This window comes from Xenopus laevis, chromosome 4L (assembly GCF_017654675.1).
Source record: "Xenopus laevis strain J_2021 chromosome 4L, Xenopus_laevis_v10.1, whole genome shotgun sequence".
NCBI lineage: Eukaryota > Metazoa > Chordata > Amphibia > Anura > Pipidae > Xenopus > Xenopus laevis.
This window is the reverse complement of record NC_054377.1, coordinates 94,107,414-94,223,506: the sequence shown is the minus strand read 5'-3', so window position 1 is coordinate 94,223,506 and position 116,093 is coordinate 94,107,414. Positions and strand designations below refer to the sequence as shown.

Here is a 116,093-nt window from a genome sequence, read left to right as displayed (position 1 = left end):
ACAACTAATGCTTACTTTTTAGGAGCTTTATCTAATATATTCTCATAGGTCTTTTCCAGGGTGGTTTTCCATATCTCCCTTTTTTTCCTTCTGGTATTTTTATGTTTCCCTGTACCTATTAGTGTTTTACAAGTGACCAATAGTAATATGAACTGGATAATAGAGGACAGATACTCAGGATGAAAGAGTATATTTCATTAATCAGTGAATGATTAAAATGTTGGAGAATGGAGAGTGGAGATTTCAAATGCGAGAGCTACAAGCAATTGATGAAGACGCTATGCAACTTTAAATTCTTATTAACCTTATAATACATCTTTATTTGATGTACAGCACTGATATTTACTATAGGTGTGCAATTAAAATTGCCAAAGGGATGATTTTGTTTTTTAAGTGAAGTTTCAAATTATTTTTTGACACTCAATAAAGGTAGCTTTCTCAAGAAGAAATTGTACACTCTGGAAGGCATTTATATTTGCAGACTTGCAATATCATATGGTCAATTTCTGAGATATGGAATAATTGGATATATATCAATCCGGTACCTGATTGCTCTATAATCCATTCTTGATTTTCCTATAGTTTCATAACCCCAGATGACCCTAGATTTTGCTCTTTACTTACTGGCTTGTATCTTTTGAAATTTTTGCTGGGGAGCGACTCTTTCAAACCTGATAAAGACCACAGTATAAGTGAAAACTTGTTGAGTATAATGCTATAGTAGAGTTTGTAAAATTTTATGAACTCCTGAGCATGGATCCTTGGAGTAACTGCATATTGAAGAATACATTTAGTATATATAGAGAAACGTGGCATTCCAATTAGTTAGCAAATAGCAGAAGAATATTTTAATAAAAAGGACAAATACACAGAACCCACCAGATTTATATTTATACTATAAGACAATGAGAAAAATAACAGTAACTCCTTGGTATTCAGTAATTATATTAGACTCTTAGAAATGCCTCATACTAAAGGGTTAAAGAAAGGGTGCTAATTCAACATAAATCTAATATACTCACAACAGACTGTGCTTATGCAGGTGACGGGACACAGTGACATACAGTAAAATATGATTGGCCTCTTCTTAATCATTAGATTATATATTTAAGATTGGCAGAGCATGGAGCCCCTACACAGAGTAAAACCATAAAGGGCTTTGGAATCTCCTTCTTTTGGTATCTTATACAATAAATGTCAGTGGCACATAATACTTTGTGCTATATATGTGTTTTCCCAAAAGGTGCTCACATGAATTCATTTCCATTCTTGTAAATGGGTTAAATCTGTATCTTTGGTGTCACAGTTTTTTTAGGGTCATCCATCATGATGACGAACCCCATTCTAGGAGGAACTCCTGAGGTTAGCAATTATTGGCTAGGGCATTGTCCCCTGTAGCAGCTTTATGTGGGCTACTTTATGCCACTGCAATAAGGTGTCAGTGCACCTCTGGGCGGTGAGTTCGGTTCTCTTCTGCATCAGGGTCACGGCATGTGCATTCGTCCTCTTCACAATCAGCAGCAAAAGGTATTACCTGTGCAGAAACAAAAAATACTGTTTTTTCGCAAAACAATAATCAACATTTTTTGCAGCCACCATTTTCCCTCTAACTGCTTTCTAAGGCCATAGTGTATAGAGTTTGCAGATTTAAGGGCCCCTGTGTGGTCTACATTTTTTTAAGCACCAACTTATAATACAGTTACAGAATTGTGATAAAACCTCATCTTGGGCCCAATCATAACTCTTGAGGGGACAAGTCCACAGTTTAGAGCTTCTGTTTTAAGAGAGAATTCAGACATGACTTATGTAACAGAATAATGTATAGTTCTGAAATTACAAAACAACTTCAAAATGTTACATGCAAAAAAGATGCAAGCTAAAAAAAGGAATGAAAGTACATTGCAGTAAAGAGTAAAACAAATCCCAAATTAGTTTTTGAATATCTATATAGTAAAAACATGAAGGAAGAGAGAGTGTGACCCATGGTATCACAGGGAAGTAAATTGGTTGATGAGAACAGGGAAACTGTTAAGTCAGGCTGGTTGAGTCAGGAGGAAGTTCAAAATGTCATGTACCTGATGGTATTCACCCCAGGGTACTAAAAGAGCCTAAATCTGTGATTGCAAAACCATTTTACTTAATCTGTCAGGAGTATTTGATGTTTGGCATGGTGTTGAGATTAGTTTGCTTTTTCATTTGCTTATAAATGAGTTTGAGATTTATATTGCAAGTCCTATCTCAAAAAAAAGTTTCAGTTTGTCTTAGAGGGGGGAAAAAATTCCTTCCTGATTCCAAGATGGCAATCAGACTAGTCTCTGGATCATTTTGTATTATGAGCTATTTTCAATAACCCTGTATTCCCTCACTTGCTAAAAAGCCATCCAACCCCTTCTTAAAGCTATCTAATGTATCAGCCTGTACGACTGATTCAAGAGAATTCCACATATATTTGTACAGTTAGGTCCATAAATATTTGGACAGAGACAACTTTTTTTTCTAATTTTGGTTCTGTACATAACCACAATGAATTTTAAAAGAAACAACTCAGATATAGTTTAACTGCAGACGTTTAGCTTTAATTCAGTAGGTTGAACAAAAAGATTGCATAAAAATGGGAGGAACTAAAGCCTTTTTTTAACACAATCACTTCATTTCAGGGGCTCAAAAGTAATTGGACAAATTAAAAAAGCTGAAAATAAAATGTTCATGTTTAATACTTTGTTGAAAAGACTTTGCTGTCAATGACAGCCTGAAGTCTTGAACTGAAAAAACACAGGAGCAGTTATAATCCAGTAGAATGAGCCCACATGCAGGGAATCTGCACACTGGTGTGTCCAAGGAAACCGCTCTGGCCACGGCAGACAAGCAATTCACAAGTTTCAAAGACGGACTCCACCGGAAAAAGTTGACACGCGGAAAACAGAGTTTTAAAAGCATGAATACTTTATTAAACATTGTTTAAAATCACAAGCGGGCAGGGGATGTGTGCTCAGTGTGCTGAAGTCTTGAACTCATGGACATCACCAGATGGGTTTCCTCCTTTTTAATGCTCTGCTAGGCCTTTACTGCGGCGGCTTTCAGTTGCTGTTTGTTTGTGGGCTTTTCTGTCCGAGGTTTAGTCTTAAACAAGTGAAATGCAGCTCAATTGTGTTCAGATCAGGTGACTGACTTGGCTATTCAAGAATATTCCACTTCTTTGCTTTAATAAACTCCTGGGTGGCTTTGGCTGTATGTTTTGGGTCATTGTCCATCTGTATTATGAAACACCTCCCAATCAATTTGACTGCATTTAGCTGGATTTGAGCAGACAGTACGTCTCTGAACACATCAGAATTAATTTGGCTGCTTCTGTTCTGTGTCACATCATGGATAAACACTAGTGTCCCAGAGCCACTGGCAGCCATGCACGCCCAAGCCTTCACACTGCCTCCACCATGTTTTACAGATGATGTGATATGCTTTGGATCATGAGCTGTTCTCCTTACTTTTTTCTTGCCATCATTCTGGCAGAGGTTGATCTTGGTTTCATCTGTCCATAGAATGTTTTTCCAGAACTGTGCTGGCTTTTTTAGATGTTTTTTTAGCAAAGTCCAATCTAACCTTTCTATTCTTGATGCTTATGTGTGGTTTGCACCTTGCAGTGCACCCTTTGTATTTACTTTCATGCAGTCTTCTCTTTATGGTAGACTTGGATATCGATACACTTACCTCCTGGAGAGTGTTGTTCACTTGTTTGGCTGTTGTGAATGGGGTTTCTTTTCACAATGGAAATGATTCTGCGATCATCCACCACTGTTGTCTTCAGTGGACATCCAGGTCTTTTTGCGTTGCTGAGTTCACCAGTGCTGTTCACAGCACAATCTTCCACATACAAGCCCCCCCCCCCTCAAATCAACTCCAGAGGTTTAATCTGCTATATTGATAATGACATAGCGAAGGAATTGCCCACACCTGCCCATGAAATAGCTTTTGAGACAATGGTCCAATTGCTTTTGAGCACCTGAAATGAAGTGATTGTGTTAAAAAAAGGCTTTAGTTCCTCACATGTTTATGCAATCTTTTTGTTCAACCCACTGAATTAAAGCTGATTCTGCAGTTCAATTGCATCTGAGTTGTTTCATTTATGATTCATTGTGGTAATGTACAGAACCAAAATGAGAAAAAAAGTTGTCTCTGTCCAAATATTTATGGACTTACCGTAACTGTATATATAGGCATTGGGATACAATTGGAACTTGTTAGAATATTGTACTTTAATAATTAGTTAAATATAATTAGCTAGATGCTTTCAGAACACTGTAGTCCCTTCTTCAGGCACCACAAGCAATGTCTTAAAGTACATTTTCCTGAACTGCAAGATTTATTCACTCAGTTTGCCAAAATACTGTATATAACCTGAAGACTATTTTGTCATTTTCTTTAATTGCAGAGATACTACACAGATTAATTATTGCTCTCAGCAAAATGAATGTTGGCACCAGCAAAATCTTATCTAATGCTGATAATTAATGTAATAATGTATATTCTTCACAGCTGGAAATGTTTAATTTCTAGTGAACACATTTTTAGTGGGCATGTTTGCTTTCAAAGTGGACATTACAGAAGAAAGCCACAACAAATACTTTTTGCACAGTGAAAGAAAATGTAACTCTTATCAACTTTGCAATAGAGATTAATGAAAAAGTATCAGTGGTAGTAGTTATTTTGTAAATGTAACTGTAATTGAAATCTGTATTTTATTGTCCATTTTTGTACTGCTGTTTCGGACTCTAGAAACAATGTAGTAGACGCAGGCTCTCCTCCAACAAAAACTCAAATTCCCTTCTTTGACACAGTGACAAGGGTCAGGGCCAGTAGTGCAGAAAACAGAAAGAAACTATTTTCAACAGTAATTACATTTACAAATAGCTAAAACATCTTAAAATGATATTTTCTTTCATTTTGCAAAATCATTTTGGGTGCAGTTTCCCTTTATAAAGCAAGGGTGGAAATATATTAATGGCATTGGGAGCAGATCTTCCTTTTTGACCTTTACTATGTTTCTGTTAGAGGATCATGTAAGAGAATATAATACTGGAAAATTATTGCCTACAAAGAGCCCCATACACAGACATGTTTTTGAACTTAGATAGTAATTAGTGATGGGCGAATTTGGGGCGTTTCGCAAAACGGCAAAAAATTCACGAAACGGTGCCGGCATCTCGTTTTTGACGCCGGTGTCTGTTTCTTGGAAGCTGGCGCACATATTGGGCGCTGGCGTCCATTTTTTTGACGCCGGCGAATTTTTGCAGCGTATTCACAAATTTATTCGATGCGAATTCGCGCCTGTGAATAAATTCGCCCCCCATCACTAATAGTAATATCATCAGCATCGTGTACATTTTATAGGAAGGAAGTGGTTGTCTATAGGGATTGTGTCCCATGTTGTAAAAGGATACTAGACATGGAGAATTTTGAAAATGTAGGGGGATTAGATCCCCCCCCAAAAGGCCTACTGATATATATTCATATATAAGTTCTCCAGTGGAAAGTCTTCTATTAGTAACCTTCTCTAGCAGAAATATTACCAACCACTGCTGGACATCACTGATGATTTCCAGGACTATATATACAAAGGTATAAAGACAAGAGGCTGTAAGCAAAGTGCAATTTATATAGGTCACTGAAATCCAGATTGACTTCTAACATAAGCACATTTTAAAGTATGATATTAAAGGGGAACTCAGGCTTCCAAACCAGAATTTGACAAAGAGGCCCACATAACACAGGAACCCCTAATATACCATCACAGTTACCTGTTTCTTCAAAAATTATGACTATGCTGGAATCCAGCTGTTTAACAATTCTTCTCTTTCTGCATCATTTGAAATCGTGGCAGGGAAGGAGGGACTAAAACACTGATGTTACAAATTGTAACAACTACTCCACACCTTATAGACAGCATGCAGGGACTACATTACCCACAATGCATTGCTCTGTGATGTTATTTTCCTTATTGAAATCATGTGTGCAGGGAATTGTGGGGTTTGTAGGATGCAGGCTAAGGACAGCTGGTTGCTGATACAAAGTAAAAGTAGTCAGCCAGCTCAGCAAAGTAGTCAGAGAGATCAGCAGGAGAGTGGGGGCTAGACTTAGGGAACTGTTCCAAACCATTAAAAATCATGAAAAGTCTGCATATTTTTTAATTGATGTATTTTGCAAAGTTGCTTGATATTATGTTTACTTTTCAAAAAGCTTAAGTTATGTTTTTGTGGAGTTCCCCTTTAAAGTATTTCTATAATACATATATTTTAGTAAGTTGTGATATCACTGTTTATGAGAACATTTTTTTCAGGTTATTCGTGTCACTTGGGTATTATATCGTAACCCTCCTCCGGGATAGTGGGGTTCTAGCAGGGCTGCCCATATTTTAGAATTCAGTTGAAACACATCTCTTACTTTTCTCAGTTGGGCAGACTGAAATTACTAGGCTGATCAGGTATTAATATACTTTCAAATGTAGATACCGTCAGTTTTTTTTGGTTTGTTGATAGCCCTCAGATTAGCCAAAATCACCCTGATTTGATTGCATCTAATAAATCATACCAGTTTGCTGCTAATTGCATAGTTTGTAATCATCTCACTCATTTCAGCTATTGAGTGCCTCCAGTTTCCTGTAACATATGTAATTTGTCTGCTTCTAGTCTAGGATACTTCACTGCTACACATATTAATGATATGCATTGGAGTGCAAAGGGCACTTGTATTTAATGGTGCCAAACCTACAGCTAAGGAAGGTAATGCTGCTAAATCACAAGTAGTGAATATGCTAACATGCTAATACCAAGTTAAACAAACATCTAATCCAATTCCGAAAGTAATAACAAATATTCAGGGCTTCAGTGAGTATGTCAAGAAACATCTTTATTAGGACTGTTAAATGGCCCACTTTTTCCATTACAAGTGGAGTATCTGTGTACAAGCAGCAAAATAGTGACTTATTTTGAGCAAGACTTATTTTACTACTGACACACACCCTTGTTCTATCCGTCAGCAAACTGCAGAATGATAGGATGACGTGAATTCTCTCAATACTATTTGCTTACTGAAAAAAAATAGTATATTGTGGTGTTCTTACTTGGGCAATGGAAGGAATGTGATTTTGAGAGAACTCTGGGTCTAAACAAAAGAAGTTTGACTGGGCAACTGAGCTCACAACGGCAGTTAATGTCAGACTGGGCCACTGTTCATAACAGTTTTTGCCCAAGCTTGATGTCAGTCCTGAGACAAAGCTGTGGGCAGAACTAACACAGGCAGAACTAACACAGGCAGCTAACCCATGAGGGAGCTGGTTTTGCAAGATGATACTGGCCCTTAATGTAGCCATTAAATACATGGGCCTTGTGTTTCTGTTCACTCTAAATGAATTCCCTTCGAATTTGAAGCAAGTAAGAAACTTCTAGGTGCCACCCACATGCCATTTCAGACACAACACTTTGCATACAGTACTGTCAGGTAGTATATAGTGCAAAGAAGAGCAAGTTAAATTCCTGTGATTTACTTACATTCTTGTTTTATTGGTTTTAAATATATAAGATATACAAAATGAGCTTATCTATACTAACAGATACTAAAAGATAATTGCCTAAGTAGATACAATATAATTAGCATAGGCTCATTAGACATGCCAAAAAATAGTATTTAGTATAATATTGAATTCATAAAGTAACATAACTATAATTAGAACTATCTTTCTGCTGTATACATTCTTAATAGAGTATAAGTGCTAATTTACAAAACAAGGGCAAGGTACAAAGCGTTTGTTACACAAAAAAACCAAATTCCATAATTCCATGCCAGGTTCTACTTGAGACCCCATGTGCCTGCCAACCCACATCAGTCTACACACATTAAAGTCCCAAGCACATTGGATTATGAATGGGTCCTACGTGGCACCCAAATAAAAGACCCACTAATCCCAGAGCCATAAGTTATTTGTGCATTTACATTGTTTAATGTGCCTTGCTAGTTTTGCGAGAACACTGGCTACTGAATTTTGAGCCCCATTTCTGCAACTAGAGCAAGAGATAAATATGAGAGGCCTGTGGTATAAAACAACTTAATAAAGATATGCCATGCCTTGCAAAAGTATGCAGATCCTAAAGAAATTCTCTCTTTGCATAATAATTGATTCACTGAAATGGACCTGAACGAAGTTGGGGAGGTTCAAGGACAAAAAGGAAAATGACCTTAAATGGCCTGGTTAAAGTCTTGATCCTCTGCCAACTAAAAATCTGAAACTGAGTTGCACAACCTGGTATATAGTCCCCAAAATACTTCAATCTGTTAATGCTGCAAAATGTGCCTCTACAAAATAATATAGTGGGGACATATAGATATGCCAACAGTGCATAAGTGCCAATTCTGCCCATACCTTATACTTTTAAATTTAATGGTATCCCTCAGTCGCTGCCCAGCCTGAAAGTGCATATTTGAGTGTTTTTGACCTGAAGTCCACCCCACTTGAGCAGTAACAGGAGATACCATTGAGTTACCACCATAGCACATTAACCTGTTTTTTTGTCAGTGCACTGAAATAAAAAAAATCATAAAAATATCATAGACCATAAGCCATATTTTAGTGGAAGACTTGTTAATTGATAAAATGAGAGAATTATTCAAGGACCTGAATACCTTTGCAAAGCAATGTCTATAGATTTAAATATATGCTGTATGGATAGATATATAAATGGATATTAGATAAAGAAAGAGTGCCTTTGTTTATAGCCCCACATTGCCTTGTTTTCGCTTACCTTGTGAGAGGACAGAGTAGAGGCGCAGCAATCTCCTCCATCATACTGACAATATGCACGGTTATTAATGGTGTCACACCAGCCATCTGCTAGAAAAGGCTGCATAGGAACACAGTCATTCTCCTCAATACACCAAGGAAATCAATACACAGTCTGCAACCTTTAAAGCTTTGACACAAAGGGGATAGTGAACGATACCTTTTTTTTTTTTTACCTTACTGAAAATTGCTGAGATGAAATGCTTACTGCATTGTCTAACAGATATATTCCGGAGACGTGTAGGTGGATAGATCTGATAAACAGCATTGGCAAATGAAAAGAAAGCTGCAGTGTCTGCTATTTGAATTAAGGCCCATATCTACTCTAGCTACCTACTTAAACAAAAGGGTTAGATATTCATCATCAATTCACTTTGCCTCGAATTGAGTACATTCTAAAATACTCATAGGTACATATTTATGAAAAGTTGATTGCTCTATTCCCTTGTGTGTGTTTTATCAGTGAAATGTAGTTTTAAAATTTGTATGTATGTATGTATGTATGTATATTTTTATTTATATAGTTCTACTTGTGTTTGCAGCACTGTACAGCAGAACAATAAATTAATAGAACAAATAGGTTTCATTACAATAAGTACAGTTACATCAAATATTAAGAACTACGTGTCAAAGAGACAAGAGGAAGAATATCCCTGCCCCATAGAGCTTACAATTTGACTTAACTTGCAGTCTATGTTAGCTGCTGGAGATACCCAATAAGTGATCTATTTTCATGAAAGTGTTTCCTAAATGAGGGTTTGCTCTGCTGGGTCTATATATCAACATGTGACTAGCTAGCGTCATAAACCCTTGTACCCTATTAGGCATAGACCCAGACCAAGTTTGAGGCAGGAGACCCTGGAAGTAAAGTATATTAGGAAACTGAGATGCTGTAACACTAGATAAATAAGGTTAGGTAGCTGAGAAAATATCTTTTCCACCAAGCAGAAATAGTGGGAGTAGTGTCCGGTGATAGATGTCCCAGAATAAGAACTTCAAGTGAGAGGAACAGTAGTAATGACTGTATATTTCCACAGAATGTCCATAGAGCATATCAACACACTGTTGTTCATTTGCACTAATTTATGCTCTGTTCTACTTCATTTTTAATACCATTGTAACATGTTTACAATGACCCAGTCAATACAGTGGGAGTGGACTCCGGGCTTGGTAGTAGGGAATGCTTAGTGGCAGTGCTTATCAAAAATACAGGACCCACTAGTCCTTATGTAGAAAAGAAATACTGATCGAGGAAATACTGAGAAGCGCGTTTATTTCCTCGCTCAGTATATCTACAATTACTTTTTTGTCCTTCATCATATTAAATATAAAGGGGTTCATCTGAGTGTAAGGTGTCTAAGAGTAAGTAGAGCTTTACTGCTTTATTTAGCCAACCTCAGGAAGTTGCAGAGGCCCGCTGGCAATTGTAGGGTTACACTTATGTATCACAGTATTTAATATTCATTAGTATCCTCTTTGCCAACTTATTACTTTAAAACAAAATACCCATAAATAACACATTTCTCTGAGCTGATTGCTATTCAGATTTAATTTATGCACTTGCCATCATTACTTAACAACGAATGTAGGGGAGTAGGGGTGCTGACATAGGGATATAGATGGAAATCCCCACCATGGGTAAATGGACAGGCAGTTCTGTTCTGCATAAGACTTGCTGTCAGCTCAAGTCAGCTAATTAAACTGTATCTTACTGTGGTTTACAACATTAAATACAGCTCCACAACAGCAGGTTGGGCAGATGGCAATACAACCTGCGCTACTAGTGCTTCCTTAAGAATGGATACAATAAACACTGTCCTAGCCCCCTATAAATTTTAGAAAAAAGATATTTTTATGGCATAAGGTCACTATTTCTTCAGTGCAAAGCACCAGCGGTCAGAACCGCTTTCACCCTAAAAATCACACCCCCCAACTTAATGTTTTTTCCCATAAGGAGAAAAATGCATTCTACTCAGTTTGCATACATCCTGTGGTTAAAAGTGATGGTTTTTGATATTGTGCTGGAGCTTTGTTTGCTCTTTGAATGAGGCCCAAAGCCTATAATTATTTGTTAAAATGCGTAATACATCAGAATAACAGTGAAGTTTCCTTTCCTTTACTAATTAATATTTATACTTGTCTAAAATCTGAACCAACATAGTTGTGGACCATCTGATGGTCTTAGGGCAAAAAAAGGGGAGCACAGTGTACACACAGCATAATGAAATTCTTACTTTAGGGTTATAGCTTAACACTCACCAACCATTTTAAAATAAGAACATTTCAGTGTTATAGTGTTCTTACCTCACAAGAAGGAATGCAGTGAAGGGCAAAGGGTTCTGGGTGCCACTTTAGGAGCCCGGTGCACACGATACCCTGTAATATGAAAACACAACATCTGTGAAATAATTTCCCTATTTTTTATTATGACTTATAGCTAGTACAAAACAGGTTCAAGATACACTAGTAGATACATATTTATATTTATAAGAAAGTATGCACTTAATAAATACACGTTATTGATAAAAATAGTAATAGTTATTGCTATTAATGCTCACTGTACCTCCACTTTGGCTGGAATCATCCAGTGTTCCATAGTATCTGCAGTAATATTCTCTGGCAATACCACTGCATCACTAAGGGTGTAAATACAGGAGGCGTTGCAGATAGACCCTAAAGAAAGACCAAAATTATACATAAATGTCTTGTATTATACATCAATATTGCATTATGCACATGAGTTTAATTTTACAATATATGTAGAACTCCCTAAACCCATTTTACTTTTCAGGGGTAGGATTAAGTGTTTTATATTAATTACTTCTGCTCTAGAATATTACCCACCGATACTATGTCCATGATCACAGGAGTATTGAATGTGGTTCATTTCTGGAGGTGGATTACATGTTCCTTGTAGGCCTTCACATAAACTTATTTTCTCTGTCCAGGTCCCATCTTTACCGCAGACTGTAGACACCTAGCATAAAGTCAGTTAGTTTATTTCCATTCAATTCCGTTCAGAAAAACAATGTACAACCCATGGAACACAAATGTTCCTTAGAAAGAATCAAAATGAAGGAGGGGAAAAATGAACTATGTTCAAGGACATCTCAGTGAAAATGATGAAGAAACTCCTTTTCTAAAATAAAAAAAAGTCTCTCTGTTTTCCATGATGGGCGGAGAACAGATTCTCTGAAAAGCAGAGGGACATCAAGTCCCAGAATCTATCACTTCATAATGGAACATGGTGAGGGAGAGGATGCATTACCCAAGGAGCCTAGGGAATGTTAGGTAACATTGTTTAATTTCAATCCATGGAATTAGGTATGCCTGTGTAAATAAATTATATTTATTTTTGAAAGTTCAGATAGTAATTATGGGTCTTTTCTACATAACCCCAATTAAATGAGGTCATGTCAAATAGGGGGTATATTATTACTCCTTTCAAGTCTGTTACAATACGCATGAACATAGGATCTTAGAAGGCAGTACCTGCATTCCAATCAATAAAAGCCAACAGCACTCCATGTTTTCATATATTCTCCATTTAAATAGGAGCATAGGCGGAGGGTGATTTTTTTGTTTGGGTAGGCTAAGTCTAATGTTACTTCAACAGTTTCTTCACCAGGAATTTTCCACTTGTGGAGAAACAGCTGATTCAGTCCCATATTATAAGTATTGGCAAAAGTTGTAATTCACCTGTCCGAGCACACAGGGAGGATCTTTGTATAAAAACTCCCTACAATCTGAAATATGTCCCATAATGGTCTGACTCAAGAGCTACTAACTGATGCTCCCAAAGACTGCATGGTTAAATACTAAGTAATTGTCCACTTGCCATGGATGAAGTGCAGACTATTTTGAATATAATATCGTTAGCACTCTCTTATCAAAATTATAGAAAAAGCTCAGTCCATCCACATTACTGGAAATCAGGGCTAATGATTGGGTTGTTTAGCATTAATCTACTTTCACACAAAACACAAGGGATATGCAAACAATGTTATTTATAAGACATCTTACATGCAGAAAGTAATGCAGGTATACTGTATTTTGTTCCTCTTGCCAAAAACAGTGGCTGTAGCCTAACTGATCTGAACTGAAGCCTATGATTAAGGGAGGTGCTCCCGAAATGTGTCAGGCAATTTTGGTCTGTGACCTATTGCAATAAACCATCGTACAGTTTCATCAAGGGGAAATTTGGAATATTGTGTTGGAATTGTGTGGAGTTGCTCCTGTAATAAGGACAGCAGTGAGTAAAGTATGTGAGATCTAAAAACTTGAAGCATATGGATCATATAAGAGATAATTACAAAGTTATAGTTGTAGAACAAATATCTATGATTTATTTAAGTAATTGAGCAAAAGAAAATAATCTATGGCATTGAGCAATTAATCCCTTAGTTCCAGCAGGGTTCAGTGATAAACTTGGTGTGTAATTCAGAATCCTTCCTTTTCTGATGGTTGACAATATTGATGTGCTCCCACATTCATTTGTAGTTGGTTAAAAATGTTGTGATAATTATATATTTTATATTAGTTTTACATAGTTTATTTGTAATCTGATTTTGTTGTCACGTTCCTCCTTATTATGCTTGTTTATATATGGAGGCCTTTAATTGAGAAGGGGAAGTATAGTATATGTGACCATAATCACATAGTGAAGCTCTATATATTTACATAGCCTCCAACTAAGGGGGACTGCTGAACAAATGTGCGTTATTTTACCCCTTGCCCAGATTATTCGGCATATTGATGTTCCTTTTATAACCATACTTTTATATACCTGTCAGTATAGCGCGGCACATTGAGAACATTGGCCAATATTGGTTTAAGCTATAGGGTTTATGTGTACAAAAGCAAAAAGTAAGGGTAAAAAGTGCCATATTATTTATTTCTATGGAGCCACCTAGATATCAGGGGTATCTGATATCTTTATAGAGCTAGAGGAAAATCCTGATTCATCACTCTGTGCAGGGTTTGCTGAGATAAGTTAAATATACTACGATTGAAGGAAAGTAAAATGTTAAAATCCTATAAATCATGCTCCATTGTATGTTGTAGATTAAATAATAATCTACAATGCAATTCTTGCTTTTTTTCATTAAGATATATTCTGCTAAGTATGTGCAACGAGACCTCATATTTAAAGCTGCCCTTTGGATGATGCCAACATGAACAGAATAATTTAACCAAGCTCTCCACGGGGATCATATACTAACAAAGATGCAAAGGTGCAGTAACCCATAGAAACCATTAACAATTAGTCTTCCTTAATGTAATTTCAATTTAAAAGATCAAAGTTAATAGCTGACTGGTTGCTATGGGTTACTTGCATAGACTCACTTCTGTATCCGTTATAGCATATGAGCCCCACAGTAATTAGTCTGAGATTTTTGTAATGAGCTGGAGAATTTAGGAACTGGAGAGTTTTTTTTTTTTAGCAGCATGTCTAAAAATGTTTATTGTTTCTCATTTCTTTTTTTAAAGCCCAGTGAATTATAAATGTTTAAAAGGGTAAAATGGAGTGCTGACATGTAGTCAGTAAAAACCATTTATATCACAGGAAGATTAAGGTACCATAGACACCAATATCATTTCACATAACTCACAGTTCTCCTTAGATGACAGGATGATAAAATCGTACTAAATAATCTAGCAGGGAAGATATGCCCAACACTATCAACACATCCGTGCTGAAAATGTTGTATTAAAATTGCATTTTTTGGAACACCTACCTCCTGCTGTTATAAAGTAATCCTTGTCAAAAAAATAACACCATCAAATCTGACATCTGGACAGCCAACAGATACAGATCACTGAACATAGAAGAATTTAGAGGAAAACCATGAAGCCTGTTACTTAGCAAAAGTTTGCCCTAAATGCTCTGAAGTCCTTCACTGCAAAAGATGCTGATGTGCATTTCATACTGATGTACTATTGAACTCTATAGCTAACATTTAGTATAACACCTGATTGATAAGGGCACGCAATCATAAGGAACAAATAGTTTAGTGCCTCTTGGATGTTTTCATTGCAAAAATTGAGGCCCGCCTAAACTAACAACAAGAGGCGGTAAAGGGATTTATTTATTTATTAAATGTGGTTTTTGAGACCCAGTTTCTGTGTTCAACATTTATTTCCATACCGCAATTATGAATAGAATGAGTTACCGGTATGGGACCTGTTATCTAGAATTCTCAGAACCTATGGTTTTCCGCATAATGGATCTTTCCATAATTTAGATCTTGATTCCTTACTAGGGCTGGTTTTAGCTTCCAATAAGGGTCAATTATATATTGGTCTGAATCAAGTACATTACATTAAAGAGAAAAAGGAAATCATTTTTAATAATTTGGATTATTTGGATTTAGATATAAGTCTATGGGATATGGCCTTTCCATGATTTGGACCTTTCTGGATATCGATTCCATATCTGTACTGGACTGGGGTTTACAACAAACAGAACAACGTTTCGGGGGGGACATTACCTGGCGGACAAGGGGCAGTCCCTTACAACTCTGTTGAGGCTATTGACCAATTTGGGGCTGAACCAACCAATACCCTCCATCCCAGCACTCCCAACAAAGCTAAAATATGTGATAAAGTTTAAATACCTAGGAATGGTGGTCAGTGCAAACCAGTGCTGATTCTGATGAAAGCGCCGCCTGTGGCGGCTCCTGCAATGCCGCCCCCACCCCCTCGCCAGCTTAACTGTCGGGAGGAGAGGCAGGAACACTAATGCGGAGAGCGCAATTGCGCTCTCTCACAATAGTAAAGCCGAATTTCCGGGTTTAAAAAACAGAAATTCGGCTTTTAAAGGTACCTGGAGCGGCTTTTTGCTTTTTTGTAAACCTCTCTGGCGCTGCTGCCTGAGGCGAGATGAGAAACTCGCTTCATGGGTGACGCACCCCTGGTGCAAACCCATATAGATACAGAGAGTTAAACATAGATCTGGTGGTACAACAGCTAGGTAGGTATCAACTTCATGCACTGGTCGAGCCTCTCACTCAAATTATTGGGGTGTGTAAACTTCATAAAAATGGTGGTGCTTCCTAATCTATTATACTTATTTCATAACCAATACCACTCCCAAACAGCCTATTCACTAGACTTGACTCCATGATACGCTACTTTGTGTGGAATAATAAACAACCCCGTGTAAGCCTCTAAACCCTAACAGCCCCCAAAAGGAATGGTGGTTTGGCGTTACCACATCTATTTCTATATTATCGAGCTGCCCAGCTAGTGTATTTCGCCTGGTGGTTTTCTCCCTCGGCTGAAAATGCTGCATTCCCCATCTCAGCAGAAGCAGCAGGGTCAATTGAGGCATTAACGAATACTCCCATAAGGGAAACCACTCAAAAGGGTGCCCTCTCTCTACACTGGGAATGTTAATCCCAATATGGGAAAACCCCCTTAAATATGACAAGACTCTACAGAACGTGATTTCCCCTTTTACGCCTGTGGTGCAATCCCAATTTACAACACTGACCTGACTCATCAATTTGGGCCAAGTTTAAAATTAAATATGTTGGTCAACTGTATGATGCTCAAGGGCTGAAATCTTTTGCAGCTCTAACTATGGAGTATAAGCTTCCAAGAACAATGTAGTTCAGATATTTACAGATCAGACATACAGCTAATAGCTATTTTCCTCATCCCCCAAAGGAACACTGTCTCGGCTAGAGTAGCTATTAAGGTCACCCAGCCATAAGCAACTGGTATCTCACATTTACTCAACCCTTAATACTCAAAGAGGTAATCCCTTTGCACAATGCTACACTAATTGGACCTTGGATCTGCCACAACTAGACTCTGATGACTGGGATGACCTATCTCACTCATACCTAACTTTGGTGATTAGTAGTAATGATATTATGATACCATACCATGCAATTCATAGGACCTTTCTCACACCTGCCAGACTGCACTCGATGGGCCTTTAGCCGGACAATCTATGTTTTAAATGCGGAACAAGTCCAGGTACATTCTTACATGTGTTCTGGACCTGCCCACTGGTTGATTAATTTTGGAGAAAAATGTGGCATTTGTTATGGAAGCATTAGACATGCCAAACGTGCGGTCCCCAGAAGCATGTATATTTGGTTTAGTGGAGAATATAGTCCAGGACAAATACTGGCGCATCCTCCTGAGACTCCTTTATTATTATGTCAGGAAACCTATTATCTTAACTTGGTAGTTACCTACCTCACCCACCCTAAAGAGATGGAAATCTATAATAAACCAACCAAGCTAATATATAAATATATATATATGTTACAAGCTAACATATTTCAGTAGAGGCTGCTCAGATAATTTTGAGAAAGTCTGGGGTGTATGGGCTGATATGACTGATACGAACACACCCCAGGAATCTATTTAGCAAAACAACCTACATATCTGGCAAAAGATGCTAATGCAAGCCCACACAGCCTAAATCACCCCCTCCTCTCCTACGCACCCCTGTTTGAGTGTTTGAGTTATAAAACAAAAAAAAAGGGTTTGCTCTTCAATTGTGGAAACCATAGATTCAGAGATGACTCTCATGTTGGTGAAGGGTCGCTTGACCCATGTGAACAATTAATGTACACTTTGAATATCATTGTAAAATTATTCTTTATTTCTGTATGTTGAAGATATAACCATTAAATAATTTAAAAAATAATTTGCAAAATGCATTGAAGTCAATGGGCATTTTTTTGCAATGGCTCCTTCTGTGCAAACTACAGTGGATTCAACTGATGTTTTGTTGCCTTTTTTTGTGAGATATTGCTGCAGCTTCGGAAAAACTTTCGCCTATAGTGAAATGCTGAATTTCCCTGGGAATCAATGCCATATTTAATTCTTAAAGTTCGTTGGTTTGATGAATAGACTTTGGTTCTAACAGCAGTTTCCCAATCCGTGGGAAAACAGGGTGAAAGCAAAATAAGTGCAATTTGTTTTTTTGTGAAAATAAGTGGAACATTTTTTAAGTGAAGTCATATGCTGACATTTAGTGATGGGCTGTTTCGCTTTGGCTAAAAAATTCGTGAATTTCCCACGAAATAGTGAAAAATTCGCAAAACGGTGTTCGTTTTGGCGAGAATGCGTGGACATCCATTTTTTTTGGACGCCGTTGAATTTTCGCTGACGAATCTTGGCGGTGGTTTCACGAATTTATTTGCCGGTTGCGAATCGCGGGAATTTGCCGCAAATTCACACCTGGCGAATAAATTCGCCCATCACTACTGACATTATATGAAATCATGAATGATAGAATTTACATGAAATCATCAATTTGTCACCAGAGAAATGCAGAACCCAGCAAGAGGCAAGGGGTATGCCAAGGGAATTGTGGGTGTGGCAAATCATATTTTGGCTCTGCAGTAAACAAGAGCACATTCATGTAATATTAAATATGACTGCCTTTAATCAATAAACTATAGGAATACTACTTTCAGATGAGCTGAACCCCTAATGAGATTCAAATCATAAAATTACGAGATGATAGTTTCCTTTTAAAGAACTGAGAATTTAGAAACTAGCAGGGGGTACAAAGTTCAATTAAAAATCTTAATCAGCACATTGTGAACTAAGCACTTCTACATAAGGTGTGAAAAACAAATTTATTCCAGCACTCTAATCACTGTCACAGATAATCAACTTAATTACGTGTTAATTATGTTTCACTGTTAAAATGAAATGTGACTATAACGGCATCCGATCAAAAATTACCCATTTACCAGAAGCACAGGAATAACACCCGACAGGTTTGAATGTGCTATATTTAAATTGTTCTGTACATTGTCTATAAGGGATGTGGTTATAATAAAAGTTATTCTTTTTTTTCAAATAAGGAAAACGTGTTGAAAATTTCAAGGAAAGAGCAAATTTTGCATATCTCGGTTTTTGGCTCTGTGAAGGTCAGAACGAAAGCCAAAACTAAGCATGATGCAGTGATGCCTATGGGATTAGTGCAATTCTGAATATAATTATATATTTCAATTTTAAGTGATAGCTTGAAGCAGGCACCATACCGTGTGCGATCCACAGTACAAAGTACATTTGCTGTCCACTTCCAGTCCTTTTGAACAGTTGTACAGCCCTTGGAGAATAGGTGGCAAAGGGTCACACATCACAGGAATACATCGACCCTCAGCCCACAGTCCAGTCTGCAGACAATGAATTTTCAGGAATTTCCTGCAAGACAAACAAATGCCATTTTCAAAATTCAGATCTATACTCATTTCATATTCATTTCAATTGAGCTTCAACACTTATCTTTGTGTAATTTTACAGCTCTATTGCATTTAAGCAGCAGATAATTCTTCTTTACTTTTGCTAATTTAAGATTTCATAATACTATCAGATTCACAAGGCATAGCTATGGAAATAAATGAATAGAACTGAGCAAACTATTATGCTGCCCGAAATAACAGAAAAAGTAAAGTAACAGGGAGACCATATTGTTCTGTACAGAATAGTGAACAAATTGAATTGGATCTGAGATATTAGGATAAGATGATGATAAACAATTGTGATGTCCCAAAACAGTCTGAATTATTTGTACTGTACTTTGTACCAGTACCACAGTATTTTCATCTCTTGAATTTTAAAGGAACAGTAGCATCAAAAGATGAAAGTCATAAAAATATAATGCAGTGTTGCCATGCACTGGTAAAACTGTTGTGTTCTTAACTAATTTATCAAGTAATAAACAAAAGCACCAACTAGAATATTTTAAATATTTACAATCAAAAGGAATGAAAACAATTTGTACTGGTTTCAAATAACATCAAAATGCTAGGCAAATTTGTGAAAACATGAAATAAAGGATCAGTACAGTTTGGATGTTGGATCATTAAACCAGTGCTATCCAACTTCTGTAGTGTCGAGGGACAGAATTTTTGTAGCCTATGTGGTGCAGGGCTGATAATGGAAGCCAGTGTTGACCACTCCCTGTTTTAAACCACACCTACTTTAAACCACACATCCTTTTTAAGACCATATCCACATGGTAATAGCACACCAAAAAACCAAATGGTTGGTGCTCACTGCAGGGATATCACTCATCACTCATATGTGAAACTAGTTTATTAAGTCATATTAATACATACTCTTAAATCCATATGCCTCATCTTCCCCTGTGAATAACACAGTAACCTCCAGCACATGATTAAATACCTTGGGGACCCCTAACAAGTATTTCAAAAATGCTAACCAACCCCCACCAGTATGGCACACACAAGGAGCATGGGGCAGGCAGAGTATGGCACACACAGGAAGCAGGGGGCTGGTAGATTATGGCACACAAGGAGCATAGGGTAGGCAGTGTATGACACACAGGGAGCATAGGGCAGACAGTGTATGGAAAACCCAGGGAGAATAAGGAAGGCAGAATATAGTCCCTATCAAAAACTGCATTCTGAACTTTTATTTATAGAGTAGTATGCAAAATGTTATTTGTTTAATGATTAAACAAATACAATTTTATATATTGCTCTATAAATAATAGAGCAAAATGCAGGCAATTTTGATAAAATTGCCAAATAAATGATAATTACCTTTTGGTTCTGCGCTCAGTGTGTTCTGCAACGTGATAGCCTGGTTTGCACCTGTATCGACACACAGATCCCACATCATGGTTTCCATACAGGCAACGTGAAGTGAGCAATCTGCCATGGGGAATAACTTCTGGGGCATCACATTCAAGCTTGCAGTAGCCATCAGGGAGAGACCAGAGTCCATCCCACATGCAGGTCACCCAGTAGCTCAAGCCTAGGATAAACCAAAAACTTTATTGAGAATGTGATCAGGTTTGAACACTCATAAAGACATTTCACAACATTCAGAACCCACAAAGTTTTCTGTGCCACAGAGCCCCCCAACAGTGTCTCTTGAGCCTGCTTGTCCTTTTGCAAAGTATATTATAAAAGAAAGATATTGCAAAGAAATTAGATAGGTCGGTTAAAGCCATTGTTATTGACAGTTTCATATCAGCTCCCCAATGAATTTAATAGCTAAAGACATCTTCAAAACCACTGCAATAGATATTGTTTTATGTTCTATCTACTTCTCCTAATCCCAACTACTAAAACGTTTGTTGGACTGAGAAAATATACCACTGCTTAGAAAAACCAGCTCTACGGATAAAAGAAGAAAAGTTGCATTTGTCAAAAAGATTAATCTAATTCAACATGTTTTGGCTGCTACTGCATACTAAACATGTTGGGTTAGGGGATTCTGCTGGACAAAATCCCCATTGCTACTCTAATCTGGGGTGCTGGCTTCTATACAAAGTGGTTTCTGCTAGTGATGTGTGTGGGTTGACAAAAAGTCACCCCGACCCTTACCTGCAAGCTCTCAACTGGCGACCAACCTGACCCAGAAACCCACCTCTATTTATAGATGCGCCCTGGCCCATGTCTGATATCATGAAGGGGGCAGGCTGGAGTAGACATGTACCTATAAAAAGCGGCTGCCAGAGGCATACAAAGGTTGCGGGGGTTGAGGGTGGAAGGAAGAGTCTGGACCCAAACCTGCCTTGTGTGGGTGGTGACACGATTCCCACTTGTTTTGGGCTGATCCGCACAACACTTGTTTCTGCCTCCCCTAGCTAAACATTGCATCCGGACACAGTGTGGGGTCATAAATATATTAAACATAAAAAAGTTATATGTATTTTCAAATATTATATTATATTCAGCTATAGGACCTATAATCTGGAATGCCTCTTTCCGTTATATGGATTGCGATAAAAATAATTTGACATTATATTAACCCAGTTGGAATACATGCAACTTATTTAGGATCAAGCACAAGGTACTGTTTTATTACAGAGAAAATGGAAATCATTTTTAAAAATTAGAATTATTTGCTTAAAATGGACTCTATTAGAGATGGCCTTCCTGTAATTTGGAGCTTTCTGGATAAAGGGATGCCTATATATAATAATAATATAATGCATTGGAAGCTCTATGAAACTTCCAGCAATCACTTTACATAGTTTAATACAGAACTCTGTTAATATTTATTTATTTGTACAAAAAAATTCTAAAAGGATACTCATTCTTTTCTACACTCTCATCTATGGATATTTTATCTTATGAAACAACTAAAAAGTTAGTCAGTAAGTATTTAGTCAGTTTTCCTAAATACAAAGCCCATAATTATTGTACTTTCACCTTGAAATTTTGCAGGAGGAAGGCAATGGAAGAAGCAGCGTTTTCCGAGGGTCGTTCCCTCTGGACAAGAGAAGGTGGCATTAAATACGAGTGAAGAGACAGGTTGGCCACAGTCCTGGGGAATGCATGTTACTGACATATTCCAGTGTCCAGCAAAGCAGCCTAACACAGCTTCCTGGTAAAAAAAAAAACACATTTTTACCTCCCAACCTGAACACTTACAGGAATCCGGCAGATCTTGGGCTAACAAATATGTGTCGGAGGTATACTGTGTTGGTGATCACATTTCATATTAGAGAAGCCATCTTTAGTTTGAAACTATGTTGACCACATTCATTACATTTATTTAGTCAGACAATTTATCGCTTTATAATTAACCAAATGTTACTACTTACTGTATGTGTGGCCTTTTAGCCATGCCATATCTGACTATAGCTGGACATTCTTAACTAAAAAAAACCAGTTAGTGAGCCTTAGAAATTTTGACCCAGTAGTAAAACTAACATTTTAGAAATATGCAGTGCAGCAACACTTTATAGCCTGGTTCAGGGTCAGACTGGGCCTGCGGGACATCAAGTGACCTTGTGCTGACCACCAATCCCCCCCCCCCGGCCCCAATTGTGCCCACAAGTAGAGAATTGGTTTGCAGCTGCCGGAGGGGCCTGGAGGGGGGGGTCTGTGGCAGAAGCCTTGACAGGCCTTGGAATCTTCAGTCTGATGCTGAAGGAATAATACTCGATAACTTGCACAGAAGTAAGTCAGCAGCTCAAGGTAAAAATATCAGTTAGAAAATGTGCTTGTTTTCACAAGTATTTTATTACAAATCCATACCTGCACGATGCTGTGTCCCCTTCTTCTGAGAACCTGGACTACATATCCCTCATCGCATGTTACTAAGCAGTGGGGTTGCTCATCTTCTTCTAAAGAGCAGTGTGTTGAGCCATGTGCAATATTTAAAGGTGTGCAGGAGCTGTGGAAGTGATTTATAACACCAAACTAGTGTCACAATTGTTTAAAACAAAATAAATATGAGTAATCTTACCACCTAGTAGTGGTTTATTCACTTCAAAGCTGCAAAGGATTACATAGCTGGATACTATATTCTCTTATAACTCTCTTCTGGAATGGTCACTTAGGTAACTCAGATCTAAGTCCTATTTGTTTATCAGAATATGTTTTACCATGTTTCTCTTTGAAACTATGTTGACTTGCCTTCCTATGAGTGTGAGTATGAGTTTTACTGTATTATTTTTAGTAATGTTATTATTACTGCAATACCTGCTGCCCTCTCCATCCGGTGCTTGATCCATCCACATCTCTGGATGATGCAGGTCAGCAGGTGATCTCATCATCACACCATATATCCCAGCCAATGGTGAGGAAAAGTTCAGTGTAAGTGATACAGCACTATATAGTGGGCTGTTGGGACCATTTGATCCACTCAAAATCAGAGGGTTTGTCTCACAAGAAAGCTCATGGGTTCCTGAGAAAGAACAGAAGCATTTAGACATTGACTATAAAATTGCACAGTGTGAGGAAGGTATTTTGAGTAAAGAGTAAGTGAAAACCAATCAAACCAGGATTATTCCACAGGGCCCATTTGTCATATATTGAATTTCCCACGGAGAACCAGTACTGAAAGCTTTTACTGGCTTTCAGCAATTGACACTCGTTTGTGCATCTGCTTTATTTAACATCTACTTTTTCTTTGGCATTTTTTATGGAAGTAAAGGAGATAAAAATGAGAAATGTCTAAGGCATATACTGAATATTCCATTTGGTATTATAGTAATCTTTCACATGAGGGTAATTTTCTGTCCTTATATGAAAGAGTGTTTAGGTAAAACTTTTCAAGCATCTTAATTTGAAATCTGACCTTTCTACAAAGCTGACATCTTCTCTGTATTGCTAAAAAATTTTCTCGGCTTCTGCAGTTGTTTAATTAGTTTTAATTTTTCACTTTTAATAGCATATGACAGATCTTAAGTTACACTCCTTAAATTGTCTGTGTGTGGTTTTTTTTTAGACATATACAGTTGTAGCTAGACGGCAGATCATGTTGACAATAGACAGGGTAGGGCAAGAAAGAAGGTTACAGAGGGCATTCAATCAGCTGCCAGGCTGAAATGTAACTCTTAGTGCTGAATCCTGATGATAGAGGAATTTCTCTACTACTAGTTTAGACTAAAGCCAAAATCAAACATCACTAAGGACCTGCATGCATTCTTTTGGCATAGGGTGCCATATTTATTGGCATTGTGAATATTCAACAAGCTAGAGTGATGTAGAATACATGTATCACTCTGCAGTGAGCGGGGCAAAGAGTTTGCAGGCACCATCTCTTACCTAGCATGACTATGTGCAGTGGTTCCCTGCTGCTTACTGTTGAGAGTCACTTGTCCCTCTGCCTGGCCACTTATTTCTGTGGCACAAAACCAACTTGCAACCACTGTTTCAAGCATTTAGTAGTTACAGCTCTCCCTGTGTGAGGAACTACTTGGTTTAGAAGCAGGTACCTGAGAGTTGAGCCACAAGAGGCAATGTGGTTTGGGCCTAGCAGATAATAATATTAATGACTTCCCCCGTAAGTATTCCCTGGTAACCAACTATGATCCAGCTGCAGGCAACAGCCCAACTAAGGGTTTTTTTAAAGCCTGCCTCCTATAATAACCTGTACTAGAGAGTTCCTCTAAGACCAAGCTATTTGAGTTCTTGTCCTGGTTTTGACTCTCTGGTTTTTGACCCCTGGCCTGTTATTGGATTTCTACTTGTCTGCCTTCCGCCCCAAGACTCTGTTTACTTGCTACCTGCCTTGATCCTGTGCCTAAACGTGGAACTATTTTCTGCTGAGGCCTGTGCGGCTATGTTTTTCATTACTAAATCTCTTGGTAAACACACAGTTCATGACTAGCCATTCAATTTTAAGAAAGACAGACCAAAAAAGCTTTGCTTTTTATAATTTATTTCATATTAAGTTAATTTAATTAAATAGAGTTTTCTAGTTTTTCTAGTACTCCTAGGTCATTCTCATTCAAGGATTCATTTTATGTAGGGTATAAGCCTGGTCACCAACTCAGAACAGAAAAAAATAAAAAAAAATAAAGAAAACCAGATAACTAGAGCCATTTTTAAAATGGGACACCTAATTACATTTTAAAGTAATTGTTAAATTGGCAAGCCTGGTGTAGGATTTACCTTTGCAAGAAACACAGGTTGTAAGAATTAAGAAAATAATTGAAAATACCAGTAAAAACTATTTTGTTTTCAGTATAATACTGTTATTCTCAGGCTGCTTTCAAATCTGGACACAGTTTTGAAAATGACAAGTCAACACTCTTGTAAAGCCATTTTAAATGGAGAATTTTTTTTTTTTTTGCTTTGTTCTACTTTTAACACTCACCTACACTCCATAGACCTATTCATTTGTAAGGATAGATGCAGCTAAAAAAATTTGCTCTCAAAGTGATTTGTGAGTAAACTCCAGCACCTCAATGATGGGATTTGTTGACTTTTAGAGGGCATTACTTTGTTATCTCGGAATGTTTACATTTCCTTTACTAGGCTCAAGTACTGATGTAATGTAATATCTACAGATATTATTCTGCTAAAGTATTTTACTTCCCTTGAAGTACCCCAGTCATTTAACTTTAGCTAGAGCTACACAAGGTAGTTTGTGAATGCCTCCAAAACAGTGGAGTTGGGCAGTGTCTTTGGTGTTGCCTTAGATAGCAGATAACTTCACTCTTGTCCAAGCCTTGAAATCAGCTGATTATGTACAGGAAAGTCTGATAGGGTCTATCTGAAGTACATAATAAATGAGGACCAACTAAAGGTGGGCACTGCACCATTATAACATATTTGTTACAAATCTGACTCTAAATCATGGTTCCCTTTTTATTTTATTCCTGGATTCTTATGAAAAAGTAAGGGCTGCCACATGCGGCCAACAGGCAAACATCCTGAAAAATGCAGGATTTGGTTTAATGTCTGTTTTTAATATTCATTCTGTAAATAAATTATATATGCTAAACAAAAGAATTCATTGTTTATTCATGTAGATCTTAAAAACGATACAAAATAAGAAAAGCAAATTTTCGCTGGCATCCAGTAATAATATGAGACACTATATATTAACATAATATGTAGGTAGCATGGCTTGACTCATTTATATGAGCAATTTGTATTAAAAAAAGGAAAACAAAATATGTCACTTTGATATGGAAATAAAACCTTTCCATAAATGGTGGATGAACAGAATGCAATTAAAATAACATTGTTGAAACTACTGGCAGATTTAGAGTCCATATGCTGATCACTCTGACTTTCTGTGAGTCATAATCTTTGCCTTGCCTTGGTACCTATTTTATTAAAAATATGGATTTTTCACTTTGTGTCAAAAATCCATGCATGTAATAAACATGTAATGAGGATAGCGTGACAAGGTCTGAAGGGCGACACGTTAAACTGCCATTACTGATTCTTCGCAATACTGCAATTTAGTTTGTTATAAACATAGAAATATTGGCTAAAGAATGAAGCACTTTCAGTATCACATAATAATACACAACAGATATCTAACAATCTTATACAAGACATAAAACCCCTATATTGCAACAATTAACACTTTCCATACTAATGTGACAACTAGTAACCTGAAATAGCTGCCACAGATGGCTTCATTTAATGAACGTGAAATCTCTTGGTACAGCTGATTTCCCATATCCATTAGCAGGGAATACTGGTAGAGCAGGCATGTCCAAACCTGCCAAACTAACAGGCCACCCCCCCATTACACACACACACATCCTTCATTTGTACCTGTACTAGACTGATACTTGTACTATTTGTCTTTGATGAAGAACGTTTGCAAGTATGGTTGACTTACCAAGTGAGTGTTTCTGTCCCATTATATCAGTAAGATGAGCTGTTACCGTGGGCTTTTGAGTGGCCTCTGGTAGGGAGCCATAAGCAGCCAGGTATACATGAAATGAATGTACAAGTCTTGGATTATCAAAGCTCACCTGGGAACAAGGAGAAAGCTCAGATCATTTTAACAAACTCATATAGATTTCATATACAATGGGGTGATGGGTAGTGTAGTTGTTATCCTTTTTCTATTGATTTCTGGGGTCCTGGGTAAAAATGTTTTTTTGGTTTGCCAAAAATGTCACAAAACCGATTTTGGTGAAAACCATTGGAGTCGATCGGAAGGTGCGGATGAATAGAGCCTGCACTCCAGTTGGGGGAAACAGCCATCTTTTTTTTAAATTACCCCCCCCCAAGCGCTAGGCTGCCTGCATGGGCAAGGTCACTTGCATATTTAGCGTGTGCCACAACCTGCTTATCATGCGCATTTTCATGACGTCAGCGTGTGAGACTCGCTTATTATGTGCATGTGTACTATGTAAGATGCCAACAGTGAAAGCTCTCTCCCAGTGTGGGCAGCCTCGTGCTCCTTTTTTGAAAAATGATTATTGTATCCCCCAACCAGAGGGTGCAGCTCTATTAGCCTGCACCTCTGGTGTGGTAATTTAAAAAAGGGTGACTGGTGACCTTTAAGTCACTTTTAGTTCTGCAATAGCATACACGGTACATTGTCTTACCTTGTAAGAGTAGATTCTTTCCACTATGCCTAGAACTGTTCTTTATAGAATTTCTACCAAACCTAAACAGATTCTTAGATAGACAGGGGGTGCTGGGAGATAGACAGGGGGTGTTGGGTAGGGCTCCCCCCATCGGTTGATGTGGAAGGCAAGGGGTGGATACAGGGGCGATCCTGGCCCCTCCGCCGCCTGAGGCAGCAGCAACGTTGCTGCTGCCCCCCCCCCTTCCCCAGTAAATTCTCTCTTAAAGTACCAGGAGCAGCATTTTTGCTGCCCCTGGTACATAGTGGGGCGCTGCCGCCTGAGGCGACAGCCTCAACTCGCCTCATTGGCGAAGCACCCCTGGGTGGATAACAATGTCTTCATTTTTATGGTACAACAGGCAGCATTAATTTTCCATTGAGACAGACTGACTGGTGAAATTTTAGACCAGATTAACAAAAAAATTGCCATAAAATTGTACTGGGCAAATACTTCACTCATCCCTAGCATTGGGTTCAGTCTCATAAATAATATTTTATGACGTTTTCATCAAGCTTCAAACTTTTATGTTGTCCCCTGAATAGATTATTCCAACACTGACCCAACAGGGTTTAGGATTGTCTTCTTGAGAACATGCAGGATATACAGTATGCTTGAAAGTATGCTTGAAAATATATATTAAATATATATCACAATATAGTGACTAAAAGGAAATATTCCTACTAAGCATTACTTATATATTTTACACAATTGCTCTGTTACCTTTAACCATACATGTTGTTCTAGTGACATATTGTTTGTCACAGTACATGGGAACCACGCTGAGTGAGTCCAAGGCAGAGGCTCAAAGTTCATAGAGTGGCAGGTCTAGGTGAAAGATAAAAAGCATCATAAGAAACAGGTTTTCTCGAAATCTTATGCCTTAACTACCTATTTTAATTTCTGTATCACCATTCAACATGATGAGAATGGAAAGGTCAAGAAATTGTTCTTTTATTTTGACATTTCCGTATGGGAAGAAACTCAAGTCATGACAAGTTTGTTCTTTAGGTGTGAGAAACGATTCAACTAATTTCATTATGTAATAAGGCATTTGTATTTTTACCTTCCTGTATCTGACAGTTTCAGAACCCCACTGTATACTGTATATATAAATAAGGTAGGAGTGATGGACTAATATTGGGAATCATAGGAATAGATTACGTTCAGGAATATGCTAAATCATTGTTTTTAAAGGTTTGGATAAGGCAAAACATTTTTGCCTTATTTTGCTCAGATAAAAAAAGACAAAGTCCATCAAGTTCAACACCTCCAAATGAAAACCCAGCATCCATACACACACCCCTCCCTACTTTTAATTAAATTCTATATACCCATACCTATATTAACTATAGAGCTTAGTATCACAATAGCCTTTGATATTATGTTTGTCTAAGAAACAATCCAAGCCATTCTTAAAGGCATTAACTGAATCAGCCATCACAACATCACCTGGCAGTGCATTCCACAACCTCACTGTCCTGACTGTGAAGAACCCCCTACGTTGCTTCAAATGAAAGTTCTTTTCTTCTAGTCTGAAGGGGTGGCCTCTGGTACGGTGATCCACTTTATGGGTAAAAAGGTCCCCTGCTATTTGTCTATAATGTCCTGTAATGTACTTGTAAAGTGTAATCGTGTCCCCTCGCAAGCGCCTTTTTTCCAGAGAAAACAACCCCAACCTTGACAATCTACCCTCATAATTAAAGTCTTCCACACCTCTAACCAATTTAGTTGCACGTCTCTGCACTCTCTCCAGCTCATTTATATCCCTCTTAAGGACTAGAGTCCAAAACTGCACTGCATACTCCAGATGAGGCCTTACCAGGGACCTATAAAGAGGCATAATTATGTTTTCATCCGTTGAGTTAATGCCCTTTTTTATGCAAGACAGAACTTTATTTGCTTTAGTAGCCACAGAATAACACTGATGAAGGGAGGGTGTTCCCCACTGAAACATTGAATGTTTGGTGGCTGAATAAAATGGGATACTACCCAACTGCATTAACTTGAGTGTGTGCGGATCCGTCTCTACACGTATACAGAATGACACTGCCCAGAATTAGACAACGTGTTATCTACAAAGACCCCTAGATCCTTCTCATTTAAGGAAACTCCCAACACACTGCCATTTAGTGTATAACTTGCATTTATATTATTTTTTGCCAAAGTGCATAACCTGCATTTATCAACATTGAACCTCATTTTCCAGTTTGCTGCCCAGTTTTCCAGTTTAGACAAATCACTTTGCAAAGTGGCAGCATCCTGCATGGAACCTATAGTTCTGCACAATTTAGTATCATCTGCAAAAATAGAAACAGTACTTTCAATGCCCACCTCCAGGTCATTAATAAACAAGTTGAAAAGCAAGGGACCTAGTACAGAGCTCTGCGGTACTCCACTAACAACACTGGTCCAATTAGAAAATGTTCCATTTACCACCACTCTTTGTAGTCTATCTTTTAGCCAATTCTCTATCCAGGTACAAATACTATGTTCCAGGCCAACATCCCTTAATTTAACCAGTAACCATTTGTGTGGCACTGTATCAAATGCTTTAGCAAAGTAAATCACATCCACTGCCATCCCAGAATCGAGGTCTCTACTTACCTTCTCATACTAAGCAATTTCATGCTTACATTCCATTCTGTGGTCATTGCAGCATACTACCCACGTAACTTTGAAGATCTTTTATGTAAAGTAGTCAAAAACAATGTACTACAGGCAGAATGTGGCCCTCCAATGGATTATTATTTGGTACATACTACGTTCAAGTGCTTCATATACTTTTTTTTACAACATTGTCATTTGTTTAATCCATCCTCAAACATCTGGTATGACAAATAATGGGCCCACATAACAGACTATATTGCATGGCACTTATTTATAAAATAGGGAACCCAACCCAAGAATATAAGGGCCCTCCCCCATATTTATAGCTCTTGATATATGTTTATGTCTACATACTCTATCATACTATATCGGAAAAAACATTCAAGGGGGGCAGATTACCAAACATTGCCCCCTTTTTCTAAGCAGTAGGGGTTGTGGGGTTGTGTTGACCATCACCTATGGTTTTATAATCCTGAGGTTAAGTAGCCAAACCACATGGTTAGAGTTGGGGGCTATGTGGGTAGCTATATAGCCTGTAAAACCCAAATACGTTTCACATTTTTTAAAGTTTAGTTTTACCAAGCCCATATTAGTTTAGGTAGCTTCACTCAAGCCTAAATTCCTTTGCACAGCATGGTTCTGAAAGCAACAAAACATCTTTCTACATATTTAAAGGCAAGATGAATATGTATTTGAGGATTTTAACAGATCATAGAGAATGAACATTTAAGATCGTCTGTATAAAATTATGGACACCCTGTCAGTAAGAATTTGCAACACTTCACTTGGCAGAATTAACAGCTTCCAAATGTTTCCTTTAGCCATCTAACAGTCTGTTTTCTCTTGTTTATGGAATTATTTGACATTGTTCCATGGGGAACTTTTCTAATTCTAATGTCAAGGTCATTTTTCATTCTTGTAGTTAATGGCTTAGTGTGAAGGGTTTGTACCTTTCTAAAATATCCAACCTCTTTTCAGATCACTGTCTTCAAAAAGTGAGCAACATTAACTACTAGGATTTGTTGATATTCAAGTAGAATCCATCCTTTCTTCAACTCTCACACTACTTAATGTGATGCTGACTGCTAGCTAGACATAAGTGGATCCTATTGTTGTCCCTCAATCATGAGCTTTGTGATAAGTAAAGTATCTGAAACCACTTGATGATTTTTTTTTGGGGGGGGGGGCTGCTACATGCCCTGTATTATATTTTTACTTCTTAACATATTTTACCTCTTACTGTAGTAAAATAACGATCGCTGGAGACAGAAAATTTTACTTCCATTATTCATTTCTGAATATTACTTGTGGAAATAGATGGTGGGACAAAATACAAACCTTAACAACAGGCTCTTGAGTGAGTACAGAAACTGGACACTTGTTGGGATCTTGGTGCGAAGTTGTAGCCTGGGAAGCCCATTGATCCACATATTCTTGAACTGCTGGCCACCCATAGCTAGGTGATATGAGAAGGTTGTCATAAATGACATGTGCACTTGATGACATGTCTTCAAACTGTATATAGCATAAGCTTGGCTCTCCTGCCAAAAGAAAAAGACTCTGCTTCATTCCATTTCAGGTAGACAAAAAACCCATTTAAGATATAGCTAAGGAAATGTTTATTTCATGACTCACCCCTGCAGGAATAGTTAGGCTCCTGCTGGCACTTGCGGGAGCAGCCATCTCCATCATTCAGCCCTCTGTCATCACACTCCTCCCCCTGCTCCCTGCAAGGTAGGATTTATTGCCAATGAATAAACTGACAAATTATGTAGTTTAGACAAGAAAAACATAATAAAATTCCAAAAATATAGTTGTTTATGAGATACTATTAAAAAGGGACATCATGTTTTTTGCTCTTTGCCCCTTGCCGCTGTGGGGTTCGCATGGGGCAGGGGCACAAGAGCTTCCCTTGGTATGCTCATAGCATCCACGTCATGCAGAATATGCAAGCCAGGACGACCAGGGCACTTGGAAACCCTGTAGAGGGCTGCATTGTGCTGTGTCTCCAATCACAGATGATAAGCAGAGATACAAGTAGTAGTGTATGTGTGTGTGGCTTCTATGAAGAGTGCTTTTTCACCCTTTACTGCTCTAGTGATTCTGCCCCTGCATCATAAATGAGTTCCAAATGGCATCTACTTTGTAGGAAAATGCCCTTTAACATGATCCATCCAGAGATGTAAACCTAGTCCAGATATAGAACCCCCTTCTACCTTAATTACTGACAAATTCCCTGAATCTGGACCATTGGTTATCTATTAATTCATCCACTGATAGAATACAACCCTCACAGGGAACTATTTGTCCAGAACACCTATACTTGCATCTGTTCTCAGTGTTGAAAGGCAACAGGGGTTTATTTCCCACTAGAATTATTTTGGATGGTTTCCATGCATATTTCTCAGAGTGTGTAACACTGCACTTAATTAATAATATATAGAACAGTACAGCATGTTTTGTGCTTCAGACAAAGAATAGCTGAGAATACTGAGCAGCAGTGAAACAAGCATGGACAGTTCAATTTTCGATTTGGATTATAAGATGGTGTCCAGGTATGCAGTTTCTCCAACTACTTTAGATGCACAAGTGGCACTCTCCCAATATATGATATATCTGCATATATAAATGAGAAATTACACAGGGCACAGAGTTCCTTAAAGAGGTCTATTTATCATGCAGTGTAAAAAGTGGAATCAAACATTAGCGTTGCTATTGTTGTAACCAATCAGATCTTCACTTTTATTTTCTAACAGTTGAAATCTAATTGCTGAGTGGTTGCTCTGGCCAACATCACCGGTAATGCTTCACTCTACTTTTTACACAGCATAATACATAGGCCCCTAATGCAAAAACAGTCATGGATACCTCTTATTTGCAACAGAATGCAGTACATCATGAGCCATCATTGAAATGTGTTGCCTGTTTAATGCGTCACAGTGTTTTAATTCTCATCGATTTTCCCAAGTACTTTTCGTTCTTCCCTTGCACCTGTCTTCAACACACTGTACACATTTTATATAATGGCCCGTGGTCAGGGATCTCAAACTTGAGACCTTTCAATTGCTAGGAATCCTGGGAAAGGCACAGATCTTTACTTTGTCTTAAATCAATGAGATAAGGGCTCCATGGATTGAGATTATTCTCTGTGCTGCGCACGCATAGGGGCAGATTTATTATGTTGTGTAAAAAATGGTGGAATATTTCGCCACACATCTGAAGGCATCGCCGTGTTAAAAAACAGTGTAAAAATGTCGTAATTTTTTACTTGCTTTTTCTTTGAGCAACTTCCGTCGGAAATTAATTATAAAGGTCTGAAGTGTAAAATAATGGTGGCAAATCTGGCATTCTCATGGCATAAAATAAAACACAGTGAATTCATTCTACATAGCTTTTTATACTGAATAATAAACAGGCCCCATAGTGAAACTGGGTCCCACCGAGCCCTCAAAATCCCTAGGTCTCTAAGAAGCCGTTGGGACAGTTGCATTGTTACACCCCTGTCTGGTGGAAAACTGATAAAAGATAATAAACTCATTTTATAAACAGGTATTGTGCTAGCAGGGAAAACAAGGTTTATCCCCCCCTCCCTTCGCTCTATTTCTGTGTGCACTGACAGAATTGTAATCAGTGACAGCCAGAAAACACTCAAGTGTGGAGAGGGGATTTTCAGAGTTTTTTTTATTTCATCTTAACTTTCTTTCATGTATCCAGTGCATTCAGGCATGCATACTGGGCATTAACGCTTTGTGTGCCACATGTATCTAATCTTGCTGTGCCAATCAAAGATGCAATTTAAAACAGAGAATCTACAGTGTTGGAATAATGGGACGTTTGTGTTGACACTGTATATTCGATGGCAAGGGGCACATACTGTAGTTTGTTCATTGCTCGAACTCTGGGCTGCATGCTCCATTACCACAGGAGACCTTTGGGATCCAGCCTTAAGCATATTGGTAAATATTCACTTGTTACTCTATGTTCACGATCACCTCCTCCTCTTTCGCTAAACCCAGCTGATTGCAATCTGGCAATTAAGGGGCTTTATAAGGGCTCTTACAGACGAGCGTTTTTACCTACACACGCCTGTGTTCTGGTTTCATGCATTCAGCCGCAGGGGAGCACAAGCTGTACTCACACAGACGCATGTAAGCAACGAACGCAGGTTGGGACACAGCATGTTGCATTTTTCCTGCATTCAGCGCTTAAATGCATCTGTGTGAGTACAGCCCCATTGAAAAGAATTCAGTGCGTCTACTCTTGTGTTTCCCTGCGGCTGAACCGGAACGCAGTGGACCGCAGGTAAAAATGTTCTGTCAGAGCCCTAAGCCTGTTACAAGCAACTCCCAGTTGTGCATTGAAGTTATACAGCCTGATCCTGCCTGCGTTCTTGAGATTCCCTTGCCTGGTTCCTGTGTTCCCGCCTGATTCTCTGCTCTGTGCTCTTGTTCCTCCGCTCCAGTTCCCCTTACCTGGTTGCTGTTGGATCTCCTGGTATTTGACCTTTTTCTGACTACTCTCTGTTTTCAGCCTGCCCCTGCCTGTTTACCGGACTCTCCTTGCCTGCTGCCTGCATAGACCTTTCTGCCAGTTCATTGGACTCCTTGTTAGCCACCTGCCTCTGACCACTGGCCTGGTAAAATGATTGGTGTCAACTTGCATTTAACCAGCTGTATAGCCTTTATCTTCATTAATAAATCATCCTTCTCCATAAAAACATGTTCCCGGCCTATCAACACATCAAATACCCACTTTACCGTGTTATACAGCACCTAGGCTCCTACCTGCCAACTACCTGACAGCAATTCAGAATGTAGACTGTACAAAGTAAAGGGCATGTAAATGTACAAGAGGTCCCATGAGGTTTTTTGTTATTGCAGAGCACAGACAACATTCCTACTGGCTTTAACCTACAGACAATTTATGAAATCTCTTTCCATAAAGTGTTTGTTACCAACACAAAATGTATTCTCAAGGTCTAAAACTATTCTTACAGAATACATGATATGAGTGCTTATACAGCAGTGAATGACACTTCAAAATTATCTATATATATATATATATGCAAGCCTCACTAGCTTTCTAAATTGTTTATAAGCTATTTTCTATGCACATTGAGCCTTGAAATGCAACCCACACAGCTCCAATGGAGCAGACCTATAAAATATACAGCATGAAAAACAAGAGTAATGGGACAGTGACCGTATTCAACTGATGTGTCACTGGGGACATACTTTAAGGCAACATTCTCATAGGTTTAGAAAACAAGCAGATAATGATCCTGTGCGACTTATCTTGATATTGGTCCCAGGGCATACTAACCAGTTAAAAATGGTAGGACCTTATAAGAAACATTATAGCAGGAAATATTTGTCATTCTTCAGTCAAGTCCATGAGTTAGTTCCCTGGATGACACTTATTGTGCCTAGTATCATAGAGGGGAATAGATTGCAATATACCAGCTTTATTTTTTCTATGGAAGAGTTGTTCCATTTGATATCCTTACAAAGTCCACATTGCGGCACAAAAAGCACTTGACTGATTTTACATTATCATTTATTAAAATGAGAACACTTACACATTAATTACTCCATCGCCACAAAAGGGAGCACCATGAATGTGAGTTAAAGGAGGTGATGGTTCCCCAACCAAGGTCCCTGCAGCCACCTGCACCTGATACTGATATCGTTGACCAGGGGTAACTTCCCTATGATGATAAGAATTGGGATAAATAAACACTTTTAAGATACATGCTGATATATATGTATATATGCTGTGTATATATACTGTGTGTATATATATATATATATATATATATATATATATATATATATATATATATATATATATATATATATATATATATATATATATATATATACATCCTTGAAACAGGGACCGAAATGTTGGGTATTGGTGCAACAATAAAAGATTATACGTTGCTGGTTTGGAAACTATTGGTATATATGTGTGTATATATATATATATATATATATATATATATATATATATATATATATATATATATATATATATATATATATATATATATATATATATATATATATATCTATATATATATAGATATATAGATATATAGATATATATATATATATATATATATATATATATATATATATATATATAGATATGTATCAAGATGCGGTGCATATTCTTTTGCCTCTGAAGCAAGAGGCTGATCTGCACAGTGTGCTAAATAAAAACATCCTCAGAGATGCTACAGAAACAAGTCTTACATTCATACAGGCTACCTCGTTAAGAGATTTCAAGACGTGGACTTTGTTAAACTTCATCATCTAGATGAAGTGCTGTGATTTAATTATGTAAAATTAATGGCAACTGAGTTCTAAGTGCACGCCACCCACTTTTTTGTCTATTAAATTAATTTAATGGATAACGATGCTTTGTCTTTGTGACAGATTCCCACCCATAATGTCCTTACCCATTTGTCCATTTGTCACATATTTCTACATTGCCTATACACATCATTCAAAAAGTAATCTTATGGTCTTGTCTGTCAAACGGGCAACATTTTAATAAATTATCTAAAAAACATTTTACTTTATATCAGGATTCAGCAATTTTTATAACTACCAAGGCCATTTTACTTCTTTACTTTTGCACTTACATGTCAGTGAATGAGTTTTGGTTCTGAGTCCATACTCCATGGTGGTCTCTCTGAAAAGGAGGTTGTCGGAGCACCTTGTACTTTATAGGTTTGCAGACTGAGCACAAAGGATTTTGAGGGGTAGATATAAGCAGAGCGGCATCTATTTCCATACGTTCATCAAAGGTGTAAACACGAACTCCAGTAACTTTCTGATATGGTGTCAACCGAACAGTTAAAGGCATATCACAGAATGCCTCCATCATTCCCAGGTGAATTGTCTCTCCATGTTCAAGCAACACTTCAAGGTCTGACACAGACCTCACTACACTGGGCGATATGTATGTTATCCATATTGTGATGGACTGTGGCAGAACTGGGTACTGGAAGAGAAGTTCCAGCATGCACCCATTGGGCTGAGGGCAAGGGACAGTCATGTTGGTATGGTATAGGTGGAGTTCAGGGCTCCAGGCTTGAAGGTTTGGCTCACAGGGCTGATCCACATCTGGAGGACCTTCTCAAGCAAAAGAAAAGATTGGTAAGAAAAGATTTATAAGTGAATAACTTCAAACATACAAATAAGTAAGGATCAGGCTGAAAGCTTGAGGACATGCCACTGTACTATATAGTGAAAACATACACAAATAATGTATATACAATGAATATTGAACCCTGTATAGTAAAATAATATAAGGATATATTGATGCTTTTATACAGGCCATGAAACTAGAGGTTACTTTTAATATACTCTACTATACTATATGTTACTACAGGGCTTGCATTATTTATGATAATATACAAGTTTTAGTGAGTCATGTGATAGAAATTACATGACTAAGCATCAGTTATAACTGATGACATTACTAAGCACCATTTCTCAGGATATGATTTACAGGATATTAATGGCTCTTGTGTAATATAGATAGATAGATAGATCCTGATTTTACAGCAGATCAACTGAGGCCGTTCTATCAGTCAAAGAAAAATCATGCAGTTCAACAGTTGTATCTTCAGTACTCTGCTAGATGGCAAATGCTTACTCTAAATAAAAATTGACTACTCTCACCCCCGTCTCTTCCATGATTTATCCAGTGCCAGTATATGTCAGAATTTGTGATATTTCTGCACGGTAAAGATTACCATTAGTGAGACAGCTTGGAGGTTCATCATCATCGTCATCATCATCATCATCCTCATTTATTAATATAGTTCCAGGAAGTTACGCAGGCTGGATACCAGGGAAGTCATGTCCCAATGGATATCAGCAATCACAACTGGTTATGTTTAATGATTTACCAATTTCTAGGACCATTGTGTCTATTTAATAGGATGTGGCATTACAATTAGAAGCATTTTGAGGCATGGGAAAGAGCAGATGGGCAAATAGGTATTCAACTGCCATTATCATGTACCGTATATTTTCTTTTCACATAAACGATAACATTTAGTAATCCAGGCATTTTTGTGCTCATTTCTGATCAAAAAGTAGAAAATATTTTTAAAAGAAATTTGCTTACAGCTATATGTATTATATTAGAGAGCAGTGACATCTAGGAAGTGCTGAATGGAAAGTGAAAGTAATTGCTTGCCCCGCCTCTATGCCTAGGCATAGAGGAGGGGCAGGCAATATTTGATTGACAGCTGATATTTTTAAATGAGTTTACAACAGCTATGAATGCGTTAATAAAAAAAAGAAATTGGATTTCATATTTAATTTGAAAAGGACTTGTATTATACAGATTTTTATGTCTGGGTGACGGGTCCACTTTAACCATTTAATTGTGTAACCGGGGCATGGGGATGGACATCAGGTCCCCCATTCTGGTGCACAAACAAGATTCTGAGATGATACAAGACTTGTCTTTATAACAGTGTCCACAAAATGGCTGCTTCCTGCTTGCTATAATTATGAGACCCAGATTGATGGAAACAAGATTCAAATAATTTAAACAGTGTAATTAAAGTTCATTTTGCTTAAATAGCATTATAAAATAGGATTTGAAATAATTTTTTTGGGTGACGGGTCCCCTTTAAAGCAAACGCTATATTTAAATATGTATTATAATTACGAAATTTGACCTGTTTTGACTCACATTTTTGCGAAGAATCAGGCTCTGAGGTCAAAAAATAATCACATGGTCCAACTTGGCCATGTGCTTAACATTTATTTCCATTTTTGTATTAAGCTTTTAAGCATTTTTGGGGGAATGTGTTAAAAAAATATCCGCAATGCGAAAAGTTATGCCTCTGTGTGAACAAATTTGCCTTTGTGCGAATTTAATATAGCTTTTGCGAACCCGGAAACTGTTTAGCCACCACTTTTGACAGTGGAAGAAGGTTTGTGAATTTTATAGTTAGCGCCAGTGTGCAGTGAATGTAATAAAATGTCTTATTGAAAAAGTTATGTTTGCTAAAAAAGATTACGACGCCGTCAAGCACTTCTTAAGTGTGGGCAATGCACAATTAAAATTCGCAATGTAATAATAGTTTAAGGAAGAGTATTACATTAGGAAATGAGACTTTTTATTCTTATTTGTGCTAATTGTTTTGCTCTTTGTGACTTTTATTACATTCCCCCCTTTGTATCTTGTATCTCATTTCTTTTGTATGTGTTTGAATTCCTGAAGCACGCATGGAGTAGATATTAAGCAATTAGTTTTAAGGAGATGTAGGTAACCGCACTCAGAAATGACACTTAGGAAATAATGAGAAAATGTACCAACGGCTTCTTCTGGGGTCCAATATCCAGAAGAATCACAGATCCGAGGAGAGGAGGCATAGTGTGCATACTGATAAAATGATCCATCAGAAGTACAAGACTCACAAGGTGATGCAGGATCCCTAGAGGGAAATTCAAAAACAGATAAATATATGCCATTTTTAAAACATGCAAGAATTGAATTTTAAAGAGATTGAAAGGCATGTCAAGGCATTTACAATGATATCTGTTTCCCTTAACAGGCACATAAATAAATTTGCAGAAACTAAGCCAACAGGCAAGGTTTCAGATGTTTTACATATGTTTTACTAACCTTTATAACTGTGAGTAGTGATGGGCGAATTTGCGCCGTTTTGCTTCGCCGAAAAATTTGTGAAATTCGCAAAACTATGAAAAATTCGCGAAACGGTGCCGGCATCTCGTTTTTGACGCTGGCGCCCGTTTTTTAGACACCCATTTTTGACACTGGCGTCCAGTTTTTTTCGACGCCGGCGAATTTTTTTTGTAGCGAATTTATTCGCTGGCGGTGAATCGCACAAATTCACCGCAAATTCGCGCCTGGCGAATAAATTCGCCCATCACTAACTGTGAGCAACATACAGATGTAAAAAGAGTTGGGAAGGTCTGTGATTGGCCCTTATAACCCCTATGTGCATTAGCAACCTACAGGAGGCTCTGTTTGGCAGTGCACCTCTTTTTTATGCAAACAGAACTTGCCTCCAAGCCTGAAATTTAAAAATAAACCAATGGTAGTAACATTCAAGAGGTCAGTGAGCAACATATTGCTCACAAGCCACTGGTTGGGGAATCACTGGGTCATTGTATTAATCAAGAAATTCCTAACTACTTACATTTATAGAATTATAAAGGTAAAGCCACATGATGCAGCATTTGTAAATTACTATGCTCAAATACAACATTTAAAATGACTAACCTTTCATAGAGTTCCCCGCTGAGGGGAGGTAGCCAGTGAATGGTGAGGGAATCTAAGCTTTGTTTAATCACAACCGGAGGCAAAGGGACAGGCGACGGCTTCTGACTCTTAGTCCATCCTTGATACTTCAGGTCAAGATAACAGTGCATCCTTGCTACTTGATTTGGTGTAAAGCTGTTGGCACAGTCATCATCTGAAGTTAAAAATGATTACAGAATGAATGATGGTAATAACAGGAGCTGTTATTTTACAAAAAGGTCAGGGAATGCATGAAGCAGCCTCCCAGCAGATGGCAGAGGTTAATAAGAAATGAAAATGAAGAACTCTTGTTATACATGAAGCTTCTAACTTTATGAGTGGATAAGGAATTGTAATGCTGCTATATTTCATGTTTCTACATTTGACATTCTAAACACAAAAATGGTAGTGAATTAAAAATAGAACGGCAAACAGTAAACAGCAATATGCCATACAATGGCAAAAACACAAATAAACTTTTCCTAGCCAGCATAGTTAGCTTGTAAACACTGGGGGCAGATTTGCGACATAATGCCCATGTTGCTGTTTTCTAGGACTTCTAGTGCATACATGAACTAGTATGGATAAGTAGTGATGGGCGAATTTATTCGGCAGGCGTGAATTCGCGGCGAATTTGCGCGTTTCGCCGCCAGCGAATAAATTTGCGAATCGCCCGCAAAAATTTGTGGCAAAAATTCGCCGGCGTCAAAAATTTTTTTTTTGAAAAAACGGGCGCCGGCGTCAAAAACGAGACGCCGGCGCCGTTTTGCAAAATTCGCTAATTTTTCGGCGAATCGAAACGGCGCAAATTCGCCCATCACTTGGGTTAAGTGATACTTTTGGGTCCATAAACATAAATACAGGCACATCCTCATTCAGGTTAAGTTGACCTTGTCAGGGTTGGACTGGGCCAACAGGACACTGGGAAAAAAACTTGGTGGGACCCAATCCCGCCTGCCCTTAGCCGTTGCTCCCCCACTGCCATCTCTCCCCCAATGGTGAAAAAAGTAAGTGTAAGGTGTGCACCCAGGGGGAGGAAGGTCTATTGTTGGTGAACGGGTGGGTGACGGGGGCCCCTGGAGTATGGCAATCTGTGGGTCCTGTCAAATGCCAGAGGGGCTGCTGTAAGTTGCCATAGACAGTGACTATTTATTGGGCTGGTGGAGGCTGTTTGGGCCAGTGTGTACCTGAAATGCCAGGGCCTATTTTGAATCTCAGTCCAGGATAGCTGCAGATGCCATAGTACATTATAACAGGTAGGCAGGCATGCATGTATACTGCTTTCATTTTACTGGGGCAAAAGGCTCCACTGTGCCCAGATCCTTAACAGTACACAAAATGCAAACATGAACCAATGCAACACAAATGGAAGTGCAAAGTCTACTGTTGCTCAGTATTTCATGGGGTTGAGCTGTGTCTCCTTAAGAGCTGTTACACTGGTTTCTATTTTTCACAATATTACAGTCTTCAGTGTGTTCCAACCTTAGTATACTATGGCAGAGATCTAAAATGCAGCATATGTACTGTAAGTAGGTGCCTCCATTCTGTATCTATAAATATACACATATATATACTGTATAGCCACAAATTGATTCTAAACCTTGAGGTAATATAAAAACAGAGAATCATACAGATGTGTCTGAACCACAACTCCTACTGATCCCACTGATAGTTCTTAAACTGTAATTCCACAGATGTACAAAGAATGTGGAATGGAAGCCTTAATATAGCACTAAACAGTTGTTAATCTAATTTAATTGCATGAAATTAGTTTATAATCAAGGAGCATGATAAAATGTAAGTGAAAGCCATACCTGTGTAGCTCATGTAGTTGTTGAATGGTGTTCCAGTGTAGAACGTTGGCCCACACGTGTCATTTTGTGGATCCGGATCTCTACAAAATGTGTTTTTTGGAGTTGGAGCAGTGTCTGCACATAGATCCCCTGTCTCCATTGAAGGTTCTGTCTCACTGCATGGATCATCGCACGACTCCCTTTCACTTACACCTTTGAAGACATGGTAGAGTCCTAAGGCATGGCCCACCTCATGAATCATGGTACTGACATGGCCGGACATACCATAATAAGATGGGTTTAGGACTAATCCACCTAAGAGCAAATGATTGGGTTAAGGTTGAAGCTGGGGTGTTTTAAACTTTGAAAAACATTTCCAAACTGTAAACAGAACCACCTTCATTGGTATAACCTATGATGCAAAACCACACCCCAACAGCACAGAGGAACACACAGACAATTTTTGGATCTGATACAAAGCTTGTCCTTCTGGTTATTTACTAAAACCTGAATTTTTTCTCATAATTTCAATAAAAAAACTTGACCAAACACCCATCCACGATTTTACCTTATTTATTAATAAAAAAAAAATAACGGTTTGGGAAAAATCTTTATAAAATTGTGAAAAAACTCGAATCGTACGCATTTTTCGGAATTAACTCCTGAATTGCTTGTTTTTTTTTTAGTTTTCGCCCTAAAACCCCGAATTTTTCATATTATCGTACGAAACCCAGCGCAGACCACAATATCTTAAAATTGGAAAACGGACATCTGCCATTGACTTCTACAATACCTTGACAGGTTTGGGAGGGAGTATTTTTATATTTGGACTTTTAGCAGCTTCGGGGATAATAAATAGCGAAAATGTGAGTCCCCTTTAAAAGCCTGATAAGAAAAATTTGAACTTTAATAAATAACCCCCCATATATCTACAGTATAGAATGTTCTTGTATACTTAGTAATATAATCAGTAATTAATTCCACTGACGTCAAATAATTGTGCGTTATGCCGTACATTGCACCCAGTTGAACCATAGCGTTTACTGCCCATGCATTTTCGATGTAAAATTGACAGCTCAATGCAAATGCATGAGTAAGATGGAATAAATTATTTCATCTATTCTGTTTCACTCTCTCACTAATCTTCACAAAACCCCACCAAGCTTACATTGTTTGGTTACAAGAACTAAATGTTCAGCAATGCATTCCATTATCCAGATAAATGTTTCAATATTTGTTATAAAAAATAAAAATCAAATCAAGATATTATAACTATTTAAGCCATTGCCTGTATCAAACCATTGATATGTTAGTTTGCAAGAGGTTTTAAAGTCATTCTGTATATAAAACCATTGACATCAACATTTTTTCTATATCCATTTCCCTGTGAATTGTCTAAGAGTAATATTAAGATGTACAGTAAATTTGTAACGATTACCATCCAGCTTAGTTTTCCTACGACTATTATGAAGGTTGCAATTTCTCCCCAACCTTTGACTCCATTAATCTCTAGGGGTCTGGCCACAGCCTTCTATCACTTTCATTAAAGTCATCCCCTATATGACCAGTGCCTATGTTTTATGTATAACAATTTTATTTGCCATTTAATGGCAATGCAAGACACAGTAAAAAAAAAAAAACACTTCTTGGAAGACCCATCACAAATATTTTAAGATTTAGGGGTGACTGTATTCTTGTGTCTTGGATACCTTTGGTACAACAGCTTACGATAATTAACCCTGTTATATGCGTATGAGAAAAGATGAAAACTTATTTATTGAAAAGAGTATTGAACCCCAAATGTCTGGAAGTGCTTGTGTATATATTATGCTGTTATGCTGTTATTGATTGTGTATGAGATATAACATGGCACAAAATACTGACATGTTTTACTAGTGTGGGATCAGGTATAATATTTATTATCGGCCATTTGTTTTGTTTTCAATAGCTTTTGATAGAAATGCAATTGAGAAAGTGCCATCTTGTTTAGGTCTCATTGGCAGTTACAGGCATAGTCAGCCATACTTATACCTAGCTGAGTGTCACTAAACAAATTCACCATCTTACCCTGATGGCCAAGTGCTTCCTTGTCCCAGGGCCAGGTGGCGGATCCTGCCAACTCCTCTCCTCCCGAGCTAGCAAAGAAGACATTCAAGAGCATGGTGTTGTTCAGCTGAAGGATATCTTTTAGCTCTTTCACACTCATGTATACTCTGTCAAGGGGAAATAAATAGCAGGAAAAAAAAACAAAAATAATCCCAGTATACATTCAGATAGAATACACCTATAAAAAAATGTTGTAGTACAGTTATTACTACCAAAACAATTTTCCCCAGGGGGGGATAGAGAGTGTGAATCTTTGCTATTATGAGCATCTGTTCTGTGAAATGTCGTGTGCAACACTGAATCACTGCAATCTACTGGAGGCTTGGATGAAAAGTGTGAGAAATAACTAGACTGTAACAGTGATACCGAAATCAGCTTTTTTTAGCTTTCAGTTACCATTGGCAGAGGTAGTTACAATGAGTCATATATTTATATTGACATCTCCACCGACATAGAAACATGTCCCAGAGAATTCCTCTATATTCTAGCACCTGCTACAAAGTGTGTGCCAACATCACTATTGCAACACTAGTTACTTGTTTGTGAATTAGTGCTTCCTGCAGGTCATTATGATGGGCACACTAAAATAGCCTTTCATTTCACTTACAGAAATATTAACTGGTAGTACTTCAACAGTACAACTTATGATATCTTCCACTGCTGGGCATCATACACGGGTACATAAAATAAGATCCATTTGGATATAAATTTAAAATAATGAACTTGTTTTCTAGTGACACTAGATAGAATTACAAAGGTCTATCCTTCTCATGATGCTGTCTGTTCTAAGGTGTACTTGAAAAAAAAAAACATTACTGTGTGATGTGATTTATTCATATGTAAGTATAGCCAAGTGCTACCAATTTCATATGATAATATTCTATTCTATTCTGTTTTAATGGAGTTTGTATTACACGGATTGGTGTTGAAGGGATATCAGATAGAAAGTCTGCTGTACAATAAACCCTAAAATCCTCACTTAAACAATGCGTATGTAGGATACTATAAGTTGTTGTACACAAATAGTGGGAAAGAATATGATTTCTTTTCGGTAATGCATTTTTCTGATTTGTGATAGTTTATGACTGGTATTACTGGCATCTTGCAGTGTACAGCTATTGTATAATGAGAAAAAGAACAAATACAATACAGATTTACTGTAAAGGTGGACATACTGTATTTGTCTGAAGGAATGTCACTGTATAAGGGTAAAGAGAAAAAAAAGTTTTTTAAGCATCAAACACTATTTTTTTAATGGTGGATCTAATAATTTTATCCTGAAGGATAATTAAGGATCATCTATTGTGTACAAGCATATTTAGGCAATACAGAGCATATGATATACAGTATACACGTCAAAAAGTAAGACTTTTTTTTATATTTTTGATGTAAATTTATTGGGGTGCTAAGGACTATAACAGCGGTGGTTTCTGGTAACCTTTGACATAGCCACAGTCTCTTAGATGTTCGCAGAAGTTACGTGTGCTCAGTCCTGAAGGATAAAATAATTACTACTGTATATTTTGTACTTTACAGTCATTCTTAAAGTGATTATAAAGAAAAGGGTACTGTTTGAAAAAATTAACGGTTGCTTCTTGTTGTAGTTGAGAGATCAATGCAACCAAAAAAAGGATGCGTGGGAACATTAAAAGAGGGAATTTAAGATTTATTGCTAGGGAGCTAACGTTTATACTAAGACACAATGAGGCTTGAGTGCAACGAAATGTGATTGACTTTTCAAGAAAAACTTAAAATGACATAAATTGCAGATTGCTAAATTGATGCTAGTTGTACAGATTTTTAGAAAGGGGGCTACAGCTGGTATGACAGTAATCTATTTTTGTATTGAGAAATGTTTCTTAAGTAAAAAAAGGGGCTCATTATTTAACTAGTGAAGCAGAAGGATTAAACTACAATATGTACAGAAGAATGCAGAGCATACCCATAAAATTGTCCATTTACATTGATGTTCATGTATAATGTTGAAAGGTAAGCAGGGGTAGAATTTGAGAAGAAGAGGAAATAAGTTAAAAGTTTTCACACTTGTGGTGCGAAGTTGTTGAGGTGGAGGCTAAATGTTTTTTTATGTTAGGTAGAAGAAAGTGGATAGTGATATGAATATACCTATAACCAGTACATACAAACTTCAACAAATCAAAGGCTTGCAAAGGAGGCAGCTGCTTTGTATTTAAAAAGAGGATCAAATACACTCCTACCATTCGTAAGAGTAGTATATGCTGAATTTGTTTTCTTACCTTCTTTGTGCATCGGGATCAAAGCAGTTCTTTGAACTCCTCCCAGATTCTTGAGTTGGACAACAATCCCCATCATCGTATTCATCCCTTGCTGTATTGCACTCAGGATGGCATACCCCATCACCCCTCTTTCTAGGGTTACAGGGCCTGTAGAGGCCACAGTCGCCCCCATCAAAACCAGTACGTGGATGTCTACATTCAGGGTCACAGTGTTCATTACCCACCCTCCCAGGCTCACACCCTGGCAGCACTGCTCGATTCCGCAAACTAGAGTTATGGATCTCCTGTACATTAAGTTGCCATTTGATACCCAGAGGGCTATATGCATCAGACAATGCCTGATGCTGCCTATAGATCTGTTCAGCACTGACCAGTGGTCTGGAGCCATCATCATCACATAAATTAACCACACGGTAACGCACCTCTTTTTCCCAGTTTACCCCTGGTCGGCTGTATCCAGCAATCACATCGGGCAAATCACAAAGGGTCCTCCCACATGGAGGAAGCAAAGGAGGTGAGATCATGTTTATTTCTGGTGTGAGATCCATTATAATTTCTGGAAATATCCCTTCTTTATAGGGTGCCCACATATTTTCTGGTGGGAAAGTAAGAAAGTGGTTATTTGGAAACGTTTGTGATTCTCCTTGGGCAGCATCCCTCAGCTGCTTCTGAGTCCTGGGCTCTGACCATAGACGAAGAGAGAAAATATGACCACGGAAACAGTTACCACTTTGTGAGTTGTCCCCTCCGAGCATGAGGCTTCTGCATAATGATATATAAGGACTGTGCAGAGGACCAACCTGACCATAAGAATGGGAAATAAGAATTCCATCTACATAAAGAGAGACCAGATGTCCATCATAAGTAGCAGCCAGGTGAGTCCAGGTGCTCGGCTTGTATCGAAATGAAGACAGCAGGGTTGTGACATTTTGAGAGCGATCAGTGTGGATTGTAAAGTAAAAATGGGCATCTCTTTTTGCACCCGGCACTACTGGGCGTATTCCAAGAGACCAGCCACGGTCACTCACCACGTGGGAACAATTATCAAACATGCCTGGTACAGGAAAGACAGAAGATAAGGACATTTGCTGAGCCATTTTCAATTTATTACCAAGTAAAAATGTTAATACAATAATAAAATGAATCACAAATGCAAATTACAGTTGTGTGGTAATCTTTCTTGGCAAGTGCAAGTAACAGGATTGAGGGGAAGATGTAAAGAATGAGAGTGAGGAGAAAGAACAAAGATAAAATGGAATATAAACTCTACAGGGCTAGTGCAATTGCAGCAAAGTTTTGTGTTAAAGATACTAATGAGGAGAGCTAGAAGAATGGAATATAGTCACACGCCATGTCTTACATGCTTCCCTTCCATATTCTACATTTTAAGTAATTTCTCTTTAATTTGTCTCAAAGTGATTTGTAAAGTCTTCAAAATTCCTATACAGTCAACTGCTCCAGTGTCTCAGCATTATATTGTGCAATTCCCCAGTGCACTAGCATATCTGCTGCAATACATAAACATTTGTAGCCCCCCTGAATCCCTGATATTTCTAGGTTGTCTATAGGGTTATAGTTTGCAGCAGTGTCTGTTGTATCTTCAACATTGTTGCCATGAGAAAATAGTTATTAACGCTGTCTTAATTCACAGATGTTCTACTTTCTAATCTCTATACATAATGACTGAAGTGGTACTGTAAGTCAGTGTGACATTGATTTTTATGCTTTACATCAGCAAAATCCTAACATGTTATGTAGCTTGGCTTACATGGAAATCAACAGTTATTTGTCTTTGTTATTGTATTGTTCCTATTGCTTTTCTAGATTTCTACATGTAGAGTAGACATGCTTTCCTCTTGTGGAAGAGCTCTTAATAGTTTCTACAATTCAGTCCAGGATCCTTTAAGGATAGGCTTGAGCCTGACAGCTGATCAGCTCCTTAATCTGTATACTAGAAGTAAAGTGGGAAACAGGACAAAGCAGAGTCAGTGTGGAACACGGTGGTCCAGGGCTCACCCCACCTGGCCCACCACCCCAGCTGTGAGCTCCTCCGGGCACCACAACCTCAACCCCCTCTCCCCCAGCGCATACCTTGTTACATACCTTTTTGTGGCTGTGATCAGGGCTGAGGGGTAAGTTAGGCAGCAGCACACAGGGCTTCAGTGGGAACAGGTCTGGGTCGGCAGGGCCAACCAGGTTTTTTCCTGGTGTCCCGCCAGCCCATTTTGCAGTATAACTGTGCATAGTCTTGTCTCCCACTCTCTACCATTCAGTATGCAGATTAAGATACATGCCTGACAGAGAATTATGGGAGCAGAATAAGGTCTACCTGGTGCATTAGGTATTGACATTCCTAATCTTTATGACATTGCAATATTAAATGCATTTCCCGTTCAGATTAATAGGAACAGTTGCATGCAAGGAAATGCATTTTAACCATTAGGACCGCAGCAGTCAAAATGCTTCGGAAGCCTTAAACAAAACAAAATAAACAAATCCAATACAGTTAATTTTCCAATACATTTGATTTTCCTAACATCCAGAGCCTAACAGATCTCATATGTAGCACTGAATTATCTAAATAACCGCTGATTTCATTGCTACTCCAGAACAAAACAGATATCTATTTTTCCAAAGCACTAGGATCAGATATTTTGTCTTCTTTCCTTTATGCAAACATTTTATACAATCTTCTTGCGCATAACAATAATATAGTGCCCATTACTGCAGTTTTTTTTCATTTAAATTTATGTTTTCCCTTCAGCAAAAAGCTAGAGATAACTTATGACAGATGAAGACATACGAATCAACAATTTCCATGTTCTTTATCCTCCGCACAATGCATCAAAATGAATTGATTTTTGTTTCAAAGCAACTTTATACTCCATCATCACCTTATAAGCTCAGGAAGTAAGATGCAGGCCATAGGGCTTGGTTTAAGAAGCACTGAAGGGCATATACTGGTTGTGTTTCTGGCATCTGATAGTCTATTCATTTCTTGACCTGTGGTTTACTCTTGTGCTAAAGCCTGATTCATTGGTTTTATCTCCCATCCAGCCAGTGAGCATCTTAGGAAAGGTTCAGGTAATTCCTCTGCTTTGGTGTGGTTGGTGAGAATCAAGTTGCAGAGGATGTTCTTAATGTGAAATAGAAACAAAGCCCATATATACTGTTTCAAGGACTCAATATTGACTAAATTCCATTTGAAGGATTTGCATTTACACCTTATTGCCCTCTAACTGCCATTCCCTGTGTCAGAGTGTATATCTATCTATTCTCTCCATTCCAGCTTCATTATCTGCATTGGAGAATGCAGGAAGCTCTAATGGGGAAATAAAAAAGGTGCAAGGGGAGTAATGTACTCTGGGAAATATCTGTCAGGGTTACACATGCCTAAGAGACAGCAAATATGCAGGGGATTGTATTATTACATTCCATGTTTCATTTCCCATTGATTAAACAGGGTAGAAGAGTGTTAGATCGCTTCTCAATGTCTTTGTATTACACAACACACTAGAAATAGTAGGAATGAAAGTGGCAACACAAGGTTTTGTTTTCCCCTCTACTGAAATGTCCATTCAATCTGCTCTAATAAACCATAACAAATGGTTTCCCTCTACTCTTTTATAATAAAACAGTACCTTGTATTTAATCCTAACTAAGATATAAATAATAATTACTGGAGGCAAAACTATTTTGGGTTTAATTAACGTTTATATGATGTTTTAGTAGACTTCAGGTGCGCAGATCCAAATGACAGAAATATCCCTTATCTGGGAAACCTCAGGTCCTGAGCATTCTGGATAACAGGACCAAATTCAATAAGAACACTCTGAGAATACACTGTTTGTGTATAATAATGAATCCCATACCCACTATAGCGTGTAAATAGACTCGAACAAGTCAGCAATCTGTACAATTGCAAAGTCACAAAACTTGGAGGTGTCACAAACACAGCTTGATACCAGAAAGCTTCCAAAAATGTGTAGATTGTGACAATAGGCTACAGTCTCTAAGAAGCATCAGAAATGTACAGAACACTACCTATAAAAACAATAAAAAAGCTTGTAAGTGGTACTTAAGACTAATTTCCTATATACTCTTTAATAAATATATAACAGGTAAAACCGTCAATACACAGCCAAATGTAAGCTTTCACTGGACACTAGTGTAACCTTTAGCGCATTATTAATTCAGGTTCTGTTGATTTAGATAAATATTAGTACTGGCAAATGCTGCATGGCTTTAAATTCTTAAAACCACATCTCCCCCTGGTGGCTAAAGAGAAATACTGCTAGAAGACAAGGGTTAATATGATGGAAACCATCATTACAATTTCACTAGACACGGTGATGAGTGATTTCAGTCCATTAAGCATTACTGTACAGTGGAATCTATGTGAAAGAAATGTTACTGAGGCATGGAATGACTCAAGGCAGGAGACTGAGCTGTGTATTGTCATACTGAGCTGTAATAGGCATTGCATAGCCTATTACAAAAACCCATTTTTGCTTTTCAGTGCTGATTTTCCACATATTCTATGTGAAAGCTGGTTGCTAAGGATGTCCTAGCCATTTTGTGCTCATAAGGTGTAACAAAGGGTTTTCTTTGTAGAAAACCTCCATGAAACTAGGGGAAATTATATAAAAAATATAATTTATTTTTTTGCAGATATTTTGCAAACATACGCAGTTTTTCTAGAACTGCAATCAACATTTTGGAGGAACTTGTAATTCAAACACATGAATAAAAACTATATTATTGTTTGTAAATAGCTCATATTCTATACAACCATAGCAATGATGCATTGGTAGCCCCCTTATGAAACAGAAAGGTCTAACGTTGACAGCAACCAAGATATTTGCAAGTGAACAGTAAATGCAACCTGCTGATTGGTTGCTATAGGTAACTAGATCTTTAGCAAACTTTGCACCTTTTATTACTTAAAGGGGTTGGTCACCTTTGAGTTAACTTTTAGTATAATGTAGAGAGTGATATTCTGAGTCAATTTGCTACTGGTTTTCATTTTTTATTATTTGTGGCTTTTGAGTTATTTAATGTTTATTCGGCTTTCCAGTTTGCAGTTTCAGCAAATCTGGTTGCTAGGGTCCAAATTACCCTAGCAACCATACATTGCTATGAATAAGAGGCAGGAATATGAATAGGGGAGGCCCTAAATAGAAAGATGGGTCATAAAATACATTTGTAGCCTTATAAAGTTTTTGTTTTTAGATTGGTTAGTAACCCCCATTTGAAAGCTGAAAGAGTCAGATGAAAGAAATTTTAAAAAAAACTAGAAATAATGAAGAACAATTGCAAGGTTGAAAGGTTGTTTAGAATTGGCCATTTTATAATGTACTAAAAGTTAACTTAAAGATGAATCACCCTTTATATAGAATTTGGTAAGTAAAATTAATAAATTAATCTGGATAACTTTTTGTTTTAGCAATGCTTTCCTTTAAGAATAGTAGATAATAATAATATAGAACCTCAGTCATAGAATCAACTGTTTGTAACTCCAGTCGCAATACCATGGAATTTATTATTGGAATTTCCTGACAGACTGTCAACATAAGACTTTAGTCCATTCCAAAGAAATGTCTCTGATTGCCTTTGAAAAACTGTTCTTACCCTTTTTTTTTTAGGCTCTGACAACTAGAATTTTCATTAGTGAAACCTAGCATGAAATCAGAATAAGTGAAAGATCAATAAGTAAGAAGACCAAGTACATGTTTGCTGTTCTCTAGCTGTTAATCTATGGATATTTGATTTGGAATGGCTGGGCAGTAAAGATCAGAGTTTCAAGCAGGGCCCAGCATGTTAAATCAGTAGATTGCCAATCAATGCTTGATTTGGACTGGATGGCAGGAGGGACTGAGATATGCCGAGTACAACTATATCGAATTGTGCATTTTGGCACATGTAACTTTCCCAAATGGGGTTTAATGTGCAACTCATATTTGGAACATAACCATATAATCTCAGTCCCCTTTTCCACATCAGGTGCTTTCACTTGTATGTGAGTGCTGGTCACTAGTCATGGTCGAATCTGTGCAGTGTGAAACGCATTAAAGTCAATTTTGACGCAAGCGCCAATTTTTATACATGCGACTATTTGGTCGAAATGCATTAAATTCAATGGGCGTCCAAATAATTTTGACATGCAACTATTTTTATTTTGATCATTTGCAAATTGTCGCCGCAGTTTCGCAAATGAATTTGCTTGAAGCTAAACGTAGAAATTCACCGCAAGTTTGTGTCTGGCAAATTTATTCGCCCATCACTACTGGTCATGGCAAACTCAGACAGGACAGAACCAAAAAGTGGTTAAAAAGATGAAAACAGGTAGACGCATCAATGTCTGACATGTTTTCGGACACATCCAGTCCTTAGTCATATGCTCTGTGACTATGACTAAGGACTAGAGGTGTTTGAAATGCATCAGGCGATGATGCTTCTACCTGTTTTCATGTTTTTTTTTCTAGTAGCCATAAATAAAGTTGGATTTTTTTTAACTATTTTTGTGGAGGTGCGGTCCACATTAATGTGCAACTCACTGTGGGAAAAGTGCACAACTGTACTTGCAGCTGTAAATGACCCCTATAGACATCCTATTCATAGGTCAGGCTGTGCAGCATATTCCTAAGGTATGGGTTGTTTCACAGAACCCTGGACAAAGGGAATTGTGTAAAACATGTTAATGAAATACACAGCCCAGTAAATACATGAGCCTTTAATGCAAACAAGAATTATTGTGATTCGATTTTGTTACATACGACTGTTTCAGCATATAAAAGGTTTAAAGGTGCAAAACATAATATTTTTCCCATAATAAGTCACTATAAAATAGAGCCATTTGCTATGTAGGTCAGTGGAATGAGATATGAATGCAGGTACTTTGGAAATGCAATGCAAATGAAGCAGCACTCAATTTATCATTCTTTTCAGCCATAATAACTGAAGAGACATTTCAAAAAAGAGCATAAAACAGATATCTTGGTTCAAGGCTAGCATTTAGAAGGTTGATCACATAGCCATACTGTGGTCTGGGGCCCTGCTGTTGCCATTAAATACATATTGTAGTGCTGTGATGGATGATTTCAAACACATATTTCCAGATGCTGAATAGCTACGGGATGATTTAACTTTTCATAAATAACGTCTCACAAATTAGAGTAATGGAGCGAGAAATAGATCATTTACACAGCAAAAACCTAAACGCTTAAACAGAAATAGTGTTTTAAGGAGTATAAATACAAACTTTATTTTTAAACAGAATGAAAACCCAAAAATAAAACGTTGCCTTATTAAAGAAAATGTCAAGCAAATGTCCAATATAGATGCTTTACTGCACCAGTTTGCAGTGCTTTTAAAGTTGCCTGTTTCTATAGAAAGCAGTATCTGTATATCAATAGCGATGGGCGAATAAATTTGGTAGACACGAATATGCGGCGAATTTCCGTGTTTCACCGCAAGCAAATTAATTTTTGAAGCTGCTGCGACAATTCGGCGATGGAAAACCAGCGGGAAAAATTGTCACACATCAAAATTGTGGCATGCATAAAAATTATTTGGACGCCGATTGACTTTAATGCATTTGGACCAAATAGTCAGGCGTATACAAATTGGCGCTTGCGTCAAAATTGACGAGTGTCAAAATTATTTTGACGACCATTGACTTCAATGCGTTTCACAAATTTTTCTCTGTTATTTCATGCTAAATTTCCAAATCTGCACGGTAAATTTGCAAATTTTTCAGCGAAACTGCACAGATTCATCCATCACTAAGTATCAATAAACACAAGTAAATTGGAAACTAATGCTGTTACATCGCATTCTAGTGGTGACCAAACGGGAACACACTAGTAAAGTATAAAGAGAAAAAATAGTCTGCTTTGGTGTGAGGGATTGCTTGCTGCCCCATCTGGCTTCTGTCCCCTACTCTCATATTCATGGGATTGGCCGACAGATAGCAAGGGCACTAATAGGCAAAATTACTTAGCAAAGCTAAAAATGAGGAATTCATGTAATAAAAAGTTTGGCACAGGGCCTAGAAGCCAAAAGCAACAATTACATGTACTTTCAAACAGATGACTGGTAACTTCTGACTATTTGCTTTGGGTTACTAGACCTGGTGCAATTGTCGGGCTTCTGAATTGTTTTACTGAATCTGGAGGCAAAATATTATTTAGCTCTAACTATAAGTTGTCTGCCATACTTCATATACATTACTAGTGCTGGAGACCATTTATTCTCAACTTCCCGCAGCAAAACATCTGTGCTGAGTTACAGAGAGAATTCAGAGCTCCCTCTAGCACCTAGCTGACATGCTACTGCATCATCTAGGGATGGGCGCCCGTTTCATTTCGGCAAAAATTTGCCGCCGGTGAAAATGTCGCCGACGCCCATTAAAGTCTATGTGCGTCATTTTGTCGCGCAGCAAAACAAGGCGTTTTTTTTTTGGACGCACAACGCCATACAAGTCTATGGGCATCATTTCTGTGGTGAAACAAGGCGAAAAAATTCGCCCATCCCTAACAACCTTACCAGTACTTGGGTGATTTCCTATGGTTCCATCATCTTCTACGCTGCATTTTACCATTACTCATGGACCCGTCACTGTCCTTCACAGGCTTTGGGGCAGTGAATGGACTTATGTTTTGGCCAATGATAAAAGCATTCACAGCCCACCAAAAGGAAATATAGATACTAGTCATGGAGTTCTATAAAGGGCTTAAACCAACATGGACCTGCTTCTACTGCTCTATTGCTCCCCAGCTGTGAGACTACAGGTGGAATTTAGGAATAAGGCAAGGTTAGATTTCTAAGATTAATCTTAATGGGGTAAATAGTCTAAAATCAAACTACTACTGCAGTGATTTTGTAACTTTCCATTATAGCGTCCAACAAGAAATGCCCAGACCTGCGCCCCTATCCCTGATCCATCCAGATCCTTCTTTTTATTTTAATGAAGGAGAGAGCAAGGAGAGGAGTTGCCCAGTTAACAACAGCTTCCATTCGCTAGAATACATGTAAATGCCTTTTATTTCAATTTATCCGTGTCAAATCTTGACTTTGCAGGGTCCACATTATCGCTGGTTACAAACTGTAATAATGAGATAAATGTTCCCAGTCCTGTTTTCACCTTATTTAGCAGTTGCTGCAAGAAATACATTACAGCAGACTCTGCAGTATTCAGAACACCCTGTACCACTGATAACAGAACTGGAAAGATTTCCTACAAATACTGGCACGTTCAACCCTCGATAGCAGGGTAAAAATGTATATTTCATGAGATTTCTTCATGAGAACAGATTATTACTTTCATATGTTTTCTGAATTCTCTTTGCATTGAGCATTAATACAAACTCTTTTGCATTGTAAATTTTATTGTCCCTGAACGTTTCTATTAGGAGGTTATTTATCACAACTCGAATGGTTTCTAATTTAAGAAAAAAAGTTAAATGGAAAAAACTCGAATCAGTGAGTTTTTGCCGAAAAATTTATCACGTTTCTGGGAACATCATGAAGGCTATTAAATATATACTGACACCAGAAAGTATACATTTTTTACATCTATCTTAATATTGGCCTTCCATGCTACTTTTTGCCATAAAGTATTTGCTCGATGCTTATACATCTGATTTCCCATGTTTGTCTATGAGGGGGCTGCCATATTTGTGCAGCAGGAGTCCGTTAGCATTAGAAACTTTAACCGACAGGCTGAGAAGGGACAGTCAGGTTGGCAAAACAGTCAGGTTTAGAAACTTCAACTAACAATAACTTCTCAGCAAGAAACGATCAACATGACCTATAGGTAAATTTGAATGTACATTCATATTTTAAAAAGTAGTTTTTTTTAGTGCCAGTGTCACTTTAACATCTTCAAATGGTTCAAGGGACCTCTGCCATTGACTTCTACATGACCTCGACAGGTTATAGATGGTGTATTTTTGGATTAAAGTTATTTCCAGGGTGTGGGTATAATAAAGCTAAAAAAATTGGAAACATTTTTTTTTAACCTGAAAAATCTATTTTTGACTCCAAAATAACCTCGAAAACTCTAATTTTTGTGGAAAACACAACTCGAACCTTAATAAATCTGCCCCTAAATGTTCTACTGGGCATTACTCTTCATTAGTATATTTAAGAGCTGGTATATAGCTAACTTTGTTGGGGTAAATCATAATAAGGAAATGCTTTCTTTTCATCACCAAGCAATAAGATATTGGGCCTGGATCTCTAAAGGACAACTGGCTAGAGTTTAGCAAATGGATCTATATTGGTATGTATGATGTCTTTTTGTGTCCAATCTTGCAATAATTTTAAATCTTAAAATACATTGAAAACACAGATGATAATTTTGAAGGCAGAAAAAGTGCCTTAAGTATCTATCTATCTATCTATCTATCTATCTATCTATCTATCTATCTATCTATCTATTATCTATCTATCTATCTATCTATCTATCTATCTATCTATCTATCATATATCTATCTATCTATCTATCTATCATATATCTATCTATCTATCTATCTATCTATCTATCTATCTATAATATTTATGCATTTTACTACTTAAATAAAGACAGAGATAGAAAAAGAAAGGTGTTTTCTCTTTATGTGCAGGACTTGTTATTGTCAGAATGCTGGCTGGAGGAACTCTCATGTCCTTCTCTATCAAACAAGAGCTGTGTCAATAAGGAATATTATATTTATCACCCATGTTTGTTATCCAGATAGCATCTTTAGATTTGTCACTCTGAGAATCTTATATTCTCCCTTCTGACAAATAGCCTCTTTCATGTCCTTCTCTCCTGACAATGTGCCCTTCTATGCAACTGCATCAAGGCAAGTGTAATGCTTTTTAATTATGATCAGTGTAAGTAAAAGATTACATATGTGTAATCTACAGATAGATAGTTTATTGGTGGTAATATACTGACCTCTATTGACTACTTTAGGTTATTGCAACTGTGGCATACCTTTTGTCACATATTTCATATTCACCTCTGTATTATTCTCAATGCCTTTAAAAAAGTCCTTATTAGGGTTAAAACGTTCCTATACAATGTCTTTCTACACTGAGGATGTTTTAACATTTCATAGCTGGTCTTCTATTATTATTTATGATTCGTGGTACTTACTTTACACCTCAAAAGTTGCTGCAAGAGTCATGACCTTTGGAGGATATATATATATATACAGTCCAAATACTGGTGCACTCAAAACAAGCGTTAATGCCTAGGTGCTGGTTATAACAGAACATGTATACAGCAAAAAACCGCACACACAGGACTTTTCAAAGGTGCAAAATCCAAAAATGATGTTTATTTCAACGTTTCGGCTATTCACTTAAGCCGTCATCAGGAAGACTTCCTGATGACGGCTTAAGTGAATAGCCGAAACGTTGAAATAAACATCATTTTTGGATTTTGCACCTTTGAAAAGTCCTGTGTGTGCGTTTTTTTGCTATATATATATATATATATATATATATATATATATATATATATATATATATATATATATGTAAAGACAAATACAAGAGGTCCTCTGCACTCAACCTATTATCAATATATTTAAGACAGAGACATTTTGTGCATACTGCTACTGAAAAATGCCTTACCCTTTAAACAAAACAGGGATTGTTTGTCCATATATTGCAATATATTTAAGCTGGCCAACTACATCAAAGTCATCCCATATCTAGCCAGTCCTACGCTTAATTTTCATCTGATTCATTAAGAATTCTATTGCTTCATTATACATTTTACAAAGGGACTAAGTTTTACCAGCAAATATATATATATATATATATATATATATATATATATATATATATATATATATATATATATATATATATATATATATATATATATATATATATATATATATATATACACCCAATAATGGTAACAGGCAGGTTGTAGGAAAACTGAAAGTTGGGCAAGGGTAGGCAGAAACTGTAAAATACAAAATAATGTAAAAGGGAGCATTAGAAAGAGTGATGTTATGGAGAAGGTTTTGTCTCTGTAGAAAATAGAAATAGAAAAGAAATAAAATATTGTGCTGCACCTTTGAATGTTAGGTGTTCTGAGCTTGCCAATGTCTGATGCCCAGTTTAGATATGTATAATCAGAAGCATGGGCAGCAAATTAAATTCATTAAAATTGTTGGCATACGGTAATTTCTTGGATCATTGTGGCAGCACAAGATGGAAAGTACAGTAATTCCAGACACACAGAGAAAGGTGTGAGAGAGATAACCCAACAGACATTTCTTTCTTAATGTGTTTTTTTATTTGCAACCTAAAAAGTTGTTTTCTTCTATGCTGAGCCTCTGAGGGAGTGAATAATCAAACCCCAGATACAAAGACAAGTTTAAATCTGAGCCCTTCTTTGCTTAAAAGGGATTGTTCACCTTCCAAACACTTTTTTTTTAGTTCAGTTTTGTTCACCAGAAATAAAGACTTATTTAAATATCTTTCCATATTTTTTTTTTTGACTGTTTTTCCAGAATAACAGTTTAAAGTTTAATGTCCATGTCTCTGGTGTTTGAGTCTGGTAGCTCAGTATTCCGGGTGCAGATTCGGAACTGTTACAATTTGCTACATTAGTTGATACATTTCTCAGCAGCATCTGTACAATATTAGCAACTATTGTATCAATTCTAACAGCTGCCGTTAATGAAAGTCAGAGATTTGGTGCAGCAGCAGGAGGAACCCCCTCCTCCTCCCAGAGCTGCTTCAGAAAGACATAAGAAGCTAAAAAATTACTTTAAACTTCAACAGTCACATATATAACATTGAAACTGATTGACAAAGTCTTTATTTCTGGTGAAAACAACAGAACACTGTACAGCCCAAGTAAGGTACAGTTTCTGTAACTGCAACAAAAATGTAGATCACCCCATTGTCTTTTAGTCTTCAATAAATATGGACGAATGGAATCCCTTATAGAAATAACATTAAGGGGCAAATTAATGAAAATGTGAGTTTGGAGCTGCATAAAGAAAAACTCATCCACATTTTATTCATTCCTATGAGATTTTTAGAACAGTATTTATCAAATGGTGAGTTCTAACTTTCACCCATTGATAAATGCAATTCTAAAAATCCAATAGGAATGAAAAGAACATGGGTGAGTACTTTTTTATTAAGCTCTAAAGTCATATTTTGATATTCTGCCCCTAAGTGTAAGTACACAAAGTTCTAAAGAAAGAAACAAAAAGACAACTCACCCAACACGCACTGGGCTAGTTCAATATTATTACAAGTATAGGACCTATTATCCGGGGGGCCTGAGGATAAGGGATATTTCTGTAATTTGAATTTCTGTACCTTAAGTCTGCTATAAAATCATTTACATTTTAAATAAACCCAACAGGATTGTTTTGCCACCAATGTGGATTCATGCAGAAGTTAACATCAAGCGCAAGTTACTATTGTATTATTAGATAGAAAAAGGAAATCACTTTTAAAAATTAGAATGATTTGCTTAAACAGACTCTAATGGGAAATGACATTCCTGAAATTCAGAGCTTTCTGGATAATGGCTTTCCACAGAAGGGATCTCATATCTGCACTGCTATTTAATGTTGGTTCTTAAGATAACTGGTGTAACCAAGCTCCACTCTTATGCAGAAGGGGGAATTGCACATCAATGGGAAGCCCCTATCCGCTTGCACCAGCTGTAGTGATGGAGCCATTATAGCCTGTCTATGGGGCGCTAAACAATGAAGCACAAGATTTACAAAGGTAGCCAAGGGCTCATGACAGCACATATTCACAAGCAAAGAAAAGAAACATGAGTATCATTCATAAACTCACATTGGTCCCCAAAAAGTCAACACCTTCATGGAATATTCTGAAAGACACTTCATCCAAACTTTCTAAACAGAGCTTAAACCAGGATCTCATTCAGCCTGTCCATGGTTTGTTCTGATCGAGGTGCAAATCCAGCTCACCCTCACTGTTCCCATTACTTTGTGACCTTGTTACCCTAATTTATTGTCCTAATACGATTACATAACATTATTAGGACACAGGCTTCCTCACAAAACAACCTACATTCTTAGCAATGGACACTTGTATAATTTAATCCACATGTTTTTCTGTCTACAATAAGCCAAAAGCATTGCACAGCCTTTTCTTTCCAACTTTCCACTTACTATGCCTCCTGAATCATGCTCACTAATGATGCACTTTCCCACTTTTTAGTCATAAGACTAAACATGGTGATCATTAGTGATAAGCAAAATTTTGCCATGTACAGATTTGGCCCATGTCTCATTTCGCTTTGCACGACAAAAAAAAGAAGGGCGACAAAAAAAGACGTGCGACAAATGCATACGTCATTTTATCCTTCCCCTCTCCTTCAACATTGACCAAAGGGGTCTGAGCCGCCCCACAGTTTATATATAAGGGTGTACACATAAGTAAATAGTTTATTCATTTTAATGTGGGATACAAAACACCCAGAGATTATCTGATGGTGGTCAGATTTATTATTAGTTGTTAGTTATAGTGTAGTAGTAGATACCATAACCAGTCAACTAGAGGTAATGTTAAAAATCACAGTTAAAAAAAAAAATGCATGTGGTTTTGCCCTCCCAAAGCAGAAACAAGGTGCCACGAGAAAAACTGACAGACTCTAATTTAGTTTGTGTGTAAAGTAGTTTGTGACAAAAATGACGTGTGACAACAAAATATGCGCAACAAAAAAACAGGCTAAACGGGACCGATTTCTTTATCACTAGTGATCATCACGAACTCCTGGGGATCCTGCAATCACTGTGCTGTACTTCTAAATGTTTATCAAAAGTTGTGCTCCAAATGGTCATCTTAAAGGGATTCTGTCATCGGAAAACATGTTTTTTTCAAAACGCATCAGTTAATAGTGCTACTCCAGCAGAATTATGCACTGAAATCTATTTCTCAAAAGAGCAAACAGATTTTATTATATTCAATTTTGAAATCCGACATGGTGCTAGACATTTTGTCAATTTCCCAGCTGCCCCTGGTCATGTGACTTGTGCCTGCACTTTAGGAGAGAAATGCTTTCTGGCAGGCTGCTGTTTTTCCTTCTCAATGTAACTGTGTCAGGGAACCGGGAGTTCTCTCTGGGGAGTAGTCCGGATTTAGGAGGAAGCCCCTCAGGAGGGATCAGGATCGCGGTATCCAGGGATTCAGCAGAAGAGGTAATCGAGTTCAGGCAACAGGTCACAAGGCAGGCAGAATACAAACAAAGTCCAAAGTCCAGGCAGGGGGTCAATAACAAGAGATCAATCAGGAATATCCTCAGGGATAACAAGAGCAGAAACAGGAAACCCAGGAATCTTCACAGGAACGAGATCCTATTTTCGGGCGCCATCTTGGCGCCTCAGGCGTCCTTTTAAAGGGGTTTTTTGGCGCCCTTGCGTCGGCGTCAGCACGTCTGCGACTGACGCGCTGCGCCTGCGTCCGTCGCGCCGTTGTGACGTCTTCGCGCCTGCGCACTTGCGCGCAGGCGTCTCTGCGCCGGTGCCGCTACCCACGTGGCGGCCATGGGCGCCGCCATTTTGGGAGCGGCGTCGGAAGTGATAGCTGCGCCGCCCGGAGCTCCTGGTCCTGCTCCGGGCGGCGATCGTGACAGTACCCCCCCCCCTCACGGGGGGCCTCAGGACCACTGGGACAAGGCTTCTGGGGAAACTTGGCGTGAAAATCCCTCACCAGACGAGGAGCGTGAACATCACGGTGTCCTTCCCAGGCGCATTCTTCAGGGCCAAAGCCCCTCCACTGAATGAGGTACTGAAGGGACCCTCTGGAGATCCTGGAGTCTAGGATTTTCTCCACCTCGTACTCGAGTTGACCCTCCACAGAGATGGCAGGAGGAGGAGATTGACCGCCAGAGAACCGGTTGGTGATGGCGGGTTTCACCAGAGACACGTGGAACACGTTCGGGATTCTCATCTCTGGTGGAAGCTGGAGTCTGACAGCCACAGGGTTGATAATCTCCAAGATGGGAAATGGACCCACGAATTTTGGACCCAACTTGGGAGATGGTATCTTCAACCGGATATTCCTGGAAGAGAGCCAGACATTATCACCCACCTTGTAGGGAGGAGAGGATCTTCGACGACGATCCGCGAAAGTCTTATGAACAAGAGCGCTCTTCTCTAGGTTCAACTTGGTAGCAGCCCAAATAGCTGACATATGGGCTGCGGAATCGTCAGCAGCCGGGACGTCAGATAGTACAAAGTCTTGGGGAAAAGCTTGAGGATGCTGCCCATACACCGACATGAACGGAGACCTTCCTGTAGAGGAATGACAAGCATTATTATGAGCGAATTCCGCCCATGGGAGGAGATCAGACCAGTCATCCTGGCAGAGGGATACGTGGTTCCTCAGGAACTGTTCCAGGGCTTGGTTGACACGTTCAGCTGCCCCATTCGTCTGCGGATGGTATGCAGATGAAAACTGAAGAACAATTCCCAGGTCTTTGCATAGGGAACGCCAGAATTTGGCAGTAAACTGGGTGCCTCTATCGGAGACGATCTCCACCGGGAAACCATGCAGGCGGAAGATGTACTGGATAAATAGCTGGGACAACTCCACCGCAGAGGGCAACTTCTTCAAAGGGATGAAATGGGCCATTTTGGAGAATCGATCAATGACAACCCAGATCACAGTGTTCCCACAAGAGGGAGGAAGTTCGACAATGAAGTCCATGGACAGGTGGGTCCAGGGACGGGAAGGAACCGGCAAAGGCTGTAGTAACCCACTGGGGCGGGAATGGCTTGACTTAGATGTGGCACAAACATTACAAGCAGCAACAAAGTCCTTCACATCTTTGCGGATATCAGGCCACCAGACCAGGCGTCGTAAGAGTTCAAGAGTCTTAGCTGGGCCATAGTGTCCGGCTTGCCTGGAGCAATGGGTCTGTTGCAGGATAGGCAGACGCAGCTCAGGAGGAACAAATGCCATTCCAATGGGAGTATCAGAAGGAGCAGAAGACTGACCAGCCAGGATTTGGTCGGCAAACTGTGGATACAGGGAGGCAATAATCTTGACTGGAGGAATGATTGGCTCTTGTCTCTCAGGAGAGCGGTCCACCGGAGTGAAGCTACGAGACAAGGCATCGGCCTTCTGATTCTTGGAACCTGGGCGATAAGTCAAGATAAAATTAAACCGAGAGAAGAAGAGAGCCCACCTTGCTTGTCTGGGGTTTAGCCTCTTGAGGGACTGGATGAACTCGAGATTCTTATGATCGGTGTAAATCTGAACAGGAATCAGAGAACCCTCCAGGAGGTGACACCACTCTTCAAGGGCAAGTTTAACAGCCAAGAGTTCTCGGTTCCCGACATCGTAGTTCTGCTCTGCGGATGAGAACTTCTTGGAGAAATAAGCACAGGGATGCAACTTCCCATCAGCGGGGTGTCTCTGAGACAGGATGGCTCCGGCTCCGACTTCAGAAGCATCAACTTCGATGCAGAAGGGTAGTTCAGGATTGGGGTGTCGGAGGACAGAAGCGGACGTGAAGGCCTCTTTCAAGGACTGAAAAGCTTCAATGGCAGATGGAGGCCACAAGCTGGGTTTACCCCCTTTCCGGATGAGGGCCAGGATAGGTGCAATGCGGGAAGAGAACCCCCGGATGAACTGCCGATAGTAGTTAGCAAATCCGATAAATCTCTGGATTGCCTTGGTACTCAGCGGGATAGGCCACTCCTGGATGGCAGACACTTTCACGGGGTCCATCTCAAATCCCTCAGGAGAGATAATGTATCCTAGGAAAGGGATCTTGGACACCTCGAAGACGCACTTCTCCAACTTGGCGAAGAGAGAGTTCTTCCTCAGACGAGAGAGTACCTCCTTCACCTGGGAGCGATGGCTTTCTAGGTCTTTAGAAAAGATCAGGATGTCGTCCAGGTACACGACTACGAACCTTCCTAGGAGATCCCGGAACACATCGTTAACAAACTCCTGGAAGACGGCAGGGGCATTGCAAAGGCCGAAGGGCATAACGAGATATTCATAGTGCCCGTCACGAGTGTTGAAAGCCGTCTTCCATTCATCACCCTCACGGATGCGAATGAGGTTGTACGCCCCCCGGAGATCCAATTTAGAGAATATCTTCGCCCCCTTCAGCTGGTCGAAGAGCTCTACGATCAAGGGCAGAGGGTACCTGTTTTTTACAGTGATTTTATTCAGGCCCCGGTAATCAATACATGGCCGAAGGCCTCCGTCCTTCTTCTCCACGAAGAAGAACCCAGCCCCTGCAGGAGAGGTAGAAGGGCGGATAAACCCCCGCTGAAGATTTTCTTGGATGTATTCCTTCATTGCGGTAGTCTCAGCAGGAGAGAGAGGGTAAGTGCGGCCTCTGGGGGGCATGGCTCCTGGCAGGAGTTCGACAGGACAGTCGTAGGAGCGATGTGGAGGAAGGAATTCCGCAGACTTCTTACAGAACACATCGGAGAATTCTTTATAACAGGAGGGAAGAGACTTTAACTCGGTTGAGGAGATAGTTACCTTCTTGAGGGGTTTAGCAGGAAGGCAATGCTGTAGGCAGAATGGGCTCCAACGAGAAACCTGCCCTGTGGACCAGTCTATGGTGGGATTGTGCAGGCGCAGCCAGGGGAGACCCAAAACAACTGGAACAGCGGGACAAGGGATAATAAGAAACGAAAGTCTCTCTTTATGCAGGGTCCCAATCTGCACAAGTAGTTCGCCAGTGGTCATCGTGATTACAGACTCCAGGGGTTTATCATCTATGGCGACGATCCTCATGGGAGAAGGCAAAGGAAATAAGGGGATTCCCATGTACTTAGCAAAGAGAGCGTCCATGAAGTTACCCCCGGCTCCGGAATCGATGAAAGCATTCCCGAAGATGGTCTTTTCAGTCAGACGAATCTGGAAGGGAAGGAGAAACCTGTGTGAGTTTCCTTGGGTCTTCCCCTGAGACCTATCTCGAGACTTTTGAGTAGTGCCCCCTACATGAGTTACCATAGACATACCTCGGGGTACAAAACTCTTAGCCTTTGCAGGACAGGCATTGGCGAAGTGGGAATGTCCGCCACAATACAGACACAGGCCTGACATCCGTCTGCGGAGTCTCTCTTGTTCAGTGAGGCGAGTTCTTCCCACTTGCATGGGTTCCTCCTGGAGAGAAATGGATGCTTGGGCAGGTGAGGTGACAGGAGTCTGCAGGAGAGGCCTCTTGAAGCGGGGTGCCAACATGGGTTGAAACTTCCTGACACGATCTCTCAGGGTTTGATGCTCTCTCAGAAGAGTGTCCACCTTGACAGTCAAGGCAATAAGGTCCTCAACTTGCGTGGGTAATTCACGGGAGACCAGGTCATCTTTGATGCGGAGGGAAAGACCATTATAAAATGCAGTATGGTATGCGTCGTTGTTCCAACGAGTCTCAGCAGCAAGTGTACGGAATTCAATAGCATACTCCGCTACACTGCGACTCCCTTGGCGGATTTGGAACAGACGGGAAGCAGCGGATGTCACCCGGCCGGGAGCGTCGAAAACGATCCGAAATTCTTTGAGAAATGCTTCTGCGTCATCCATCAGTGGGGACTGCTTCTCCCAGTGTGGAGATGCCCACTCGAGAGCTTTCCCTGCCAGAAGAGTAATCACAAACCCCACCTTGGCACGTTCAGAGTCAAACTCAGTGGGGTGTAGGGCAAATCGAATCTGGCACTGATTCACGAATCCTCGACAGGCTTGAGGATCGCCATCGTAGAGAGGCGGAGCAGGAATATGTGGACCAGAAGTGGAGGGCTGGGTAGCCATGGCAGCAGCCGCTTGCGGAGGAGGTGCCGGCAGGGGGGTCGCTGGTGTCAACAAGGAGAGCTTTTCCAGGATCGCCTCCAGCGTGTGTCCCACGTAATTCTGCCGGGCTTCATACGCCTCCATGCGGGAATGCAGGCCCCGAAAGGCCCTGCAGAAATCTGGCTGAGCTTCCTCAGTGGAATCCAGGGCCCGAAAATAATGTCAGGGAACCGGGAGTTCCCTCTGGGGAGTAGTCCGGATTTAGGAGGAAGCCCCTCAGGAGGGATCAGGATCGCGGTATCCAGGGATTCAGCAGAAGAGGTAATCGAGTTCAGGCAACAGGTCACAAGGCAGGCAGAATACAAACAAAGTCCAAAGTCCAGGCAGGGGGTCAATAACAAGAGATCAATCAGGAATATCCTCAGGGATAACAAGAGCAGAAACAGGAAACCCAGGAATCTTCACAGGAACGAGATCCTATTTTCGGGCGCCATCTTGGCGCCTCAGGCGTCCTTTTAAAGGGGTTTTTTGGCGCCCTTGCGTCGGCGTCAGCACGTCTGCGACCGACGCGCTGCGCCTGCGTCCGTCGCGCCGTTGTGACGTCTTCGCGCCTGCGCACTTGCGCCCGGGGGGGCGTCTCTGCGCCGGTGCCGCTACCCACGTGGCGGCCATGGGCGCCGCCATTTTGGGAGCGGCGTCGGAAGTGATAGCTGCGCCGCCCGGAGCTCCTGGTCCTGCTCCGGGCGGCGATCGTGACAAACTGAATGTGTCTCAGTGGGACATGGGTTTTTACTATTGAGTGTTCTTAGATCTACCAGGCAGCTGTTATCTTGTGTTAGGGAGCTGCTATCTGGTTACCTTCCCATTGTTCTTTTGTTTGGCTGCTGGGGGGGGGGAAAGGGAGGGGGGTGATATCACTCCAACTTGCAGTACAGCAGTAAAGAGTGATTGAAGGTTATCAGAGCACAAGTCACATGACCAGGGGCAGCTGGGAAATTGACAATATGTCTAGCCCCATGTCAGATTTCAAAATTGAATATAAAAAAAATCTGTTTGCTCTTTTGAGAAATGGATTTCAGTGTAGAATTCTGCTGGAGCAGCACTATTAACACATTCATTTTGAGAAAAAAAATTTTTTCCCATGACAGTATCCCTTTAAGGCCTAATGAAGTCATAGCTGACATGTAAGTAAAAGGTGGGAACACAGCAGTTTTAGTGATATATTCACCCCCAACCAGCAAAGGTTTTTTCTAATACATATAAGTCATGAAAAAAGTAAATAGTGAATAAAGTAGCAGCTATTGTAAAATATAAGGATATTATAAGTCACCAAGAAATTGTATGATGCTATATTGGTCAAAGAACTCTAAGATGACATCTAATATCAGGGGGTACATTATTTATTATAATACACAAGTTTCAGTCTTGTGACAGAATTGACATCCCTAAACACTGACCATAACTGTTGAAATCACTAAGCACTATTTATTAGAATAGAATTTACAGAATATTTGCAGGTTCTTGTCTATTACAGGTATGGGACCTGACATCCAGAATGCTCGGGACCTGGGCTTTTCTGGATAATGGACCTTTCTGCAATTTGCATCTTCATACATTAATGGGGTTATTTATCAAAGGTTGAATTTTACATCTGTGTGCGGTTTTTTGTAACTTGAATGAACTCACAAATCAAATGGTTTCGAATTTAAAAAAAAACTTGAATGGAAAAAACTTGAATCAATGAACTCAGGATTAACAACCCAAAAACTCAAATGAATTTTGTTTTTCGGCAAAAAAAAAATGAATCACTAGAATTTTGAGCAATACCTACCAAAAAAACTAGGACATCATTAAGGCAAATGGTTCAAGGGGCCTCTGCCATTGACTCTTGAATTATCTCAGCAGGTTTTAGATGGTCTATTTTTGGATTTGAGGTATTTCCAGCTTCGGGGTATAATAAAACTTTAAAGAAAAACTCTCAAGTTTTTCAAGTTTTTTTTTTAAAATGTGTATTATAATAAATAATGCACCTCTATTTTAACATATGAGGATATAAGAAATCAGAGTTCCATGACCTGTTGTAACGATTGACACCCTGAATCTAGAACCAATGCCAAGCACCCTGGTCACGGCTCGTGCTTCTGCCTGTAGCAGCCCCCTTTGGCCTCGGAAGGAGCACTCAGCTACTCAGATGCCGCCAGGTCTTAAAACTAGTGATGGGCGAATTTATTCGCCAGGCGCGAATTCGCGGCGAATTTGCGCGATTCGCGTCCAGCGAATAAATTTGCGAAACGCCCGCAAAAATTCGCCGGCGTCAAAAAAAAATTTCTCGAAAAACGGACGCTGGCGTCAAAAACGGGCGCCGGCGTCAAAAACGGGCGCCAGCATCGAAAAAACGGGCGCCGGTGTCAAAAACAAATTCGCCCATCACTACTTAAAACGAGAGGTGCAAGGCAAAAGGTTCTAAACAAGTGAAGGGGCACAACTGTAAGCAAAGTCTTTGGGCAGAAGGTCGTGGTACAAGGCGTAAGGCAAAATCATAGTAAGATCAGGCTGGATCGAGACAGGCAGCGAATAAGCATAGTCAGGCAGGCAAGGGTCAAACCAGGAGATCAATCAGAAGGGATTTAGCAGAAGAGGTAGTCGGTATTCAGGCAAGGGTCAGGATCCAGAGGTCAGAATAGTTAAAAGCCAGGCAGGGGGTCACAACAGGAATCAAAAACAGGTTTAGACAGATATCTTAAAGCTCAGAAGCACCAGGAACAAACTCCTATAACGGGCAAGGTCCAGTAATCAAAATAGGCTATTTATACATTAAAATTTCTTGCCTGCGACTTTAAGGAACACCGAGGCACACATGCACACCCTAAGAGTCCACCGCCGGCGTGTGAGGAAGACCGGAGAGTCCCCGCCGCACCGGGTGAGACCTTACACCTGTATTATGCACTCTTTGTACTGACATAGAATTCCTCAGTATCTAATTATATCAATACATTTTACAAAACATTATTCACTAAAATAAACAAATATGACAACAATTAGCTAAGATATATTTAGATTCTAATCTCCCTTTATATCTGCCTTCCTATAACTGTTTTGTCTTTCCATCATTTCCCTTAGATTGTAAGCCCTAGGGCAAGCACCTCTTTCTCCTAAATGTTCTTTGTTTCTACCACTGAGTAAAGCTCTAGAGAATATGTTGGCATCATCTTAATAACTATAATAATTGAAATAGGAGAGATTTTGCTTCCCAGTTCACTACCAGGCTAAAAAAGCTTATTAAGTGATTTAGGCTTTTCATCAACAGGAGGAAGTCAAAGTTCCTTTCTGCAGAAGATCTAATTTAGAGGTAAATGGTTTCATTAAAATACAATAGTGACATTAATTAAAATGTAATGCATAAATGCAATGATTACCATTTGTCTCCATAAACATATTTCACCAACCTTCCACAGACTTGCCAGAATTAATGAATATTCATAAAACAAAAGCGAAGTATAAGATCTAAAATTATGTTTTAAGGATAGAAAAGTTTTTTCTTGTTCCATATCACTGAAGAAAAAATATTGAGCAAGACATTGACCTTTTTTTCAGAAATGAGCTCCTTGTGGGGTCTCTGGTTGGACAGTAATGAGTTTACCGGTTTTATAGTACAACACAGTCTCATGCATTCACATTGTATTTTTACTTCTACTCAGAATAGCCAATGAATAGAAAATACTTTTATCTGTATTTTGCTAAAGTTTTTTAAACATTTGTAGAAAGCTTTATGCATATTACCAGTTAAGTCCCTACCTCTTATACAATCACGCAGAAGCCAAAAAGATTCAGTGCAATTGTATTGTATGTACAGTATGTATTTTGCCTGTAGTAGACAGATAAAAATGACTTTTGCACTGGGATAACATGAGCCTCCATGCTTATATCTGATGATATGTACTTAAAGGGGCAGTATACTCCCTTGTGTAACATTAGCTTATTAAACAGGGTTTGTACTGAAAAAAGGGCAATATACCCCTTTGTCCAACCTGAGTGCAATGAATAGGACTTGACATACCTTTAGCCTATTGTTTTAAAAAAAAAATATATTTTTTGGGCTAAACAGGGCAAAAATGGAAACTGAAGTTTCTCCATGTTTGGTCTTGTTATTCTAATTAGGATTTCAGTATACCATCCACTCCCTTCCCCCTTTGTTATGACTGTTTTGTTAACAGGAGTTCATTATTCAGGGAAACATTAGCTGTGCTCTTGTAATCTCAGTATTGACCTATTCCTGTTTTGCTCAAGAAATATCAAAAACAATAGATTTTTTGGTGAATAAAACAAAAGGCAAAAAGTATGTTCAGCACAAGCCTTATTCATTACACTCATGTTGAACAAGAGGGTATACTGCCCCTTTAAAGGCAAAGCCTCCTCCCATGTTTGATATCAGGAGCACTTGGTATACTCCTCATTAATAAAAATTAGTGGCATTGTGTTTCACTGCAATGAAGGTGAAGTGAAAATAAGTATTCCAAATGAATTTGTTCTTCAATGAAAGTTAGCAGATTTTGCAGAAAAAAGACTAAAAGTAATAGAGAATGGTCCTGTAGCATATAATATTGTAACTAATTATAGGAGACCATTAAAATGATCTAAGTACCATGATCCCCATACTTTTCTTTGCCATAGCATTTTTTGTTTTTCGCTGATGCAAACAGGAGGTTGGAAGACAATGCTAAGTTAAATCAATTTATGATTACCAGATGGTTGTCAACAGTGCCAATAAACAGAACAGAACACACAACATATATCATTTTGGTTCTTACTTGCTATAATTGCTGGGTCATTTTGCCCTCCTTCAGGCATCACCCACAGCTCTACTGTGAATCTTTCACGAGGTATTTGTAGTTCTACATCTGGACGTAATACAAGCTGGCTGTGGACACCAGGAAAATACATGGAGCCATGAAGGGAGTGTTCTTGAGGCAGGTCTATAGGCATGGAGTAATTAGACATGATCCATTGAGACCCATTTATCGCTGCATGGCGTGGATATCTTTTCTTCGCTGTTGTTTGAGCAATTTGTTTTATAGTCCTCTTATATTTTTGGCTCTGGGAGTAACTTCCATTGCCCATTTCAGACACCTTTCCCTTTAAAACTATCTGGTTGCTGGGTCTGTAAACTTTCATTGTTTTCTGTGATGAACTTGTGTTTCCTGAAACGTTTTCCTTTTCTAGTTGTCCATTTTCTAAATGATATGTGTTTGATCCATGTTGGTCAAATACGCCCTTTTCCGGTTTGTAATAATGCTTCTGAGTAGGATACATTTTAAAATGTCTATACTGAGGGTCATATGGTGGCCTTGTATTTCTACCCAACTTACAGGGTTCTTTAAGTGATAATTGGCGCAAATGTTCTGCCTTTAACCGCAACTGCTGTTTATGGTGATAGATAGGGTCATCCCTTTGAGGTCTAGCCCAACAGGACAAGAGACATACAGTCCAAACACAAAACCCAAGGAGCTTCATTGTTGATTTTCTTGCTCTGATTTCTCTTCTAATTAGCAGACTATCTCAGACAATGTCGGGTTTATGTAAGGCTCTAGAGATTTGTTGGCTACCAAGAAACCAAAACAAGAGCATTTCAATTACTGAGACAGTTTATCTCCATGTGTTCAACTCTCTTTTTCTCATAAGTAATTGGAGTGAAAAAATATTATTGATGTAAATTTAAGTGTTTCTTTCCATATTCTCTTGGAATTACATTTTGGCCTCTTTCATATTCTCTTAAGTATTCTTTAAGTATCTTTTCCCACCTCCTTCCTACTCAATTGCAAACTTTGCTTTCTAGAACACCATGTTTTATTTACATGAGCACTCTCAAAAACCCTTAGCCTTTGCACATTTCTCTAAGGTGGGAATTATTAGCGTTGTCAGTTTTCCCTGCGTATTGCAGGAGCTTCAGTATAAAGATTCCTAGCAGTTGTGCGTGTGATGTTACAGCTCCCAATGGATTCCAAACATGTGTTCTCGGCCAAAATTTAAGCTAACACATGTGTAACATATGCTTAACACGTTTTCAACTCCCATACTTCTTCCATTTAAATATTTCTGCATGATCTTTCTCTCTGAATATAGTTTTGTAATAGTCCACAAAGGCTAGTGTTTTATGTAAATTTATCAAGAAAGCCACTAGAGATTTGGCTTTACTTGTGCATGAAAACTAAGATATATAGAACAAGACAGGTCTCTTAGAGTTGTGTCAGAGACAGTGTAACAAGAAATATAGATGATGATCAGTGATAAACTAAGACAAGCTAATAGCTGCAAATGGTATCTGCCATGTAAGATCAAGAACTTAATAGTACTAGAAGTTAACAGAAGACCAAGAATGTAAAACACCAAACTAGTGCTAACAAAAAGCAGTAGAGCACAAGGGGGGTGTGATCAATCAACTCAAAAATGTTAGTTTGAAACAGGTAATTAAATCAATTTTCAGTGCAAAGGTAAGATGAGTATTGGAACAGCACAAGCTAGAAGTGGGTTCAATTCCAGACCAGAGTGGGTGGCCTATTTGGTCTGCAACTAAATCAATTAATTGATTAAATGACAAGCAGCATTTCCTGCTTGTTGGTTGTTAGGATGAAGTGGATTAATCCTAATTCCCCACTCTTTCCTGATTAGTGTACAAGGTGCATTATGTGCTGGGCCATTTTCTGTCAGCCTCAGTTGTTGATACGTTGGTTGACTTGTACTTGAAATATTCCAAATATCTGCAAAAGAATAAAAAAGAAAATACAGTCATCAAGAAAGCTGAGACACTTTGTAGTAAATGGGACTAAAGCAAAGCTTTGCCATCTTGAAAAGAGATTTCAGATTAATTATCTGACAGATGTTGCTTAACTAAAACTCATAGCACCACACAGACTCATAAGATGGGCTTTTTTTGTATTTTTTGGTACGAGCTATTAATGTCTCATGTTTGGTTTTCCAGCTGTGGATAAGACTCCCAATGGCTGGGAGCCCAATACAAGAAGCTGAAATACATCAACAGATCACAAACAGGTTCCCTTGGCAAGGTTGGACAATAGTTGTACAGCCTTGGCCAACATAACATATCAGTTGTGCTACAATGATCTAAGCTGGCTCTGCTATTAGGGAAGGTAAGTCTCTTGCCTCAGGCAGCACAGTCTTAAGGGAATAGCAGCAAGCTGGACCACCCCTAACCAGATGCACCACCCCTAATCAGTTAGACCACCCCTAACCAGGATAAGAAAAATCATTGTATTAATAAAATGGTATTAAATACTGTGAGGCCTTGGGGGTATAGGCTACAACTACCCAGGCGTAGATATTTTTCATGTCACTTTTTTTCTCATCCATCTTGCAGCTCTCAGCAGATAAAATGGATCAGTCCCCAGCTGTTTTTATTCAATGGACTACTTATAGGATTATATTTGCTGTCACATAAGTCTGCATATATCAGAAATTCGGTCTTGTGATAATTTGCTATGTGCTAAACCTTATGAGAGATGACTTCTAAGCAGGATTTCCCCTTGTTGGCGGCAAGGTAGCTCTTCCACAGCATTTGGCAGAAGTACAGTCGCCATGGTTCCCACCCAACAGCATTCTAAATAGACTGTCATCATTCAATGGCACAACAGTGTTAGTAAGTTTTAATACACAGTTTTTGTAATATAAAAGGTTGAACAATGAATGAAGGTTCTTCTACCTCAGTACTCAGCCCTAGTTAACTTCATGGTGCAAAGGCTTTGGTTGGGAAAACAAAGAGAAAGGGCAGTTCCAACACCATGACATCTCTCAGGCTTTTTTTTTTCCACTTGTACTGCGCATGTCCAAGCTTAGATAGCTGCAAGAGGCGCTTAGGAAATACTAAAAAGATAGCAGAACAGCACTTATTGAGAAAAGTCCTTAGACCAGTGCATTTTTCTGAACAGAAGCACCGGTCCAGGAAAAAAAGTTAGCAATTTAATTCACTGCGGATGCCTCACATATTGGCATATTGCTTTGTTTTGCCTGTAGCTGTCTAAAAACAGCTATTTACTGGCTAATTACTATGGATTACTTCCCAGGTGCACGGTTGATAAATGATGTATGGTACAAATGAGTGTTAATTCATAAGACACAAAAAGATTGTATATTAGCTACAGATTTGCATCATATTCTGTATCTGCTATCACCTCTCAAACAGAAATTATACAGCCATAGGCAGTTTTAATGTCTGTACAGTACCAGTACAGCAACAGAGTTTACACACCTAAAGATGGCCATACATGGGCATATTTACTGTAAATTGCAGAATTGGCAGCTTATCTGCCCATGTATGGGGTCCTCCAATGGGCCTGTCTGGCCCATTGGAGGACCCCATACATGGGCAGATATGTATGGGGTCTCAGCTTAACTCAATGTAGTGCAAATACATAAAAAGTTTAAAGTAGGTCACTTCCCATTTAAAAACTCTACAGAACAGATTGTAAGCTCTTATGAGTAGGACTCTAATCATTTTTCATTCTGTAACCCTTGTTTGTTAAATTATTGTCAGACTCCTGTTTGTTACAAATTAATGAATAATGCTACATAACTTGATGGCGCTATATAAATAAATAGTGAAGATGATGATGATTATTAAACAAGGTCACCTCCATGCCTAAGCAAGAACTAGAGAAAGTAGGCAGCAAGTTTTAAAATTCTGCTTCTGGTGGTAATAAAGTTCCCGGTGTAATATGTTATTTTTGTTACTTTTCTTGCCTGGGCCCTCTGAGGCTCAAGGAGCTGGGGAAATGAGTATGCCTAATGCACTTCTGTCTCATCATATGTGACTCTTGAGCATTAAGTGGGAAGGAATTAAGGTGAAACAGTTCCCAATCTGAGCCCAAAGAAATTCTAGGCTAAAGATCTATAATGACATTTATTCTGGCCTATCGGGCTCATACCAGAGGTCAACTGGCCATGTATATGATTTATTTTAATCCTCCACACACAGAAAAAAACTTTGCAATTCAGAAATCAAACAAAACAAAAACAGCTGGATGTGGTTTTTGTTATTCAGCCAATAGCTGTCAGCCTACAGTGTATCTGTCAGTAATACAACTTAAATGCCATCTGAAAGCTGCACTGCCTGCATTAAACTAATAAAGAGACATATGGCTAAACAATTTATTTATAGTACAATACATGCTAATATGGTATAGGTTTTCTGCTGCTCATGAGACAAGCTTCATTAGAAATACTGCTTGTTAATCCAAGCAAGTGTTCTGCCATTTTCTACATAATTTGGCCACTAGAGGGCCCTTATTTCTTTTCACACATGAAGATGTCTTTATATTATCAGGTATCATGGCTGGTTACTCTGAAATTAATAATTTAAAATAATTTTGAATGTAGCACCAATATGACTTGAAAGTGCCCTGGTTCAAATCAACGTTAAACTTCAGTATTATTTCCATTTAAATGGGAATCTTCACCTTACAATTAGGAGGGTCTGTTGACATAAATGTAGGCTCAAAATGTATCTGATTTCTATTCACTTGTGAAGAGCTAGTTAGCAATTTTTTAGTTTGAGAGGAAAATTGCAACAAAGATCTTTTTCTGTAATAGCATTTTTTATACCAGTTGCTAGCGTATTTAAGAACAAACTCAATTTCAAATAAAGTGTTTTTAAAATGCACTTTAAATTATTTCAGTCTGACTTCACTTGACATACCCCCCTATTGACTTTCACTGACTTTATTCAATTTATATGTAATTTATTTAATTACATTTGCAGTTTTTTGCATTTGAAAAACAGAAATTAATTGAGTTGGAAAAACTTGAACTCTAATATACTTTTTAAAAGTATATGTTTTACACTATATTTTTTCATCACAAGATTCTCAAATTATGTAAAAATTGAAAACTCCAATAATGATGAATTTGTGCCCAAATATCAATGATCCCAGAACCAGATTTTCATTTTCAGTTTAGAGAGAGGCAAAAAAATGAACAGCAGGTCTAAAGAAATGCAAACAGGGGAAAAAGAAGAAAGTTTTAATTTATTTCAGAATATCAGTGACTACACCATCCTGACAGTACGTTTTAATGGAGATATTGCCTTTAAGGGAATTTAGCTTTTCAATGCAATGTGAATAAAAATGATGATAAACAATTCAGTAAAGTTTGATATTTGCAGAGGTTCAGCATCTTCTGAGCTTCCTTACTGTTTCACACTTTTTTCTGCTTTACACTCAGAATTGGGGCAAATTACCATAAGAGATTTGGGGGCATATTTGTTAACTTTGAAGACAAACATCACCATTGATCTTGTCCATTGCAACCAATAAGATCTTTTATTTTCTAAATTGTAGATGACTGTTCTAATCGAATTGCTGATTGGTTGTTATGGGCAACATCACTGGTGCTGTTTGTCTCCAATGTTAATAAATACATCCCATAGTGTAAACCAGGAGTGCAAAGAAACGTGGAACCCAGTGGATTTGCCATCAAACACCAAGCCCATTGTTTCAGGCAATTCACAGTTTTGTCAAAACACTCATTTTCTGTTTTGTGGACCAAATCTCAAATGGCTGACATAACATTTTTTAGAGTTTCAATTATTAACACACTTTAATGTGTAAATAATATGATGGGGCAAATTTACCAAAGTGTGAAGCTAGAGTTCACCACATTTAAACAGAGGAAAAAGTCACAGCTCTCTGTTCATGTGTATAGTAAATAAGACTTTAACAGGGTTATTTCCTAAAATCTGAATCTCATATTTTATTTAAAAAAAAACCACAACCAAACTCCCATGCCAGATTTTAGCTTATTTATTAATAAAAAAACTCAATTTAATCGGATCGAGGAAAAACTTGATAAAATCAAGAGAAAGCCTAAATTGCTCAAATTTTTCAGGCATTTTTCCCATATAGCTTGAAGTTTTCGAGTTTTTGTCGGATTTTCAGGCTAAACCTAGCGTAGACCGTGAAAACTTATAATTGAGATAGGTGCCTCTCCCATTGACTTGAACAGAACCTGGGCAGATCTGAGATTAAGGTTTAGGCTTTTTGCAGCATCGGGATTAATAAATCTAGAAAAATTCCACAAAAAAGTCGAGTTTTTGCCCCAAAAACCCAGACTCGAAAAAATTCTAAGTTTAGTAAATATCCCCTAAAAAATTTAAAGTGTTCTTCTATACTTAAAATTAGGCTAGTTAATGTTCCCCATAAGATTGCCACTTTGTTGGTATTTTAACAACCCAGTTGGTGATAATAACAATTTATGCCGATGTTATTAACAGGAAAGAGAAATAACAGATATAGGAAGCCTGGTACAGGTATTGGATCTGTTATCTAGAAACCCATTATCCAGAAAGTTCTGAATTACAGGAAGGCTATCTCCCATAGACTCCATTTAATAAAATAATTGAAATTTTAAAAATTATTTTCTTTTTCTCTGTAATAATAACACAGAACTGCGTACTTTATCACAACTACGGTATAATTAATCATTACTGGAGGTAAACAATTTTATTGGATTTTATGAATGTTTAAATGATTTTAAGTAGACTTACGGTATGGAGATCCAAATTCCTGAAAGACCCATATTGGTATTGTTTTACAAAAATGTAGCACTCTAGAAGGTGACTAGCTGCACTGAGCATTGCACTTCAATGTGTAGAATAATCTGTGCAACATCGATGTACCATATGCTATATACTACAAACAATATAACTCACCACATCTGGCTGTGATTTTGAGATGCTCTGGTCATGCATCCAGGGCACCTAGAGAGATAACAGGCATCCATATATTAGCAATGTTCCATGGGGTGCCTCAGTGCTAGAACATTTTTAACATCAGATAAATCAGGAAACTTTCTACATGCCCCCTATATATTTCATTTTAAGACTTTGTCTGATTAATAACATAAAGCAATAGCGATAAAGCTCAGTTTACAGTTAGCTCACATTACAATTCCTCCTAGTTCCCTGATACAATGCTTGGCTGCGTCACTCAACTTTTTAAATTAGATAACAGAACAAAACAATAGTGAGGTGAAATCACTAGAAACAAAAGATCAATGTAATAAAAAAAAGAGGGCACGCTGCATTGGATTTACTTTGTGCTGTAGAATATAATATCTTTAGCCATACTGTTGACTCACACTGAGAGATATCACATGGATATTGCCTCAAGTGAGCATTATGTCATTAGGTAGATATCTAAATGACATACATTACATGTATATATATATACTACCATGAGGGGGGAGACTTTCCTTTCTGTGACTTACCTGCATGGCTCTGCCTTTCCTCAGTACAATTGCTTTTTAGCTATTGGTTTCCCCTCTCCTAGCTTCAGTCAGTCCCCCTTAGAAGATCTTGCAGCCTCCACTCTAGCCAAGTGGTTCATCATCTGAATATCACTTTCACCATCTCCTCCCCTGACCACCTTTAAGATCTGGTCTAATATGCTTCTTCTGTGAAAGTATATCCTATAGCATCTTTCCAGTTGTCCTACTTATCTGCTCTGCTAACCAGCCATTCTCTGTAGTCTAAATATCCTGTAATCTGGACACAAATCTTCCGATCAGGTGTCTAACAAAACATTTCTCAATTAGTTGTGTACCCAAGATCTGATGCAGACAGGCTGCACATGAATAACTAATAGTTTTATTCATTGGAAAATGACTCAACAGGGAGCGCATCTAATTTTGTTGGGTTTGTATCAATTTCGGCATCATGTTTCATGCACGTTACATCTGTCTGCTGACCTACCTGTAGCTCTTACTTTCCATAAAGCTCTCCTCGTTCTCTGCATGCACTCCTCTGCTGTACCTCAGTTCTTTTCCCCTTCTGCCCCTCTTTGGTGCCCCTCATTCTGTTCCCCTTCACTCTATTCACTCTTTGCCTTTCTCTTTAGCCACCCAAGCATTTTTTCTTATTTAAACTCCTCCCTTCTCTCTGTGAAATCCCCTTTCTGGAGCAGTCCCCTATTCAGGTGATCCTATTTATATTCACAGGAACAAGCACATTGTACCTACTATGGTGCCTGTTACATAGAATTCATGCAGACCCTGTTCAGAGAAGGGCTTTTGAAATCTCTAGTGTCTAATTTCCCGCCTGCCTGTCCTGCAGAGGCAAGTCACAGAGTTAGCAATGAGCATCACAAAGTCACGTTCTCTCTGTACTGTCGGCTGCATTACCTTTTTTTTTTTTTTTCAAAGTTTCCAGGTAAGTAGAAAATTATGACTACATCTGATACCATTCAGCATGAGGATACCTGCTTGCCTTATAATCTATGTAAATCCACTCCATGTCTTTCTCTACCTGATATCTAGGGGTAATTGCACAGGGTGTAAGAGGACCCACACAGTGTCTCACTACTAGGACCTCTGTTCTGCATGCATTTTTTTAATACACTTACGTGAAGAAGAGAAGGGAATACAGAAGAGAAAACTAAAGAGGGAAATAAAGGTATTAGGAGATAAACACAAGAGTACAAAAAAAAACACAATTAGAGAAAGTGAATCTGAAGCAGAAGCCAGAGAGAGAGAAATGTAGGGTCACCAGTTCACAGACACAGTCAGACAGTACAGCAACTAGATGTGGGAGTACAGCAGCTCATTCATAAAAGCAGCAGCAGCATGTTCTTACCTAGGGTTACGAGCATTCAGATCACCTATGCTGGCAGTGTTTTATCCGGCAGTGCTGTTCCTTCTGCTGTTGCTAGTAATCCATTCATAACAAGTCAGATTGCTCCACATCCAGATCACTGGCTGTTTATAGTCTCTTCTCAGGCTCTCTCTTTCCCCCTGTCTTTTTCTCCACCCCCTTCTCTCTCCCTCTTTCATTCCTTAGCTCACCACTCTTCACTTCAAATTTTGGCAGCCCAAAGTGAACAACAAAAAAAAATGTAGAACAATTTCAATGTTTTCCTCATCTAGTAATTTAGATCTGACATCATAATCCTGCCCACCAATGCCCCTCGTCTCGTACTCTCCATCCAAATGTCTATATTTTCTGTACCCCAGGAATATCCGTCCTGTGGTCCGTCAGCTAGGGGTACTGGAACTTGCCACTTAAAAGAAACAACTGGAGGGCTCCCTACTTTATTCTGTCTTTAAAAATTGCCATTAATCTATATGCATTATATATATTACTGTTGCATATATATATATATATATATACAGTATATATATATATATATATATATATATATATATATATATATATATATATATATATATATACTGTCGCAGGCAGGCATCTCTTTCATCCATTTAATTTCCCTCCTTAACTGTCAGTTTTCTTAACTGTCAGTTTTTCTCTAAATCATTAATAAATGCAAAAAGAGTCAGGAATCATATTGCCTGTTTTGGTGAATTTTTAACAATGATCAGAATTCTGCTCCTAGGGACCCTGTGTGAGTTAAATAGTGTGATACCACTTTTATATATATATATATATATATATATATATATATATATATATATATATATATATATATATATATATATATATGCAGCAGAAATGATGCTTCATTTTATATTAATATTTATATTTCATTGTTTATAGTTATATTTAGATATATTTCTATTTTATGTTCAGCTCTAATTGCTATGCACACAAGACGGAACACAAAAAAAAATGTACTTTGGTCAGAAGAGAATATCAATTTGGAACACCATTTCAGTTGTAGTAAGGAGAAAAGTTTGATGCTATAGCAACTAATGAGCAGTTAGCATTTCCTGACACCTGATTAAAAGCAGACATCTGATGGATTACTAAACTTGGGAAAATGTTGTGCCTTATTTTGTCTGTAACTGGTTATGTGGTATAGTTCTTTGCTGTTAGAATAATTGTAATTCAAAATTTTCCTCCACACTAATAACAAGAGGTGGTAAGTAAAACATATAGGCTAAACATTTCACTTTGCCTCTGCTCAGATGGGTTCACCCAACAGTCACTACTTACACAGATAAAAAGAGACTAAAACAAATGTGAATTTTTGGATGTCAGAGGATCAATTATTCTCTTCATTCTTTTTTATGAGCCCCTATGTTTTCCCTTACAACTAGCACTTTTATTTTAATGTGAACTATTTATAGTTTCAAGTACGCCATAGAACCATCTGCTAGGCATATGATTGCAAGCATACAAGTTGACATTATTTATAAGCATATAGCTGAAGCAGTAATATGATTTATCAGAATGTTCAAGGTAAATTCACATCTACTCTCTGTTCTACACATTTGTTGCTAGACAGCCCTGCCTAGAAAACTAATAACAGATTTTCCCTCTCTGTCTTTCTGTTAGCTTCATTTGGCCACATATTTGAATACAAAAAGATGCATATAGAGTACAATGGATATAGACTACAATGGAGGCCACAAGCAGGTCCCAAAAGTTGCTACGATAAAACCGCTGGCCACTGAGGAAGCTAAAGAGTAATGGGTTTATCACTTATTAATCATCACATCTTTATGCCATGCTGAGCAACTTCATTCTGCTGGCTGTAAGCCAGAGAAGCGCCTGAGAAAACAGAGAAATATAAAGGGTTAATAGAGGCATTTCTTTACAAATATATTAGAATTTCGTAATTTGTAAAACTAAATTTTTTTTAATGGGTCGTCCCATTCTTTAGCGTACCAGGAAAGCCTTTAGTGTCTGTTATTAAAGTCTTTCTAATACATTATTCAGGATGTCAATACTACAGCTCTTTAAAGGGATGCTGGGAGCTGTAGGGCCTTTCTGCAAAAATGTAGAAATGACGGAAGCTCTCTGACAAATTCCTCCTATGTGAGATAAATTCAATATATACCTCTTACCTCTCTGTGCAACTTTTTCTACTCTGTGACATTGACTTTTAACATCCGTCACTGAAGTGATAAAATCAGAATTCGGCTCCATCTAAACTAAAAAAAGCACTTGCTGCTAAAACAAGAAACATGGTTACAGCCTCATACTGAAATTTATGACATTTAGGGAGTTTTTTTACTAAAATTCTGATTTGACATCATTTTTTTTTAATAAAAAAAGCTTGACCAGACTCCCATCCACAATGTTGCCTTGTATATCATTAAAATAACTTGAAAAAAAATCGGATTGGAAAAAAACTCCATAAAATAAAGCAAAAACCTGAATTGTATGATTTTTTTGGACGCTCAAATTTTTGCCCAAAAACCCCAAATTTTTTGGATTATCGGGCTATACCCATCGCAAACCACAATTTCTTCAAAATGGGATAGGGACCTCTGCCATTGACTTAAATGTAACCTCGACAGGTTTGAGATGACGTTTTTTTGGATTTGGGTAATTTGCAGCTTTGGGATATAATAAATCTCAAAAAAATTGTTTTTTTTTTCCAGGAAAAAGTTTAGTTTTTGACCCAAAAAGCCCAGCCTGAAAAAAAAACGCGTTTTAACAAATTACCCTCTTAATCATAATTTTCTTTCAATTTTGTGCTCAAACTATTCCTTTCCTTTGGAATGGACCCCTCCACCATGGTCTTGCTTTCACATTTCAGTGCCAAACATTAATATTAAATCAGATTCCAGTCAATATGTCACTAAGGGGTGAATTCTTCAACATGTCTATGCTGTCTGTGGCCCTTTTGCAGCACCTTCTAACACTTATTACATCCTTGATTTTTTTTCCCTGCCCTTCCTTTTTTAACAACAGTTTTTCAGCTTTCCGTCTATGTAATGTATTATACTATCTCTCTTTTAACTGCCTGTCCAGAGCACATTTGGATTGCACATTACTCCTCTCTTATCTTTTTCCCTGTTCTCCTCTGTACTACTTACATACCTCTCTATGAATTCCTATTTCTTTCCACTTTCATTTTTTGTCTTTTTCCCACTTCTCACCCTCAGTTCCATCCTATGCTCCCCCTTCTTCTTTTTCTTTCCCTCTCTGAAGCACTATCTGTGCTGATCGGAGCAGTGCAGGACTGCCAGCAAGTGCTGGGGGCCCCTTGCAGGGTACTGGCTCAGCTCTTCCACCAGCACACACATAGGAGAGAGGGGAGGATTTCAAGCCACTCAGAAAGATCTGGATAGAATCTTATTAGAGGTGGGGATGTGGGCAGTAGTGGCTTTAGGCATAAGTATTAGTATTAACCTGTGATGACCTAAAGTCTCTGGGCCTCACCTCACATGGTCAAGAAAACAATCTGTAATTTTTCAATAGAGAAACACACATGTGGTGTATAAGGGTGATATACAGTAGAATATGCTACATGCGTACAACACAACATACCTATACAAAGCTAGGAGAATACCGTGTTTTTAGCCTAATTACATTATCAAGTGAAGGCTAGACTTCAGCTGATGATTTATTCAGTTTTCTGTGCCAGGAAAAAATCTTTTATACTGACAAAACAGTCACCCCCATTCAAGCACTATTGCCCTGACACATAAATGAACCACATAATACCCATATTTGAGTATATTATCAGAGTGTTTATGTGCTGTTGCATTAAAGGAACAGTAACACAAAAAATGAAAATGATGAAAATGTCATGTACTGTTGCCCTGCCACTACTATAGTTCATATAAACAAGCTGCTGTGTAGCAATGGAGGAAATTGAAAAAAGGCTATATGGCACAGGTTAAATAGTGGATAACAGATAACATTATGTTCTACAGAGCTTATCTGTTGTTGCGCCTTTTCTCCTTTGAATGGCTGCCCCCACGGCTACACAGCGGTTTATTTATATATACAATTGTAGTGTCTCTGAAGCAAACCTTCAAGGATAGTGTTCCGTCATGGTTGATTTGTGCACTATATGCAAATGGTTCTCTATATCCCTGACATTAAAGAAGGCACTTTTTAACGCACACTAGGCTATATTTGGAGACAAACTGGGGCTCATTTTTAAACAGTGTGCAAATTTGCACCTGGGCAGTAACCCATAGCAACCAATCAGTGATTAGCTTTTTTTCAGCCAGCTGCAGGTTGAACACTAAAAGCAATCATCTGATTGGTTGCCATGGGTTACAACCCAGGAGCAATATTACACACTGTTTATTAATAACGCCCACTTTGTCTTTTTTTATAGCTATTACTCCTTTAAAAAGCATCTTAGCTTCTGTTTTTCTCTGCATTTGGTAAGAGTAGAATAATTACACCACTTTTCTCTTTGGTGCCTTTCATTACTTGTATCTAAAATTGTTGTTATAGTTAGAAAAGAGAATTGTGACAATGTCCCAATAAGCATGCATGTGTCTCTTTTAAGATTTACACAAGAAAGAAACTTTCTCTACAGAACCCTGTGTTGCTTCATAAAGCATTGTATTATATTTCATCAGCTCTGAAAGGGTGAAGCTGTTGGCTGTGACAAATGCCTTATATACTTGTGTACTTAATTGGCTAGCATCACCTCTCATTGTGGTAAAGGGAAAACAGCCAGTGAGAAATTGTTTATGGTGAATGCTCTTGGCTTAAAATTGTAAGTGAACAGAGGACTAGTGGACAGGGAAATGTGCATGTGATGAGTGGATATAGGACAAGAGAAAGAGACATAACAGAAAAGAGTAGGGAAAAATATGTTTAATTCACCTTTATCTGGGGAGATCTTTATAGATTGCAGTGTTGAGCATTTAATAAGGTCCTCTGTGGCCTGCCCACAAATTCGAGCCTGCCCCTGAAATTTCAAGTTTTTAAGACAAATCCTTGTAGAAAAAACCTTTGAAAGTCCAAATTGACTAAAACAGTCCAATAGAATCAGCTCAGCTCCCATTGACTTCTATAGGACCTTGACAACTTTTACCTGGTAAATTCTTGTATTAGAGTTTTCCGTGGTTTTTTTACTTAATACATTTCACATTTTTTAGAGCTATTAAGAAAAATAGGAAAACCACAAATTTTAGAGATTTGTGGAACAAATAGAAATGTGATTATTGTTAATAAATGGACCCTTAGGGGTAATGTAATTAAAGTCGCAAAGAGAAAAACAATTCTCACCAATAAGAATAAAAATCCACATCTCACAATGTAATATTGTTCCTTAAACTGTTATTGCATTGCGAATTTTAATTTGTGCTTGAAGGTGTCATAATCTTTTGGAGCAAACATAATGACTTTTTCAGTAAGAAGTTTTATTACATTGACTGCGCATTGGCACAAACTATAAAATTCGCAGTGGTCGCTAAACAGTTTCCCGTTTCGCAATAGCTATATTGCGAAACGGGAAACATATATATAGCAATAGCTATATTAAATGCGTACAAAGCAAAATTTGTTAGAGCAAAGATCGCATTACGAATTGTTTTTCTGTTACCGACTTTTATTACATTCCCCCATTCAGGGCCGCCATCTGGGGGTCACAGGGAGGACAGTTGTCCCGGGCCCGCAGGATTTTGTGTCTAAGGGGGGGCCCGGCCATGCTTCACTTACTTGATTAGCCGGGCCCCTGTCTTCAGCATGCTGCCAGCTACACAAAATAGGAGCACGGAAGATTTTCTCCTATTAAGATTTCCTGTAGCCTCATTGGTCCTTGAGGAATAAGTCTCGGTATATCTGCATTGGGATTGGATCCCCCTTATCCAATCCCTGTACAGCTTTATTGGGACTTATTCTTAAAGGCCCACGAGGGTACAGGAAATCTTAATAGGAGAAAATCTTCCGTGCTCCTATTTTGTGCAGCTGGCAGCATGCTGAAGACAGGGGGCCTGGCTAATCAAGTAAGTGAAGCATGGCCTGGCCCCCCTTAGACACTAAACTCTGGTAAGCAATTTTTTTAAAAATGTGGGGGATCTGGCCAATTTTTTTTATATTTGCAGGGGGGGCACTGATTACCAATGGCTTTTTATAACTTGTAGGGGGGCCCTGACCACCAGTTCTTTTTTTTGAACTTGTAGGGGGGCTTGAACATCAATAGCTTTTTATAACTTGTGTGGGGGGGGCTACCTTTTTAGCACTGATGTCTATGTGGTCTTTTAACTGTAGTGTGGAGTGGGCAGGATCTGGGGTGGGGCTTGGGGTCAGGGTGGGCGGGGCACAGGGGGCCCTGAACATTTTGCCCCAGTTAGTGTTTAAATAAACCCTACAGTCAAATGGGGCTTGGGGGACAGGGGGTCCGGACCACAGGGTCTGCTTCCTCAATAGGTGTAAAGGAATCCCTCCGTAGGGAGAGGGGGAGGCAAGTGGGTGGGTTAAAATGCGCTCCCCCTGGTCCCTCTGAAGATTTTTTTGTGGGGGGACAGCACTGTATAATTGTGCTGTTGACTGTTTACCTTTTGTCATATTAAATATAATAGTGAATAGGCTCTACATTTGCTGCTCTAAAATAACCCATAATCTGTATGAAAGAGTGTACCAGTGTATCTTATATCTTTGTGTGTTTAAAGTTGTCCATTTGTATTTTGTAGTTGATACTGGCAGTGTTTGTTTAACCCTGGAGTGTTTGTTTAACCCTTTGACTGTGGTGAAATAGTGTGTTCGATACAGTTTTGTAGAGTGAAGTATTACCTGTTATAGACAGCAGGGATCTGATAATTCTAGGTTCTTTACTGCCTATTTTTGTTAAGAAGATGGTGGCAGTGAGTGAGTTTTATGGGTTGGTTTCTCTGGGCTACTTCGGGGAGTGCAATGAAACTAATGTGAGGGTGAGGGTACCTGAGGTGGTGTTTTTGTGTTCTGTTTGTAATCTTTCAGCTAGGGTTGAACTAGTGCTTTTTTGTATCACTCTAGTTCAATTATTCTCATCATCATCATCATCATCATCAAGCAAGGGCAATAATAAATACATTCTATCTAATACTCGAATAGAATTGTATCCACCACACTTTGCTAGCATAGCTAAATTAATATAGACATCCTTCTTCACTGGCAAAAAAAACTCTATCTCTGACCTAAAAAAAATAATTTTGCTCTATTACTTGGTTTGATTATTTTGCATAATTTAAGGTATTCATTACAATCATCATAAATTAGCTTCAGTGCAGCAGCTGCAAAAATGTATTTGATGCCTGCCACACCACTCCAATAACAAGCATGCAATACCCCAGCAACCTGAATAGCTTCGACTCTCATCCGGGTTGCCAACTCACAATTTTATTGATGTAAATGATAAGGTTCAGTTCATCCTGAGGGCAGACCATCTGACTTTAGAGTTTAGAAGGATTAAAAATTTGGCACCGTTTATTTAATAAGCAAGTTACTCTTCACATCCTTCTCTCACCGGTCTGTCTCTACGTGCAGGCTTTGAGCTAGAGGTGGTGTTTTGTAAAAGGCAGCTAGCGCTAATACATCAGCTAAGCAGAGGTAGTAAATTGTATATAGCAAGTGTGATATTTCCATGTCATAAACCTTATAATACATTCTTATTTTGATCATACTTTACCTTTAGGGGCCCATTTACTTTGCTCGAGTGAAGGAATAGAATAAAAAAACCTTTGAAATCGGAATGGTTTTTTTGGCTACTTCGACCATCGAATTGGCTACTTTGACCTTCGACTACGACTTCAACTTCGAATCGAATGATAGTCGAAGTACTGTCTCTTTAAAAAACACTTTGACCCCCTACTTCGCCACCTAAAACCTACCGAGGTGCAATGATAGCCTATGGGGAAGGTCCCCATAGGCTTTGTAAAAAAATTTTGGTTGAAGAAAAATCGTTCGATCGATGGATTAAAATCCTTTGTATCGAACTATTCGAAGGATTAAATCGTTCGATCAAACGATTTTTCGTTCAATCGAACTATTTGCTGTAAATCCTTCAAGTCGAAGGATTTACATTTGACAGTCGAATATTGAGGGTGAAATAACCCTCGATATTCAACCATATGTAAATCTGACCCTATATGTTCAATTTTGCATCCCTCTAATTAAGAATTGTGGTATGGTTTTTAGCATTTGTGGGACCATAGCAACTAGCTAGTGATTTGCATGACATTCTGGAAGTTGACAATGAGAGGATCCAAATAGAAAGCTAAACAATAAACTTGCATCAGCATAAAACGTTCTTATTTTTAGGCGCTGCTGATCCTAGCAACCAAATGTCATTTTAAATTTCACGTTAGAAGGAGTGAAATATGTAAAAAAGCACATATATATATACATTGTGCTAAAGGTTAAAGTACATGATAAAAATAATCATTTCTATGGCATCCCACATGGCAGTACAAATATCTGAGCTAACTCGACATCTAAAGTGACTCAGGCCAGTATATTTTAGCAGCTTTATCACACAAAATTCTTAAGGAAAAGGTGTATCACAGTAGAAAATCAGTGTCTTGGCAGGACATGGTGTTAAGTGTTTAACATCTCCTTGAAGTACACTTCAGTGTTCCTTTTACTGTGTTAAAATGCTGCCACCAATTTCCTGATGGTGATGAAGTGCCCTACAATAGCTTTACATTAGTTGTAATCAAGTAAAACACATTACACACGGCAATCCTGGGTAATTGCCCATTGTCAACTAAGACTGCTGCATTTAATGTGTTTTACAGGGCCATAAGTCAGACAAAAATCATTAACATAAACATTTAATAGACCAGATAGGACTGATTTGCCACCAATATGCATTCATACAGCCTAGTTACCATCAAGTACAAGGTACTGTATATTATAACATAGGAAAATGAAATTGTTTTTTTAAATTTGAATTATTTGCTCAAAATGGGAAATGCCCTTTCTGATATTCAGAGCTTTCTTGCTAACAGCTTTGCAGATAAGGGCTCCCATAACAGTACAAGTATGAAGATCATTCAATTATCTGGAAACCCATTTATCTAAAAAGTTCCACATTATGGAATTGTTATTTTTGATAGAAGGCCTACATCTTCATTTTTTTACTGATTTGCTGTTTCTCTGTAATAAATAGTACTAGTACGGTGTACTTGATGATAATTGAGCTAGTATAAATAAATTCTGATGGCAGAACAACCCTATCTTTTTATTATGTAAAGGATCCACAGGCACCTCATCTGGGAATCAGTGGAGGGAGAAATGTCAGGGGTACAGTCATAGATGTTTTAACCTGCTTTGTTGACTGCGACAAGGGAGGCACTTGCAGGGAGGTTGGTTTGGACAGGCTGTGCACGTTTGGCTATAACTGGGCATGGGTAGAGGAAATGTATATTACTGTGGCATCAAAATGACCATCTACCCTAGTTACAAAGAAAATGTAATTTGCTTTATTTGGATCTCAGATGTAAATTGTAAGGTATCACTTGTAGAGATTCTTTTGGATTGTATTTTTGCCTTTACACCTCCTTTACTATTTCCAACTCCAGCTGCAGGTACAAAGACAATGGAGCCAGATTTAAACAGATAAACTGGGGTTCTATTTGGAGGATTATTTTGCTGCATTCACTGGTTCTGGAGAGTTGGAGAAAGTTTGTATTAAACAATACAAAAACTATAAAATCCACTTAGATTACATGAGAACCCAATGCAGTCTGCATATTCTGATCATTAATCATTCTTGCTGTATCAACTTCTGGCAGATATTATTTGGCTTGTGCTGTTTGGATAATTCCCTTAGAAGCCCAGACCACACTGAGCATGTGCACAATCTTGGTCTTGCAAAGATGTTTAGCAAAGTTACAAGATGGTGACCCCCTGAGGCCAACTTTGAAAGCATAAATCATTTCTTTAATTAGGCTTGTGGTGATGTTCTCCTTGAAGAACATTTGCTTTCCCTCTAACCACCTCTACCTGTGGATTGATATGGTACCTAGGGATTGGAGGAAAGTTTATGTAATTCCAAAATTTAAATAGTAATTACAATCACAGACAGGCAATTATAGGCCAGTAAGTTTGACATTTGTTCAAAAGATCACATTCAAAAATAAGTTCTGGAGAATGGCATTATGAGCCAGCATGGCTTTATGAAGGCTATATGTAATCTTAATATTTGCAAAGGGTTTTTACCGTGAGAGCTGTGAAACTGTGGAAAATTCTCCCTGAATCCGTTGTACTGGCAGACACATAAGATATCTTAAAAACGGGGTTGGATGGCTTTTTAGCAGGTGACAAACTACAGGGTTGAAAATAGCTCTTCATACATGTTAATACAGGGACTGGTCCAATTGGCATCTTGAAGTCAGGAAGGAATGTTTTTCCCCCTCCGAGAGGCTTCAATGGGTTTTTTTTGCCTTCATCGGGATCAACTAACAGATAGGTAGGTTTTATATAAATATAAAGGTTGAACTTGATGGAAGGTTGATTTTTTTTCAACCTAAAAGTTCTTCCATATTCAGTGTCTTTGCTTTCTCTTTCTTACTGTTCTTCTAAGTCCCTTTCATTTTGCTTTTTCATTGCTCCCACCCTAGATATAATGGATCTGGATTAAAGTGGCACCAATCAACATGAATGCCTCTGCAGCTGAGCACATAAATTAGAGTTGATGTGCACTGTTGCAAGACTCTAAAGCTGTAAAGGACTAGCTTGCACAATAAAATTGGGTTTGGCTGCAAGGCACTTGTGGTGCTTTTTGAATTGCTTTTTTAGTTTTCAGTTGCAGCTTCATGAGCCAGTTTCCTGCTTAATAAGCACTTGGTAAATTCCTCTCTCCCGAGGAGCGTGCTGCATTGTGTTCTCCAATGAGAGTGTAGCGTGCTGTTACTGAAAGGAGAGTGCAAACTATCAAATGTTTACTAAGTAGGAAACTGTTTTGTGATGCTTTCACTATCTGGTATTTTCATACCAGCAGGACTTGTGCATCCCCCATCTCCTTGTGGTATTAATTCTAAGCCACCAATGGTGGAGCATGGCCTCCTGTTTGGGAATTGCTGTAATAGAGGTTCTAAGATGCCTATTACTGGGAGAACCCTTGTGATTGGATAAAAGGCATTTTTCTTTTTATCTTCATAAAAGGGATTCCCCAGTATAGGATGCAAAGTTGTAAATGTAAATGATGAATATAGTCAAAAAGGTTAATTTTGATAATTAGATTATCACATTGGTACCTGCTGCTTTGCAAACTCAGCAGAAAGAATCTGGATATCTGATGAAAATTATGCTACTATGGTATGCTGAGGTTTGAACTACATTTAGAAATCACAGATTTTTGTTTTTTCTGTAGTCAAGAATGACTCATGATGTTTTCCTACTTTCCTACTTTTGAAGTATAGATCATCGAAATGGGTACTACCAAACAGTGAAACATTGTACCTGACGGCCTGAATTTTACTTTCAACAATATATCCTACTAGCATGAAACAAGATGGCTAATTACATATATAGTACACCTGTGATAAAACATTTTACTGTGTATGCATAATATTATTGTTAGCCTTTATTTTGTTAAACTTCAAGGCTGACTCTTCCTATTCTACTTTTTACCTTCCTCCCTTTTCCTTTCCTTTCCTCCCATTCCTTACCTCCCCATTTTACTCCCTTTCCCCCATTCCCTACTTTTTCTCTTTTGCCTCCTCCATTCTTCTTGGTTTAAGATAACATTGTGAACAACCTGTTGGATGGCTGTTGTATCTGTAACAAATTCTTTTATTTTCCAATAAAAATTACAAGTTACAAACAACATGGCAAAACTCAACCTTGGTGCATCCTGTTGTTATCCAGGATTTATGTCTTAAATCTTATATCTTAGTGATATTCTAATTAAAATGCCCCATAATTGCCATAATGACTAGGAATAGGATACATGTGTAATATTTTATCCAGACAACTTCCAGGAAGTGCCTGTATATACTACTAACTAAGAAACCACAAAGCATTCAGAATCTTAACATTTGATTGGGTAATTTTAATTTTTGTTATTGGGGCTATGCAGTAAAGTTTACCATATCCAATAACCTATAGCAAAAAGTCAAATGTTCCTTTTCATTATTCCTTTTCATTATTCCACCATCACTTTACAAAGAACGCTAACTGGTTGCTGTAGGTTACTGGACTAAAATAAACTCTGTCAACAATACTACATAACCCCCTTCTTAATAAAATTAAAGCTTTAAAAAATGTCCTGTCTCTTCATATCACCCAATTTTGAAATCTAATCTCATCTATGACATATCTTTGTCTTTAAATCTTAAAACAAAAGAAAATGCCTGCATTCTAGTCTCTTCCTAATGATATGGCTTATCTTTATCAATAAACAAATACTATTTTAATTTAGCAATAATTTTTCATGTATTTCAAAATAATATTTTGTTTTTACCTCTCACCCTGTTCACCAAGGCTTTCCTAATTGCAAACCATTGGTGATTTTGTGCAGAACGCTTGTGTTATTCTCTCCACAGCTTCAGGATGTGAATGAAAAATCCTAGGCTATTAGAAATGTCCAAAACAACATACTGATTTGCTCTCCCTTACATATCTGCTAATGACCTGTCCTGTTTCAAGTGCACTTACAGTACTTTGCTATTTTTATGGGAACATTGTGGCTAGTACAATGACTCTATTTGTGTGCAGTATATATGGTTCATTGATTCGGTTATACAATACAAATACCTACTTGTTTCTTTCAAGTTTGCTTTATTAAATACTTCTGGATTGAAAACAAGGATGATGACAGTTGTAATGTTGTTCATGGTTCTTATTGCATCATAAATGCACAAATCAAGGAGAACTTTAAGGGAGTTATTTATTAAAGTCCGAATGCAAAAAAAATGGAAATCAAGGTTTTGTTTGTTTTACTATGAAATCCAGATTTTTAGTGGAAAAAGAACTTGAAAAATTCAAGATTAATTATACCCCGATGATTCAAAAAGTCTGAATCTGAAAATACCATCCATCTTCAACCTGTCTAGGTCCTGTAGAAGTCAAAGGCACAGGTCCTATCTGCAATTTGAAGATATTATGGACTGCGCTGGGTTTCGTATGATTTCTGAACATTTCGGGATTTTCAATTTTCAATTTCACGAAAAATTCTGACTTTTCGGGCGACAAATTCAAAAACGTTGAATTTTTTTTGCGACAATCCAAAAAAGTTGCAGTTTTTGGGCAACAATCAGAAAAAGTTGAGGTTTTTTTTTCCAGTTTTTTTAATGATAAATAAAGGTAATTCTGGTATTGTAGTTTGGTCTGACTTTTTTATTTAAAATATCAGGAAAATGTGGATTTTGATAAATAACCTCCTAACTGTGTGCCTATTTGATTTTCTACTTTCAAATAAAAGCAGGTTCACACAGACCATTCACTGGGGTTTTCTACTTGGCTTTTGTCAACATCCAGTTGGTATCTTGCCAGCTAACAGGTACACTGGAAACTCCATTTACCAGTGAACTAGTAGTTAAACAAACAAGAGTTTCCAAAAATAGCACAAACGGTAGGCCGTGAGCCATTCCAATCCATCAGAAACAGACTTTGCTTTTAAATGGCACATCCATAACATATCCCAGTAGGATGTAAAGGGACCCTTGGTATTTAAAAGAAAATGTCTTTATGTTAAATCATACACTGTAAGGGCATAAGGTAAAAAATGTGTTATCCAAGGAGACACTTTTCTAGTAGTAATGCCAAACCCACCAATTTCTGAAATAAGTTACATGCAATTAAGTTGAATAAGCAAAGCAGGCTATCATACTGCTTGTTTTTTGGCATTTTGCACCTCATGGTAAAAAATTATGGATTTTGCATGTTGGCAGGGTCAAAGCTGAACAAGAATTTAAATTTAAATATTTGACCCATACTCTGAGAACTGTTGTAATCTGTTTGATATTGGAGGTCTACAAAGTACTTAAGAGTGTGCCCACCCTCCTGTGTGTAACATGTCCCAGATGGGCATGCAAAATACGCAATCAATACCATCGCTGGAGAACTAAAGGCTTCTCTGAAAGCAGCAGGGGGCTTATTATTAATCAATCTAATCAGGGCATTACGAAAGTTATTTTCAAAGAAACATACTGTACTACAAAAATACCAGTCTGATTTTAACCATGTAGAAGAATATCTGCATGGTGTCCAGGACAGAAATCGGATTATCTTGCGACCAAAATGTGCCAACTTTTGAGAAAAAATTCCAGGAAAAGTTTGCAGCTGGGCAGCTACATCTGTAGCGTGTCACTAGGTGTCTGTAGTACTACACAGTGAGCAGTCATCTGAAACTCTGGCACAACTAACTTAGTGCTCTGCTGTTGACAGAATGGGTAAAGACAAGCAAAATTCCACATGTCAGATTATATGGCAGATAAGTAGCACTGAGGATCGGTGGTGTTTTAAATGATTTCTATCAATTCATATAACTTAAAGTATAGGTAACAATTACACTTGCTAAATATTTCTTATATTTCTGGTATTTATGTGTCCCTTTGATGGTCATTTTGTTTGCTGCTGGTTAAAAAGTAAAAAAAAAAAAGTGCATATTTTGCCATTTAAAACTGGATGTGACAGCAGGGAAACTTTGGTGCAAATTATCTTCCATTAAGTGAAGGAATGTTTAAATATCTATAAAATTCATAATATGGGCTGTCACACAAGATCAACTTATATCCACACATTAATGTGCCTAAGGGAAAAAAAATACCCTTTTTGTAAGTAGCTAGGGATTATATTCTGTCTATCTTCACTTTAGCAATAAGTTAAATATAGTATGTGGCCATACCTTTTTATGTTAAAAATATAACAATATCCTAACCATGATTTGTGAAATCTCTAAACCATGATACACCCCGTCTTACGATGATATGCATTCTCTACATGGTTGGCACCATGCAAGATTTCATTTGGCAAAATATTGTATTTGATATTTGACAAAAATTAGATTTTCCTCAAATTTGTTGCCATCGTTTTAAAATGTGCTTCAAAGCATATTTCAGATTTGTCATGATGTTGTTTCACAAAAAATCTGAAATTACCTTTTTTTAGTTCAGACTTGATATATAAGTGCAATGTATAAAAATAACTGCTAATGCCCCAGGTGAAAAGAGAAAATATTTTGACAGTAACGGTTTATGAGATTACAGTTTATTTTGCACTTATAACTTGATGCTATGAATCAATTGTGCTACAAAAAGGAGCACATGACAGTGAATCTGCTGGTGGAGGAAAGTGCATCATCTAATCCATTTGTGCCTGGCCTAAGAGAGGTGTGTATTTTTTTTGTGGGTGAGAGAGGCATGGGAAGCAACTAGAAATGAAGATAAGAAGTCAGCACTCACCCATAGGGTATATTGGATGCAGGTGCAGGTCTGAGGTGGCCACTTCCACCCGTTCTGTAAACAAATTTGATGAACAGACAGCACCACACTTTATTCCAAAAGGGCTTATTTCAGGATAAACAAATAACAGCGACGTTTCAGGCTCACAATCACCTTTTTTCAAGCTTAAAAAAAGGCGATTGTGAGCCTGAAACGTCGCTGTTATTTGTTTATTTTGGAATAAAGGCTTTTTAAGAATTTACCTCAAGTGTGGTGCTGTCTGTTTATGGGAAGCAACTAGGACAATGAGCCTTGAAATAAATCATGGCAATTTTAAACTACCCTCAGGAAAAGGAAGCATATGTCACTATTGAGATTGGAGATTTAGAGACAAGTACTGCTCCCATTAATGCACTTTGGCCTCTATTGGGACCATCAGCCCCTGAGGAAAATCCTGAAAATCTATGGGTTTTCAGGGGTGTTTGTTTAGAAACAAATGAAGGTAAGTTGATTGAAATAGGTCTATCCTGTTTGTTCTAACTTGTAACCTATATTATTAAGGCAAAAGCCATAAACAACATATTCTAGTGATTTACTCACTTATTTAGGGTGAAAGTTACATTTGTACCCCATCAAATACTTTCCTTCAGTCTCTTAGCCAGCAGCCACAGCACAAATAAGCCACTGCAACACCACAAGGCACAAGATGAAGGCTTACCAAGACACAAAATACAATAATTCAGAGGCAAGACTTTTCACATAACAATTCTGGACATTAGAGCTGGCACAAAAAGCCATTTAACTGCAGGGCAGCTTGAAATTGTCCTAATGTTTCTGATTTTAGTAAACCTCTGTTTAGTGAAGGTTTTATGACTAATCTTCTGGAGAACAAAGTGTTCATAAGACAGAAAACAAGTAATTGTGGTAAGGGAATTGAGCCTGGTTACTAAATATTCCTCAGGAATTACATCAGGTGTGCATTAAGCACTGCAGTTTTGGCTTCTCGCTGACTCCGCTGAAGGGTGTAGAATGTACTTTCTATGACAAAGTGTATAATGATTATATATTGACTGGTAAAAGCTGTTTGCTATATCTTGGAGATGCACATATCACAGCTTATAGTGCTGTTTTCTTGCATGCTATAGGAGAGATTGGTTTCTCTTTATAACTGAGTGTTATTGTGAGAAACACGAAGTAAAGCATCTCTCACAAATGACATAACAATTACTTTTAGTCAGGTAGATGAGTGTAACAGCATATATGTCTATGAAAAAAGGCTTGCAATCAGGGCCACCATCCGTAGAGTATGGGTGGTAAAAACAGTTAGGACCCCATAGCAGAGGTGGAAAAGAGCAATTTGAAGATTATGAAAATGGAAGGGTTTGGCAGGAGTGTGATGTGCTTGGGTGGTTCATGGCAGGGTTTTGACACATTGAAGGTGTGAGACCAGGGTGAATGAGGAGTTGTTTTTTTTTTGTTTTATTAGAGACAGGGCCCTAGAAACCCAGGACAATGTTGGTCTAATAATTAAGCCACTAGGAGTGGGAACTGCTCATTTAGTAGTAGGGGTTCTCATGATTACTGATGGTGGCCCTTCATGAAATAAGCATCAATGCAGTGCCCTGTGTTTTGATCTACATATAAACAGCTAGCATAATATGGTGGCTCAGCTGTGACAAGACATGTGATAGGCTGCCATCTGCAAGCAAAGGGCTTTAAAAACACTAATATTTTCAGACACCTATAAGCACCCTATAAACAAGTACTGAAATGGGACCTGTTATCCAAAATGCTCGGGACCTTGGATTTGGCCCAACAAAGGCCCAAATTCAATTCAGTGGTTTATCACGTGAAAATTCATGGACAAGCTTCAATTTTGAGATGCAATTCAATATAGAAAAACTTATCTAACGGTTTATCACGGGAAAACTCTATTGAAGTCTGTGGAAAAAACTGGAACTGAACTTGGAGAAAAGTTTTTTCTCCTCGAATTGAATCTCATCTATGACTTTTCACGTGATAAACCATGAAATAACTTTCTCTGACCCAATATATATAATTTTTAAAGATCAGGCTGTAGAATGTGGAAATCCTGTGTCCTGTAATTATCTAGTCCCAGTTATTTTCTCTCCTAGGGAACATTATTCTTATCCCCATTTCACAGGGGGATAAGTGAAAGACTGTTTTCAGTATTCTAGATGGTTACAATCAGTTGCAGCCCTACCTCATTGCATCCTACCTGGCTCCACGCCCCCCCCCCATTCGAGCTTGCGGCAGCAGTGGGTGCACAAATGGTTGCAATGCCCTTTGTCTTGTGGAATGCTTTGTTGTTTAATGACATTTAAAATGTGTTAAAAACATTTTACTTTTTTTGTCTTCCGAATCAGGACATATTTATTAAGTAAGACTGGTTCTTTAACATGTAAGAGAGTAATCCATATGTCAAATGAGAAAAGTTTTTTTTATTATATAATTTCTGCTGCAGGCTTGAAATGGATCCAATAATAGTGTCTGAAATCCTAGATAACTTAACTTACTTAAGGCTATTCATTCCTTACTTGGCTTTGCCTATTATTACTTGTGGTTCATTATAGGCTCGCAAAATGTAGCTCTCATTAATGCTCTCACCAAGAAATGTACTTAAGTATTCTGGTCTACTGAATCTCAAGCTACCTTCAACAAATTAAAACACGTTTTCAGTTCTGTATCAGTTTTGACTCATTCTGACACTCCCTGTCATTTTACCCTAGGTTGTTGTCTTCTACATTAGGAATATGAGCCTTCCTGTCTAAGCATCCCATTTTTGTTGGTCCCTTTTAATCCTTGTGCCTTTTTCTGCAAAATTTCCTCCCACTGAGAAGAACTGAGATATTGATCATAGTGAAGTGTTGACCAATGTCAAGGCCTTGCGGACCTTACCGGGTTTGAGTCGAGTCAGAATCAGACAAGGAGTCAAGAATCTGTGAAATCAACAATAATAGTGAAATCAGGGCACATTCAGGAACACTCAGGATGACAGACCTAAAATTGGGCATTTAATCCAGGTCCTTTATAATTTTTCTTATTTTGAAAAAAAAACAACTTTCTACATGGCAAAATTCTAGGAATGCACCAAATCCACTATTTTTGGATTTGTTCAAACTCCCGAATCCTTCGTGAAAGATTCGGCCAAATACCAAACCGAATCCAAATCCTTATTTTCATATGAGGAGCAGAGAGGGAAAAAGAGAACCGTGTGCTGTTAAAACTTTTTCTACTTCCTGTTTTGTGACAAAAAGTCATGTGACTTTAAGGATTCTGATTCTAATTCGACCAAGCATGAGGATTCGCCGGAACCCAAAGCTTGCTGAAAAAGGCAGAATCCTGGCTTAATACCGAACTGAATCCTGGATTTAATTCTGTAAATTTTGATTATACTCATGTTCTTTATCCACAGAAGCAATACAGGTGAGCATCATGATGTCTCAATTTACTTTTGATTTGGGAAGTACAAAAATTGTTTCTTTTGTTAGATGTTAGAATCTAACCTTGGCCAAGTATCCTGCTCTCAGAGAAACCTCTTTTTTCTCAAATCTATTCTGAGCCTTGTGTGTTTGGACTGTTATTATTATTTGGCTGATTCAAGCAGAATATTTATGTTAACTATCCCTTAGTACTTAGGCCAAGCATTGGCCAAAATGTAGAAAAATACGGCAACCAAATCCATCCTAAACCCCAGACTCCACCTCAAAAGCCTTTATGTCTCTTTGAGATCTGAAAAAAGATACGAACAATAACAAGGGCCAAAGAATTCAAGAAAGGACACCGATGGGTAGAAAATAAGAAGATAGTGATGAAGAAACAGGGCAGAGAGAACATTGATACATTGATAAAAAAGATACATTGATGTAGAGAAAAAAATGTTTAAATAAAAAGAGACTGGTTAAAGAATGATTATATCAGAAAAATGGTAAAGTAAGAGTGAATATGAAAAAAACAGAGAACAAATAAAAATGAATCAACCTTTTTTACTGCAAAAGGGCACAGCAGAGCTTGGCAATCAATATGGCCTAAAGTTCTGTTAGTGAAGTCATTAATAGGATTAAGAGGAAAAATAAATTACAGCAAGAAACAGAACATATACTTGAGAGAGAATGGAGAGGTGCCTTTGTAGCCAAATTCACAGAGAACAATGTTGCTTGGCAGGACTGGTAATTTTTCTCCTGGCATTAAACCAAAGAGGGAGCTTTGGGGAGAATATAAATGTGAAATGAAATATGGCATAGTATTGGCAATATCCTGCAGGATAAACTCAAGACAGAAAAGAGAGAATGTGAGAAGAAAAAGAAAACAAAGGTTTGGCACAAAAGTTATAATCAAGAGAACCAAGGTTAACATTATGCAGGGATTGTGGGGGTGGAAATCAGGACTTCACTTAACCTTTTCATTCCCAAAGATAAGTTACAGTTAGTTACCAACTTCCATTATTAGGTCTTATTTGAGCTTGTCTGTGGATGACAGTAGACAAGCTGTTTAGCACCCTGGACAGCATCTATAATTGCACCCATACTGGCTGATTGTATTTCACCTGTGTTGTCTTTTAACATGGACAATGCTCTGAATCCAGAGTGACTGCAGCAGTTCTAAAGGAAGCCAGCATAAGTCTATACACATAGCTATTCAGAACCAAGTATTTCTAGAATGTATAAAGCATACCACAAAATTACAAGGGTTGTTTCTTTACAATACCCTCAACTCCTAAGCCAACATTAACAGAGAATGTGTCCAGCTGTACACTGCACTCTAGGTTGAAAATTGTTAAAAGTGATTGTTAAAATAATGAAGTGTAGCAAAAATGTTAGAGTAAAAAAACTACTAAACATCTTTCTTGGGGATTATCAGCCAACTAGCTTTATATTCTGCAAAAAATAGATTTTTGCACATTTATTTATATAACAAATCAGAAGAATACAACACACAAGATGTTACAGCCAGAACTAAAAGTACTATGTATGAAGAAGTATTAAATAACTAATGTTGTAAAATGAGCAAATCCACAGTAACAATTTCTATGTATTTTGAACAGTGAAGACATTTTCTAAGGGGATCCAGATGAAGTCTGTGATTAAACGTTACCAACCAAATTGGTTTATAATTAATTGTGTACTTCATTGTAATTGTAAATAATTATTATTATTCATAAAGGACCAACATTAGAAGGAGTTATTTAAGGGGTTCATAAATCTCTCCAAAACAGCATAGGAACCCCGTTTGGGTCCTGACACATTAGCTAAATTGCAGTTGTATAGTATTATGATTGGTCTGTCCCGAAAGGGGAACAATCATGAGAATGAAAATTTATTATAAGCTTCATCACACTGAAATAAGACATTTTCTAAATATAATCAATTAAAAATTCGGACCGGTTTCTGAAATAATCAAGTTACTCTTCACTCTCCTGCTCTCAGCATCTGCCTCTCTTCATTCTGTCTTTATGCAGTAGTTGGGAGCTGAATGACAGTTATCCAATATATCTTTTAGGGGGTATCCTTTTACCTAGAAGAGAATATTTTTTCTGCTGCATGAAGAGAAACAGATGCTGAAACTGTGAAGATAAACTTGATTATTTCAGAAACGGTACCAAATGTTTGATTATATTTAGCAATATATATATATATATATATATATATATATATATATATATATATATATATATATATATATATATATATATATATATATATACACATATACACACACACACACACATTTACTTGATAAAGATGATGCATACAGGTTAGGAATCTGTTATCAGGAAATGCTAGGAACCCTATTTTACATTTTTCAGGGAACCAGAAAAAATGGTGCAAACTCCAGGAAAAATGCATTATGCATTATATGTTGATGGGACTATACAAAATGATGTAAAATGAGAGAAAGAGTATCTAAAATGTGTCACTGTAATGGCATTACTCATAGGGGATTATTTACTAAGCTCTGAATGCCAAAAACATTAGAATAAAACATTTAGAATAAAATCTGAATTTCAGTGGAAAAAAACCCACACATTTTTCTGCATTTATTATCATCATCATCATCATCATCGTTTATTTATATAGCGCTGTCAAGATACGCAGTGCTTTATTATATGCCATGGATGGAAAAAGTCAGAATCCGAAAATCCGGCATCTCAGACCAAGATTGCTTATAAATCAATGGGAGAAGTCCCAAAGATTTTTTGATCTGTGCTGGGTTTCGTGCCGAAGATTTTCGAGCAAGGATAAAAAAAATAAGTTTTCGGTTGAATAATGCAAAGAATTAGTATAATTCATCATTTTCACAATTTTTACAGGGTTTTTCCCCCGCACACAAAATTTTCAGAAAAGGGTATTAATAAATAAGGAGAAAAAACCTGTGCGGATTCGGTCAGAGCTTTGTTTAGAAAATATTGAGATAAATTTGGACTTTGATAAATAACCCCCCCATAGAGTCTTTTTTAAGCACAACAATTTGTTAATTAATTGGGTTTTTTCTGTTACAATGAAACAATACCTTGTACTTGGTTGAGCTTGGGGTCTTTTAAGGGGGAATGTAATTAAAAGTCAAAAGTGTTATTTAAAATGGCATATTTGCGAATGCTTTCAATGTAAAATCAGTTGCTGGTGAATATTACATTGCGAATTTTCGCTCAGCAAAGGTCTAGCGTTAACACCTGCTCTGGAGTTTTGGTAAATATTTTGTTGCTACAAAGACTTTGCACTTGCTAAATTTAATTACATACACTGCGAATGTTCACAAAATCCATTTGTTCGCAAACTTTGCAATGAAGTCATTGAGGTCTTTAATCAGTCAAAAAGCACACAAACATGGTCACTAATGTTGGCAAGCGTCTTTGAGCAGGTTTTTTGCACTAGCGAAACAGATTAAATTCCCCCATTACTGTTTAAATGCTTTTAGTTATTTATGGTATGGTGGTTCTCTAAATTAGAGAAGGACCCCTGTACAAGGTTTATAGTTTGCATTCAAAATAAAGAACCATGAACTGTGATCTAGTAAATCTTGTCTGATCAAATCAGGTACTTGCATTGACTAAGGGGTTTTAATCAATAAAAAATAATGTTGTTGAAATCTAAAATTTTGAGTGGTTTAACATGTTCGCTCATCCTAGCTGTTACATTCAGAAATCAATTTCTAATGCTGAATAATTTGAAGGCTGGTTGTCAAAGCTGTTAAAGATGCAATAACCTCAAGCTCAAGTAAAACAAATAAGTGAATCTATAGTACATAGGCATGTGGCACATAAGGGGAGTTGGTAATGGGATGATAATGTATGAAAAGACATCACCTTTGTTTAACAAAAGGTTCATATTACAATTTTGTTTATTCAGCTTCAGTGAGCATGAGTTAACTACAAACATGGTTTTAACTCATAACTCTCGTATCCATGCCCTCAGCTCACTTGCTCTTCAAGGAAGTTAACTATGAGCATATTTTGTGCTTAGCAGTTTCCATTACATTGATTCCGGAACACTTAGAAGGAAGAAATATATTTCTATAGAACCCTCAAGAATTAATTGATGGGCAAAATAGCTTTTATAAAACAGATTTATAAGTGTGTCTGCCTCCATACAGCTTGGACTCTGGGCAGCAGAATCTACACTTGGCAGCTTACATAACTCTTTGGTTAGATTTACATATCATGAATGAGATAATAAAATGCCTTTATCACACTCATGAGGCTGGAATGTGCAGCACTCTTAAAGACAAAGGCTTTCAGCCATTCAATACATGATGACTAGAAAATGACAAATACCGCAAGTGAAGGACAAACTAATCTAATCAAACCCACAGTTAGAATGGACAAGGCGCACCATGACATATACTTTATTATTGTGAAAGTTGTTGTTGTGCAACAGGGCATATTAGATTGCAGCATATAACAAATACTAGCCAGATACTGGACTAGTCTTTTATTCTCTTGGTTCACTGGGACTTCTATTTTTAAATACTATGTACACTGTCACTGCAATCCCATAATCTTAAATTCTAATATGTATTCTCAGAAAATCTTTTTTCTATTTTTGTCACTTTTACCTTGTGCTCACATTGCCATTGTAAGAGGCAGACCAGTACCCAGTAAGCTTTTGGTACAAATGAAAGCTCATCTTTATATTAACTATTAGTATGTTATAGATGAATGTATAACGAGCAACTTTTTAATTATTAAATATATTTTATATTGTAGCCTTTGTAATCTTTCTCTTTTCATCCTACAGCTATCTGGTTGTTAAAGGGGGGGTACTGACATTAGTATTTAAAAAAAAACACAGATTGACTATAAGGTTTTCATATGATTGTTCTTCTTATTACATTCTTACATTTTGATTTAAAAAAACACTCCCTGTTTGCTAACATACTTATACCCTAGTAACCAGATTTCAAATTCCAAGCAGCAGAGCAAAAAAGACAAATGTGACAAAATGAAGAGCACCCGCCGGAATAATGCATGGCACCTATGGTTCCAAGACTCCAGTTTGAAGCAAATTATTTTTAGGGGCTTCTTGGGGTTGAACAGCCTTTTGACCAAGCTAAAATCAGTGGAACCTTAACTGCCATGTAAGAACTTTTTGTAAATTGTGACCCCTCACTTTAAAATACAGTCCAATTTCCTGAGCAAATTTAATGACATATTTATAACAAATTGAGATGTACAGTTTGCTCTCTGCAGAAAAACGGCACTTCTCTTACAGGTTGATTTTTTAAAATATTTATCAATTATTCTTTCTGCTTCCTGACTGAATTTTGTAAATTAAAGAATTCAGGAAGTTGTTCAAATGCATTCAAACCAATGGGCATATCCCTGTCTGATTGAATGGAAATGTTTCTATCAATTCACATACAGTACTTGAGAATTCTTGCAAGTTGTTGAGAATTCTCATGGTAGTCTTAACCCTAGCAATGTGAGAAAAATTTTCTCGGGTGCTTTCACACTCAAGAAAATGTGTGTGGGGCATATGATAAATACCCGAGAATGAAAAAAGTGTTGAAGTGCTCTGCTATAACAGGCGAGATTCAGAGACAAAAGTCAAGAATCATTTTTAAATGTTGATAAATCTCCCCTAAAACTAGCAATGATCCAGTATCAATACTATACTATATTGTATACATTATCATAGCCTATAAATATATATATATATATGGAAAAAAGAACAGTGAACATTTATAGATCATATCTTTTTCTTTGGCAAGTGCACAAAAACTTTGTTATTGTAGGCAACATTCTTGTTTAATAAAGGGTTTTAATAAGGGCTTTATCCTCTAAGTGTGAAGAGGAAAATGCCATTTAAGCTTTGCTTATCAACATTAAAGTACAGGGTATGGGACCTATTTATCCAGAATGCTCGGGACCTGGGGCTTTCCGGATAACAGGTCTTTCTGTAATTTGGATCTTCATACCTTAAGACTACTAGAAAATCATGTAAACATTAAATAAACCCAAATGGCTGAGGATTATTTATATCTTAGTTGGGATCAAGTACAAGCTACCGTTTTATTATTGTTATTATAAAGAAAAAGGAAATCATTTCAAATGAGAGACAGGCTTTCCATAATTTGGAACTTTCTGGATAACGGGTTTCCGGATAACGGATCCTATACCTGTACTAAAAAGACTTGTATTCTCAATATCTTATCTATCATCAATTATGAAAAAGGGGGCCCTATAGCCCTGCTGAAACCTATAGCCCTGCTGAACTCCTTGTATATGTACAAATGAGTTGGTTTATGACAAATGTATGGGTGCTAGTAGACTTGCAGATTTTCTGATGAGAATGAGAAGCTATTGGGGACAAGCAGCAATGTTTTGCCATATACCAAAACTATATTAGTGATGCTGAAGCTCATATACAATTTTTGCTGAACTATATTTACATATGTATGGGATAGCGCTTCCTTTTTGATGTTCCTGGCCCTACAGTTACTACAGTTAGGTACCTGTAGTTTGCCTTCTTAGAGTTTCTTTTTCCATTTTACAGATATGAACAGAGTTGTGGAAGTAATGTGTTATGCTGAAGGTAGGAACCACCTGTTACAATCTGTGCTTCCAATATACACCCTTATGGTCTAACAAATGTCAACCCCTATATTGATCTGTTTTTGAATGTGTCATTTAATATACTATAACCAAATTTGCAAAGGCAAAACACACAGAAATAAGAAATGCTTCATACAAACTTGAATAGAGTGAGATCTGCAATCAATATGAATATCATGTATTTCGTAATATTTATTATGTGTGGGTCTTATATTTCTGACAATTTCAAGCAATAAATCCTGTGGGCCACTAGACTAAGGGGGTTATTTACTAAGCTCCGAATACCCGAAATCCGAAAAATTTGTGATTTTTTTTGTGTTATAATAGGCTTTTTAAAAAATCACGAATTTTTCGGAATTTATTAAACTCTGAGGGCTAAAAAGCCAGAATATAAAAACCCTGCATCTCAAACCTGTCGAGGTGGCATAAAAGTCAATGGGAACAATCACATTGTGTCGGGGGTTTCGGGAAATTTCACGATGTTTGCGGAGCTTTTAGGTGAAAAAATCGGAGTTTTCAGGGAAAATTCACGAAAAATTTTTGAAAATCTGAGCTTTTCCCTCAAAGGTAATTTTTTCGCAAAAATGTAATAATAAATAAGCATTAAAAACCCGAGCGGCTTAGATCGGAGTTTGTAGCAGCCGATATTGAGATAAATTCGGACCTTGATAAATAACCCCCTAACAGTCTGGAGGCTATCCCTGTTTGTATCCCTATACAGGTGTGCAGACTGTTGCATAATATCACAGTACAAACAAAGGTAATGACATCTATGGAAACATATGGACCATGAAAGGAAAACTGAATATTTATATAGTTCTAAAAACATGCCAGTTCTGTTGGATGACATTCAAAACAATCCAGACAGTTATATTTATTAGAGAAAACTTGTGCACAGTGTTCCATCAAAAAAAGACAGAAATAGAAATCTTGATGATAAGCATTAATAAAAGGTAAACTATTAGACTGAGAAAATTATGACTTTTCTTTTCTTATCAGTGTTAGTTTTGGATAGGTTACAGTGTTATTATGGTGCTGTCGATTAGGAAACATTTGTTTTGGCCATTTGAAACCTGGGCAAGTGTGACTGCCAATGTGAATAATCATTCTGCTTTAAAACATATTTCAGTGTGGAGCACCAGTAGTACATGCGCAGTATCTATCTACCTGTCTGTCTGTTTGTCTATCTATCTATACATACACATACTGGGGCTTATTACACACACATACTGGGGCTTATTTACTAGACAGTAACCTATGAAAACTAATCAAATACTTGCTTTATTTGCTTTACTTGCAGCTGGTTGAAACATAGCAAATAATTTGTTAAATCACTTGAACTGCTACCATCTAACTTAACTTGCTATTTTAAGCAAACACAAAGGGATTTTTTTTTATGGTCAAAACTCTCAAATTGTTAATTATCCAAACTCAATTCTAATTTTAATCTTAATTTTGAGATTTATCATACTCTGACCCTTTAAGAACTTAAATTCGCCTTCTTGCCACCTACAACCTGCAAAGTTCATGTATAAGTCAATGGGAGACGTCCAGGGATCAATTTGATATGTTAGTAGCCTTCCTTACAATCAAGGTTTTTTTTTGGGAGTTGAGTTTAGTTCATTTTGATTTGTATTCGATTAGAGTTTTCGAGTCAGTAAAATGTGTCCAAGTTGTAGATGTTCGATTTTTTTTATAAATAACCCTCCAGTCGAATTTCGAGTGTATTCGAATTTAATAGTTTTTAAAATCTTACATGAATTTGAACTTTAATAAATGTGCCTCTTACTTTGCATATAGCTGGACTTCTGATGAATCCTCATGATACCTGAGTAGAATACAGGGAGAACTGTAGATATGAGAGCCTGTCAAGGCAAACACTGATTAAGGGGCAAATTTACTTATGGTCGAATATCGAGGGTTAATTAACCCTCGATATTCGACTGTCGAAGTTAAATCCTTCTAAGGATTTACCGCAACCCAAAAAAGACTGCAAAGCTTATGGGGACCTTCCCCATAGGCTAAAATTTACTTTGGTAGGTTTTAGGTGGCGAACTAGGGGGTCAAAGTTATTTTTTAAAGAGACAGTACTTCGACTATCGAATGGTCGAATAGTCGAACGATTTTTAGTTTGAATCGTTCAATTCGAAGTCGTAGTCGAAGGTCGAAGTAGCGCATTCGATGGTCAAAGTAGGCAAAAAAAAACATTCGAAATTCAACGTTTTTTTTATTCTATTCCTTCACTCAAGCTAAGTAAATGGGCCCCTAAGTGTAAAGTCTTTGTCATTGGTAAATGAAAGAATGGCAGAGTAATGGAAAGAGTTATTGTTGACAGAATGCACAGAATCATTTTTGAAGATAATATTGTTTAATTTGACATTTTTACATATATTTATTTCTACAGAAGAAACTGTTCATTTTTTTGTTTCTTGTATCGGTATACTATGTCTCTCAATAGAGTTTTTTTTGCCTATAGGGACATCAGTTGGTTGCTTGCAGATATTTACTACAACTAGATAGAATTTGACTGCACATGCATTTAACACTACAACCACCAAATGCAGTCCTGTTCATTTATAATGCAGGGCAAAAAAGGATGCAATTTGACTTTTTTTTTTACACATAACCTTTGGTCTCCATTTCAGGGTAAAGTAAATCACCCATAAAATGCATACAAAAGAGGGTGTAGCAGCCCAGTAGGAATTTGTCAAAAAGATCTGTAGGCAAGCTCCAACAGACTCCTTCTGACAATGCACATAATATTTAGCTATTGGCCAGATTTTCAGAACAATGTAAAACACATTATATTTCTTTTTTTTTTTTAAAACTGCCCACAGTGCATAAATAATCACAGTGTACGTGTTCATAGCAAGTGAGCATTAAACCTCAAAAGGCTAAAAACTAAAAGTCATCGCCATCTCAAAAGCCAAAGGAAACACTGTAGAGTGGCATATCTAAAGCCAAACAGAGCAGAACAAATAAGGCATTTCTCTGGGTCCCCAGCCTGAGAAGGGTCAATTTACTAGAAGATATCCTTAGAGCAAGTAAAAGTTACACGTGATTTTTTTGTGGAATGATAATTGGATACTGTTCAACTGGCACACTACAACTTATGATGAACTACAAGTTGCTGCGTTCTGTCATAGCTAAGCTGATTGCCAACAGTCACCTCCTTCCAATCTTAAGCTCCTCCTGGGATGTGTGGAACCATGTAAATAAGCAGGAATAAATAGTCCCAAATAATTTGAATGCACCAATGTAACACCATATACAGCCAAGTCATTGCACATGCTTTGCGGAGAATTTTTCTGAGAATTTAAATAACATTGCCATTTCTCTGATGAATATGTTCCTGTCATATGTAATACCCCATCTAACTAAAGAAAGAGAAGTAAGCATTTTGGCAAAGAAAAGGTATTCCTGGTTAGTTCTTTATTTTATTTCGAAACTGGTCATTTTTTTCTCTCCTTCCCATAACTTACAACTGTAGTCCTACAGTCATTTTCAGCTTTCCCCAAAGTAACAACAGTTAGGAAACTGTGGTGTGGTGCATCAGTGATGAAAATGTAATCTAGGGTAATTGTTCTCCTGTGTAGACATGAATAATTCATCACTTTATAATATGCTTGCATTTTTATATAGAAACTACTAAGGTTTTTTGAGGGGAGAATGAACATTTCTTAGCTTTAAATTATTTTATTGTTTTTACCCAGATAAATGACTATTCTGTTGTTGAGATGAGTTGTTCACCTCCAAATTCTGGCTGGCTGAGACTTGAATTAGTTTGCATACATTCCATTTGGGTAGGTGCCCTGTGTAGGGATATCATTAATTAGGTTTTGTCTCTTTTTATTAATGTTATAAAATTCCTGGCCATGTTAAATACATAATGTACTATGAATTCTATATTTTCAAGTATTTTGGCAGGAGCTGCTAAAATACAAAGTTATGTTTTACTGTCCTGCCAATACACACTCACTCTGGGGTTAGAACATATGGAAACTCATAAAAAAAACCTCAACATTTATTAATTTGAATAAAATATTTTATTATGCTATTTAGGGCTGCAAAATAAAATCCTTTTTGAGGATTCCACAAGGGTCACAAATATAAAAGTAAAAAAAAAAAATATTGAAGGTAACATTAAAATGATCAGCATTTCCATTTTCCCTACACATTTTGTGCCCCAATGGCACAGAATCTTAGGAACCATGAGCCTATAATTAAGTGCTGTTGGGGCACAATTTTTTTAAAATTTAAACTTCAATAAAGATTTTTCACTTTTATGTTTGTGACCCTTGTGGAGTCCTTGCCTGGATGCTCACTTTTTTGCTGCTGTTGGTTTTCCACTGAAGGTCTGGGGCTGGAGCACCAGGACGACTTTTTTTTTACTTGGTTAGTGTATCTACAGTGTTTTTTTGTACCCTTTCTCTTGGTTATTGAAGGTGTTCCATTTTTCTTTACTCTACAACAGTGATCCAAAACCAGTAGCTCGCGAGCAACATGTTGCTCACCAAACCCTTGGATGTTGCTCCTAGTGGCATCAAGCAGGTGTTTATTTTTGAATTTCAGGCTTGGAGGAAAGTTTTGGTTGTATAAAAACCAGATGTACTGCCAAACAGAGCCTCCTGTAGGCTGTCAGTCCATATAGGGGCTACCAAACAGCCAATCACAGCCCTTATTTGACACCCCCATGGACTTTTTCATGCTTGTGTTGCTCTCCAACTCTTTTTTACATTTAAATGTGGCTAATGAGTACAAAAGGTTGGGGACCCCTGCTCTACAAATTCATTATGGATTATTCCATGATTGTGTGAAGCCAAAGCTTTATGCCTTGTTTCCAGATAACTCTGCACCTTCTTTAATTCTCAATAACTGCTATAGAAAATCACTAAATCTTTGCCTTTACTAGCAGCATCAAAAAAATTTTGACAGCATTTCAGTTTCTGTAGTTTCCTGAAGCCTTCATAAGGAACAGAGCCAGCATAAGAGGAATTGGATCCCATTTTACCTGGAAGAGCGACTATGCCAAGTGGTGCTCTGTGGTGTTTCTGTGGCACCACTCGGTTGAGGGCACTGGATTTCGATTGAAAGTCATAATTTTGTTTCTCTGCCACAAAGACCTGGAAAAATATTCCAAAAGTAATAGCTGCCAGTGCTCCCTATGGTAACTAGACAGAAAAAAAGAAAGAATAACAAAAAGTAAAATTAATAACATTTAATCCACTGAATGATTTTGTAATTTTATAGTATTTGATGGATATGGTAATTCTAATACAATAAACAGTTTCAAACATGTTCTGCACTTTTATTATGGAATGAAACTTTACTCCAAATGTATGGCTGAGATTCTTGAGCTAAAAAAAAAACAACTAAAATACAATATGAACTAACTAACAGTATTCACCATTGCCCTTTTTTCCATGGTTTTAACTTCAAATGCATCTGATTTTTTCCATTCATTTAAGGTGGTGTAAAATGTTGGAAATATATAGTCTTTGAGCAGAATAAGAGAAAATACATACCTTTATGAATACCCCGACCACTTTTTTTTTAAAATTGATCATTACCATGATCATGATGGATGACATCAAACCATGCGTAAGGAGAACTACACAGCTCTGTAAATACTTACACTGCTTTTTACACCATTTTTCCACCATAAATCATTTTTCAAAGATTTAAACAGGCCACTAAGTGCATCTACGTGAAAACATTTACATCTCAACTCTGTTGGCCGAGGATGTTTGAATTCACTGGTTAGTCCACGCTGGCATATTCCTAGAAACACTGTGTTCTTTAGAAAAGGACATATACAATATGTAGAAAAAAATCTATCAGTTTATGAAACGCTGTGACTACATGGGTTTATGATATTTTTATAGTTACCTTTCAGAACACTCAGAGAAAGAACGATAGTCTTCTCTTTTTAAACTAGGTTGTTTCTTAAGTCAAGAATGGGGTAGTCTGTGTGCCTGGAATATAAAGGCAGAAGAATAAAATAGAAGATAATATATAATAATTTTTTCTTAGAAACACAGAGTTTAAAAGGAGAATAAAAGGGCTTTTTCCATCTGTAGGCACATCTATGGATTATCATACAGCACAACCCTTGCTTTTAGATGCCATAGGTGTTACAATATGTGCCAGGTAAAGTATTATATATTTATATATTATATATATGCAATGGCATATATATGTAACTCTCAGTGATGAAAGCCTTCTGTCTTAATCTTCTCCTTCTTAACTCATTCAATTCCCATGATGTTTATGAAGTTTTTTCAATTATATTTCCACTTTCCCATTTCTACGATCTACATTGCATAAGGTGGCATGCTAGTTTTCAGTGGACTTGGTGCATCACCCAATAGAGTATATCCCAGGGACTCAGTGGGTGGCATTGCTCACCCATTTTTACAGGGTTGACTTGGCTTGCTGGGTTCCCAATGGCTAATTTAGCTCTTTTTCCCCTGCTACTAGGTACTGGGTATAATTTTTTTATAAAAGGCTCAAAATAGAACAAAATTACTTGACAGTGCCATTTATGCTTGGGATCACTGCACCAAATACATCCTGTATTCAACATGAGTTAAATGAATATGACTATTAAAAGTACTTTCATCTGCAAATCTTTGCAAAGGGAAGGGTTGTGCAGCCAGGGCAGCTTTGCGTGTTGCACTTCCCAAATAAATTATCCCAATTATCTTTTAGAAAATATATTTTTTTTGCCCTGAAGAAAATCAAGATCTGGTATATGATCAATCAATATAACTGGAGCACAAAGCCATGCCTGAGGCAATTTAACATGCTGGAGTTCGAGATCCAAGCTATGACTGTTGTAAGAAGAGAAAAATGTTTTAATAGGGGAGTTATAGGAGCAGGATATGTATATATATATATATATATATATATATATCATTACTTGCCTGTCATTCACAAGTTGTTTAGAAGAATGCCTGTAAATGCAAGGCAGTCAGTACATTGAACACCGAGCAATTAAATATCTTAACAGCTGCAGATACAATACACATGCCTACATCACCACACATTAGATTACATTCACCATTATTTAATAACAGTTTTCAGTTGTGCTCATTAAAATTTCACAGGCCATTAGACTTGTATTATAACACTAAACTCTTCTACCTGCTTCTTTAATAATTGACCTAGTCGAAGTTTGTTTGGTGATAAATAAATATATGATCTGTAAACCATCTAATAGTTTGAATAAAAAACTAATGAACCCTTCAAAAGTATATCTATAGAAATAAGTCAAATCAACTGGACTGTTTTTTTCCTTGAAGACGTTTCTCAATTCAGAATAACTTGTAAAACTTCCTTCGAGAATATATATCCTCTGGAATGTTGCTCCAATCAGCATAATTTGTTTATCATAATCCACATTGATGTCATGAAGTTATGTGTTAATTGTATTAGCAGCAGCAAGAGAGGAGTAGTTGTACAATACCCTCACCTTCACATCTTCCTGGGCAAGAGAGTCCAATGTGACTTGTGTTCTGTCTTAACGAGCTGAACAAAGTCTTTTTAGCTAAGATAGGGTTAAAACCAACCATCAAATGGTAGCCCAGAGTTTTCCTTTCTTCTGCTTTCTTCTTTTTTGGTGTCACCTTTCTTTAGTGATATATAAATAATACAGTCCATATGCCATTCCAGTGGAGGATTAATGATCTGTTTTACACATATCTGGTATTTATCTCAACAATAATGCACTATTTCTGCTTTTTGACAAAAGAAAATAGTTGCTATTGAATGCCTATTAGGAAAAAAAGTGATATAGGTAGCATTTTGTAATTATTTTTAATAATACAGTGCTACTGTACTAAACATAGTGCAAGTTAACACACATCTAGCCTTTTTATTTTGACAATTTTATCCATTTAAGCATTAAGACAAGAAAACTAAACAAGAGGATAAAAATAAAACCCTAATAGCATATGGAGTTGAAAAACAGGAGCTAGGTATATGACAGATGAATGTTCAGTAATCAAAGGCTTGGGCAAACATAACAGTCTCAAGCCTGCTTAAAAATATTTCTAGTTAGAGAGCCTCTCTGACAGGGTAGTGAGTAACAAGGCATAGAAACAGCAGCTTTAAACACAACATTAATTTAGGAAATGTTATTTTTAGCCAAATGTAACCTACAAATTGAATCTGATTTGTGGTTATATAGGACCAGAATTTATTTTATAGCTACATTACATTAATTGTGTTTTGTGCTTTGAAAGTAAATAAGAAAATAACCTAAATCATAAAACAGACTGACGTTTTTAAAGGCAGCTTGTTTCAGAACACGTGTCATGCATCATAAACAAGTCTGGCATCTTCATAACCAGCCATTTCAATGATCTATAAAAGGACTGCCTAATGATGAGTAATATATTTTGTTTTGATCAACCCAATCATTTGTACCAGTGGAGAAAATTTTCTAGACAATTTTCTAGACTGTTATTCAACATCAAACCACGTACATGTTAGTACTGATGCAGTTGCCATTATCAACCACTCAGCACTTGAGTGTAATATATATAGTGCTCCATTGTGCCTTAGAACAAAGTGCACTGCACTTTGTCCTCCGGTTATGAGTAAAAGTCACAACAGAAATATTTACCCTGGATGCAATATATAATTGGCTTAATTGTATTAAGTCTAAATGACAGCTGCTAAACATCCAACCAGTTGATGACCTAGTAAAATGCCACAAAATGACAAATAATATAATGCACTGTGGTGCATTAATAAGGAATATTTTACCCATATTATTATTTAATTGTATTATTATTATTTAATATATATACACAAAATATTTCACAATGCAGTGGCTCAGGAGGTAGCACTTCTACCTTGCAGCGCTTTCATTTGATTCCAGTTCTGGCACCATCTGCAAGAAGTTTGTAAGTTCTCCCTGAGCTGGTGTTCTTCCACCCAGGCGAGTTAGGGTGGTGGCAGAGGGAGAGATATGTCACCCCTGGTTAAATCTGCGCTACCTCCGACAACAAATCTCAAGAAAATGCTTTTCCACTGGCAATAAAATAATGTAGTAAGACATGCTGCCCCTGGTAGCCCAGATTTAACTGTAGAAAAATGTCCCCATCTGCCATCACTCTTAATTGGCCACTGATAAAACTCACCCTACTGTTTATTATTGTAATCAGTGGTGTATTTAGGTCTGGTGTCAACTGAGGCAGAGGACCTCATTATGCTCCCTAGCTTGTGGAAGTGATGTCACACACATGGCAGCACGTGACATCCTTTCCACTATGTGTTATGTCACTTCTGCTACGAGTGACTTTGATGGCTGAAACCCCCCCCAAAGGGCAGCCCCCTTAAAGTTGTCTAGGCACAGGCCCTTGGTTACCTACATTTAAATACTGCCTTGAATGTAATATGGCATCCTGTCTTCCAGTTTGGGCAAGAAGTTTGTGTATTCTCCCTGTACCTGTGTTGGTTTTGTCTAACATAGGCAGTTTAACTGGTTCCTGATAAAATTTACCCTACTCTGTGTGAATTTGATAGGGACCTTATACTGTAAGATCCGCTGGAGCACTGGTCAATGGCAGATTAGTGTGTATATATATAGTGTATATATATATATATATATATATATATATATATATATATATATCAGTTCCAATGAGTATCCGCACTCTGATGCACTCCAATGGAGTTTTCTTCTGCTGGGGTGCACGGTTAAAATGTATATATTCAAATTCTGCGAAGAACCAGCACTCCCATATGTAAAAAGTAGTTTGGGACCTTTCTCAAGGAAAGGTCCCAATAGGGACCGAAACGTTGGAATGCAACAGAAATAAAAAAACTACTTTTTACATATGGGAGTGCTGGTTCTTCGCAGAATTTGAATATATATATATATATATATATATATATATATATATATATATATATATATATATATATATATATATATATATATATATATATATATATATATATATATATATATATAATAAGGTAGAAATGACCAGCAACACCGAGTTCTTTGGTGAAAAAAATCAAAATGTATTCAAGTTACATGTAAAGGGCTTTACATGTAACTTGAATACATTTTGATTTTTTTCACCAAAGAACTCGGTGTTGCTGGTCATTTCTACCTTATTATCTATTTAATTTAACTTGCACCCGAGGTAAGCTGCAAAGGCGGTGTGCTGCCCATTTGGAATTATTACATATATATATATATATATATATATATATATATTGCAATATATTTAAGCTGGCCAACTATATTGTCAATATATTGCAATATATGGACAAACAATCCCAGTTTTGTTTAAAGGGTAAGGCATTTTTCAGTAGCAGTATGCACAAAATGTCTCTGTCTTAAATATATTGATAATGGGTTGAGTGCAGAGGAATCTTGTATTTGTCTATATGTATTTTGTGGTCACACCCTCATTGCACCCCCGCCTAATGATTTTTAAAAACTAGTGGTGAGCACAACTTTCCCTTGTTTGTTATAGTTCTACAAGAGCAGTGACCAGCTCCATGTTGTAGCTCCCACCCCCTCCAA

At 37.8% G+C, this 116,093-nt stretch overlaps 1 protein-coding gene across 1 annotated transcript; it reads right to left on the bottom strand.

The window, feature by feature from the left end:
* Window positions 1-821: 821 nt before the first annotated feature.
* Window positions 822-80,379, bottom strand: pappa2.L (pappalysin 2 L homeolog). Its single transcript, XM_041590490.1, has 24 exons — window positions 80,081-80,379; window positions 78,161-78,208; window positions 71,253-73,199; window positions 46,684-47,737; window positions 44,390-44,535; window positions 42,344-42,637; window positions 40,512-40,704; window positions 39,578-39,699; window positions 36,880-37,372; window positions 35,809-35,937; window positions 31,866-31,957; window positions 31,569-31,771; window positions 28,344-28,448; window positions 26,882-27,017; window positions 23,275-23,479; window positions 22,828-22,966; window positions 21,997-22,171; window positions 20,377-20,590; window positions 18,850-19,012; window positions 11,675-11,807; window positions 11,394-11,503; window positions 11,135-11,206; window positions 8,793-8,891; window positions 822-1,534 (listed from the first exon to the last, which is right to left on the bottom strand). Exons 3-24 carry the CDS (start codon window positions 71,953-71,955, stop codon window positions 1,439-1,441), a joined length of 5,076 nt encoding a protein of 1,691 aa, XP_041446424.1. The 5' UTR covers window positions 71,956-73,199; window positions 78,161-78,208; window positions 80,081-80,379; the 3' UTR covers window positions 822-1,438.
* Window positions 80,380-116,093: the final 35,714 nt, after the last annotated feature.

Coding starts and splice junctions, on each gene's coding strand:
- pappa2.L (XM_041590490.1), bottom strand. CDS start 71,955: ATGAAGCTCCTTGGGTTTTGTGTTTGGACTGTATGTCTCTTGTCCTGT. Junction 40,705..42,343: donor CAACTACATGAGCTACACAG/GTATGGCTTTCA, acceptor TTTTAACTTCAG/ATGATGACTGTGCCAACAGC. Junction 11,808..18,849: donor TGTACTGTGGATCGCACACG/GTATGGTGCCTG, acceptor ACTTTATGCTAG/GTGTCTACAGTCTGCGGTAA.